This window comes from Nuphar pumila, chromosome 13, assembly GCF_984573655.1.
Source record: "Nuphar pumila chromosome 13, dmNupPumi1.hap1.1, whole genome shotgun sequence".
In the NCBI taxonomy this organism is placed as follows: domain Eukaryota; kingdom Viridiplantae; phylum Streptophyta; class Magnoliopsida; order Nymphaeales; family Nymphaeaceae; genus Nuphar; species Nuphar pumila.
In genome coordinates this window covers 1,394-145,572 of record NC_143261.1, presented here as the reverse complement: position 1 = coordinate 145,572, position 144,179 = coordinate 1,394, and the positions used below count along the sequence as shown (strand labels likewise).

Genomic DNA, 144,179 nt, shown 5'->3' with positions numbered 1-144,179 from the left:
AGAAAATAAGGTTAGCACAAAAATATAGTTTTTTCTGAATTTATCCGAAAATATGGGAAATTATCGGATATTATTCAGATATAAATCCAAATTCATACCCCCTTTGATATAAACATGATAAATAATGAATAAATTTCGAAAATAAACTTGGAAATTCGAAATTAGGGTAAAAAATGACCAAAATACCCCTGAGGACCTTGAAATCAGGGTTTTCTAAAAGAACTTTTGTAAATTTTAGAATTTTGAAAATCAGATGAAATAAATCAAACACAATATGATAAAATATGATGATATGCATGAAAATTTGTGAAATTGGAATTTGAAATTTCGAAATTTAGGTCAAAATGACAAAAATACCCCCGATAACAAAACTATGGCCTTGAAACCAGGGTTTTCTGAAATAAATTTTGCAAAATTGAAAAATATGAAATGCAAATGAGATTGAAATTAACCCTAATATGATTCTACATGCTTATGTACATGATAAAAACCCTAAAATAACGAAAATATCATAAAATATCATATTTAACCTGATTTTCGCGTGATTTTCGCTTCTGAATTTAAAGATAAACTAACATATAAAGAAAATGAACTTAGAATTAAGCCAAATTTGGCATGAACACTTAAAATAACCCTAAAAACAGAATTAAGCTTGAAAATCTATTTTTTTGTATTTTTAAATATGGAAATTTAAATAAAAACCCTAAATTTTGTGATTTTTGCCGAAAATGTTGATTCTAAAGGAGATTTAGGATATTAAACTTCCATAAACATTTCCCAAATTTTATGGGATGATAGAGGACAGTAAAGCAAGGATTTTTTACTTTTACACTTTCTGGTTTTGACCTATGGTAGGAGCTGTACAGCTCCGACAAGTCGGATCGAAATCCGGCGACTCTAGGATTTGGTGAAACAGACAGGTTTCGGTAGAAAACATGGGAAAAATGAAAGACAGATGAAAAAAGGGCTGAAACTGTGGGAAAATACCCCTGACAGACAGGGGAAAATTTGATGTTTTTAAAGAACTGGAATTTGGGTTACGGTTTTAAAATACGCACACTGTTATCAGAGACCCAAATCTCTGTTTTTTCTGGATATTGGAATCTGTCAGACAGAAAATAAATTTTCGGGAAAAATACTAAGACAGTTTAAAAAATCCCCAAATTTTGGAAAATGACAGAAAAACATGTTAGGAATAATTTTTGTGTTGAAAGTTTTTGCAGACGAGCTACGGATTGGGTGGACTCGGTGCATTAGTGTTTGTCTATACCCTGACAAAGGAAAATCAAGATTTTCCCAAGGGTCTGGGAAATCCGATTTTTGACAGAGGTCAAAACTAACTGGAAAAACCTCAAAATTACCAGATCATCAATAGATTCGATTATAAATCCACTGTGATTTTTGAAGAGCAATCCGAATCACTCACAAGGGTGGTACCGGAGGTTCTTTTCTGCTAAAGCGCAAACTGGAAGTTCAAAAAGATAGAAAACCCGATGTAGGGTTTGATCGATTTAGGTGGGTTCCAAAACCCGAATTGAATCAAATTTTTGGCATGATATCACAGACAAACGAACATGACTACCAAAAAAATTTCAGAATTCATGAACGAAAATTCATACATGAAATAATGATGGGATTGCGCATAAAATCGAAAACTTGTAAATTCTAAACGAAATGCTAACAAACCATACCATATGAATGAAACGACTATTTAATTAACAAAATGAAACTAAATGCAGTATGAAAACTACAAGGAAGATGATCAAAACAAAAAAATTTATCAGGGAGATGAGATATGTTTTTGGTATTGGCTGTTGCTAATAGGGGATCCGATCCATCTATCGGATGGATCACCCTATTCGTATAGCCCTAATATGACTCACCTTGATGTTGCTGGAACTATGGTGGTTATGGCACCAATGAAGGTGGCTGCAGTAACGTGGGTGGTGCTGAAGTTGGCGGAAGTGAGAGGTTGGCGTAAGAAGGGGCTGCAAAGGATGGAGGTGTGCTGTTACAAGGGGGAAGTTGCTGCTGCATTGGCTGGAGGCAAACACCAGCTGGAACTCCTCTCGTAGTGGCTGAAAGAAGCAACTATGGTGGCTGCAATGCTGCAGCCTTGCCGAAAGTACTTGAGGATGCTAGAGAGAGACCCTTGTTGTTGTTTCAATGGTGCTGGAACTGGGGCTGTGTAAAGATGATAGAGGAAGAGAGAAATGGGAAGAGGCAGCCGTAGGTTTCTTTGAGCTTTTTTTTTTTCTCCTTAACTTAGGGAAGATTATATCTTTCCCTAAGTTCTTAGTTTTAATTAGGGAAGGAAAGGGAAACAACCTTTACGTCAATGGCTGGGCAAGAGAGGAAGGAAGGAAGGAAGAAAGAGAAGAAGGAAAAAAGGGAAGAAAAGAAAGGAAAGAAAGAAGAAAAAGAAAAGGAAAGAAAGGAAGAAGAAAGGGAAAGAGAAAAGGAAAAAGAAAAAGAAAAGGAAGAAAGGGAGAGGGGCTGGAGGTTTGGGCAATCACCTTGTGTGTCCCACCTCTCTAAAACGCAAAATAAAACAAAAACAAAAATGAACAAATAAAAATAAAATTGAAAGAAATAAAAGAATATTTATTTATTTTTTTAAAAAATATAAATATAAATGAATGGGCCATCTCAGAGCGGGTCTAAATTCCACTTTTGAAATTCATTTTGACGATTACAGGGGTAAAATAGTCTTTTCATAAAATTTCCAGACGAAATGAGCTATTTTTGGCAGTTTTTGAAACGAGCTCAGATTTTGAAGTTTAATACATCGTTGCAAATCAAATCCAATGTAGAATTTGAAAATTTAATTTTTAAAGAAATCCAGATTGTTTCTCTCAAGAAAATACTTCCAAATTTATTTTCAGGCGAAACGAGCTATTTTTGGCAGTTTTTGAAACAAGCTCGGATTTTAAAGTTCAATACCCCATTGTGAAGCAAATCCAGCATAGATTTTGAAAATTTGAGTTTAAAATAAATCCAGATTGTTTTTCTCGAGAAAATATTTCCAAATTTAGAATCTCGGGGGTAAAAATGTCAATTTTGGAAACCCGGGGTTTGAAATTGATTTCTAAAAACTTTTAAAACTCAATCTGGATTGAAATTTATAAAACTGGAGTTCTGGACTTCGAAAATGGAATGAAATGTTATGAAATGCTTTGAAATGATATGAAATGATGAGAAATGACATGCGAAATGCAGACCCTGAATGAAGAATTTTGGATTTTAAACCCCGATTAACACTTGTACAGTTTAAAAAGCATTAAAACTGATAAAATTTGCGAAATGGTTGAAGAAATGTTTTCTGGACTCTACTGGGTTAGAATGACACTGGAAATTAGAGTTCGAGCTGGATTGAACTGAGATGAGCTAGATTGAGCTGGGTTTTAGAGTTTCAGAACTCCAATGAGCTGACAATGATTCTGACTCAACTGACCTTTCTGACTGAATTTTCAAGAAAAGCTGTCATTTTTAGAGAAATGGTATGGAATGATCACAAGAATGAAGTGAACTAGGAACCTGAACTAGGTTTAAGCTAAAACAAAGGTCAGTAATACTGAGATGAACTAAAATCGAGGCTCAAACACTAGCTCAACTGACTGAACTCGGCTCAATTTCAGCTAAAAGAGCTGAAGTGGACTAAATTGGGCTCCTAGACACTTAGAAATGGTTTTGAACTGAAACGAGAGCACTCGAACTCCTGGTGAGCTCAAGTTAGACTCTGGGGAGTATGACTGACTATGAATGACTGACTCAGAGATAATTGGCTTGGATTTGAGCAAGAAATGAGCTCATTTCTGAAGAAATGATCCTATTTTGGCAGGAATTGTCAGAAATAAAAATGGTCTGTTCATTGTGAGCTCGGATAAGCTTGAGATGACTGATATTCTAACTGTTTTGAACTGACCCATAAGCTTGGTTGACTTCGACTGACTGGGGTCCGGGATGACCTAGGGGTAAAATGATAATTTTCCTAATAAAAATGGGTAAAATGGTAGTTTTTTGAAACTGACTCGTGGTTTGACTCCTACATTGACCTAACAAGGTTGCACTGCACGAGAAGGGTTGTTTGAGAATGAATGAGGAAAATTTGGGGTGTTTACAGATGCCCCTCTTTGCTACTAAGCCGGCTTAAAGACGAGCTTAGTGGCAAAGAAAAACACACCAAATTTGGGTTATAAAAATGCCCCAGTTAGAAGGATCTGACTGGTTATGAAGAGATTAGCCCTGATGAATATGATAGATATGAAATGAAGAATAAAGAAGAAGAATTTTACCTCAAAAGAAGTGAGATTCAGGTTTTTTCCTTAACCTGGATGAGACAAAAAACACCTCGTGTAGAAACATAGCTCAGGTTTAACCCTTAACCTGACCGGGAAATGAAATACCTCATCAAAATGAGGCTCAGGTTTAACCCTTAACCTGATCGGGAAATGAAATACCTCATCAAAGGAGGCTCAGGTTTGTACCCTTATCCTGATTGGGCGGAAAATGAAATACCTCATCAAAGGAGGCTCAAGTTTGTACCCTTATCCTGATTGAGCGGAAAATGAAATACCTCATCAAAGAAGGCTCAGGTTTGTACCCTTATCCTGATTGGGCAGAAAATGAAATACCTCATCAAAGGAGGCTCAGGTTTGTACCCTTATCCTGATTGGGGAATGAAATACCTCATCAAAGGAGGCTCAGGTTTATACCCTTAACCTGATCAGGCGAAAAATGAAATACCTCATCAAATGAGGCTCAGGTTTGTACCCTTAACCTGATCGAGCGGAAAATGAAATACCTCATCAAAGGAGGCTCAAGTTTGTACCCTTAACTTGATTGGGCGGAAAATGAACGGAATCCTCGAAAGAAGAGACCGTGATGGAACCTTCGGATTTTGCACAATAAATCCGACAAGGGTTTTGCAAAAGGATGAAATTAGGGTCCCTAAAGTTTGAAAAGGGGTTTGATTTTGGGTGCCTCATTGTTGAGACTAAATAACTTTTGAAATTGATGACCTTTTGCGAGAAAATTATTGGTGGCTTAACCTCAATCCGAAATTGGACTGCCTTTGGTGGGACAGTGGGGACACAGGGAAGTGTGCGAATCTGAGAGCCCAGACGCTCAGATTATACCAAAGAAGGGAAGGAATCTTGAAAACTCCCATTATCAAGTCCTAAAAGGGATAACAACTGATGTCAGGATGCGCCTAAGATGAACCTCAAGCTCTCGCTTCACGCCAGGATGACTAGAAAATATTGTCAAAATGTTGAAAATTGTTGTTGATTCAAAATAATTGAAAATGATGCACATTGTTTTGAAAATATTCCCTCTTTTCTACCTAAAGTATTACCTCCGACTGGGCTTAACTCCGTAGAATCAGGATTCGAATTCAAATTGCTTGCAATTGACTTTCTTTCAAGGAAGCTATCAATTTTTTTGATATGAACAAAAAAGAAGATATTCTTGATATTGTGAAAGCAATTGGTGAAAGAATATTGATAATAGAATTTCACAAAATTTAAAGAAGATTCTTGGTAGATTTGGCAGTCTGATATCCTGGGATTTTTTCTCATAATGATCTTTCTGCACTCTTTTTTTTTGGCAGAATTAGAGCTCTCTTGGGTTTTTTGGGATTGCATCATCCTTCATTTTGGAGATGTTCTGACTTTTCTCTCTCTTTTTTTTTGTAAGGGTATGTCACAAACTTCTTCATCTCAGAGATGTTCCGATCCTTCTTTTTTTTTCTGAGGGATTATTTTGGCAGTTATTGGCTCATTGATTGAAAATCTCTTGTTGATAGCTGAAATTAAATATCTTTTAGGGTTTGTCGGGAGGCTTATCGCAGTCGCCTTCATCTTGACGGTGCTCTGAACTTTCCCGGGAAGGATCCGTCACAAACTCCTTCATCTCGGAGATGATCCAAATCTTCTTTGGCCCCGGAGGTCTAACTCGTATAATTCGTCTTCATCTTGACGACAATTGAGAGATCCCTTTTGCAGATATTTAATTGCAGCTTAGGTGATTGAGGAGATATGAAAATTGAATGGATTTTTCTGTGTCTCCTAGGATATTTCAACTGCTTTATTTTCCAAAAATGATCTTTAAAAATGTGCCATTGAATGCGATGAATACCGATCACTTATGGCTTTGCAACATCATTAAATTTCCTTTGCTGGCCATATCAAGGATTTATTCTTCATTCTTTTGGTTGGCCAATGAAAAGATTTTGAATTTTGAATCCTTTTTCGCAAAAGCATTGTCCTTTCTGAAGTAATACTGAAGGTATTCTGAGGTAATAATTTTGTGCAATAAAGATTTTGAAATCAACAAATATTTAATGACAAATTGGCAAAATGTTCTTGAAATCCTTAGTGAAAGAAATTGCTTGAGGTTTCATTAACACATCCATGACCAAATTGAGTCTTGAAAAGACTCGATAAAAGATCAACTCGAAAGTTGGGTTTTATTTTGACTTACCAGCTCGAAAGCAGGATTTGGGTTGACTGACCAGCTCGAAAGCAAGATTTGTTGAATTACCAGCTCGAAAGCAAGATTTGTTGAATTACCAGCTCGAAAGCAGGATTTGGGTTGACTGGCCAGCTCGAAAGCAGGATTTGTTGAATTACCAGCTCGAAAGCAGGATTTGTTGACTGACCAGCTCGAAAGCAGGATTTGTTGACCGACCGGCTCGAAAGCAGGATTTGTTGACCGACCGGCTCGAAAGCAGAATTTGTTGACCAACCAGCTAGAAAGCAGAATTTGTTGACCGACCAGCTCGAAAGCAGGATTTGTTGACCGACCAGCTAGAAAGCAGGATTTGTTGACCGACCAGCTCGAAAATAGGATTTGTTGACCGACCAGCTAGAAAGCAGGATTTATTGACCAACCAGCTCGAAAGCAGGATTTGTTGACCGACCAGCTCGAAAGCAGGATTTGTTGACCGACCAGCTAGAAAGCAGGATTTGTTGACCGACCAGCTAGAAAACAAGATTTGTTGACCGACGAGCTTGAAAGTAGGATTTGTTGACCGACCAGCTTGAAAGCAGGATTTGTTGACCGACCGGCTCGAAAGCAGGATTTGTTGACCGACCAACTCGAAAGCAGGATTTGTTGACCGACCAGCTCGAAAGTAGGATTTGTTGATCGACCAGCTCGAAAGCAGGATTTGTTGACCGACCGACTCAAAAGCAGGATTTGTTGACCGACCAGCTCGAAAGCAGGATTTGTTGACCGACCAGCTCGAAAGCAGGATTTGTTGACCGACCAACTCGAAAGCAAGATTTGTTGACCGACCAGCTAGAAAGCAAGATTTGTTGACCGGCCAGCTTGAAAGCAGGATTTTGATTGAGAGGTTGAATTTGATGATTTGAAATCGATTGACATTGATGAAGTTGTAACCCGAAGGCTTAGAAAGTGATAAATGTTGATAAAGTTGTAACCCGAAGGCAGGAAAATGATTGATGTTGGTAAGATTGTAACCCGAATGCTTGAATTTGGAAATTGATTGACCCGAAGGTCGAAATTAGAAATTAGTTTACTGGGAACGACATTGGTTCAATTGAGAACAACATTGGTTCTTTGAGAACAACATGGGTTTAATTGAGAACGACATGGGTTCTCTGGGAACGACGTGGGTTCAATAGGGATTCAGCCTAAGAACTTGGATCAGGAGGACTTCAACCTACAAATCACAATTCTGAAAAATACCAATCCAAAAGGGTTTCAACCTAAGGACTGTAAAGAATATTGGATCAGAAGGACTTCAACCTACCGATCAAATTTTTGGCAGTGGGATTAGTTTCGAAGGGTTTCAACCTAAGAACCACTGGGTTGAGAAGGACTTTTGGTTCGCAAAGGGGTTCAACGTATGAGCCATATTGGTTTGACAGTCATTCAACCTACAAATCACATTGATTCCGCAGGGGTTCGACCTACAAACTATCAATTCCATAGGGATTTAACCTAAGGACCACATCGGTTATGCAAAGATTCGACCTACGAACTATCAATTCCATAGGGATTTAACCTAAGGACCATAGTTTAAGAAGGAAGGATTCAACTTGTGAGCTTTGAATGGACCAAGTGCTAAACTGGGCTTTGAGAGAAGATTCGAATCAGAATTCAAATCTTCAAGGAAAAACTAAATGAATTGCGTTTTAAAAGAAAATTTGAGTCGGAACTTGGATCTTCTAGACCAATTACTAAATTATAAAAAAGTTTGAGTAGGAGTTCAAACCTTTAAGGAAAGCCAAGCGAATTGGATTTGGAAGAAAATTCGAGTCGGAACTCTAATTTTCTAGACTGATTCCAGGCATTTGAATTAGATTTGGAAAAAAAATTGAGTCGAAACTCTAATTTTCTAGACCAATTTTAAGACATTTGGATTGGATTTGAAGAAAATTTGAGTCGAAACACTAATTTTCTAGACCAATTCTAGGACATTTGAATTGGATTTTGAAGAAAATTTGAGTCGGAACTCTAATTTTCTAGACCAATTCTAGGACATTTGAATTAGATTTGGAAGAAAATTTGAGTCGAAACTCTAATTTTCTAGACCAATTCAGAAGGGAAAGAAATTCGAGTTGAAACTCGAATCCCAGAGGAAAGAAAATTCGAGTCAGAACTCGAATCCCGCAAGAAGACTAGACCAGCATGGATTAGGTTTGAAAACATTAACCAGTAAAACCAGATTTAGAAAGTTTGACCAATAAAAATTGGATTTTGAAAGTCCGACCAATAACAATTGGATTTTGAAAGATGTACCAGTGTGAATACCGAATTTTGGAAATGAACCAGTATAAGTACTGGATTTTGAAAATGGATTAGTACGAATACTGTTTTTTGGAAGAATTACCAGCACAAACACTGGATTTTAAAGGATTACGAGTACAAACAATGAATTTCGAAATTTTACCAGCACGAACACTGGATTTAAAAAATTTACCAATACGAACACGAGATTTAGAAAATTTTACCGACACGAACACTGGATTTTGAAAATCTTACCAGCACGAACACTGGATTTTTTTTAAAATCTTACCAGCACGAACACTGGATTTTTGAAAATATACCCAACTGATTCTGATGAAAGATTTTCAGTCTTCATCCTCACGATGACTTAGACAACTGTTGGGGTCTCAGGATTTATCCCTTATCCTGAATGGGTAGTTCAGGTTTATCCCTTAACCTGAAGGAGAAATGAATTTGATGCAAATGAATGTAAATGAATGCAAATGAATGCAAATGAATGCATGTAAATGCAAGTGAATGCAAATGTATACAAATGGGTGCACATGCGTGCAAAATGAGAGATTTGTGTGATCCTGCCTGCATACATGACGTTTTGAAGACAATTTTCAAAATAATGCCTCAGTGTAATAGGGGAGGAAGAATTTGACCATTATTGAAGAAAATATATTGAGGAATTACAAAAGATGAAATAGAGGATTTAAGTATAGAAAATTTTCAAATGTTGAGCATTGATAGGGTCTGATAATTCCACACCATCGGCATTGATGATCAGATATGAATTGCAGGGTAATGCTTCCTCGACAACATAGGGCCCTTCTCAATTCGGCAACCATTTGCCACCCGGGCGGTGCTTGAGATAGGTCGTTGATCTGAGCACTAGATCATTGACTCAAAATTTCCTTTCAATGACAAATTTTGCATATTGTCTGGCTACCCGTTGTCGATATGATTGAGTGTGCTATGCTGCTCGAAGCCTTCTTTCATTGAGCAAATCAAGCTGTAGCAATCACTGCTGCTGATACTGATCAAGCGATAACTTCAGTAGTGATGCGAACTTCAAGGCAGGTTTCTGAACATGTAGAGGCAGTACTACTTTAGTTCCGTAGACAAGTTCTGATGGAGTAGCATTAGTTGGAGTTCGAATGGTGGTTCTGTATGCTCATAATGCATCGTGGATCTTCTCATGCCAGTCATGACCTGTTTCCAAAGTTCGCTCTAGGATTCTGATCAGAATTTTATTGGTGGCCTCTGCCTGACCATTCCCTTGAGGATAATAGGGAGCAAAAAAATGATGTTTAATTCTGAACTTCAAGCAAAATGTCCTCATTCTCTCATTCTTGAAATGACTGCCATTGTTCAACACGATATCGTGTGATATGCCGAAACGACAAAGGATATTCTTGTGGATGAATGAGACCATGTGTCGACCTTCTACTGTGCGTAGAGTGACTGTTTCTACCCATTTGGTGAAATATTCTGTTGCGGCAACAAATTATTTGTGGTCATTTGAAGCAGAAGGAATGATAGGGCCTACCACATCAAATCCCCACATAGAAAATAGCCATGGAGAGACGGCGGTTTGCAAATATGTTGCGGGCGCATAAATAGAAGATGCATGTATCTGGCATAGAGCATACTTCTTCACAAAATGGTAGCAATCTTGCTGCATAGTCTTTCAATAATATCCTGCCCAGATGATTTGCTTGATAAGAGTTTGGTAGCCGACGTGACCATCGCAAATGCCTTAGTGTACTTCTCGCATGACTTCTTTGGATTCATCTTCGTCTAGGCATCTGGAATATTCAGAACTGAATCCACAATGATAGAGGACATCAGCGAGAATAAAATATCGGGTAGACACGCACCGAATCACTTGTTGCTCTTGCCAGTGATATTCTGAGAGAAGGAGACAAATGTCTTCTCCTTGATAAGAGCCTTTCTGAGACTATCTTCAGCTTGCTCAGACATCATCCTAATTAGGGGTGGCAATCGTGTCGGGTTGCCAGTGATATTCTGTGGCAAACACGAACCCGACCCGTTTAATAAACGGGTAACCCGACATGACCCGTCAACCCATTTAATAAATGGGTTGGGTCGGGTAAACGGGTTCTCAGGTTGGCGGGTCGGGTTGACGGGTCGACGGGTCAGGTTGGCGGGTTGGCAGATGGGTTGGCGGGTTGACCCACCCGCCTAACCCGTTTATTAAACGGGTCAGCCGGGTTGGCGGGTTGGCATACCTTCAACCCGAACCCGACCTGTTTAATAAATGGGTTACGCGAGTCGACCCGTTTATTAAACGGGTTGGCTTAAGCCCAACCCGAACCCGCCTAAGAGGCGGGTTGGCGGGTCGTGTCAGGTTTTGCCACCCCTAATCCTAATCATCATTTTCTTGAACATCTGATATGTAGCAGGATCAATGTCATCCCTATCATTCAGACTCTATCTTCTGACAGATCTTGGAGAATCCATTTCTTCTTGCCTGCTTCTAAAATCACTGATGTACTGACACAGTGGTGTATTCTTGCTTGATCTGATCTGAACCACTTGAAAATATCGATATTCTCTGCAGAATGAGATGGATGATTATATTTTGATGATGAAGATTCATGATAGAAATAAATATAGGAAAAATATTTGATGAGAATTTGGTAGATAATTGAAAGAACATCCCATTACTAGGGATTGGGTCGCCGCTGGAGTCACGACAATTGTGTTGCCATTCTTTGCGGGGAGAATGAACAATTGCAAATATGCCTTGTCACCTAGGCGAGGTCGTTAAACCATGATAGAATGAAAATTGAAGGATTTTTTTCTTTATTGAAGGAAAAATATGATTGCATCAATAGTGGACTTGAGAAAGAGGGAGCATATAGGCAGTCTGCCACCACTCTTAATGATCAGTAGAGACACGAGGACCGAAGAAAAGAGTGAGAATGATGAAAGAATCCCAGCCATATCTGGCAGAATGGTATGTTCTGGACCACTGTGCTGATGCAAGGTTGAACTCTAGCATAACCCCTGATAGTAGCCGAGCTTCTACGCGCTTCTGTCTCTGAGAAAATTGCCTGATGCATCACTCTGGATAGTAGTAGGTACAGGAAAATGGGCCAAGTGGCTTGAACTGCTTGCCATACACAAATGTATATTTGGGAAGAAATCGAGCCCTTCAGTGCATATGATCATCGCATACCGAATTCTTTCTCGAGTTGTTCTGGATAATGAGCTGACTTCTGCAAATGCCCCATACTGTCGATAGATCCCGATCAGACTCACGTATTCATTCCCGTTTTCTTCAATCAGTGGCCAAGACTTGCGCCCTGTCATACGAGCCACAACATCTTTACGGTCCAGACCCTTGACATTGATCAAGAACTGCTGCTCTAACGGATCTCCAGGCTGACCGGCTGGCTCAGGCAGTCCCATGATCTCTGAAAACTCATCCATCAGTAGTGTCATATCGCCCCACGGGAACCAGAATGTGCAAGTGCGTGGATTCCACCGCTCTCCTAGTGCATAGATCAAATTGCCATTAACTGTCAACTTCTCCACTGCAGATGCCAGTTCCAACCCGCAATCGCTCAAGTGGTCTGAAAACATACGAGAGAAGTTTTTGAACCAAACATAGTACCACCGGGAGAAGAAGGGTCCAGTGCTGAGAGCTCGATGCTCGGGAAGACTTTGTCGCACCTCGTAGGAGATGTGACCCTCAGGAAAAACAGAGTCAAGTTGACTGGATGCCATTGGACTGAAAGATAGGAAGATCAGAATCAGACTTTTGAAAAATACAAGAATTTTGAAAATTGCAGGCAGGATAAAATAAAAGCTAGAAATTCGAAGTCCAGAGGAACTGTTATCATTGCAAAATTTTTTACTTTTTGCGAGTCAAACTGACCTTTAAAAAAGATTTTGAAAATAACTCGCCTCCGTTTTAAAATGCGGGATAATTCTGAGGAATGGGACTCGCCTGTCGGTACGAGGTTCAACCATTCCTGGCACCTTTACCAGGGGTAATTGAACCAAGGATCAATCTTATACTCTGCTCTATTCAACTTGTCTAAATCATATTCTAATTTCTAAATGCACAAAGAATCAGGCATGTGCTATGATCTTCTGAAAATGCACTTTTGAAAACATGATGTTTGCTTTGAATGTTTGAAATACTTAGAAATAGTATCACATGGAAAATCGTGAATTAGGACTTGGAAAATATTTCTGAGAAAAGTGAAAACCGATTTCTGGGGAATTCTTGAAATTTCATGAAAATCAATTCTGAGAAAACTTGGTTTCTCTGAATTCAAACTTGGAATTGAATATATAACTTGAAAATTGAATTTTGAATTTGAGAAACACTTGAAATATTCTTTGAAATTTTCATATTTTGAGAAAATCGATTTCTCCATATGACTTGGGAAATTCTGAGAAAATGAACTTCTTTGAATTGAAATTTCGAATTGGAATTGGTAAATGCATGAAATGAATGAATATGGATTTGAGGAATTGAGAAAATCCTTTTGTATTTTTGAGAAATGCAGTGCATTTTTGAAGTTAGCCTAAGAGTGTAGGCTGATTGTGGCTAATACGAAGATCACAAATCTGAGTATCTTTCGTATTCTGACTATGGCCATAAATACAAATTCCACCAAGTTTGTCAACTCCATAATTTCTAGTGCACGTGCCATTCGTGTATACCATAGTGAATTTATGAAAATGTGCATGAATGATACATTCATCAGACATTTAATATTTACAGAATTAAACTATATGCAATGCAATCCTAGTCTAAGCTGAAATTTAAATTCTTATTCCAAATTTAATTTAATTTACATCACTATTGAATTTAAATACAGGAAATTAAAGGAAAGTAAAGTCTTCAATGTTCCTGCAAAACTAGAAGACTTTGTTAGTGAAGATATGTTCGCATTTCTAGATTTATCTAGTAATATCTAGAAATTACTGGATTTTGCTAGATATAAGCCTTTTCCATGATTCCCTTAAATCAAAATTGATAAAATATGAAATAAGATTGAATAAATATGAAAATTGAATTTGAAATTTCGAAGTTGGGGTCAAAATAACCAAAATACCCCTGATAGCAAGACTATGGCCTTGAAATCAGGGTTTTTTTTAGAAAGATATTTTATAAAAATGCAACTTTTAAAATCCAAATAAGAATAAATTGAACTAAGTATAATGTGACATGATTAAAAATATGAAAACTAAGTTTAGGGATTTCGAAATTGAGGTCAAATGACCAAATTACCCTTGATAGCAAGACTATGGCCTTGAAATCAGGGTTTTCTGAAATAAATTTTGATAAAACTTGAGACTTATGATGGAAATAAACACAAAATCAAACATGAAACATCATAACATGATTATAAACATGAAAAAACCCTAAAAACATGCACTTATACACGAAAATCAAGAAATATCACAAAAATTGTGATTTTATCAGTGTTTTTGGATCTTTCAGGTACCCTGTTTTGCAATTTTATTAATTCCGACATCAAATGACTTCTAAATTTCATAAAAATTGGCACAGACACTTATTATAACCCTAAAATCATATTAAAATTGCAAAAATAAAATTTTGTCATTATTTTATTCCGAAAATTGCATTAACAACCTAAAATAATCTATTCTTAACCTAGGTCACATACCAGTTTCAAAGTTAGACCCTAATCAGGGGCCAATCCTCCATGAAAACTTTTGAATTTTTACAGAGATAAACTAAAAAAAAACAAAGATTTCCCAATTTACAGATTGAAAAAAGCATCTCCGGTTAGGGAGAAATCCTTCCGGCAATCTGAACTAAAATATAACAAATCTAACAGGAGTTAAAACAACTACTTCAGATTGAAAATAAAGACATAAATAACAAACTTATTCAAAAATTTCTGAAATTTTATCAGTGAATAGTAGACAGAAAAATAACAATACTCACTATTTACAGATCATGAATCGGATCTGTGGTCTGGGAACTATGAACAACACAAGTCTGATTAGGGTTTTGGTAAACCCTAATGAGTTTTAAATTTAAAATCACACTTTCTGTCAGAGTAAAAATACTAAATAGATATCAAAAAATCTCAAAATTTCACAGTAGATAGATCTAATTAGTATGAATCCATGGCATTTTACATATCTTAAATCGGATATAAGATGCGAAAAATATCATCACAACAAGTTACCTTCCTGATTTTAACAACGATTTTAAAGCTTTAAAACCCCGATTTGATGTCTGATTTTTCTGACAAAGTTTCCGAATTCCAAAAACTCTGATTTTTTTACAGTAGTCCATTTACATATGCATGTATCACATATAAAAAAATCATCAATTAACAGTAAATATTTCAATACGAAACATCATGCTCTTTTCTGTTCTAAACTAAAAACACATAGAAATCTAAGAAACTTGAGAAAACATGCATTAACTAATTAAAAACAATAAAATAAACACTAAGACAGTAGAATAAAAATTATTTCTATGCTGAAAAATGTATAATAAACATGAATAAACAAATAAATAAAGATCAGGGAATCAATGGCTGGAATTTGATGTTACCTTTAAAAGCATGGATTTAACCCATTAAAAGGGTAAATCACATGTTTTATTGGTTAATAATACAAAAGACAATGCAAAAATCAATTCTAATGGATTAGAATCCCTGTAAAACACAAAAAACAGAGTTAGATCATCTTCTTGGACTGTTCTTGAGGTTCTTGGACTTGAATCCATGGTTTAATTCATAGAATAGATGATATTAATGGCTAAATTGATATTAAAACAATGAAAACTATTAAATAAAACTAAGAAATTAATAAAATTTCTTACCTTGGTGTTGCAGCAATGGAGGAAGGCTGGAGAGGAGAGAGAGGCTCCAAGAATTGCCAAAGAGAGAGATGGGAAAATCTTCCCCCCTTATGCCTCTTTTTATAATAAAAAATTAGGTTTAAAAATTCACACTTTTGAAAATTTTGGACTCTCTAAGGGGGGGCGATTTTTTGGGTGGAGTTACCTAGCTACCCATAGCCTAGATTATCCTAAATAATGCCTAATTAACCCCTAGCTAAACCTAAAAAATCCCCAAATGTGATGCCACTTGGCATTTTCCACATTTGGGTTTTTAAAATTCTTTAAAAACCTTTAAAAACACTAGTTTTAAAATTCAAACTTCAAAATGAGTTTTTAAAATAACTTTTGACTCTTATAAACCTCTAACACTAACCAAGACACTGACTAACCCTAGTCTAGCCCTGACTTACTCGAATATGGCGCCACCCCGAGTGGGCCCTACTTGATTTTTTTCCAAAAAAATGATTTTTAAAACTTGAAATTGAGAAAGTTTTCAAAAGATTTTCAAAAGTAAACTTTGAATTTAAATTTTTTGAAATGGAATAGGGTTCTAACTTGGTCAGAATTCCTCTAGATATGGTTCCAACTGAGTGGGCCCACATCGATTTTTTGAAAATTTTGAAATAAACTTTAAAAACAACTTTGAAAAAGGGTTAAAATCAATAATTGAAATTCAAGCTTTTTGAAAACAGAGTCTCAAGCAAACTGAAACTCCGGGTTAGAGTCCTGAACTCTTAGAACTCTGAGATTTTGGATTTTAAAAGCCAAGTGAAAGAATTTTTAAAAGAATTTATCAGAAAATGGTGAAATGAGTCAGAAAACATAGTCAGGGTGAGATTCCTAACTCGACCGAACTCTGAAATAGAGTTCTGAATTAACTGCACTCTACAAAATGACCTAATTTTTGAAACCAAATTGAAACACATGAAAATGAAATAAAAACAAACTTCAAAACAGACTCCTGACTGGACTAGGACTCTGGGGCAGACTCCTGATCGGACTGAAACTCTAGATTTTTTTTTGGTATTTTTCTGAAAAACAAATGAAAGAACTTGTCAAAACATTGAAAACAATAACGAATATTGGAATAAAACAGAGTTCTAATTCAACTGAGACTCTGAGGACAGAGTCCTGATTGAACTAGGACTCTCAGATTTTTAGATTTTTTGAGAAAACAAATGAGAGGATTTTGAAAAACAGTTAAAAACAGAATGAAATCGAAGTTTTGGTTCAGAGTCTTGATCTGATTAGGACTCTGAGAAAGAGTCCTGATTCGATCAGAACTCTAAGAATTTTGGATTTCTGATAAGCAAATGATGAAATTTGGGCAAAGCTTTTGAAAACTAGTGAAAATGAAGTATAAAAATCAATTATGGATAGAGTCCTACTTCGATCAGGACTCTGAGGTAGAGTCCTGATTTGATCAGGACTCTAAGATAAAACCTCAAAATTTTGAAATTCTTTGATAAAAGTGTAATAGTTTTGGTAGATTGAAAGATTTCTGAAAGATTCTTTCAAAATTTGAAATCAGGATCAGAGTCCTGATCCAACTAGGACTCTCTGAACAGAGTCCTATTTTGACTAAAACTCTGAGTTTCTGATTCATTTTGAAAGATTTTGAAAGATTTTGAAAGATTTGATTGAAAATGGATAAAATATTGCAAAAGATTAGAGTCCTAATCTGATTAAAACTCTAAAGAAGAGTCCTGATCCGGCTGGACTCTTGAAGAAGAGTCCTGATCCAACTAGGACTCTGAAATTTTGGCCGAAACAGAAGATTTAAAAGGTTTTCTCCGAAAACAAGTAAAAAAAAGTAGTAAAAAGTAGAGTTTTGATCCGACTGGACTCTAGAAAAAAAAAGAGTTTTGATCCAACTAGGACTCTAGGATTTTGGCCAAAATGGAGGAGATGGACAAGGGTTATGACCATAACTGGTTTAAAATCAAAATGGAGTTTTGAAAATGTTCAAAAAGATTCAAACAGATGAAAATACAGAGTCTTGATCCAACTAGGACTCTGAAATTTTTGAGATTTTTGATGAATGAAAGAATCCAGAAGCGACACCACCTAAATGGGACTCATCTGAGAATTGAAATAAATTAAAATTGAGTTTGAAATTATTCCAGATTGTTTTCTGAGAAAATACTTCAAAATATATGGTCATGGGGGTTGGAAAATGACAGAATGTTGAAAAAAAACCCAGGTTTTGAAATTGATTTCGAAAGAAAAAGTTTTAAAACTCAAATCTGGATTAAATATTTTGAAAACATGAGTGCTGGATCTCGAAAATGAGATGTAATGGCATGCAATGCTATGCAATGCAGTGAAATGATGTGTTGAATTCATGCAATGATAAGCAATGACACATGAAATGGATGAATACTGAATGAGGAGGAAAATTTGGGGTGTTTACAGAAATGAAAGAATGGAAAATCACCTGGAGTTTTGAAGAAAAGGTAGATAATTTGGAAAAATCGTCCAGGGTTTTTTGAGAAAAAGGAGATATTTCATAAAAGATGAAAAATGAGGTATTTTGGAAGATTGTCCGATATTTTGGAAAATATGGGAAAATAAGATGAAAAATGAATATCATACATTCAATCACAAACAATTATGCACATACAACATTCCCTAAGAAGCTGACTCTAAATGCATCAAATTTTGAAAGAGCTTTAGGATCCTGATCCTAACTCTAGGCTCAGATCAACTGTGTCCAATCCAGTTATGCCGATATACTCGAGCCGAGGCTCGCTGTACGTGGCATAAAACTCATCTCCAGTTCTTGGCTTGTGTTTTCCCAACATCCTTGAGCGCCTGCCGATATACGTTGGACTATGGCCCTTGGTACGTGGCAGGGAGGCGTTAGCCCAAATAAGTGGCCCAGACGTGAGGCTCTATCCCAAACTATGGTTCTGGAAGAGAGCCCAGCAATGTGAAGACCGGGTAGACATAGGTGGGGTGGTTTTTGAAAAATGATCACATGCAAGCAAACAAAGGGCTCCAAGTCTTAAAAAGATAGAGATTTTGAATTTTTTTTGAAGAAGCAAGCATTGTTTTCATACAATTCCTAGATTGAGGAGTGTTGTATTTCAGACCTAAGTCTATGTGAGCATGCATAATTCTCCTCAATATGGTCCTACCAAACCATAACTAGTTTACATGCCTAGTCTACATGCAGTCCATGTCAGTTGGGTTCAAGTCTAGGCTCCTAGGTTCACATGATATCAGAAATTAAAGCTGACATTCCATAATTTTGATAATAGAGCTAAGTTAAAGCACATAATTGATCAGGCGAAGACAGGTCTCATCACGGTCGCCAAACCTGTTATCATCGCAAAATTTTTCCCCTCCCTTGCGAGGGAGAAACGAATTTCGCGTGTCAAACTCGACCAAAGTTTTGAAAATGGTTTTTGAAAATTAACTCGCCTCCGTTTTGAAAATTTGCGAGAAAATTTCGTGGAATGGGATCCACCTGTCGGTACGAGGTTCAATCGTTCTTGGCGCCTTTACCAGGGGTAATTGAACCAAGGATCAATTATGTGCTTTAACTTAACTCAAATATCTAAATTATGCTCTATTTTTCCTATAATGCACAAAGAATCAGGCTTGTGCTATGAAATTTTGAAAAGATGCAAGTTTGAAAAAAAATATGATGTTTGCTTGAAAAATTGAAATATGCTTGGAAAATGATTAGAAAAGTACTTAAAATTGGGATTCCTGGGAAAATCATTGAATTTCATTGAAAATTAGAAATTTGTATTAGAAAGTGATTTCTCAAGAAAACTTGAACTTTGGAAAATCAATTTTGAGTTTTGAATTACTTTTCTGAGGAAATGGATTTGAAAATTCTGAGAAAATCAGGAAAATCATTGAAAAAAGGATTTTTGAAAAGGAAAATGAATTCTCAGGAAAATGGGACGCCAAAGAAAATTGATTTTGAAAATGGAAACTTAGAATTGAGAATGTGGAAATCTTGAAAAATCATAATTTGAATATGGAAAATACTTTGAAATCTCATTTGAAAGCTTAGAATTATGAGAAAATCAAATCCTGAGAAAGACTTGGAAATTCTTGAGAAAAACAATTTTTATGAAATTGAAATTGGCAAATGAATTTGTAATTTGAATAATATGAATGAATGAATATGAATTTGAAAGGGAATTTCAATTGAGGAATTGAGAAATCATTTTAAAACTTTGAGAAATGCAGTGCATTTTGAAGTTAGCCTAAGTGTGTAGGCTGAATGTGGCTAATACGAAGATCATAAATTTTGGTTTTCTTCGTATTCTGACTATGGCCATAAATACGAATCCCACCGAGTTTATAAACTCCATAAGAGCTTGTGCACGTGCCATTCATGTAAACCATAGTGAATTTGAAATAAATGTGCATGAATGATACATTCAAATATCAGAATTTGCAAAAATTAAACTATATGCAATGCAGCCCTATTCTAAGCAGAAATACAACTCTTATTCCAAATATTATAAGTCTTCTTCTTGAATGTTCCTGCAAAACTAGAAAATAAGGTTAGCACAAAAATGTAGTTTTTTCTGAATTTATCCGAAAATATGGGAAATTATCTGATATTATTCATATATAAACCCAAATTCATACCCCCTTTGATATAAACATGATAAATAATGAATAAATTTCGAAAATACACTTGGAAACTCGAAATTGGGGTCAAAATGACCAAAATACCCCTGATGACCTTGAAATCAGGGTTTTCTAAAAGAACTTTTGTAAATTTTGGAATTTTGAAAATCAAATGAAATAAATCAAACACAATATGATGAAATATGATGATATGCATGAAAAATTGTGAAATTGGAATTTGAAATTTCAAAATTTAGGTCAAAATGACCAAAATACCCCCGATAACAAGACTATGGCCTTGAAACCAGGGTTTTCTGAAATAAATTTTGCAAAATTGAAAAATATGAAATGAAAATGAGATTGAAATTGACCCTAATATGATTCTATATGCTTATGTACATGATAAAAACCGTAAAATAACGAAAATATCATAAAATATCAAAATTAACTTGATTTTCACGTGATTTTCGCTTCTGAATTTAAAGATAAACTAACATATAAAGCAAATGAACTTAGAATTAAGCCAAATTTGGCATGAACACTTACAATAACCCTAAAACATAATGGATCTCGAAATTCAATTTTTTTTGTATTTTTAAATATGGAAATTCAAATAAAAACCCTAAATTTTGTGATTTTTGCCTAAAATGTTGTTTCTAAAGGGGATTTAGGATATTAAACTTCCATAAACATTTCCCAAATTTTATGGGATGATAGAGGACAGTAAAGCAAGGATTTTTTACTTTTACACTTTCTGGTTTTGACCTATGGTAGGAGCTGTACAGCTCCGACAAGTCGGATCGAAATCCGGCGACTCTAGGATTGGGGAAACAGACAGGTTTCGGTAGAAAATATGATAAAAATAGAAGACAAATGAAAAAAGGGCTGAAACTGTGACAAAATATCCCTGACAGACAGGGAAAATTTTGATATTTTTAGAGAACTGGGATTCGGGTTACGGTTTGAAAATACGCACATTGTTATCAGAGACCCAAATCTCTGGTTTTTCTGGATATTGGAATCTGTCAGACAGAAAATAAATTTTCGGGAAAAATACTAAGACAGTTCAAAAAATCCCCAAATTTTGAAAAATGACAGAAAAACATGTTAGGAATAACTTTTGTGTTGAAAGTTTTTGCAGACATGCTACGGATTGGGTGGACTCGGTGCATTAGTGTCTGTCTACACCCTGACAAAGGAAAATCGAGATTTTCCCAGGGGGCTGGGAAATCCGATTTTTGATAGAGGTCAAAACTAACTGGAAAAACCTCAAAATTTCCAGATCATCAATAGATTTGATTACAAATCCACTGTGATTTTTGAAGAGCAATCCAAATCTCCCACAAGGGTGGTACCGGAGGTTCTTGTCTGCTAAAGCGCAAACTGGAAGTTCAAAAAGACAGAAAACCCGATGTAGAGTTTGATCGATTTAGGTGGGTTTCAAAACCCGAATTGAATCAAATTTTTGGCATGATATCATAGACAAACAAACATGACTACCAAAAAAAAACCAGAATTTATGGACGAAAATTCATACATGAAATAATGATGGGATTGCGCATAAAATCAAAAACTTGTAAATTCTAAACGAAATGCTAACAAACCATACCATATGAATGAAACGACTATTTAATTAACAAAATGAAACTAAATGCAGTATGAAAACTACAAGGAAGATGATCAAAACAAAAAAATTTAGCAGGGAAATGAGATATGTTTTTGGTATTGGTTGTTGCTAATAGGGTATCTGATCCATCTATCGGATGGATCACCCTATTCGTATAGCCCTAATATGACTCACCTTGATGTTGCTGGAACTATGGTGGTTATGGCACCAATGAAGGTGGCTGCAGTAACGTGGGTGGTGTTGAAGTTGGCGGAAGCGAGAGGTTGGCGTAAGAAGGGTCTACAAAGGATGGAGGTGTGCTGTTACAAGGGGGAAGTTGTTGCTGCCTTGGCTGGAGGCAAACACCAGCTGGAACTCCTCTCGTAGTGGCTGAAAGAAGCAACTATGGTGGCTGCAATGCTGCAGCCTTGCCGGAAGTACTTGAGGATGCTGGAGAGAGACCCTTGTTGTTGTTTCAATGGTGCTGGAACTGGGGCTGTGTAAAGATGATAGAGGAAGAGAGAGATGGGAAGAGGCAGTCGTAGGTTTCTTTGTGCTTCTTTTTTTTTCTCCTTAACTTAGGGAAGATTATATCTTTCCCTAAGTTCTTAGTTTTAATTAGGGAAGGAAAGGGAAGCAACCTTTACGTCAATGGCTGGGCAAGAGAGGAAGGAAGAAAGAGAAGAAGGAAGAAAGGGAAGAAAAGAAAGGAAAGAAAGAAGAAAAAGAAAAGGAAAGAAAGGAAGAAGAAAGGGAAAGAGAAAAGGAAAAAGAAAAAGGAAAAGAAGGAAGGGAGAGGGGCTGGAGGTTTGGGCGATCACTTTGTGGGTCCCACCTCTCTAAACGCAAAATAAAAAAAATAAAACAAAAATGAACAAATAAAAAGAAAATTGAAAGGAATAAAAGAATATTTATTTATTTTTAAAAAAATAGAAATGTAAATGAATGAGCCATCTCAGTACGGGTCCAAATTCCACTTTTGTAATTCATTTTGACGATTAGAGGGGTAAAATAGTCTTTTCATAAAATTTTCAGATGAAACGAGCTATTTTTGGTAGTTTTTGAAACGAGCTCAGATTTTGACTCGTTGCGAAGCAAATCCAATGTAGAATTTGAAAATTTAATTTTGAAAGAAATCTAGATTGTTTCTCTCAAGAAAATACTTCCAAATTTATTTTCAGGCGAAACGAGCTATTTTTGGCAATTTTTGAAATGAGCTCGAATTTTAAAGTTCAATACCCCGTTGTGAAGCAAATGCAGCATAGATTTTGAAAATTTGAGTTTGAAATAAATCCATATTGTTTTTCTTGAGAAAATATTTCCAAATTTAGAATCTCGGGGGTAAAAATGTCAATTTTGGAAAGCCGGGCTTTGAAATTGATTTCTGAAAACTTTTAAAACTCAATCTGGATTGAAATTTATAAAACTGGAGTTCTGGACTTCGAAAATGGAATGAAATGTGATGAAATGTTATGAAATGCTGAGAAATGATATGAAATGATGAGAAGTGACATGTGAAATGCAGACCCTGAATGAAGAATTTTGGATTTTAAACCCCGATTAACACTTGTACCAGTTTAAAAAGCATTAAAACTGATAAAATTTGCGAAATGGTTGAAGAAATGGTTTCTGGACTCTACTGGGTTAGAATGACACTGGAAATTAGGGTTCGAGCTAGATTGAACTGAGATAAGCTAGATTGAGCTGGGTTTTAGAGTTTCAGAACTCCAATGAGCTGACAATGATACTGACTCAACTGACCTTTCCGACTGAATTTTCAAGAAAAGCTGCCATTTTTAGAGAAATGGTATGAAATGATCACAAGAATGAAGTGAACTACGAACCTGAACTGGGTTTGAGCGGAAACAAAGGTCAGTAATACTGAGATAAACTAAAATTGAGGCTCAAACACTAGCTCAACTGACTGAACTCGGCTCAATTTCAGCTGAAAGAGCTGAAATTGACTAATATGGGCTCCTAGACACTTAGAAATAGTTTTGAACTAAAACAGGATCACTCAAACTCTTGGTGAGCTCAAGTTAGACTCTGAGGAGTATGACTGACTATGAATGACTGACTCAGAGATAATTGGCTTGGATTTGAGCAAGAAATGAGCTCATTTATGAAGAAATGATCTCATTTTGGCAGGAATTGTCAGAAATGAAAATGGTTTGTTCATTGTGAGCTCGAATGAGCTTGAGATGACTGATATTCTAACTGTTTTGAACTGACCCATAATCTTGGTTGACTCCGACTGACTGGGGTCCGGGATGACCTTGGGGTAAAATGATAATTTTTCTAATAAAAATGGGTAAAATGGTGATTTTTTGAAACTGACTCGGGGTTTGACTCTTATATTGACCTAACAAGGTTGCACTGCACGAGAAGAGTTGTTTGAGAATGGATGAGGAAAATTTGGGGTGTTTACAGCCATCTCGATCGCCACTTCTGTGATCATTGCAATTTTTTCCCATTTTCCTTTCTCTCCTTCTTTTCCTTTCTGCCTTCTTCCTTTTTTGAAAGGGAAAAAAGAAAGAAAGAAAAGAGAAGAAAAAGAAAGAAGGAAGAAAACTCTTTGCAAGGTCTCACTTGACCTTTATTTAAAAAATATTTTTTTTGAAAAATTTACTCACCTCAGTTTTTTAAAATTTTACGAAAAAATAGAGAGACGGGATTGGCTCGTTGGTATGAGGTTCAACCATTCCTGACGCCTTTACCAGAGGTAATTGAACCAAGGATCGAATCAATGCCTTTTGCTTTTCTTAAATTTGTCTAAGTGATTATTCTGAAATCCTAAATGCACATTGAATCATGCGTGTGCTTATGAAGATGTATGCTTTTGAGAAGTGCTTTAGAAAATTTGGATTTTTCCAAGTGATTTTGAAAGAGATTTTGAAAATATCCTTGAAGAAGAGGTTCAAAAATTGAACTTGATTTGAAAAACTGAAATTTTGAGTCTGAACTTGGAGTTTGAAATGAATTTGAGATTTTGAAAAGAAAATTTAAAATTCTGAAGTTGAAATCATAACTTAAATAGATTAAAATTTGAATCTGAAGAAGGAAGATTTGATATCGAAAAATGAAATTTGGAATTTGAAGTGAAATCTTTGAAAAATGGAAATTGAAAATAAGAGTTGAATTTGGAATTGATACTGAGATTTGAACTTTGAAATGGAATTGGAAATTCGAATTTTGAATTGGTTTTGGAAATGAAAAGTAACTTTAAAATTAGAAATGAATTTGGAATTTGGAATTTAGAATTTAGAATTTGGTTTTGGAATTGAGATTTAGGATTGAAGTTTAACTTAGAAATTGGAAACGAATTTAGAGTTTAAATTTGAATTTGAAATTGAAATTCAAAGAATGAATTTAGAAATTGAAAATTCAGAAAAATAAACTTTGGATTTTGAAATTGATAATAGATTTTGAATTCAGACTTAGAATTCGAAACTGAAATCGAATTGAAATTGAAATTTAAAATGAAATTCAACATTTTGAAATAGAATTTCGAAATTCTAGAATTTTGAACAAGAAGTAAGGAATTTGATTTTGACATTTGAATTTAAAATGAAATTCCAAGTTAAAATATAGAATTTAGAAATATGGAATTCAAAAATAAGGATTGAAAATTGGAATTTTGGAATAAGATTTAAGACTAAATGAAATTGAGAATAAAAGATGAACTTGAATTTGTAAATGGAAGTTGAAAGTGATTTTGAATTTAGAAATAGAAACTGTATTTTGAAAATTTATTTCAAAAATCACTTGGAATTTTGAAGATGACTTGAAATAATTTGGGAAAAGAATGCAATTCTACCCTAAATGATGAATGTTTTGAAAGAATTTAAAGATTGGAATTTAAAAGCATATTTTATTCTTTAATAGAATTAAAATAAGATTAAATCATAATACATTCATGACTATGGTCACAAATATATTATAATCTAATCTATATTTAAATTCTAATAAAGAATAAAATAAAATTTTGGTTCAGTTAGTCTAGAGCTAGGGTTAATGCTAAGTTAGAATTATGGAGACAAACATTGGAAGCAAGAGGTTTCAAGTTGAGTAAGAGTAAATCAAATATATGGAATGTCAGTTTACTAAGCAACGAAGTAGTGATGGGAGTGTAGTGAAGCTTGGTGAGCAAGAAATACCGATGGGTGATTGTTTCAAATATTTGGGATCTATTATTCAAAAGTATAGAGAAATTGATGGAGATGTAAATCATAGGATAAAGGTTGGGTGGATGAAATGGAAAAGTGCAACTGGAGTGTTGTGCGATCGTAGAATGCCATTGCGGTTGAAGGAAAAGTTTTTTAGGACGACAATTAGGCCCACTTTACTATATGGTACGGAATGTTGGGCTGCCAAGAAACATCATATTCAAAAAATGAGTGTAGCTGAGATGTGTATGCTTAGATGGATGTGTGAAAATACAATAAAAGTTAAGATTCGAAACGAGGAGATACATAAGAAGGTAGGCGTTGCATCCATTGAAAATAAGATGAGAGAGAATCGTTTACGGTGGTTTGGACATATTCAGCGAAGGCCTAATGATGCTCCAGTTAGAAGGATGGAGAAATGAAAAAATATATTAGTTAAAAGAGGTCGTGGTAGGCCTAAGAAGACTTGGATGGAGATGATAGGAAAGGATATGAATGCTTTGAACCTCACCGAGGACATGGCATTGGATAGAAATGATTGGAGGAGAAGGATTCATGTGGAAGACCTAGAACGATTTTCTTTTTTGGTTCATATCGCCGACCCTAATTGTTTTGGGATGAAGGCGTAGTTGTTGTTTATTGTTGTAAAGAATAAAATAATTTTTTGTGCCTTTATAGGATTTAAAATAAAATTAACTTTTAATATATCCGTGACTATGGCCACAAATATATTTCAAGTTAATTCACATCTTAAATTCTGATAAAGGAAGAAAAGAATATTTCAGAAAAATGTGATGAAAATCAAATGTTATTCCATAAAAGATAAAAATCCTAAGTATTGTTCACATTTTGACTATGGCCATAAATGTGAATCATTTACTTAGGGTTATTTAACTCTTATTAGAAAGGTGCACGTGCCATTCGTGTTTCACCATTGTGAGTTTTTAAAATAAAATGAGATGTTACAGACAATCATGAGAAATATATGCTCATACATTCTATTCTAAACTGGAAAGTAAAAATTCTCATTAATATCAAATTATTACAGTTTTAAATTGAAATTGAAGTAATGACATTCCTAATCTAAGAAAGGAAATCAACATTTTCCGTATTTTTCCTGCAAAAACTGAGTTAGCACAAAGCAAAATGCAAAATATAGAAGAAAATGGATAAATGCTATATTGAAAACAAAGATGCATATGATTATACCTACTCTAATGAGGAATGCATCTGCAAAATGCTATACTTATGTTAAATGAGAAATCCATACGACATGCCTTATACTGATGATATATATATATATATATAGGCAATACCTTAGGCTAATGAAAATTTATATATGAGAAGGCGTATGCAATGCCTTAGTCTAAATGAAAATCTATAGGTATTTGCCTAAGGCCACACATATACCTATTGATGAAATGTATATGAGAATGCAATGCATGTATTTAACGGGAAAGGGCACATGAATATGGATATGCAAGGCTAATGTTAATGGGAAAATGCAATATGTGAATATCCAAAGGTAAGGTTTGTGTTAAATAAAGAAAGGTATGAGATGAGGCATATAGTAGTTCAATGAACTGCTGTGAGAAGTTATGAATCCATAGTAGTTCATGAAACTGCTGTGGACGTGAGGAAATTAGAACAATGCTTGGCACTGCTGTAGGTGTGAAGGAGCTGCAACAATGCTTGACACTGCTATAGGTGCAAAAAGAGCTACAGCAGTGCCAAGCACTGCTGTAGGTCCAAAAAGGGACACAACAGTGTTTGGCACTGCTGTAGGCACACAAGAGCTACAGCAGTGCTTGGCACTTATGTAGGCATATGCAAGCTACAACAGTGCTTAGCACTGCTGTAGGTGCCAAAAAGAAAGCCACAACAATGTGTGGCACTGTTGTAGGCACATGAGAGCTACAATAGTGCTTGGCACTGTTGTAGGTGCCAAAAAGAAAGCCACAACAGTGTGTGGCACTGCTGTAGGCACATGAGAGCTACAACAGTGCTTGGCACTGCTGTAAGTGCCAAAATGAAAGCAACAACAGTGCTTGGCACTGCTGTAGGTGCCAAAAAGAACCACAAAAATGGATGGACCGACCAAAGGAATTAGATTGGGAAATGGTTCTGCACAAATTGAAGGCATCCTTTCCTTTGAAGATGCTAACATGGATAAGCTTGACTCATTATATGTATGCAACTGCCAAGGATTTGGCAATACAAAAAGAGTTGTGTTGCTGCATTTGTCCATTGAGCCAAGAACTGGGAGTTATCATGTCTGCAAAAGACCCATGAAGTGCAAGGTCTGTACGAGAGATGCATCTTAGACTATCCAGTCTTGATGACCACTCAAGGCTCAAAAACCGTTAAGACTTCTTCAGAGCCTATTTTGTCACCTCCATAAATAAATAACTGCCCACCATTATTGTGGATCACATTACCACAAGCACGCCAATGTAAGACAATGACTGGAAGCCTTCTTTCTGCTGAAGATAACTGCAATTTAACTACATCATCTGATGATGCCTATGCTTGCAAATCAAATATCCCGCCACTAATTGCCCTCCATAAACTTGAGAAGCAGACTAATTGAGTGAAAACAGGGCAGATGGATTAATATGCAGACATTATAATGGTATGCACTAGATATCTATATGACATGAAATCTGATGCAGTAAATACTATATCAGTGCAAAAGATGCTGCAAGTATTATGAGGGGGATGCTAATAGAATGACATGCTGGAATGTATAGGTGTTGTGTGTAGGCTAATGAAGGTACTGTGGCATGTGAGAAAATGTGATGTGTTGTGAATGAAGTTTAAGCACCCGTTGAGATGGAGTATCGGAAATGAAACACATGAAATAAAATATATATACATGTTGAAAATGAGAGATGACAGGTAAATCATGGATCTATGCTGTAACGAAACACATGGAATGAAAACCTATATATATTAAAGTGAAATCTAGAAAGTAGAGCATACACATGTGTTGTAACGAGTCTCAGAGACTGAAGCATATATATGTTGCAACAAAATACAAATGACAACGTGCCTACACATGTTGTAATGGACCACAGAGAGTGAAAGCATATGTTTGCACTATGGCAAGGCATAAACCTATGTTGTAACAAGATTCAAGAAATGAAAGCATAGGTTTATGTTATGTCCAAGCATAAACTTATATTGTAGCAAAGATTCAAGAATACAAAGCATAGGTTTATGCTATGATAAAGCATAAACCTATATTGTAATGGGCTATGCGATGTGGTAACGTATATCATATTAAATACAAAAAATGATTCTATGAATGATCGAACAACAAATTTGATTGCAAATCAGAATAGAACACTTTCTTTAGCAGAGGGATTCACAAATAGCAGGACAAATTTTATGGTATATCAGAGGAGTTCTGGCCATCGTGAGTGAAATTTTCCAGTGAATTAAAGGAAGTATTCTCAGCGACTCATATCTGGTTTCAGATCAACTGCTTGCGAAGGATTCAAAAAGCATGCTCAAATGCAAATCAGAGCAGAATTGTTTGCTCAGCAACCCCAGATCAGATAATGGATCTCACAACAACTCTGATCTGGATTTCAGATTATCAGCTGCTGCAATGAAATGCAAATGTTGAATTTCACGGTGAACAGCTGAGAATTTCACGATAGAGATGAGGACGATCTTCACAGCCGATTCAATAGATGAATTCACGGTGAAATAAAAAACAGAGCAGATGGATTTCACCGTGAATTACATCCAAGCAAATGCTAAATCACGTTGATGGTTAATGGATGTTGAAGGATCGATAAAACAAGACAATGCAGATAAACAAATGAAGCAACAGAAAATCCAAATCAAACGAAAAACAGTAAGTCAGAAAGGACATCAGATGCCGTGAAGATGTAATGAGGCAAATTGTAGTTAAAATGGATGAAATACAGTAAACCATATGAATAAAATGCAATTAGAAGGATAATCAAATGCAAACCAAAACAGGAAATCGAATATAAATTGGAAATTAAAATGCAAGTTAGAATAAAAACATGAAATCAAAAGGACTTATGATATGTAGGGTGATGGAACTAGTAAACACACAGAGCGAAATGTAGTGATTCATCTACAACTAAAATGTAATAAAAGAATGTAATGGAGATACCAAAAATAAAAAATATATAAAATAAGAATGAAAGAAATGTAACCCACAAGAGGGTCGAATTTCTGTTGCAAGATGCAACTCGGTATTGCTATGGGCTAACCGATATTGCATACGATGCTGATGCGAAATCAAGAGAGGAGGAAGATGTTCAAAATAAATAAATAAAGCAAATAGAGAAAGGAAATTGCTCTCACCGTGGCTTGCTTGGCTTGGAAGAGGGGATTCTCTCTTGTTCTACCACTAGATGATTGCTCTCTACTGATTAGGGAGGAAGAGAGGTGTGAGAGAGATGTGAGAGGGTGGAGAGGTGAATAATGGATCGAATGGGTGGCTTGGTGGGGTGAAGGTGGATGGCTATGATCGACCTCCTTCGGCTGTTTTTATAACGAGAAGCCGTTAAAGCTTTTTCAGAAGTGGTCCCTCTTTGTTTTGAAGTTTTTCAAGAAGGTGATTCTTTTTACAAGGTTTTTCAAAAAAAGGGGGCTTAGGCCATTTTCTGAAATTCTTTTTCTTTTATATTTTTTAAGGAGAAATTTAAGAAAATATGAGGGAAATACGAAGATTTTTAAAAGATGGGATCCAAACGAGGTTTTTGAAAAGTTTTTATAAAATATTTGTTTTGAAATTTAAGGATTTTTCGAAATGAGGTTTTTGGGAAAATACATGGTTAATTTCAGAAATTGAGATTCAAAATGGATCTGGATCCAGGATTTTGAGTGAATATTCAAGTTTGGATTTCGAAATTTAGAAAATGAAATGAGTGGATCCAAATGGATACTAGATGAAATGTCTGAGCCATTCAGAAAATTGATTTTGTATTTTTAAATTTTGAAAATAGAGGGAATCTAGCTCAAAATTGGATATTCGATTCGGATTTGAGGTTGAATCAAGTACTGAAAATAAAATTGGATTTCAGATCTCCAAATGAATCTGAGAAATGATTAGAATTTGATCAGAAGTTGACCCAATTATTCAGAAGATGGGGGCCAGTGGCAAAAAGGGAATTTTTGATTTTTTGAAAAATTTGGGGTTTTCACAAAGAACCAAAATGCTACCTTCAAGGAGAAAAATAAGGCTCTAACACCTGGCAGGACTGAACATTAGCAATTAAAACTCTTACAAGATGCTTCCACCAAGGTAAGTGTAGTCGAATCCCCATTAAATGCTTGTAACTCTTCTAGTTCAAAAAGAACCAAAGGAATGAATACCCAACTGGATTCTCCTCCGAGTTTTAGTTTACTCAAATGAATTGGTCCAAAGGCAACGATACTATATCCAGACGAATCAAGGCAGATATCCAACTCACCTCATTCTAAGGATAATCGACTCAAATATTCAGCCAAAATAAGCAGTAAAGAGATGAGAGGGAAGGAGAACCGGCGACCGACGGTCTTCTTACAACTACAACAGGAAGAAAGGGGACAACCCTCTAAAACAGTGAGGCATAAATTCAAACACGGTGAAACCTCAGCCCCCACTATCAGTAACTATTACAACCGAAGAGGGCTGATCCATGAAGGTACCATGTGTTGCCCCATTCGATCAAGTGTTGAAGGAGGTCGAGAAGAGAGATCCTTTGGAGACTCATGAAAACACAAAAAATGGTGATCTGAAAAGAAATCCGGTGATGTCAGAGAAGGAAGCCGCTAACCACTCCATTGTCCCTGGTGATTCTACTAACCTGGAGCACTAGAGGCACTACAAGAAAACACGTTGTTAGCGACGGACGGTAGTGACGGAATATTTCCGTCGCTAGTTAGCGATGGATTAATGAGCGAAAAACATTCGTCGCTATAATCCATGAAGCATACGAAACCAGCGACGGAATATAGTTCGTCGCCCAGTCCGTCACTATTTTGCGACATACTATTTTGTCGTTACGTCTGCACGATTTACCGACGACTCTTGCGACAAACTTTAGTCCGTCGCTAAGTAGCGACTAACTTGGCGACGGTGTATCGTCCATCGCTGGTTTCGTAAATTTGATTTACGTGGGCTTAGCAACAGATTAAATCTGTCGCTAAGTTTCGAATAACCCTAATCCCAGACAGCCTTTCCTTTTCTTCTTTCGCTGCTCCCGCCGTTCGTCGTTCGTCGGTCCCACCGTCCACCGGCCCCGCCACCCGGAGAAAGGTAAAGGACCCCCCCCCCATGCGTTTTCCGGCAGGGGGTCGACCCCCTGCCAAAAATTCAGGGGATTAACCCCCTGCTGTTCCGACCGGGGGTCGACCCCCCTGCCGGAAACTCAGGGGGTTAACCCCCTGCCCGAAAACGCGGGGGTTAACCCCCTGCCGGAAACGGCAGGGGGTTAACCCCCTTTTGTTTCCGGCAGAGGGTTAACCCCCTGCATTTTTCGGCAGGGGGTTAACCCCCTGCGTTTTCGGCAGGGGGTTGACTCGGGCAGGGGGTCGACCCCGGTAGGGGGTCAAGCCTTTCCTGCTCAGGTAGAGGGGCGACCTCCTGCTGTTCCGGCAGGGGGTCGACTCACTGGCGGAAAGGCTGGGGGTCGACCCCCTTACGGAACAACAGGGGAGTTGACCCCTTGCCAGAACAATTTTTTTTTTGTGGTTACTTTATTTTAAAACAGTGTTTTTTGTGCAGATTTTTCAACGGAACCAGCTCATGCTCAGCCACCTGTGGTAAGTAAGTGTCAAAAATAATGCAAATCGGGTAAATACCCGTGGTGAGTAAGTGATGCAAGCGTATCACATGTTATTTAATTTATTAGATGTAACACTTTATTGTTCACACACTCACTTAGTTGTTGATGTTTAGGGTTGCTTCATTGGAGTTCGGAGATCATGTTGAGCATGATTTTAATGTATGAATATTGAAGTGTTCTTATTTTTGGAGTACGGAGTCTATGCTAGGCATGGTAGTAGTTAGTGAGATATTGAAGTGTGTTTGCTGCAGGTACATGTTTGTCATTTGTTTGATATGAATGATTACAATGTATTGCAATGTTTGATGTAATTGTATCCATGCTTGCATGTAACTTTCAATTTGATTATGACTTCCATGTGAAATTGTATAATGAAAGCATGTTTCAAATGATTGTATCGTGTCATTAATAGTTTGCACATGAAAATATTAAGTTATTAATGCATGCATCAAAATTCTTGTTATTGTATGACATCATATATTGCATGATAAATTTGATATATTCTTCATCGTAGCATTCTGATTGTTCTCTTTTAATTCATTAGGCTATTATTCGTAACATCATAAAAAAATGACTACAAACCATGAATGGATGTACCGTAGGATAGTAGACAATGAGTTATCACATGAATATATGGATGGTGTTGACAGTTTTATTGAATTTGCAACGGCAAGTGTCAGTACAATGGATCTCACAGGTCAGATTAGGTGTCCCTGCAAGATTTGTAAGAATAATCGATTTGTAGAACCTCATAGCGTTAGACATCACCTATACAGGAAAGGTTTTATGAATGATTATCAGAACTGGATGTTTCATGGAGAAGAATTTAGAAATGATTTTGATGCACGGGTGAATGTGGTGCACGATAATCCATATACGAATTTGATATTTGATGTCGTAGGAACAGAACTGGGTTCTGCTATGAGTTCTAGTGATGTAAGAACTGTCGTAGATGAAGAATCACCAAATGATGCAGCTAGTAGATTTTATGATTTACTTAAAGATGTTGATGAGCCACTTTGGAACGGTTGTGAGAGTCACACTATCTTGTTTGCAGTTCTTCAACTAATGAATTTGAAGTCCGAGTATAATTTGAGTCAATCATGTTTTGATCGTTTGTGCATGATTGTGAAGAGTATGTTGCCCAAAGATGAGAAATTATCACAAAATTTCTATCGTGCAAAAGTTATGGTCAACGCTCTAGGTATGGGTTACAAAAAGATTGATGCTTGTCCAAATCACTGCATGTTGGATTTCAAGGAGCAGGAAAATAACATATCATGCCCGTCATGTGGGCATCCTCGGTTCAAGCCAAAGACAAGAGGCAATGGTAGCACGAGATCAAAGGAAGTTTCATACAAGTCTCTCTGCTACTTTCCTATCACTCCTAGATTGCAGCGATTGTATATGTCTTCAAGGACAGCTAAACACATGAGATGGCATGCGAATAAAGTTCGACACGATAAAAACAAGATCACGCATTCTGTTGACGCTGAAGCTTGGAAGCACTTTGATTGTACTTATCAGAACTTCGCAATGGAAGTGCGAAATGTTAGACTCGGTCTATGTACAGATGGATTTAATCCATTTGAGGGTAGATCAACTCCATACTCATGCTGGCCAGTATTTGTAACTCCATACAACCTTCCATCAAGCTTGTGTATAAAACGTCCAAATCTTTTCTTGTCTCTGTTGATCCCTGGTCCGACCTCACCTGGCCAAAATCTTGATGTATATCTAAGGCCATTGATTGATGAACTAAAAGTACTGTGAGATGACGGTGTTACCACGTACGATGCCCACAAAAAACAAAATTTCAACTTGAAGGTCATTGTTTTATGGACAATCAGTGACTTTCCTGCATATGGTATGCTATCTGGTTGGAGCACACATGGGAGGTTGGCTTGTCCGTACTGCATGGAGGATTCCAAAGCTTTTAGATTGAGGCATGGAAGGAAGCCTTGCTGGTTTGAGTGCCATCGTTGATTTCTACCCAGCGACCATTCATTCCGACGATAAAAGAATGCATTTAAAGCAGACACAACTGAAACGGAAGGTCCATCCTCAAGATTGTCTGGCATAGAGATTCTAAGAAGATTGCAATATTTTCCAGATGTATTAACAGATGCCCGATATCCTACACCCTTCCGTGGATTTGGGAAGGATCACAATTGGACGACGAAATCTATTTTTTGGGAACTACCATATTGGCCGACCCTATTGATACGACATAATTTGTATGTGATGCATGTGGAGAAAAATGTGTTTGATAATGTGTTAAATACAATAATGAATGTTAAAGGAAAAACGAAGGATAATCCGAAGGCCCGTATGGATTTAAAATTAATATGTAAAAGACCAGAATTGGAACTCAAAGAGTATAATGGCAAAACTGAAACCAAAGGCAAAGTACGTGCTCGAACCTGATCAAATAAAACATGTATGTCAATGGTTGAGACAATTGAGATTTCCAGATGGATATGTCTTTGACATTGCTCGGGCTGTGAAGATTGACGATGGACAGTTATATGGGTTGAAGAGCCATGATTAGCATATCTTTATGCAACGATTGATACCCCTAGCATTCTATGATATGTTAGACAAACCTATATGGGGGGTATTGTCTGAGTTGAGCGGATTTTTCAGAACATTGTGCGCATCGGAGGTCGTAGTATCAGATGTAAAGAATCTCGAGGACTCTATCATCACCACTGTTTGTCTGCTAGAAAAGATATTTCCGCCAACATTTTTTGATGTTATGGAACATTTGATCATATATCTGCCACATGAACTAAGGGTTGGTGGCCCTGTGCAATATCGATGGATGTACCCATTTGAAAGGTATATGTTTTTTTATATTTGTCTCTTTAATGACAGATATTTAAAATTTGAAATGTATATTCTTGTCAGATGCATGTTCGACCTAAAAAAAAGGTTCGTAATAAAGCAAGAGTAGAAGGCTCTATTTGTGAGGCGTACATTTTAAAAGAGATTTCAAATTTCTTATCTATGTACTTCGAACCTCATATTCCAACACGTTACACATGTCCGCCCCGTAACGATGATGGAGAACAAGTAACTGTAGCTGACAAGCTGTCGATATTTCAACCACTTGGGCATGCATTTGGTAGTTGCCGATCAAGGCTATTGACAGATCGAGAGCAAGACGCAGCACACATCTATATTCTTTTTAATTGCTCAACGATCGACCCATACATCGAGTAAGTATATGTAGATACAACACAATTATAAATCCTTTTATGTTCTATATGTGGATATATGGCTCGATTATATAAGTATTTGTGGTTTGCAGACGATTTGATCTGGAGTTGCAAAGAGAAGTTTCACATCTCACTGATGCAGAAGTACAAAAAGAACGTGAAACTAAGTTTGTGGAGTGGTTGAAACAGTTGGTAAAGAAGCTAACATAAATTTTGTACTTATAAACAACACTAAGTTACTTAATTGATCGTGATCACAATCATTGTTATGTCTGTGCGTAGGTCCGCCATGGTGATGTTAAAGATTAAGGAATATGTGATTTAGAAAATGGTCCGACCAAAGTTGTGCAATGCTACAACGGGTACATCATAAATGGTTATCGATTCCATACAAAAGATTACGGTATAAACAAATCAATGATAAATAGTGGCGTGTGTGTCAAGGGTAGCAGCTACGGTGAAAATGAACATGATTACTATAGTGTTATAGAGAAAATAATGGAGTTGACTTACTTAGGCATAAATAACAGGGTAACTTTATTCAAGTGTCATTGGTTTGATCCAACTGCAACAAGACTCGACAAAGCTTCAGACATTGTGGAGGTGAATCATAAATTCAGGTTTGGCACATATGAACCATTCATATTAGCCTCGCAAGCTCAACAAGTTTATTATACTTCATATCCGAGTATAAAAAAGTCAGATAGAAATGAATGGTGGGCAGTTTGCAAGGTGAAGTCTAAACTATACTCCGAGTATGATCAGTTACAGGAAGATGAGTTAGCTGAAGACAACAATTACTATCAATCAGATGATGTCTATGACTTCGCTTATGGTCACGATGTTGCGCATGATATGCATATCATATCTCCATTGGCCGATGAAACATTCATAGAGGAATGTGATCCAAATGATGTACCAAGTGGATGGGCAAACAATGAAGAAGAAGAAGAAGAAGAAAGTGAAGAAGAAGAAGAAGAAAGTCAAACTGGTGACAAGGAAGAATTCTCAAGCTAGTGAGCAAAATCTTGTACTACAAACCTCTATTTAAATGCATTGCAGTACTTGATGTGAATGATTTGAATTATTTGAATGTATTGTAATACTTGATGCGAATAAATGAGTTCTATTGCAATACTTGGTGTGAATGATTAAAAATTTTACTTGAATGTATTGTAATACTTGATACGAATGATTCGAATGCATTGCAATACTTGATGTGAATGATTTGAATTATTTGAATGTATTGTAATACTTGATGTGAATGCATGAGTTGTATTGCAACACTTGATGTGAATGATTAAAAATTTTATTTGAATGTATTGTAATACTTTATACGAATTATTTGAATGCATTGTAATACTTGATATGAATGATTTGAATTATTTGAATGTATTGTAATACTTGATACAAATAATTCAAATGCATTGCAATACTTGATGTGAATGATTTGAATTATTTGAATGTATTGTAATACTTGATACGAATGATTCGAATGCATTGCAATACTTGATGTGAATGATTTAAATTATTTGAATGTATTATAATTTATGCAACGAATGATTTGAATTATTGCAATACTTGATGTGAATGATTTGAATTATTTGAATGCATTGTAATACTTGATGCGAATGATTTGAATGCATTGCAATGCTTGATGTGAATGACTTGAATGCATTGCAGTACCTGATATGAATGATTTGAATTATTGTAATACTTGATGCGAATGACTTGAATGTATTGTAATACTTGATGTGAATTATTTGATTGTATTGTATGACATATGTTATTTGTTAGAATATGGTTCGTGGAGGTTACAATGGTCGCTCATCTAGTAGTAGCCAAGCCCAACCTTCATCTTCACGGGCTCCTGTGATAGGTATATTGATTAACTAATTAGATGCTTGATTAATTCAAATGCGCATTCTGAGAACTTCTAACGTATTTTTTTACAGATGATGTTTCGCCAATACACGACCCACCTACACCAGTTGATCACACAAGTCAGGAGCCAACACAAGAAGCAGGGTCTTCTCAGTCTGGCACAAGAAGACTCATTCGAATAGTGTATATCGATAATCGACCGTAAGTATTTCATTTTCAATTATTGCATATCTTATAAATATTTTATATTGATATTTACTGTGTAACAATTCATGTGCAGCATGAGGTTTGAGCCACAAGAAGTAGTACGGAAGATTAGGAACTCACTTCTTCAACATCTACCAGAATCGGTTGCTCAATGGAAAGAGTACCCAAAGGAGGTGTTAGACAGATTGTGGTCCTCATTCACGGTATACAGTTGTTCCTCATAGTTAATGTGTTTCATATTTAATTTTTTTAAGTAATGTCTACTAACTTTCTGAAAATATTTGTAGGCTTCGAATCGCTTCGCAACTACGGTAGAAGAAAATGATGCAAGGAAGGTGTGGCAGAAGGTGTCTGTCAATCGATTTGCAGACATGTTGCACATTATGAAGACTGTAGCAAAAAAAACATCTGGCGTAGTAGATGATCCACTACAGTGGAAGGGTCATGGCCCTATTACTATCAGGAGAGATTACTGAAATGAAATGTGCGATAAGTGGGCGGGATATGCATTTAGAAATCGCTCTGCGAAGGCTGCACAAAATCGAGCGAAAATGCCCGAAGCCCATCTACACACAAGTGGATCTAAGACATTTGGGAGCCACCTGAAGAAAATGGTAACTCATCAATATATAATATTAATTTTATAAGTATTGTTGCAAACTTGTGTACTAAATCTTTTGTCCTTTAACTTCGCAGGAAGCAGAAAAAGGAAGCATTGTACCATATAAGGATGTGTTTGTTGAAACACATAAACGGAAGACCACGGGAGTCTTCGTATCAGAGAAGGCGAGAACGACAACGGTATGTATTTATTCTATTAATAATCATTGCAATATGCAAGTTATCATAATGTTATCATTAATTATTAATGCATACATTATTTTGTAGGAGGCATATGAGCAACAAATGGTAGAGCGATATGACGATGACGCTACTCAGCATCCATCATTTGATCCTGCAGCATGGGTGACTGCAGCAGGTGAACCCAAAAAAGGTCGCGTGTTTGGGTTTGGGAGTAATCTGAACACTTCACCAGTTATTGCTTCTTCCAATTACGGCTCACAGGCTACTTTCGCCGACATAAGCTCCAAGCAGCAGCCTATTCTTTCCGGTGATGATGTACGTCAGATTATTAAGAACACAATGAATGACTACTTCCATGACACCGTCGCCCCCTTTCTCCGAGATGAGATCACCAGTATTGTGCTGAATAGAGGATCTTCGATTGCAGGTCCCTCTCAGGTATAATCACATATTCAGTTTTTTGACTGCCTTAGCACACATATGAGCATGATAGAATCACATATATAACTTTTTGCCTGCTTTAGAGCACATATGGGCATGATAGAATCACATATAGAGTTTTTTTATTGCCTTAGAGTACATATGAGCATGCTATAATCACATATAGAGTTTTTTATTGCCTTAGAGCACATATGAGCATGCTATAATCACATATAAAGTTTTTTGCCTGCCTTAGAGCACATATGAGCATGATATAATCACATATTCAGTTTTTTGACTGCCTAAGAACACATATGAGCATGATAGAATCACATATAAAGTTTTTTTGACTGCCTTAGAACACATATGAGCATGCTATAATCACATATTCAGTTTTTTGACTGCTTAAGAACACATATGAGCATGTTATAATCACATATTCAGTTTTTTGACTACCTTAAAACACATATGAGCATGCCAAAATCATATATAGAGTTTTTTTACTGCCTTAGAACATATATCATTTATGATAGAATCACATATAATTTTTTTTTCTTTGCCTGCCTTAGAGCACATATAAGCATGCTATAATCACAAATTCAATTTTTGGACTGCCTTAGCACACATACGAGCATGATCGAATCACATATATAGCTTTTTTCCTGCCTTAAAGCACATCTGAGCATGGTAAAATCACATATAGAGCTTTTCTAGCTGCCTTAGAACACATATGAACATGCTATAATCACATATTCAATTTTTTGACTGCCTTAGCACACATATGAGCATGATAGAATCACATATATAACTTTTTGCCTGCCTTAGAGCACATATGAGCATGATAGAATCACATATAGAGTTTTTTTATTGCCTTAGAACACACATGATAGAATCACATATAGTGTGTAATTTATTTCATTATATTTTGTTTATCAATACTGACTGTTCTTTTCTTGTGTAGGCTGCTAGCGATAATCAGCGTAGCAGAGTTGAAGGGACAGATAAAGGCAATGAACAAGAAGACGCACAAAATCTTGGCAATGATTAGAGAACTGTGTTGAAGAAGTTCTATTTTTTTATGTTTCCTAATTATAATTGTTGAATTGTAAATCATTAAACTTGTTAATTTTAAGGTGGAACGATTAATTGTTGTAGATTCCTTTTATATAGAATTTTTTAGTGTAGTTTGTTTTTTATTTACAGGAAATATAAATTGTACAGGAAATATAAATTATACCGTTCTCGGTATTTAATTTTCAAATAAATTTTTTTATTTTTTTTCGTTTTTGTGACGGATTGGCGACGGAAACATCCGTCGGTATATATATATATCTAGCGATGTCTTAGCGACGGACATAAATCCGTCGCCAAGCTGAGGTCACCGTTTAGTACCGACAGATTGGCGACAGAATAAAGCGCTCGTTAGTCTGTCGCAATTAGCGACGGACCTGGTGGCGGATTTATTCCGTCGCCAGTTAGCGTCGAAAAATTCGCAACGTAAGCATATTGTCGCCTCGTCGTCGCTAATCTGTCGCTACGCCTGTTAGCGACGGAATGTGGTCGTCGCTAATCTACTGCTTTGTTGTGGTGAGGGCTAGGTCATCGATGCGCCCATCGATACATCAAAAATATAATGGAGAATCTGTGAGTTAATTTGGCTTTCTTGCTGGAAACAAAGATGTCAAGAAGTCACCTAAGCAAAATTTTAGGGGTTTGGAATTGTTGGAAACTTTGATGAGAGTAGGATTTTATGATTAGAGCCATCCAAGTGGACATGACAGCGATAAGGAAAGATAAGGCTATAGCAACTAATTTACAACAATTTCTTATAAGGATAAGATAAATGTAGAATTAGTTAAGATTTGTTCTCTTAAAAAATCTCTTAAATCTAGAAGTGTTGATCATTTACTTTGTAAACAAAGTATACATGATGAAAACCCACAAAGGGTATTTCCTTTAATTAAAGAAGTGTGCAGGATCGTGGAGGTAGGCATTGCCAAGCCATGTTAAAACTCTTTTTGTTTTGAGTTTTTCTTGTGCATTTTGTTTACATAGTATCAGAGCCTATGAGGGTTGCTTGAGGTCTACAGTTTTTGGTCATGGTTGCAACCAACCCTTTGATAATGCATTAAATATGCGTAAATATAATATATTTTTATTACATAAATGCATAATTTATAGATTTAAAACTCACACTTAGATGCATATAGATGTTATTGAGCTACGGTTCGAATTTCGTTCGAATCGGACTTAAAACGAGAGAGATATTGCATTTTTAGTGAAACGGGTCAGACCTCAGGGCAACATTACGAAAAACGGATCCAATTGGTCCATCTGGGCCTTGGATCTGAGCCAAAATGCACCATATCCAACCCAGCCCAGCCCCAAACTCGAGTTTTCAAAAGATTTGCTAAAAACCCCTTCAGAAATGGCGCCTAGCTATTACTTTGTTTTTAATCTTTGTTTTGGAAATTTCCAAAATATGAGCTTTTGCTATAAAATCGAGTTTTAAAAACCCTAACCGTGTCTTTGCCTTGAGAGCTGCGCCTGAGAAGCCCGATTCTTGAACTTCCATTCTCCTTCCCCAGCCACCACGCATCCCATTCCCTTCATCTTCTCTGTTTTGCTAGGATTTCCTTGTAAATCCCCGACTATCGCCCCTTCTTTCTTGCATTTTCGCTATTCTTTGGTTCCATACCTTCCCCTTCTTTGCACGCTTGTTGTAACTGACGCTCCATGGTGTTTGTTTGCAGGTAACGCAGCAGTGGAATGTTCCATTCCTTCTTGAGGTGTTGTCTGCCCCAAGATGGATTAGCCAACCCTTCCCCCGTCGGCCCTCTGTATCACCCGACCCATTGGAGTTTCGCATCCCACCTTCGGAGTAGTTCCAACCTGCACCTCCCAGCAAGCTGCAGCAAAGAGAACGCAATAACAGCATCACCGAAGGCTCTAAAGTACAGTTCCCATGGCAAATTCTGCTCACCTCTACCCCTCCATTCGTCGGACGTCCAGATTGAGGTACGTCTTCTTCTTTTCCCCTTCTTTTAGATAAAATCCCTAATATGCTTGTGGTTTTCGGTTTCTATTTTGAATTGTCTGCGTTTTCCCTGTTTTACCAGCCTTAATGTAGGTATGGTGGTGCTGGAACCAACACATAGGTCGAGTCTAGGTTGTAATGTCAATTGTTGTTTCATTACTTTTGTTTCTCTTGAAATCAAAGAAGATTGATTTTATCTATTATGCCAAAATCGGCTAGATTCACTCTAGTCGATTGATGTATTTTTAATAGTGTAAATAGGTTAGCTAGTTAGATTCTTATGTATAAATTTTTAGTGCAGTAGCTGTGTTCTTTTGCTATGAAATTATATATCATATTTAAGATTATGCAAATGCCAAAAATCGGGTAGAGTGATTCTACCCGATTTCCGTGCTTGTGTTTTGTGTAATTAGCCTAGGTTTATGTTTTTCCTGTGTTAACTGCAATTCTGCAGTATTTCAATTGTTAATTAGTGAGTACTTATGTTGCAGTGGTATAGGTTTAATTATGTCCTAGGTTGAATCATGAAGTAGTATTGTTTGTAGGTATATTTACAATAGGCAATTTTAGGAATTTTGATTAATTAAGGTTATGCTGCTTAGGTTTTCAGTTTAGCATTAAAATAGTTGTTTACTTGCTAAAATGTAAATGTATTCAATGTCAATTTGAGTTTATTTGTTGAATATAGTTTACGGGTTAGTTGGGTTAGTGCATTAGCAATAGTTAGGATTAGGTTAATATGTAACTTGAATTGATAGTCAATTTCATTTTTTTAAGCTTGTTGTTTCAATGTTAATTAATTAGTTATGTTAAGTAATTACATTAGATTAGTAATGACTGTATTTTAGTTAGTCTATTTAGCTTAACCTAGCCTTTTGCTTTAGTATTAATGTATATTTCTCACACATAATATAGGTAATTAATCTCGATTCTATTTTCTTAGTGTAATTAGTTATATTTTCTATTAGTTAGTGGATATTAGGCCTGTAAATGATTGTGGTTATATATAATGCATATGGATGGTGCATACACTAGGTTTTGATGAATGAATAGTGCACTGAATTCGATTCCAAAATGTTACATGGATTTACACTCATTGCTTTAAGTGTTAATTTTCTGAGTTCTTCCAAAATTATTGTTCTATGTTATTCATTAGTGTGTTAACTGTGTGCAAACCAAAAATCAACTTGTTTCGAGTTGATTTGGTTTGCCTTTTAAGCGTTCTACCAAATTAGGTTTTTCACGATTTTAGATTTCGGGTCAAATGGTTCTAGAATTTGTATCGAACTTGAAACACTTATATCCAGAGTTTTCGGATGGGTTTTTCAATTCCGTAAAGTTTGACAGACTCTTGAGTCTGTCAAAAAGAGAACAAAATAGAAATACATAGAATCGGACTTAGTCTGCCCCTTCATACTTCCTATTTGCGAAAACCTATTTGAATCTGATTTTGCATGGTTCAGGGACAAAACAGTCATTTGCCTACTTAGTTGATTTTCGTAGTTTTTAGTATTTGCTAACATATAATTGATGAACTAATAGTAGTTAGGCTAGTTAAAGTATATTTAACTCGTTAGTTTAGTTAGAAATGATAGTTTTGGTTTTCTTTGTTTTTAATTGTAGTTTAATTTCGTAATTAGTTCATAAATAGTTATAGTGTGACGTAGATTTAATTATTGACTCCATACTGACTCTTTATTTTCGTTGTTCTATGTTGATAAGTTAGAAACAGATCTACAGGTGTATTTACAATACGAAGTGCAGATGCACGTGTGGTGAAATAACATAATTACCCCTAGCGATCTGGAGAAGACTTAGCAAGTTGTTTCAGTTCATTTTCATTTTTAGATTGTCATTTAATTAGAATTGTAATGTTAACGTAGTTGTAAACATTTGTGATATTAATAAATTGAAGTTTTAGATTTAATGTGAATGTATCTTGTTCCCTGTGGATTCGACTCGTACTCACCACATTCGTGGAAAGTCGGTTTATTATTACTTGATGAGTGATTTTCCAAAATGATTTCAACGATGAAATAAGGTTTAAAATAAGCACTTACAAAATTACACATCACCCTTCATCATCGTCATCGTCATCGTCATCTTCTTCATGTGTTATCTCTCCCTCGATCCAACCTCTGGTTTAATAGAATGCTTTCTCTAGTTTTATTTCTATCAAATTAGATAGAACCAATTATCTTCTATGGAGATCTCAAATAGAATCCGTCATGTTTAGTCAATATTTGCTTAAGTTTGCATATGGTTTTTATCCTACTCCTGACCAATATATTGTAGAAGGAGATAAGAGGTCTCTCAATCCTGAATTTATGGTATAGAAAAGGTCCGACCAGCTGTAATTAAGCTGGATCAAGACCACTGTAACTAAATCAGTCCTTGGTCAAATAATTCACACTTCCTTTTTTCGTGATGCTTGGATATCTTTGAAAAAATCATATGCTTCTTAGTCTAGCATGTGAATTTTGCAACCGAAAAAGGATCTTTAAGACGTAAGAAAAGAGGATAAGAATATGGTTGAATACTTAAATTGTGTCAATTTTTTTCCTGATTCCTTGTATGTGGTTGATGAATTTATCTTTGATGAGGACCTTGTGCATCATACGTTGAATGAGTTAACAAGTGAATATGAAAGTTTCATAACCAAGGTTTTCACAATGTATACTTTGTTTACAAAGTAAAAGGGTCAGTACTCCTAGATTTAAGAGAATTTTTAGGAGAACAAATCTCAACTAATTCTACATTTATCTCATCTTTACAAATAGATTTAGGAAACTGTTGTAAATTAGTTTTCATAGCCTTGTCTTGATCCTTATCATGTTGCATCTGATTATCTCTAGATGATTATTCATATTTGGATCCCAAACTTGGATCCATACTTCTAACATGCCCTCGCAAGCCAATCTCTATTGAAATAAGATTGAGCTTGTTATATAAAGTAGAAAACTGAAGACCAGGAAGAGCTTTAGTTAAGATATCTGCAAGCTGGTCGTCAAATGATATAAACTTGACTTCAATATCTTTTTGAGAAACTTTCTCTCGCACGAAATGAAAATGAATTTCTATGTGCTTTATGCGAGCATAAAATATAGGGTGCAAGGCAAAATAAGTAGCTCTCAGGTTATCACACCAAATGATTGGTGGTGAAGAAGAAGAAATTCCCAATTCATTCAAGAGCTATTTTAACCAAATGACTTTTCAGACTTTCTTGAGTCTAATGGTATTAGACGATGGATTTCATGTCCACATACATCTCAACAAAATGGTATTGTGGAACGAAAACATCTGCATGTTGTTGAGACTGGTCTAAATATGTTGTTTTATGCATCTTTGGATGATAAATTTTGGTTTGATGCTTTTAATGTTGTTGTTCATACTATAAACCAATTACCTTATGCTATTCTTGGTTTCAAGGCTCCCTATGAATTGTTGTTGAAAGAAAAGTCAACTTATAATAATCCAAAAATCTTTGGCTGCACTTGCTACCCGTATCTTGATCCCTACAGAAATTCCAAACTTGTACACAAATCAAAGCTATGCTTCTTCATAGGATATGGAGTGTGCCATAAGGGGTATTTGTGTTTCCAACTAGTTTCAAAGAAAGTGTTTATTTCTCGGCATGCCATCTTTGATGAATATACCTTTTTATACTCCAAATCTAAGACACATGTTGTTGCAAAAAATATTTCTCAATGGCTCGCCATGACTTCACATGAAAAGAAAACCTTTTTGGACAATTCATCTTCATATCTTTCAAAACCAATTTTTGAAGAAAAGGTGATCTGTGATCAAGATAAAAAATTCCAGTTTGACACTCAGAGTCATCAAAATAATGGCAAGCAAGAGAGAGTTGACACTGTTGACCAAGAGGTAGGATCATGCCAAGAAGATGACGAAGAAGAAGGTTGTGAAAATGAATTAGAATCAAGCGCTATTGAACCTTCTAGTCGAACCCATCATATGATCACTAGATCACAAGATGGGACTTTGAAGCCAAAAGTCTCTTTTTCTCTTATAAATTGTCGGTACTCTCCTCATTTGGGTTTACTAGGAATTTTTTATGATAAAAGAGCCAACGTGTTTTAGGCAAGCAGAAAAGGATAAAAGATGGATGCATGCTATGAATGAAGAAATGAGTGCCTTACAAAAAAACAAAACTTGAGTTCTTGTCCCACCTCAACATGGGAAAAATATTGTAGGAAGCAAGTGGATTTATAAAATCAAAAGATATGCAGATGGATCTATAGCTAGATACAAGGCTAGCCTTGTAGCTAAAGGCTATAGCCAACAAGAGGATGTTGATTACTTTGAAACATACAACCTAGTTATCAAACCAACATCCATTCGTTTAATTCTTTCCATTGCCATGAATCAAGGGTGGAATGCTCGACAATTGGATGTGAATAATGCTTTTCTGCATGATTTTCTTGAGGAAGAGATATTTATGGCGCAACCACCGGGTTTTGAAGACAAAAAATCTTCTTACTATGTTTGCAAATTACAAAAAAGCTTTATACGACTTAAAACAGGCCCCTTGTGCCTGGTATGAAGGGTTGAAATTTTATCTTGAGCAAAAATGTTTTCAAAACTCCAAGGCAGATTCATCCTTGATTATTAAAAAAGAAAGTTCCAAGATTGTGTTTGTTCTAGTCTATGTTGACGATATTATCTTCGTTGGAAGCTCTAAGACTGATATTGAACAACTTATAAGAGGATTTGATCAAGAAATTTTCATCAAAGATCTTGGTCATTTACATTATTTTCTACGAGTAAAAATTGAAAAAATGAAAAATGGGTGTGTTTTGTCTCAACGAAAGTATATACATGAGCTTCTTACCAAAACTAATATGGTGGATGCTAAGTCTACAAATACACTTGCTAATCTTCAAGTCTCAAAGTTCAGTGGATAAAAATTCAAAGATCCAACTTTATACAGAAACATTGTAGGAGGGCTTCAGTATGCCACATTCACAAGACTTGATATAACTTATTTAGTCAGTTCATGCACGACCCCACTAAAGAACATTGGAGCTATGTTAAAAGGATCATGAGATATCTCAAATCTCAGACTTCGTATTGAAAGGTCAAATTTTAGATTATCCATTTACTCTGATGCAGATTGGACAGGATGCTCTGATGACCGAAGATCTACAAGTGGTTATCTCACCTTCTTGGGTTCTAATCTTTTGTCCTGGCATTCGTCAAAACAGAAAACTATTGCAAAATTAAGTATCGAAGCCGAGTATAAAGCCATGGCTGAGGTAGTTGCAGAACTCATTTGGTTGAAACAACTCTTAAATTAATTGATAATTTCTTCTTCATATTCACCACCAATCATTTGGTGTGATGACCTGGGAGCTACTTATCTTGCCTTGCACCCTATATTTCATGCTCACACAAAGCACATAGAAATTCATTTTCATTTCATGCAAGAGAAAGTTGCTCAAAAAGAAATTGAAGTCAAGTTTATATTGTCAGACAGCCCGCTTGCAGATATCTTAACTAAAGCTCTTCCTGCTCCTCAGTTTTCTGCTTTATGTAACAAGCTCAGTCTCATTCCAATAAAGATTGGCTTGCAGGGGCATGTTAGAAGTATGAATCCAAGTTTGAGATTCAAATATGAAGAACCATCTAGAAAAGATTAGACCCAGCATGATAAGGATCAAGATAAGGCTATGAAAACTAATTTACAATAGTTTTCTAAATATATTTGTAAAGATGAGATAAATGTAGAATTAGTTGAGATTTGTTCCCCTAAAAATTCTCTTAAATCTAGAAGTGCTGATGCTTTACTTTCTAAAAAAAGTATACATAGTGGAAACCTGCGATGCGACACACAAAGGGTATTCCCTTTAATTGAAGAATATGCAGGATCGTAGAGGTAGGCATTGTCAAACCACGTTAAAACTCCTTTTGTTTTGAGTTCTTGTGCAGTCCTCTTGCACATGTTGGATCAAGTGATATCAGTGATAGCAGGAGGTTATGGTGACCTCAGTCGTTTACAGCTTCAATGAAGTACCAAGAAGGAATAAACTCTAGGACCAGCTAGAAAGACACCCAAAAGACAGTGCTTGGGTCGTCTCCGGGGATTGCAACACCACCCGCTGGATCTCAGAGCGCATACGATCGAAATCGGGTCACGTAGATAGCGAGCATTTTAATGAGATGATTGCTCACCGTGGCCTGTCGGAAGTACAAACATCCAAAAGCCGACTCGATCAGTGCCTGGTGAATGAAGTGTGGATTCAACAGTTCCTGAACACGGAGTGCCACCTCATTCCAAAACGGTCTACTAATCAGATTGGCAAAACAGATTGAACCAACACCCCCCTTTAAATTTTTCAAATTTTGGTCCTTCAGATCATCAAGAACAACTGGGACTCCTAAGTAGGAGGGTGTGCGATGTTCCAATTGACATCACGAGTAGAAATTACAAAGAAAAACCTCATTCAGTGGGTTAAAACGAGGGCCAAACTCATTCCAGACATGTTAAATATCAAGGCTGCATTGGAAGAAAGCCTGAAGAATAAGGAGGCCGGTAATCTGGAAGCAGCACAAACAAAAATATAGATGCGTGATGAGCTCCAAAGCCTCCTTGAAATGGAAGAAAACATGTGGCAGCAAAAGTCTCGCTGCAAGTGGATTGAAGCGGGAGACAGAAACATGACTTTTTTTTATGCTCAATTTCAAAAAAATCTCAAAAGTAACCATATCTCGTCCCTGACAAAAGAGGATGGCACTCTCATCCATTCTCAGGAGGATCTCAAAGAAGGAGCCGTCACTTTCTTCAGCAAGTTGTTCCAAAAAACATCATCAGACTCGAATAGCTTGGAAGGAGAGGAAGAACCAAAAAATGAGTCCTGAAGACGTCTCATTACTCGCTGAGCTCATAGAGGAGGAGATTAGGAAAGCTGTTCAGCTTGAATCCTGACAGTGCCCCTGGACCTGACGGGTTTATAGGCTTTTTCTTCCAAAGGTACTGGGAGGTAGTTGGAAAGGACTTCACAAGGTCGTAAAATTTTTTTCCAATCCGGCAAGATTTTAAAGCATATAAATTGTACCCATAGTTTTGATTAGGGGTGGCAATTTCTGACACGACCCGTCAACCCGACCCGCCAACCCGCCTCTTAGGCGGGTTCGGGTTGGGCTTAAGCCAACCCGTTTAATAAACGGGTCGACCCGCGTAACCCGTTTATTAAACAGGTCGGGTTCGGGTTGGGGGTATGCCAACCCGCCAACCCGGCTGACCCGTTTAATAAACGGGTTAGGCGGGTGGGTCAACCCGCCAACCCGTCTGCCAACCCGTCAACCCGTCAACCCGACCCGCCAACCTGACTACCTGCCAACCCGATCCATCAACCCGCCAACCTGAAAACCCGTTTACCCGACCCAACCCATTTATTAAATGGGTTGGCGGGTCGTGTCGGGTTACCCGTTTATTAAACGGGTTGGGTTCGTGTTTGCCACAGCTGACCCGTTTAATAAACGGGTCGGGTTCGGGTTGAGGTATGCTGACATGCCAACCCGCCAACCCGACCCGATTGCCACCCCTAGTTTTGATCCCGAAGAGTGAAGGGGCCCTATCAGTATCCCAATTTTGGCCAATATACAAAAATCATTATAGATAGAATGAGTAGCATTCTGGCAGGGATCATCAGCACCAACCAACAAGCATTCATGACAGTGGCGTAGCTAGGATTCATGTGAGGGGGGGGGGGGGGGGGGGGCAAACAGGGGTGTAGCAAAAAAAGGGTTCGGGGGCAGCGCTCCCGAAATTTTTTTTTTTGAGATAAAATAAAAAATGGCTACAATTATTAATAAAAATCTATTTCATATGGACGAATCGAACTATTTGCTGCAGTCAGGGCTGGGCTCGGCTACAAAAATGGATAAAAATCTATTTCATATGGAATCAGCTACGCCTTTGATTCATGAAAGGAAGAAGTATCCAGAAAAGTATTCTCATGGCTCACGAGATGGTGCATACCATGACATCTAGTAAGAAGAAGGGAGCAATTTTCAAAACGGACCTAGATAATATTTACGACAGGGTGGATTGGGCCTTCCAGGAAGAGATGCTTAAATACTTCGAATTCAGGAACACATGGACGGAAAGAGCAATGACTTGCATATGAACTCCTTACCCGCGGTCATAGTGAATGGGGAAGCGACTCATCTTTTTTGGGGTAGTAGGGGCATATGCCAGGGCAACCTGATGTCGTTGTACTTGTTTTTTGCTTGTAATGGAGCGACTCACCAAGCACCTTAACTGGTCTGTATCGATAGGCCGCATATCTCCTGTATCGATTAGAGACTTTCAGTGGCACCACTCGTTTTACACGAATGACCCGATGTTTTTTGTTAAAGATCAAAAGGAATCTGTCAACCGTTTCATAGAAGGCATAGAGTTGTTTGAATACGCGTCTGGGCTTCAAATAAGCAAAGAAAAGTCACCATTCGTTCCATGTAACCTCTCTCAAGGAAGAACACTGAGCATCGTCAACAAATGTGGCTAGAAGGTGGAGGGACAACCCATATCCTATTTAGGATTACCATTGTTCAAGGGGAGGCTCCATCGAATTCAGTGTGAAGGGCTGCTGGCAAAGTTCCATGCAAGGCTGGAAAAGTGGAATTGTAAAAAACTATCGATGGCAGCAAGGCTTACACTTATCAGATCTATATTTCAAAGATTCCCTGTCTCTGGATGGGGGCATTTCAACTCCCAGCCAGCGTAATCAAGAAGATTGAAAAGATAATGTGTGATTTTTTATGGCAGGACTATGAGAACCACAAAGTGATGCATCTAATGTGCCCGGAACATATATGCAGACCGTTGGATGAAGGGTGAGCGACATGAACAGGGCCTATTTGGCCAAGCATATATGAAGAATTCTACAAAATCAACAATCGACTTGGGCACAACTGACGAGAATCAAATGCCTAAGTAAAAGACTCGTTATGGTTTCCAGAAAAGGTCTCAAGGGCTCATATAGATGGCAGGGCATTATGCAGACTGCGAAAAGAATTCAAGAACTCATTACTTGGAAGGTAGGGAAGGAAGATCAGATAGAATTTTGGTTCGACTTATGGAGCGCTGGAGGGCCTCTCATCAACCCATTGAAAAAGTGAAGAATACAATGGCTAAATACAAAAATCATGAAACCCTAATCCTCAATACACCCTCATATCCCCAACTCCAAAAAGAGGTATATATATGTGGTGGTTGTGTACCATGATACCATATGGTGGTACACACTCTTGTTTGCATACATCTAGCAACCAAATGGTAAATTTAAAAGTACATAGATGTTTATCCAGTTTATTTACTATATTAAAAGGTTTTAATATATTAATACACCACGAGATTTTATTTTGGAGAAGGTGAAAATTGACAACTCACAATTCATGAAAATATGGGAGGTCTAAAAATGGTATAAAACATAATTGAATCAACTTTAAGGCATGAAAATAATAAATAGAGCATGTTAAACATTGATCCAAAGGTTAGATTTAACTTTTGGGGGTTAGATTTATGTAAATCAAGTGTGTAACACCGTATGCTATGGTGGTACAGTACTACAATAAAAGTGCCCTATATATGTGTGTGAAAAGGAAACTTAGAGAGAAAACTAAAAAACTAAACAAATCCATATTGCAGTGGGCATTGCCCCCACACCCTGGAAGAACCATTGTACAGTCTTTAAAATATTTTTGGACGAGTCATGAATCGAAAAGAATCAAATATTCAAGGCACTTACAACTGTGCCTTTGAGATGTCCAACTCAATAGAGAGATTTAGGCTCTGTTTGGGAGCCAGGGATGAAAGGGAAAATGGAATTTTATGAGTTTAATTAATGCCACCTACCCCCTCTCAGATGGAGGATGGTGTTGATAGTGAAGAAGGGAGCAAACAAAGCCTCACAACTCATTCTTCTCCACTCCTACCACCCCTCTCATCTTCTCTCCAACACCGGCTCCCAAACAAAGCCTTAAAAGCAACAGATTTACAACCTTTTCATTTTTCACTCCAATGATTCATTGATTTTTGTATGTCTTGCCGATCTATATGTGCGTAGATTCATGTCTATCAGCCCTGATTCTCTCATTTGGAAGGGTTCTCAACAAGTTACTTCTGAAAATTGTACGTCAACTAGAGAAAAGGGCGCCCTGTTTCCTGTCGGATTCAAAAATCTGGTTTTCTAGAGAACCACCTTGAGCGGCTCTCACATGGAATTTTTTGTGGAGCCGGCATCTTGCAACAAGCTACAGCTGAATCCACCTATCACCTGCACAGCTTTTTATTGATCAAATTTGGGAAAGTCGGAACTGGATCATCTTTAAAGATTATCTGTTTAAACAACCAAATTTTTTGCGGCACACACTAGACTTGGTTCGCGAACACACCTTGCTTTTTCTACTCTTAAGACCCTGTTCAAAGATGTGGTCACATCCTCCAGAAGGATGAATTTGGATATGCCAATCGCACCGTAGGGGGTGTTTGCGTGGACAACACCACCCATGGGTAGCTGATGTCTGCACCCCACGCGCTGACACAAATGTTGTTAAATGTACGGGGTGCCACGTGCCTAACACAAATGGCAGACATGTGGAATGATTTGGAATGCTTGGAATTTTGAACATAGCACCCCAGATATCCAGCGGAACACCTAGGTGTTCCACAGTTTTCTGGCTACCCTGAGCAGTGTATCTGGAACATCTGGGATAAAAACTGAAAAAAAAACCAACGGGGCTCTGATTGTCTGGTAGGAGCAGCCAGTGCACGTCACCTTCTGTTGAGAAGTTGCACGTTCGAATCCCAATGGTATCATTGTATAACTTGTAGGGGTCCGCCTAACCCCAGCTTGCCTTTCCAAAAAAAAACAGAAAAATACCTGAAACAGAAACTGGGGTTGTCCAGGATACCTCTGTATTGGGGCAGCAATGTCCATACGTCACTAATCTACAGTCTTATCTGCACAATCAAATGGACCCGAAGGGGCGAGACTGGAGCGTGCCTTCAAAATGAACACACAGGGACAACGCGGTGCCCACGTTTCAAGCATGAGACAAATCAGTCACACCATTGGCAAATTAGTTTTACAATACAGAATCATCTAGTTTGTCCAGGCATCTCTAAACAGGAAAAATTCAAGAATGGAGGAAGATATTGGCTGGGATTCCAAGGACTCGTCAAGTAATCACGGAGCAGACAAAAGCTGATCCGGTCACTTAATTAACAGATCACCAGAAGGTTGTGGTTGCTCGTGCTGAAACACATGAAATTCTCTTGCTTATCAGCTTGCCAATCCCGGAAAAGGAAATCAACCATAAGATGCCATATACAAAGCAACTTAAATTACAACTTATACCGTCACCTTAAGTCTGGAAACAAACAGAAATCGTGTTAAGACACATATATTACAACTTTTCCATAATAGTAAGACTTAATGAGAAGGCAGAGTTAAACTTAAATTGAAAAATGTTCATAGGGAAGTCAATAGTTTACAAAAAAAAATTGTATTAAAAATTCTCTTGTTTGGAACAATTGAAATTTTGGTACTTCCATCCTTGGCAGATTCTTCCCATCTTTTTTCCCACTTTCAAACATGAACTTAAGGAGGTCTGTTTCAGAGGTGAGAATGAAAAACACAAATCTCACCTAATAGAAAACTCAAGTAAAACAGTTTTCACAAATTGTGTAATAACTAAAATGGGTTTTCTCTATTCAATGAATGATATTGGCTATTGATAAAAAATAAAAAGAAAAAAGCTCTGAAGCAGTTTGAACTACCTTTCAATAACTGTCTGCTTCACAAATAGAAAGTGAACTGCTAAAGAAGAACTGCATTGATCAACCCAACCTACACTATTTGTATGATTCAAGGTTATTGACAAATGCCTTGAACACAACCTGGTTGTTCAACAAGGCCGACCTATACCTCAGTTGTGTAATGGGAATGGATCAATTGAAATCCCTATTCAAAATGAATGAAGAAACGAGCATCATGGAAATGCTAATGAAGGTAGAAAAGGGTCTTCAGGAGATCACTATTCAACTAGCTCCGTAGGCTGGCAAGTGCAAGGAACATCGCTAACAAGCAAGCTAGTCAAATAAGTGACCCTTGTTCATATGATAGAATTTTCCTGTAAATGATTCTAAAAGCTAACAAGTATAGCTATCACCAGAAAATTCGAAGGTGACTGGAGGCTGGCTACCTAGCTAGTCCAACTAGAGCAACTATTGGCATAAAAGCCTATGCTTGTTTTTCTTGTTATTTTGCGGACATTCTACTAGCACTAGTGGGTCCTGAATGGCTGACGAAAACATGGAATCAATAGGACAGGATAAACTATCAACTGATTATTTGATGGAACAATTGAAAAGGTAAATGCAGAAAATGAAAAGACAAGGGAAGGAAAGTCAGAAACTTGTCAGGGTTGGATATATTTCAGTAATAAAAATAAAATGTATATGAACGCCAGCATAATGCAGAATGTAATGGATGAATCAAGAATTTGATCAAACTGCACTAGACATAAGTGGATTGAGAAGATCGTGTTGAACATGGGTGGAAAAATAAAATGTTCTCTTAGAGCTAACAAGATTTGAAGCAGATTCAAGGAAAAGAAGCTTAAGAAGTTATTGCATTTAGGTCTTCCCCTAACACTAGATCCTTCGCTTTCTCACAAGAAATACTTACATTTTCCTTCATATCACCAGTCCCTCATAAGATGTAGATCTAACCAATTGGTATGGTTTCAATCCATAGTCTACAACGATGCATGATGAGAGGTTTTTAAACTGATACTAAGATTTCGTGAACATAAAAAAAGATACTGATTGAAGCTACCAAATGTAAGAAAGTCTAACCCATTTTGATGAAGAAAGTTGAAGAAAGTCAAGAATGAGCTTGGGAACGAACAAGAATAACGAGATCAACTGAAACTATAATGAAAATGCTCTGTTGTCCATAACCAAGGGTGGCAAACAAGCTAAGCCTGAGCTCAATTAGCTTAGATGGAGCCTGAGCTTGCACAGATTAAGTGCTCAATGATCTTTGTTAAGATTTCATCTCTCTCACACACATACATTTCTATGAAAATCTAGACATAAAAAAACTTGTAGTACAATAGTGTTCTTGATTTCCTTGCAAAAAAGACTTGGCAAGTTAAAATCACATCCTCTCGGGTAACTTTTACACAAAATTACTGAATATAGCTCGGCTCAAGCTTATCCAAGCGAAGCTTAAGCACTTACATACAAGCTTAGCCAAGATTGATAACCAGTTAAGTTCAGACATTCCGTGCTCAGGATGGCTCCAAATGTTATTTTGAAAATAAAGCAAAATCAAGGACTATGAAATTTGTAGAACTTAAAATTTCCAAAACTCCTCTCTCTCTCTCTCTCTCTCTCTCTCTCTCTCTCTATATATATATATATATATATATATATATATATATATATATGGGTTAAACTAACATTAAACTAGTTGTATTTAACTTTAGAGAAATTCAACCTTATTAAAATGACTAAAATACCCTTAAAAGAATGACATTTTTTAAAATACATGGTTACCTTTTAGAGCATTACAGGTCTTTTGAACTTGAAAGGTAATGAAAAGTCAAACACCTTTTTCAAAAAAATAACTTTATGAACCTATCAAATTTACCTTTTTGGCCTAAAAGAGTAATGCATTTTCAAGAATACCATTCTTTTAAGGGTATTTTAATCATTTTTAAGGTTGAATCCATCTAAAGTTAAATTCAACTAGTTTAATGTTAGATTAACCCTACACACACTAATACAGTCAATTGTAGGTACAATCCATGCAAGTTGTTTTGATTCAATCTAACCTCATAGCAGCATGGTTAATTTGGTGGGAATCGACTCTTGTATCATGTTCTTTTTTAGGAAAAAATATGTTTTTGAGTAGGGAAAAATCAATGCATTTACAACCATCAATTTTTGCATCACAAAAAACCTATGCACAGGTTAGGTCCTGACAATTCAAAAGTCGGTTTCCACTAATAATAGCATGTAGATACATTCATGGGGTCATTTGGGCCAAAAAATAAATAAAAAGAATGGCATAAACGCAAGCGCGAGTGTATATTAGCCCACTAGGATATAGTTCGCGAAGGGAGCAAACATAACAAGAGCTCAACCTTAGAAAATGAGTGCAACGGTGATATACACCCCAGACACACGCACACAAACAAGCATTTGCATACATAATCGCATATGTATTAATTCACATCACACACATTTGATGTGTATGCCTCGATGGCATACACTCGTATAATATATAATTAAGGTCCACCGTTACCTGCAACCAATTAACAATTAAATGTTGGTTTTTATTTTTTATGTTTAAGGTGCAACCTGCAAAACACTTCCAACGCCAATTCTCCATTTATCCATAATATGGGGTCTCATGTTTCGTGTTTATGACAGGTTGAGGTTTGTCTCTCCTCCTCTACCGATTGATTCTGGTTTGTCCAATAGGCGGAACTTCCTTAATGTTCTTTCTTCTTCAGGGGTACAATAGGCATACTGTATCTTTCTTACCAAGTCATAAGACGTGCACCTGAGCGTTGTTGCTCAAGGCGAATACCTTAAAAAATGGTGCCGTGAGTAGGTTTTATACTATGTCACATGGGTGCGGGTGCGGGCGCGGGTGCGGGTGCGGGTGCGGGTGCGGGGATTCGGCACTTCCAAAAAACCCGGGTGCGGGGGTGCGGCAGGGGCAAAAATGTAATAAGTAATATATATATATATATATATATATATATATATATATATATATATATATATATATATATATATATATATATATAAAGGGGGTTGGGGAATAGGCGGGGTTTTTTTTTAAAAAGGGGGTTGGGGAATAGGCGGGGTTTTTTTTTAAACTTTGCAGCTGTCAGGCAGCTGCTGTCAGCAGCTGACAGGCAGCTGCTGACAGCAGCTGACAGACAGCTGCTGCAGCTGTGCTGACAGACAGCTGCTGCAGCTGTGCTGACAGCACAGCTGACAGCACAGCTGACAGCTGCTGTCAGCAGCTGTGCTGACAGCTGCTGTCAGCAGCTGTGCGTGAAAACTGAAAAACTTACTTTATGCTAGGCAGCTGACAGACTAGCATAAAGTTTTTAAAAAAAAAATTCGAAGCCCATTTGGGCAATTTTTTTTTTTTTAAAAATGGACATTAATGATCCTGGGTGCGGTCAACGCACCCAGGATCGAGTTGACCGCACCCGGTGCGGCACCCGCACCCGCGTCGAGTCGCGTCGACGCGGGTGCGGCACCCTCCTAGCCGAATCCCTGTGACATAGGTTTTATACTAGTTTTGCAAACCAGTGCAGAACGACCCCGAGTTGTAGTGAGCTTCTTGTCCTCTTTTTTTCGAGTGGAGAAGCGAGCTCTAGTTCCTTGTCTTACTCCCTCTATAGTTTCACTGTTATACCAATAGTTGTAGCTTCTATCTCTTAGACGGAAAGCAAGGACTTCCTATTTTTCAGAGGGGAGAAGGCGATCAAGTAGCTTTTCCTAGTTTGTTTTTCTTCCTTTTAACCACGGCGTGGAAGTTCATCCGCAACCCGACTAGAGTTGTCAAATGAAGCCTTTGTAACTTGACTCCACAGGCCAAACAAAAATGAAAGAAAATAGTTGGGAGGGGTGTCCCTTATGCCTTCTTATCTTGCCTCCCCCTTTCCCCCGGCATGTAGCAGAGGCAATTATTTTGGCCACCCACCTATCTCCCTTTCATGTTTTATGCCACATACCATGGAAATGTTGACTTTTGGCGAATCATTCATCTTTCTGGTATCTACTAGTGACCTTCATTTTTCGGCAGTAGCCATTGCTTTTCCGTAATCAAAGGTATATCACAGATACTTGTCGTAATAAGTGAGCGGGAGCATTTGATAGGCCGCCAAGTAGTATTTTCCCATTGGGTACAAGCTTTGGGCAGGATTGCATATCCCCCCGACGTTGATAGAACAGGGAAGTCTGTGTGGGTGGGAAGGCTTAATATTGGCATATTCACTTATGTTAAATGAAGCTTGAGTCAATCAAACGACAGGATTTTCCAAATTCATAGATCGGTCGAATTGAGAACGATGGATGGTGTAAAGAACGAGCGTTTGGAAGGTAGCTAGTGGAAGGTAGGAGGGAAAAGCATAATCTATCTGCGGCCCAACTATAGCGAAAGCATTCTTACTCTTCTTTCTTTTATAAGCACTTTTTTGGCAATCATACACAATTGCAAGGTGTATATTACTCGAACTGCTATGGGCGTGGGAAAGGTGGGCCTTTTGATGCCCTGATCCCAGGAACAAGAGAAGTTTATTTTCCATTGTCATTTCGGCTCGTGCGAGGATATCTCAACGAACTAATGAGAGAGCACAAGCCATCGAGCAGAATAGGGGTTCGCCCATTCGAGTTTCTAGGATTCCAATTACAACCATTCTACGAGCACTCGATGAAGTTGGAGAGGAAAGCATTTCATTATTACAACCTGGGGGATTCCTTCCAATCCTTTCTCCAACCATTCGCGGATGTCCATTGATTAGCATTTGGTTTGTTTGGATATGGAATCGAGTCTTTCTAAATGAAAATGAAATGGATGCTCTCACAAAGGGACGAATTTCAGATTACCCTTTCTTTGAACCTTGTCAATGATCGAACTTACAGATATGAACTAAGTGTCATTTGATAAGTCACTGAGAACAAGAGAGAGGGATATGGAAAGGATGAAGTAATGAAAGAGGAAGTCATTGCTAGTAGTAACGAGTTGTCACGATCCATTGGTTGATATAGAATCCATGTCCTAGGTGTATCAAGAAACATTCTTTTCGCTAAGCGTATATAATAAAATAGAGTGAAAGGGTCCACCCCGCTACAAAGGAAAAAAATGAAACCAAGGGGGTACTAGCTAATTGTTGAATCCCCTCTGAACCGTCGGAGATAGTTGCCCATCATACGACTCACCAACTTCACTTGCCTCTCTCGGGGGATCCCTCCAGGCAGGTTTGGATCACTAAAATACAATACATGATTCTACGAAGGGGTTAGGAGATGATAAAGATCTCTCAATACAGCCAAGGAGAGAGGCAGAGCAATTCGGATTTGGATGAAAGAGATCGAACACGGGAATAAGAAGCAAACAAAGCAAGCTCGCCTTCCTTTTTTCTCATTTCGACAAAGGGAGATGGATAAAGTGGACATAACATACATTTCCCAGTCGAACCTTTTTCGTCTTGATGACGAGGAAAAGACTTGAAAACGCTCCTAACCCCAGAATCTTTTCGCTAAGGAAAGGAGGGTTGCTTCTTCTTTGGGTGGGATGTGTGTGTCAGGGGGTTGTTATCCCGTCTTGGCATTGCCCTAACCCTGCGTGCGAATGAGGTTGTATCCTATAGTGGGTTAACTATGTGAATATAAACCATAGGCAGGTTTCGAAGTCACGGGCGACCGAATGTATGTGGGCTGGGTCGAAACTCATACTCGTTAAGATCTACTATATTGTATGGAATGGATGGTGATAATATAGAAAGGCCGACAAAAGATAGTCATCCAGCACCATTCAGTCCTCCCAAGGGCAGGACATAGAATAAATCAGAGGAGGCTCCTTTCGTCACTACTTGGAGACTCCTTTGTCATTGACAAAGTAAAAAAAATGAAATTCTTAGTGCCTCACGACTGGAAGGAAGGAGTGAGGTTGACTTAATCCAAGTCAGCGAAACTCGAAGTGAGGCCGACTCCATCCATATTACTTCATACCTAAGGTATTGTTTCTTGAGTTTGGGGGTTGGAGTGGAGCGGGGCGCTTGAAAGAATCTGTCTATTTCCATATGAAGCGTAATTCATCCATTAGACGGAGGGACCGGATTCAGGGAATTGAGCAGCAAGCAAGCTCTAAAAAATGTAGCTTGGCAGGCATTGTGGTCAGAATCATTAGTACCTCGTACGTCCACGTGATAGTGGTGTCCCTCTCTACGGTTCGACTCTTTCTAAACGAGGAGTTCCTTGCGGCATAGACATACTCCGAGATGGCATATGGCGTGGTGCCGGTGGGGCCATTCGGCACAACAGAGAGTGAGTATGATGTCTCAAGCAGTGTTGTGAGAGGCGTACGCCTCAGTACCTGAAGCGTACGCCTCAGAGGCGAGGCGCACGCTGAAGGTACTGAGGCGTTGCTGTGATGCGCCCCTCATCAATCTCCGACCAGTTGTGACCACCGACCACCGGAGTTGTTGTGCTGCAGCTGCTGCTCAGTCTTCTCCGACCACCGGACCACCGGCATATCCCTTGCTTCCGTACCAGCTGGGCGGGTGGTCCTTCTCTTACTGCCTCCCCTCCCACTGCTTCACTTCCATTCCAGTTGTGAGAGGCGTACGCCTCAGAGGCGAAGCGCAGGCTCAACGCCTCGCTTCGCCTCATCGCATTTAACAACCTTGGTCTCAAGGATAAAAAAAAACCACCACTTCCTCGAAAACCTAGTGGATCTAGAAAATTGGTATTATAAAGGCCATTCTTCTCTCATTGCTTCCATTGCTATCTCTCGGTGAGCATAATTATGGAAATCAGACTTCAATCTTACTATTCGACTTGTGCCCGATCATTGCTTAAGAGACGATTCAACAACAGATCTGGCGGAGCGAATCTAGCTGGTGTGAGGAAGCAGTTGGAAATATATTGGAGTTGATAGGGGTGGGTGCACCCCCCATCAATAATACATATGCAGCCTCGTCTTTATCTATTCTCGTCCCGCCTCCCATATTCCTAGGGGCAAGGTCAAGCTCTACGTAACAACCCTATTCGTCCCCTCTTTATGAGTAGAGGATGAAATACTTACCACTATGTGCCCGATCATTGCTTAAGAGACGATTCAACAACAGATCTGGCGGAGCGAATCTAGCTGGTGTGAGGAAGCAGTTGGAAATATATTGGAGTTGATAGGGGTGGGTGCACCCCCCATCAATAATACATATGCAGCCTCGTCTTTATCTATTCTCGTCCCGCCTCCCATATTCCTAGGGGCAAGGTCAAGCTCTACGTAACAACCCTATTCGTCCCCTCTTTATGAGTAGAGGATGAAGTACTTACCACTAATCAGCCTCCTTTTTCCTCAAGAAGGATCTATTGATTTGTCTCTTTATCTTATTTCCATAAGACAAGAAAATCCCACTAGGTACTTATTCATTCCACCTATTTTCATCCAATCTCGGTAGTTCCAGAGGGTCCCAATCCCTTCCTTATCCCCAGACCGGAGGACAAACATTGGAACATCCACACCCACCATTAATAGTACCGCTTGTGCACCTAGCTAATCATACGGAACCCTTCCCTCATCTCTTCGGACGGACCAAGAAAGAACTAGGTTGGATGCTATAGTGTTTCAGATGCTCTGGCTCGAACAAAGAAGACCTAGGAAGATCGACCGCCTACCTTCGTAGCTAGCGAAAAACTATGGAAACAAATTTGCTTGCTCGCTCGTTGGTTGGTTTATCCCTTCCAGAACCATTTATTCATTGCATTTTCCCACTGCTACCATTTGGGACAAAAAATAAATTTAAAAAATGGAGTTTGCCAAGTCGTCTGTACATATAAACAATTGTAGCAAACTTTAATCCTATATATATTATAACAACAAATTAAACTCGCAATTCTAAGAACAATTTTTCAGTAGGAAACACTTAGAGAAAAAGTAAACTCCTTCATAATATACAGTTCGATTTAAAGAAATTAACACAGTATCAATATCACATGGTACCATGTAATCAGTTTTACAGATACTAACCAAAAAAAGAAATTTATACATGTCATGAAACAACAAATTTCTCTGAGACAATGCCATATATTCAACAATCGGAAAGATGCATTTACCTCTTTATGATAGATGATCACCTCAATAACTCATACCCTCTCCAGCTCCATTTTGTGTTTCTCTAGTTGGGCTTTCAGGTCATCCTTCCACCCTTCAATGAGTTTTTCATGCCTTTTAATCAGTTCTGATTTGGCATTCAACTCCATCTCCATCACCACAATTTCCTGCCCAAACAATTACAACCACAAATTAATTTAGGAAAAAATAAATGCATGTCCACTTCAATTGGGAATAGGGTAATGTTTGCCACCCTCATGGGTAAGGAACCCCCCAGTGAAAAAATGTAATGTTCTCATTTTTTTCAGTTTTTTTGCACATCTGTGTTAAAAAATGTAATCCTTATGTATATATATTAGTATGTATATATATAAAGATACGTATACATATTATATATATATATATGTATACATATCTATATATATACATATACTAATATATATTCATTTTGATCATAACACCCAAAAAGGGTATTTCTGTAAATTCACTTTTTACGCATATTCCACTTGGAATATGATTGTATTTTCTTTGTTGGCTTTTTGTGCCACCTTGGGAAGGCTCCCCAAAAAGAATAGTTGGGGGCTCCCAACGACTCCTTTTGGGAGCCGTCAAGGTGACCCCCTTGAGGTGTATACCCCGGTGAACTCATGCGGTTCCGACGTGCCCAGAGGCCAGAGGCGAATCCGTTCACGGTCCTACGGACCAACACAATTCGAAGGTGGGTGGCCCTGTGGAGTCGACGTTCCGAAGGCTCCACTTGACAGCCTAGAACAGTCATGTTTGACTGGGCTTACACACATTCGCTCACTGACGTTGTCCCCCCTCAGCTCACCCTAGCCCCGGGTACGTCGTCTCCAAGTCTTCACACCAAGTCTTCACTAACCTTAGTAGTGCATGCTTGAGTAGGGTCAGGCAGAACCGTTGTTGCCTGATGGGAACTTCCCCCATATTGCTATCAATGTTATATAGGGGTATTTCCCCCTTGTAATCCTAAGGCTTGAGAGTCTCAAGCTTCTCTCTTTTTATTCAATATATTCGTATTACATGCATTTGTGCATGTTTGCATTATCTTACGCTCTTTGCGTATTTGTTCAAGTGTTCTTTGAGTGCCTTTGTACACATATTTTGTGAAGTATAAGTGTTTGTATGCGTATTGTCTCTTCATAGACATTTTTATATGGTATCAGAGCAAGGTTTGAAGAAAGAAGGGCATGTGATCGAGTGCCTCGAAATGTGTGCCTTCAAAGTTTTGGTGATCGGTGAGAAGACTTATCTTCATCCAATATTTTGGAAGTATTCCACAACAAGATTTAAAATCTTATTGCGGTATGTGTTTTTTATCTTCTCTCTTCTCTTTAATGGGCAAAAAAGACTCTTATTTCTCTATTGGCTTCAAGTTGAATGGCTCAAACTATCATGTTTGGGCTGGGAACATGGAAGCTCACATAAAAGGTAAAGATCTTTGGGGATATGTTCTTGGTTCTATACCGGAACCCGAACCAAAGATTACTTTGATAGAGAAAGGCGAAATCAAAATTCTTGAAGTAGAAGAAAGAAATAAAGCTCTTGAAGAATATTCCAAGAGACATGAGGAATGGGAAATGAAAAATTTTAAGATCCTTTCTTGGATTTTTTCATCGGTTGAAACTAAGATCAATGCCAATATTATTAAGTTCAAGAAAGCATCGAAAGCTTTGCATTATCTTGAAAAAATGTACATGTCAAGATACTTATCTCACAAGTACTATCTCCAAAAAAGGGCTTTGACCCTTCAACAAAATGAAATGTCCATAAAGGAATATTTTACAGAATTAACATTCATATGGAATGAACTCGCGATGCTTGAGCCTAAGTGGAGTGGAGAAGCTATTGAGCTTAGGTACAAACAATTGGAAGATGATCATTTTTTCAATTTTTTGAATGGTCTTAGACCCGAGTTTGAGCAAATTCGGTCTTCTCTCCTCTCCTCTTTCGTTTCCCCCTCGCTTGAAGATGTCATTACTAAGCTAAGTGGGGAAGAAACTCGTATGAATTCTAGAAAAAACAATTTGAGTGTTCTTACAACTTCATCTAATGAAGAAAGTGATGTCGTTTTCAAGACCGGAAAACAATGTACGAGCTTATAAGCCTCCTCACTTCAAAAATCAAAATCAAAGATCAAGTGGTCAAGGAGGAAGAAGGGACTACAATAAACTTGTGTGTCATTTCTGTAAGGAACCAGGGCATATCAAACCTATTTGCCCTAAATGAAAGAAGTTGCTTGCCATGGCCACCACTTCTCAAAAGAAAGAAAATGTGACTTCCTCAAATGGGTCTCTTTCTCTTCATCAAATCGTGGAAGCACTTCAACCACTTCTTAAGGGAGTTGTTTCTGGGGCAGCTACATCTACCTCTTCTTCTCCTGGTAAGACCTCTTGGCTCTTAGATTCGGGTGTCTCCTTTCATATGTCCGTCAACATATGCTCTTTATCCGATTTTCTAAAACATTCATCACCATATGGCACTTCTCTAGAAATTAAAGGCACTGAAAATTTTGAAGAAAAAGGTTTTTTTATTTCGAAAATCAGATTTATTCCAAAGTAAAATTTAAACTTGCTTTCTGCCTCTCAATTCTCGGACCATGGATGTGATGTAAAATTCTCATTTGATAAATGTTGGATACAGGATCGTCGGTCCGGGAAATTGATTGGGGAAGGCTCTAGAAAAGGAGATCTTTATTATGTGGACTTTCTTCAAATTCCAAAAGATTCTTTTTGTAATGTGATGCATCACAAAGACATTAATGTATGGCACAAACGACTTGGTCATCCCAATGTCACAAAAATTTTGTATCTTCCTTTCGCCAAACATTTATGTAAGGAAAATTTTGTTTGCAATGATTGCACACTTGGAAAAATGAGAAGTTTGCCATATTATCAAAGATCCATGTTTACTACAAAACCTTTTGAACTCATTCATTCGGATGTTTGGGGACCGGCACCTATTATCTCAAAGGGAGTGTTCTCTTATTATGTGATATTTGTAGATAATTTCTCTAGATTTACCTGGATATATTTCCTCAAATATAAACATGAAGTTTTTACAATATTTAAGACTTATCATATAATGATTAAGAATCAATTTGATGCAAATATGAAAATCTTTAGATCTAATTCTGGAGGAGAATACCTCTCAAATGATTTTAAAAGCTATCTTGAGAAATATGGGATAATTCATCAAAAATCATGTCCCAAAACACCCCAACAAAATGGTCTGACCGAAAGGAAACATAGGCACATTATTGAGACAACGAGAACCCTGCTCATTTCCCAAAATATCCCAAAAAGAATTTAGGCAGAAGCGGCTTTTGCATTTGTTTATCTTATTAACTGTCTTCCAAAATATCCCAAAATTGGATAAAATTTCGCCATTTGAAATTTTGTATAAAAGGGATCATGATTGTAGCAGGTTAAGGGTTTTTGGGTGCAAATGTTTTATTCTGACAGATAAAAATGATAAACTTTCTCCTAAAGTCATTCCATGCGTCTTCCTTGGGTATTCTGAGACCCAAAAAGGATTTCGATGCTACGATGTCAAAAATGATAAATTATATATGTCTAGAAATGTAAGTTTTCTAGAAAATGTTAGTGGATTTGAAAATTTTGAATCTCATGAGGAAAATATGGATTATTCTTTTTTATTTGAAATTTTATCAAGAAATGATGACATTAGTGATGATGAATTCACACAAAGTGAGGATGAAGTAGAAGAGGATAACCATCCTCCTCAGCCTTTCACCTATCATGAGGCTGATGATCGAACTTCCAGAGAGCCTGTTGTATACAGACATAGAGACCAAAGCAGTTTTAAAAGTGCTATAGAAAAATATAGTGAGCCTAATGAGACAATAAGTTCTCAAAGAACTGAGAGAAATAGAAGACCTCCCTCTAGATTCATATCCTATGATTCTTTTTCTCTCAAACATAGAGTGTGCCTTAGCGCCATTCACTCATATGTTGAGCCTAAAAATTTTGAAGAAGCCCAAAAGATGAATGAATGGGTAGAAGTCATGGAAAATGAACTAAGGGCCCTTAGGAAAGGTAGAACATGGGAGTTTCAGGATCTTTCGAAAGGAAAGAAAAGTATAGGATGTAGGTGGGTTTTTAAAGTCAAAACCAAGAGTGACGAGACTCTTGAGAGATATAAGGCACGTCTAGTTGCTAAGAGATATGGTCAAGAATATGGGATAGACAATGATGAAACGTTTGCTCCAGTTGCTCGGATGGTTACCGTTAGATGTCTTATTACCATCGCTTCAATTAAAAAATAGAATATTTATCAAATGGACGTTAAAAATGCTTTCTTAAATGGGGATTTAAATGAAGAAGTTTATATGACTGCTCCTCTTGGCATGGATTGCCCTAATGGTAAGGTTTTCCGTTTACGAAAAGCTTTTTATGGTCTAAAACAAGCCCCCAAAGCTTGGTATGATCGATTTAACAGTTTAATGATAGAAAACGGATTTGTCTCATGCTATACTAACATTGCCTTATTTATAAAGAAATCTGATGCAGGAATTGTGATCTAGATTCTATATGTTGATGACATGTTAATCACAGGTGATGATATCAAGGGAATTAAAAAAATCAAGTCTGCACTAACTGAAAAATTTGAGATGTCAGACTTAGGTTTTCTGACATATTTTTTGGGCATCGAAGCCGCTTTTTTCTCATAGAGGATATTTTTTATCTCAAACTATGCGTGCTTGTAAGATAATTGACAGGTCAGGCATTACTGATGACAAAATTTGTGTAACACCCGAGGTTGTGGGGTCCAAGATGAAGATCGATGATGGGGTTATTTTGGATAATCCTACTCCTTACAGGCAACTAGTTGGGTCATTGATGTATCTTAGCATCACTAGACCCGATATATCTCATGCAGTGCACATTGTCAGTCAATTCCAACACGCTCCTACGTCAGTGCATATGAGTGCAGTCCTCCGAATCATCAGATATATAAAAGGGACGGTAAATAAGGGAGTATTTCTTTCATCATCCTCTGATTTAAACTTAATTGCATATACTGACTCTGATTGGGGAGGTGACCCTAATAACCGTCACTCCACCACTGGTTTCTGTATCTTTTTAGGTGAATCGTTGGTCTCTTGGAGGTGTAAAAAGCAACAGGTCTCCTTGTCTTCCACCAAAGCTGAGTATAGAGTCATGGCCTCTACAACCATGGAAATAGTATAGATTCGGCGTCTGCTAGAAGATATGGAAGTTCATATTCAAGAACCGACAAAGTTATGCTATGACAACAAGAGTGCGATATACATTGCCAAAAATCGCACCTCACATGAGCGTACAAAGCATATAGAGATGGATTGCCATTATGTTCGGGAAGAATATTTGAAAAAAATCAAATATTTTATTTTATTTTTTACATTCATCTTTTGGTCATTAGGACTATAGAGTCGTTGGGGCCTCCCCAATAGTCATATTTTGGAGAGCTCCCAACGACTATATTGGGAGCTCCTCTATGCTTGTTCTAAGCATATTGAATATATTAATTTGTTTATTATTGGTGTTCTTCCTCTCTTTTGAGAGGTGTATGTGTTGGTCTTTGTGTATATGGTCCATGGGTGGCATTTGTATTTGTGTATATGCACAATTGAAGCCTCTTTCTTGCATTGTGAGAGTGCACTTGTTGTTTCGTTACAAGAAGCAACTGATAGGATGAAATGATTTGAAGTGAGGGGTTGCTTTAAATTAAAAAGAAAACTTTCAACAAACAACAACAACAACTACGCCTTCATCCCAAAACAATTGGGGTCGACGATATGAACCAACAAAGAAAATCATTCTGGGTCTTCCTAATGAATCCTTCTCCTCCAATCATTTCTATCCAATGCCATGTCCTCGGTGAGGTTCAAAGCATTCATATCCTTTCCTATCATCTCCATCCAAGTCTTCCTAGGCCTACCCCTGTAAAATTGTCTATGACAAGACAATACGCATACGAGCACAAATACTTTAGAAAAGATGTGCACGAAGGCACTCTCACAACACTTGAACAAAGTACGCAAAAGCGTAAAAATAATAAACATGCACTATGGCATGTATTTTATAGAAAGAACAACAATGCTTGAGACTATCAAGTTTATTTTACAACAAGGGGGAACACCACTATTTATACAAGAGGGAAGAGGTGCAAGAGGGGGGCTCCCCAAAGGAGTCGTTGGGGAGCTCCCAACGGTCACAATTGTGACCGTTGGGGGCTCCCCAACGACTCTATTGGGGAGACCCCCAATGCACCTTTTTGTTTAGACAAAAAGGAAAAAATAAAAGAAAAAGATTACAAAAAATAAAAGGGAAAAAATACAGCATATTCCAAATGGAATATGTGCAAAATGTAAAAAGACAAAAGTACCATTTTTGGGTAAACGAGAAAAAAGGGGAAAAAGGGAAAAGTATATAAATATATACTTATATATAGAGATACGTATACATATAATATATGTATATGTATCTCTATTTATATAAGTATATATATTTATACTTACAATAATGTTTTTGAGTATACATTTTAAAACCCCCCCTCAAACTTACGGTGTGATAACTGCAAGTTTGTCAAGAAGGAAATGAAATCTAGGCGAACAAAGAGCTTTTGTGAAGAAGTCTGCAAGTTGATACTCAGACGTTACGTATGGTAAATCAATGACCTTCTTCAAGTATTCTTCCCTGACATAATGGCAGTCCATCTCTATATGCTTTGTTCGCTCGTGAAAGGTGTGGTTTTTGGCAATATAGATTACACTTTTGTTGTCACAGCACAACTTTGTTGGTTCTCTGATAGGCACTCTCATATCTTCCAAAAGTTGTTGAATCCATACGATTTCCATGGTAGTGGATGTCGTGGCTCTGTATTCGGCTTCAGTGGATGACAGAGAGACCTTCTGTTGCTTTTTATATCGCCATGAAATCAAGGATTCACCTAAGAAAACACAAAAACCAGTGGTGGAGTGACGGTTACTAGGGTCACCTCCCCAATCTGAGTCAGTATAAGCAAGTAATTTTAAATCAGAAGAAGAAGATAGAAATACTCTCTTATTCACAGTTCCCTTCAAATATCTGATGATGTGAAGCACAGCACTCATATGAACGGTTGTAGGAGCATGATGAAACTGATTGGCGATGTGTATAGCATGTGACAAATCAGGTCGGGTAATGCTAAGATACATTAAAGAACCTACCAACTGCCTGTAAGGAGTAGGATCGGTTAGAGGAACACCGTCGTCAATCTTCATTTTTGCTCCCACAACTTCAGGAGTTTCGCATACTTTGTCATCAAAAATTCCTGACCTGTCAATAATCTCGCAAGCAAGTTTAGACTGAGATAGAAAATAACCATGTTGCGAATAAGCAACCTCAATTCCAAGAAAATATGTCAGAAAACTCAAGTCTGACATTTCAAATTTTGAAGTCAAGACGGACTTCATACTCTTGACTCCTTGAACATCATCACATGTTATTAGCATATCATCAACGTAGAGTAACAAAATTACAATCCCTGCATTCGATTTTCTAGTAAACAAAGCAGTGTCAGTATAACATGAGGAAAAACCATTTTCCAGCATTACACTGGTAAACCTATCATACCAGGCTTTGGGGGCCTGCTTTAAACCATAGAGGGTCTTTCGAAGACGAAGAACTTTATCTTTAGGAATTATCATGTCTGGTGGGGCATCCATATACACTTCTTCGTTAAGATCACCATTTAAGAAGGCATTTTTAACATCCATTTGAAAAATGTTCTAATTCTTAGTGGATGCAATAGTAATAAGACACCTAATTGTAACCATTCGGGCTACAAGGGCAAAGGTTTCTTCGTAATCAATTTCATACTCTTGCCCATACCCTTTTGCAACTAAACGAGCTTTATACCTTTCTAGAGAATCGTCGCTCTTAGTTTTAACTTTAAAGACCCATCGACAGCCTATAGTTTTCTTTCCTATAGGTAGAATTTGGAAATCCCAAGTTTCTGCCCTTTTAAGGGCATTAAGTTCACTTTGCATGGCTTCTTGTCATTCTATACATTTTTTAGCTTCTTCAAAATTTCTTGGTTCAAAATAAGAGTGAATGGCACTAAGGCAAGCCCTATATCGGGGTGAAAAAGAATCAAAAGAGACAAAACGAGTTGGAGGTCTTCTATTCCTTTCAAATCTTCTATGGTCAAGAATAGGAGTAAGCTCACTATATTGATCAATAGCACTTCTAAAGGTGTCTTGGTTTCTACGAGAGTAGGTTATTGGCTCACTTGGAACTCTACTTTCTTGTTCATTGACTGAGTTATGTTCACCAATATCTTCATCATTTTCTTCATCATGGTTTAATGATACATCATCATCACTAGATATATCATCATTACTAGACAATAAGTCGAATAAGAAAGAGTAATCAAAATTTTCTTGTTGCGAATTTTTTTTTTCAAAACCACTCTCATTTTCTAAAAAGGTTACATTTCTAGAGACATATAGCATATCATCTCGAAGATCATAACAACGAAAACCTTTTTGAGTTTCGGAATAACCAAGAAAGGCACAAGGAATAGCCTTGGGAGAGAGCTTGTCATTCTTATCCGTAAGTATGAAACACTTACATCCAAAGACTCTTAACCTATTATAATCAGGTGCAAGCTTATGTAATACCTCAAAGGGAGATATTTTTCCTAATATCCTAGATGGTAAGCGATTTATCAAATAGACAGAAGCAAGAGCTGCTTTAGCCCAAAAGTTTTTAGGAATATTTTGAGATATAAGAAGGGTTCTAGTGGTCTCAATAATGTGCCTATGTTTTCTTTCAGCCAACCCATTCTGTTGAGGCGTTTTAGGACAAGAACTTTGGTGAACAATTTCATGATCCTCAAGATATACCTTAAATTGATTGGAGAGATATTCTCCCCCAGAGTCACTTCTAAAAATCTTTATGTTACTGTTGAATTGATTCTTAATCATTAAATGAAAATTTTTAAAACACGAAAACACTTCATGTTTAAACTTAAGAAAATATATCCACGAATATCTAGAAAAATCATCCACAAATATTACGTAATAAGAAAAACCTCCTTTTGAAACAACAGGTGCAGGTCCCCAAACATCTGAATGAACAATTTCGAAAGTTTTAGAAGAGAACATAGTTCTTTGCTCAAAAGGTAAACTTCGCATTTTTTCGAGAATACAGTCATTACAAGAAAAAGAGCTTTTACATAGGTCTTTTACAAAATGTAAATATGATAACTTAGTGATATTAGGATGACCAAGTCTTTTGTGCCACACATTTATATCTTTATGTCGGGCAACATTACACAAAACTTTTGGAACTTGAAGAGATTCCATATAGTATAAATCTCCTCTTCTAAAGCCTTCCCCAATCAATTTCCTGGACTGGCGATCATGTATTAAACATTTATCACAAGAGAATTTAATATCCCCAATCACCCCTCCACAAGTGCGGACATTGGTTACTACGCCTTCATGCATATCCTTAATTATACTAATGTACTTGAGAGAAACACCTTTCTTTATCATTGCCCACCAGAGAACGTCCCTAGGTACTCTATCGTATGCCTTCTTCAAATCAATAAAAACCATATGCAAATATTTGTTCCTCTCTCTATATCTCTCAATAAGTTGTCTAAGAAGATGTATAGCTTCCATAGTTGATCTTCCAGGCATAAAACCAAATTGATTCTTTGATATCATGACAACCTTCCTCAACCTAGACTCAATCACCCTCTCCCAAAGTTTCATAGTATGACTCATGAGTTTTATACAACGATAGTTTGTGCAATCTTGTATATCACCCTTATTCTTATATAGAGGCACCAAAGTAATCTTCTTCCACTCATTAGGCATCTTATTTGTCCGCCAAATCTTGTTAAAAAGATTTGTCAACCATTCTAAACCTTTCTCTCCCAAGCATTTCCAAGAAAACTTTGAATATGAAAAAATCCTCCACCCCCATGGGTAGAGGAATTTTCCTATAAAAAATCCAAGTTTTTAGAAAAACTTTCCTTTAAAAAAATCTCTAGTTTGGTATGAATGGAAAAGTTGCCATTTTTTCTTTCGTACTTGCATTTTTTCCTACCATTTTCTCACTTCCAAATGTGCCCTAAAAAAAACTTTCGAGAAAAATCTTGCCAAGAGCGATATTGGCAATGACTATCATACAAATATAGTATATATAAAAAAATGTATGCATGTCTGTACCTAAGTCACATTGGTGCGGGTGCGGGTGCGGGTGCAGGGATTCAGCACTTCCAAAAAACCCAGGTGCGAGGGTGCGGCAAAATATATATATATATATATATATATATATAAGGGGTCCGGGTTTCCCCGACGCGGGTCCTGGGCAAGGCCATTCTGTTTCGGGCAAGAACAAATCAATACCACCACCAGCTACGCTCACGTCACTTTCTAGCAAAAGAATTAATTGGCCGAGCAAGGCCTTGCCCTTAGCTGCCCGCCCTTTCCCCTCTAACCCACAAACCTCATTTCACCGCACCATCAATGGTCAAGTGCTCACATCAATTTTTTTATTGTAATGATTATAAAGAAGATCAAACCAAGACCCATTAGTTTAATTTAAGTAGAATATCATTGTATCTCCTTGGTCAGGATGTAATTCCTCAGGCTTTAAAATCACCAGTCAATATCTTATTAGTTTTGACCTATGTTTCTGTGACCGTACCTCCTCCAGCCATCTTTTCTTCCTTTACATTTTTAGATTTTTTTAAAACATATAATAAGATACTAGGAGATTTTGTGTTTTGCGCTTTTTCCTTCTGGAAGTGGAGGGGAGACTAGTTGGGGGCAATTAGTTAGTGCAGCACGTGAAGGAACTTTGGTTAGAGTCCCCAACCCTGGTTGGGTGCAACACTCGAGACATGTAAAGGGTTAGGGATAACGACGGTGGAGGGAAAGCGACTGCCACGGATGGATGTCGACAGGTCAAGACTCAAACCATACAGAGAGAGAGTGAAATATGTACCGGTGTTTAGGGTTAGAGAGAGAGAGAGGTTTTTGTTTTGAATTTTTTATTATTGCAATAGAAATTTAACGTGTAGGGTGTGATGTGATTTGAAGTAATAAGGGGCAGCAGCGTTAGCTTTACTAATTTGTCCCAAAGACCGAATGTTGGAAGCATGGGAAGCAACCAAGGATGAAAGGGAGAGATTGGTTGTGCATCAGAGACCGGGGCAGTAGTAGTGCAGGCACAGCAGGGAGCTTTGCAGGCGCAGCAGCAGCCATGGCCGTGAATGATTCCCTTTATGTTGGTGGCTTCAGAGGGGAGCTGTTTTCCGTTTGTGGTCTGGTTTGCTGACTTTTGATAAAAAGAAAAAGCAAGGTTTTTTTGTGTATTTTCCTTAAGAAAAAAGTAGTCTTTTTCTTCTTTTTTTGGTGGTTTTAATGGAGGTGGGTGGTGGTGTTCTTGAGATGGTAGACAAGAGAAATGTTTGTGTTGATGTTGATGGTGGTGGTTTTGAGGAAGGGGAGAGAGGAGTTGGTGGTGAAGAGAGGGAAGGTATTAGTCCGGCGCCTCAAAAGCTGTCTCGCACCGACGCGTTCCCCTTTAGGATGCCTCCCTTCTCCCGTTGTGACAACAGCCCCACCTTTTATAACAGTGAGGGCAGGTCGAGCGATTTAGATGATGTCCCCGGTGGTGCAGTTGCAGCAGGAGCTACTGCAACAAGGAATCTGCAACCTTTTCCTATTGCCTTCAAATCCCCAGGTATCAACTCTAAAACAACACCCCTTCCAAAACACACTTTGCACTTTTCCGGCACCTCTGATTTGTCCAAAGAATCACCCTTATACCATTTCATGGGGCAAAATAAAACAAAAAAAACAAAAAAATGGATCAAAATGACCCTGGGTGTGTTGACCGCACCCAGGGTCGGGTTGACCACACCGGGTGCCGCACCCGCATCGTGTCGCGTCGACGCGGGTGCGGTACCTGTCTGGCTGAATCCCTGTGACATAGGTCTGTACGTATGTATGCATGTTTCTATTCCAATAGTACCAAATCTAAACATACTCTACATGGGCTACACAAATTACTTTAAACAACTATACCTTTTATGTGTGATATTTTTTGCCAACGCTTTTCTGACATAATTTTTAAAATATCCAAAAATATTCCCTTGTTGAGAATATCCCAAGAAAAACATTTGTGACTATGATTGCAGTCAAACCACACCCACCATAACTTTGACCAGATCCAATACCTCTCTTACTGAGTAAACAGAAATAACGAACAAACCTTGGTCAGCATCTCTTCCTTGGTTGGTCTTTTTTCCTGTTGAAGGTTACTGAAATAGCGGTGAAGCTTTTTTGCAGCTTCCATGAAGTCTCTAGCATGCATTTCTACATCAACTGCTTTGCAACAATAGTCACCAAATAACAGGTTACACACAATTGAGCTTTTAGGTGTACAAGAAGGTTAAAGTCTAACACTCAATTCCATCAATCAGTAAGTATCGTGCTATCATACAGACAACTTAGCATATTTATGGAGCAAATACTTAGAGAATAAAGTTGAGATGCTAGAACAAACAGATTTTTAACTCCAACAACAGGCTATGCTTCAAAAAATTTAATAATCATATGGTGTTCATGGTAATCAAACTTATGGCACTTGTGCAATATAATACCTGGGTTTGATGCCACCATTAAGAAGAAGTTTCATAATATTAGAACATGGCTGGTGGCTTGCCAGGCAGCTGCAATCTGTGCAATCTAGACAAAATGTATTGCTATTTTGTTTAGAGCCATAACTAGGGTAATTATAAATAATGGTAATGAGAAGACACCCCCAAATAAGGATTCATTTGGGGGCTGAGATTACTTTCTAACATGGGCGTGTTTTCCTCTAACATCTTTTTTGTTCAGATCTGCTCCGATCTGACATATTTTCAGTGTATTTTTTATTCTCCGGCCTTCTCATTTATTTCTTCCTTGTCATCCTCTTGCTGAAATGTTAGATCTGTTCAAATCTGACATATTTTCAGCATCTTCTTCACTCTATTCATCTTTTATCAAGTTCTTAATCTTTTCATTACTACTGGTCATCCAGATTTGCTCAGATCTGAACATAACCCAGCAAACTCATTTATTGTTGCTTCAGCCCAAAAATAATCTAGGACCAGATTTGCTCAAATTGCCAGATCGTGCTGAATTTAGAAAATCACTCTAACCCTAGATCTGTTCAGATCAAAGAGAATTCTTTTAGAACACATGATTCAACTGTAATGAAGTATGCGGAAAGATAAAGAATGCTAAAAAGCATTCACAATGTCCCACAATGGACTAATACACAAAAAGAACAATAGCCAAGTCCACTATGGGACAATACATACAAAAGCTTTAAGGAGAGCACAAGCTAAAATATAAAAACTCTTTATTGAGAGAGAGAGAGAGCACTAAGGCTTTAAGAAATACAAGGGGATACACCCCTATTTATACAAATGAAATGGCATAAAAAAGGAGGCCAAAAGGGGGCTCCCAAAGAGTCGTTGGGGGCCCCAACGACTCTATTGTGGGGCCCCTTAAGTGGCTTAAAAAAATACAAATAAAAGAATAAAAGAAAAGAAAAGAAAGTAAAAAATAAATAAATAAGAAAAAACAATTGTTTACTAAAACAATTGTGAAAAGACTATAATACCTCTATCGGGTATTATATATATATATATATATATATATATATATATATATATATATATATATATATATATATTTGAACACCCCATCTCAAACTTTACGGGAAGATACCGAAAGTTTGCCAAGGAGAAACATGAAGTGTGGAGCAGGAAGTGCTTTAGTGAAGAAATCCTATAACTGATATTCTGATGTGACATATGGCAATGAAACTGTTCCTCGTAGATACTCATCACGAACATAGTGACAGTCCATCTCTATATGTTTGGTCCGCTCGTGGAAGGTGTGATTGCTGGCAATATAAATGACACTTTTGTTGTCACACCAAAGCTTTGAAGCCCCAAAAATATCCACTCTCATATCTTTGATAAGACTTCGAAGCCAAACAAGTTTCATTGTAGTAGTTGACATAGCCCGATATTCAGCTTCAGTAGAGGATAGTGAAACTTTCTGTTGTTTCTTGCATCTCCAAACAATTAAGGAATCTCCTAGAAAAACACAGAAACCAGTAGTTGAGATTCTATCATTAGGGTTACCTCCCCAATCTACATCAGTATAAGCAAGTAAATTTAATGAAGAAGATGAGAATAAGAATAGCCCTTAAGTTATGATGTTTTTTATGTTTCGGATGACCCGGAGCACAGCACCCATATGCACAGTTGTAGGAGCATGCTGAAATTGACTAACAGAGTGAACATCATGAGCGATGTCAGGCCTGGTGATATTTAGATATGTGAGAGATCTAATTAGTTGTCTGTAGGGTATGGGATCTTCTACAAGAACCCCATCCTCCAACCTTAATTTGGCATTTATTACTTCTGAAGTCTCCACCTTTTTATCATTTGAAATGTCAGACTTAGTACATATATTTGCAGCAAGCTTCATCTATGATAGAATATATCCTCGGGGAGAATATACAACTTTAATACCAAGGAAATATCTAAGAAAACCTAAATCAGACATGTCAAAGCTATCCTTTAGCATATTTTTAACATTAACAATACTATCTTGATCATTTCCTGTGATAATCATGTCATCAACATAAAGTAATAAAATAACAATTTTAGTACCTATACTTTTTACAAAAAGATCAGTGTCAGTATAACAAGAACGAAATCCCAATTTAATCATGATATCACTAAATCAATCATACCAAGCCTTTGGGGCTTGCTTAAGACCATATAAAGCTTTTAAAAGTTTAAGAATTTGACATTGTCCAATGGTAACTCCGGGTGGCGGATCCATGTATACTTCATTGAGATTTCCATTAAGAAATGCATTTTTCACATCGAGTTGATATATAGGCAATTTTTTTATTGATGCGACAATTATTAACGTTCTAACACTTGTCATTCTGGCTACAGGAGCGAATGTTTCCTCGTAGTCAATCTCATATTCTTGCGAATACCCCTTAGCCACTAATCTGGCCTTATATCTTTCTAAGGACCCATCACTTTTGGTTTTAACCTTATAGACCCATCGGCATCCAATAGGTTTTTTATGTGAAGGTAGTTTGACTATTTCCCAAGTATTGGCCTTTTGTAAGGCATCTCGTTCTACTTTCATGGCTTCAACCCAATGTGATATAGTTTTGGCTTGATTATAGTGAGCGGGTTCATAATATGAATATAGTGTTATTAGACAAACCCGATAGTTAGGTTCCTCTAAAGATTCAGTAAGTTGAAAAAATTTCTCCAAGGCACTAATAGACCTTTCTTGGTCTCTTCAGGTATCAACATTAATATTGTCATTACTGATATCACCATTATATGGTGATATATCAATATTAGATGCATCACAAGTATCATCTATATTTTCTAGATGATTCATAGAATCATCACATATATCATATATAAGATCATGTAAAAATATGTATTAAACTTCATTTTGTTTTCCTAGGTTTTGAAATTCATTCTCTTCTTCCAAAAAGGTTGTCTTTTGAAATATATAGTTTGTTATTTTTGGAATCAAAACATATATAGACTTTTTTATTTTCCCCATAGCCCAAAAAGACGCATTCAATCGCCTTTGGGGATAGCTTATCTCTCTTATGTAAGAGGACAAAGCATTTACAACCAAAGATGCGAAGGTGATTGTAGTCGGGTGAGAATTTGAAAAGTTTTTCATATGGAGAAACATTCTTTAGTTTAGAAGAGGGCATTCTATTGATTAAATATGTTAAGGTCAAAACGGTTTCGGCCCAAAAAAATCAAAATATTTTTAGAGACAAACAACGTTCTAGCGGTTTTGATAATATGCTTATGTTTTCTTTCTGCTAGTCCATTTTGTTGTGGAGTTTTAGGGCACGATTTTTGGTGACAAATCCCATTTTGTTTTAAATAATTTTGAAATTCTGTAGATAAATATTCTTCACCGGAATCAGATCTAAGAATGAATATATTACTTTAAAATTGATTTTGTATTTTCATATGAAACTCTTTAAAGAAGGAAAACACTTCAGATTTATGACTAAAAAAATAAATCTAAACATATCTAGTGAAGTCATCAATGAAAGTGACATAGTAAGAGTAACCACCTTTAGACATGACCGGAGATGGACCCCAAACATCCGAGTGTATCAATTCAAAAGGTCTTGTAGAAAGAAATGTTCTAATTGAAAATGGAATAGATTTCATTTTCCCACAAATGCAATCTTTGCAATTAATGTCTTTTTCCTTACAAAATTTGGTTCCAAATGGGAAAAGATACATTTTAGAATAACTTGGATATCCAAGTCTTTTATACCAAGTTTCAATGCTTTTATCTTGGGCATAAGTACAAAAAGAGTTCCTAGGAAGGTTTAGATGTTCCATATAATAGAGGTCCCCCTTCCTATGGCCTTGCCCAATCCGCTTTCCGGACTGAAGATCCTGCACAAAGCAACCAGATAAGAAAGATATTTCACATCCATGGTCAGCAATTTGGGAAACCAAAAAAAGATTAAAATTAAGCTTTGGAACAACTCTCACTTTAGGAACAAAGAGATTTTGAGAGTTAAGTGTTTCAATACTTGTGGTTTTTAAAAAGGTCCCATCAGCCGTAGAAACACATGAACTTTTTGAATTGGTGCATACATCGGTTTAAGCATTTTCATGAGAGGTCATATGAAAGGATGCTCCGAAGTTTAGGATCAAAGAATATGTATCGGGTGATGATGTAGATGCAATGACCACACCCGATGTGGAGGAAGTGGCTTTGAGAATTTGTTGTAGAGCCATAGATATTTGATCAAGTGTTTCTTTGAGGTTCCCACTCTTGCCTTCATCTTCTTTGTTGGTGATAGACTGTTCAAGAGAAGTCACCTTAGGCTTGAATGTTCCATTTAGCTTTGGGCAAGCGGGTTTGATGTGACCCGACTCATAACAATGATGATATACAATCATCTTTCTTCCTCCATAAAAGTTTCCTTGTTTTCCAAAATGGGGTGGTTTATAGGTTTTGACATTGTTGCCGGGTTTGGATACGGCAAGCACTTCATCAATGTTTTTACTCATGTCAAGCCTAGTTTTCTTTTGTGTGATTTCGGCTATGACATCTTCAATAGGAGGAAAAATAGATCTATAGATAAGTGATGACCTCACTTGCTCAAATTTGGGACGTAGTCCAAACAAAAATTGGAACAATCGGTTTTGTTCCATTTGTTTTTGTCTTAGTTCGGCATCCTCCGTAGCCACCCATTTTGGCTCTAAAAGAGCCAACTCATCACATAATGGGTTTAATGCTCTATAATAATCTTGTATACTTGAATCACCTTGTTTGGTGGTTCTAATTTTTTCTTGCAAAAAATATGCTCTTGCAAGGTCTTTTTAGGTATACATACCCTTCATAAAGAATCAAGCCTCATTGGCTCGGCGGAATTTAGCTATATTTGCACAAACCTTGAGTTCGACATTGTTCATGAACCAAGCAAGGAACTTGGCGTGATTGTTTTCCCAATCTTCAACTTTCTTTTGGTGGTCTTCAATGGCTTTGAGATGAGCATCTCCCTCAAGAGCCTTTTCTTGACCTCATTCAATCTTGGTGAGCTCTAATCGAGGTTCCGGAAAGGAACCCATTACATAGCCACAAAGTTTTTTACCTTTGAGATTGTTCTCCATTGTCGATGCCCACATCATGTAGTTTTTTCCATTGAGCTTGAAGGATAGGTCGATTTTGGATTCCATGACGGCACCAAAGTGTTGTGAAGAATGAAGACAATGAATATCACGCCCTTTTATGAACCGAATGACTCTGATACTATGTAATGAAGTATGCAGAAAGATAAAGAATGCTAAAAAGCATTCACAATGTCCCACAATGGACTAATACACAAAAGGAACAATAGCCAAGTCTACTATGGGACGATACATACAAAAGCTTTAAGGAGAGCACAAGCTAAAATATAAAAATTCTTTATTGAGAGAGAGAGAGAGAGCACTAAGGCTTTAAGAAATACAAGGGGATACACCCCTATTTATACAAATGAAATGGCATAAAAAAGGAGGCCAAAAGGGGGCTCCCAAAGAGTCGTTGGGGCCCCCAGCGGTCATATTTGTGACTGTTGGGGGGGGCAACGACTCTATTGTGGGCCCCCTTAAGTGGCTTGAAAAAATATAAATAGAAGAAAAAAATAAAAGAAAGTAAAAAATAAATAAATTAGAAAAAAACAATTGTTTACTAAAACAATTGTGAAAAGACTATAATACCCCTACCAGGTATTATAGTATAATATATATATGTATTAATACATATATTTTAACATCAACATGATTTAGATCAAATTTCTTTGTTCTGCAGCATGTGCTACGTTTGCAGCATGCCAGCTATTTTAATGTTACATTTAATTTAAGACCATTTTAATGTTAAATTATATTCAATGATCTATTCATTTTAATGTTAAGAAAACTTCACCTTTGTTCTTTATTATTTATAAAAAAAAGGAGGCAACAAACTTCTACAGCATCTTCCTCTACTGTTCCTAATCCCACGGTTCAAATTCTAATCTTTCCTGGAAATGCATTTTGTCTGAAGAAAAATGTAATCTATATATATCTATATATATAGAGAGAGAGATACATATACATATATATCTTATATATATGTCTATGTATCTATATATATATATATATGGATATATATATTTAAATCATTGCAATACCCACTAGGGGTAAAACTGGCTTTTCCTCTTTTCACACATATTCCTTTTGAATGTTTTTTTCTTTTTGTATTTCTTTATTTTTTGGCTTTTAGCCATGGAGGGGCCCACCTCATATAGATGTTGGGCCCCTCCAACAGTCAATAATATGACCGTTGGTGGGGCTCCAACGTCCATATGAGGGAGCCCCTCCACGGGTCCTCATGTATTATAAATAGGGGATTTCCCCCTTTGTAAGTTTAAGCTTTTTGTAAAGCTCTCACTCTTATTCAATAAAAGTTCTCATTATTTTTTATGCCTTTGCGCATTTGTATCCGTTTGTGAGTGTTCATCTTGTGCCTTTGTGCATGCATTTCATATTAAGAATATAGTGCCTTTGTGCACAGTCACTTTGAAGACTTCTTCACAATACTTAGCCTAGAATAGTGTCACTTGCACACATAAGGCACTTGAGGCTAATCGGACATATTGATGGATCCAATATGGCTCCACTAGAAACTATTTAACATGAAGAAATGAGAGCAAACAGTTCAAGGAGATGGTTATGATCTAAAATTCATTTTATAGGCAATGACTAATTGATTGGATTAACTCCAATATCCATGTTAAATATACTTATACACAAACAGATATACATATATATATATATAGTAGAATGTACCTAGGGCATTTATGTAATTTTATTTTATTTTATTTTGTAATTTACATTTTTTTTATATCTAGGTTGACTAGCCGTTAGGACTAGTCTAATGGCTAGTCATTCTAGCTGTTAGACTAGTTTAACAGCTAGTCTTTTGGCTCTCTTTTGTATATAAAGGGGATCGCCCCCATTTGTAGGTATGCATTCTAATATTAATAAAATTATATTTTTACATTGCGTGTGTGAGTGCCTTAGTGCAATTGTGCTAATGTCCATAAGTGGCTTTGTGCTTTTCTTTCTGGTGGGTTGATTCATTACATGGTATTAAAGCTTCAGCTCTTGATCCTTGGTGGAGATTGTTCATATTAAAATGCTCATGGTGCTGGTTGTTCTAGTGATGACTTGAAGGGTTTGAAAGTTAGTTGCTTGGTGTACCGCATCAAGTTCCTTATTCCTTCTTTGTTTTATATTTTCCCCTCTTTTTTCCTTATAAGTTCAACTCTATGGAGGACAAGGAGGTTGTAACCTTTCTTCATTATAAGTTCAACTCTTCAAATTATGTGACATGGTCTTTATCCATGACGCATCACATATATGATATCACATATATGATAGAGGATTGTGGGGATTAGTTGATAGTTCTAAAAAAGAATCTCAATTGATTCTTACTAGGCTTATGGATGGGAAGGAGGTTGACCTTCAAGTAGCGGAGAAGACAAAAGTCGTACCCCGATTTTGAAAAGTGAAAGGAGTGGAAGATGGGTCACTCCAAAGTTATGTTGTGACTCATAAATAGTGTTGATATTTCAGTTTGTTCTAATCTTGCCAAATTTGACTTGACTAATGAGGGACGAAACTTTCTCAAAAGAGTGTTTTTCCTAAGGGATATTGCTCACATTTTTTATCTCTAAAACAAAGTAAAGATTGAGTATTATGATGCTCTTTCCCAACTTTGGGATGAACTAGCTATGTTGAAGCCCAATTGACATTGTTACCTTGATATAGAGTTTCACTAAAAACAAGTAAAGGCAGACCAATTCTTCCATTATTAATGGATTATTGAACAAGTAAAGACATCACAAATGCATAGAGGCATTCCATTTATCCATGAGAGTTTGGAGGAGCTTAGCCTGGAGGAATACAGATTAAAAAAATTTGTGCATACTAAGAGTGGAGGAGATTTAGTCTTGGCAGTTTCAAGGCCGGGATCCAACACTAGAACATACAAGCCCACTTACTTCTCAAGACAAAGCAAAGACTATAAAACAAAAAGAAGATCGTTTGTCATCATTGCAATGAACTCGGGCATATCATGTGAAACCCACGTTAAAAAAAAAATGGACCTGGGTCGGGTCTGGACCCGACCCGGGCTCGGTTCTCGTTAGGGTTTTAAAACCCGACGCAGGGGCCGAGGGTTTTAAAACAAAACCCTCTCCCCTGTGCACCGCACCTCGCCCGTGCAGCTCCACCCCCTCGATCGGATAAGGGAAACCCTTGAGGGTTTCCCCGAAGATCGCCCCCCCCCCCCCGAGCTCTTTAAGAGCATCGCAAGAGGGGAGGATGGGCGTGCCTCCCTTCTCGCCTCCTCCTCCTCGCTCTCTTCACGTCGGCGCCCCTTCTCGCGAACCCTGACGCCTCGCTCCCTCTCTTCTCTCGCACCCTCTCTGCGACTTCCGGCGAGCCGACGATCGCAGGTACCGTGCCGACGCCGCCTCCCGTCACCACCACAGGTAATCAGCTTCCCTCTCCCCCCTGTTGTTTTCCCTTCCCCTTGTGTTCGTCGGAGGGCCGGCAGCCTCTGTCGAGCCCTCCCCTCCCTTTTTCGTTGTTGATCAGAGGGCTAGCAGGTGGCTGTCGGCCTCTGCCGTGTCCTCCCTGTGTGCGTCGGAAGGCCGACAGGGAACCGATGGACCCTGCCGCATCCTTCCCTCCTCCCTGGAGTCTGCCGGAAGGCCGATGGGTATCTTGCCTTCCCTCTCTCTCTTTATTGCCAGAGGGTCGGTGACCCCCCTTCGATGCCCTCTCTCCCTCTCTATGTTTGTCGGAGGACCGACAGAGGTTTGCTAACCTCTGTCGGGCCTTCCCCCTCTCCTCTGTGTTTGTCCGAGGACCGACAGAGGTCCAGCAGCCTCTGCCTGGCCCTCCCCTTTTCCCCTGTGCTTGCCGAAGGACCGGCAAAGGTCCGGCAGCCTCTGCTCGGCCATCCCCTTTTCCCCTGTGCTTGTCGGAGGACCGACAGAGGTCCGGCAGCCTCTGCCCGGCCCTCCCCTTTTCCATGTGCTTGCCAGATCAGAGGTCCGGCAGCCTCTGTCTGGCCCTCCCCCTTACCCCTGTCTTGGAACCTTCGCCAGAGGGTCGGTAGGGAATCAGAAAACCCCTGTCCGCCCTCTCCTTCCTATTGTCCTCGTCGTAGGGCCGACAGGGAGTCAGAAACCCCTTGTTTCACCCTCCCCTTTACTCTCGGCCCTTGCCTTGCCTTTTGTTTGAGTTTGGGTAGGGGTTTGCCCCTTTCGAGGTTGCAGTTTGGCAGGGGGGTCCCCTGCCGCCTAAACCTGCCCATGTGGATCAACGGGGGTCGAGCCCCTGCCATCCTCGGTTCTTTTGGCAGGCCAGTAGGGGCGATACCTCTGCTGCCTAGGCTCACTCGTTAGGTAGGGATCCTACCCATGCCCCCGTCGCGCTATTTAGCATAATTGAATATTTCCACTCTTGGCAGATTCCACAACGGGTCTTGTTCGTGCTCCGCAGCCCGACCTCTGTATCATCTACACTCATTAGGCGCATGCAGCTACACAGCATCCTGAGGTAGGGGAAAGTCGCACAAGGATTTTGGATGAATGAAATAAAATATAAGAATTCTGAGATAGAATAATTTATTTTACATACCTGTAGAACAATATAACTTGTGATTACTTGTTTGTGTTTTCTTGTTCCTACTCTTCAAACATTACATGCTTGATGTATATTGTATGGGTAGGCTCATTTCTACATAAATTCCTATTATTGTGTTTTTGTACTTGCTCACCATTGTGATTGTAGTGTAGATGCCTTGTTTGTTATTGCATGATAAATCTTGTTGCCACCCTCGGGCAAGTCTCGTGGGGTGTGCAGGTGCATGTATCATATTTTGTGCCTTGCGAAAAGGTGCGGAATTTGAGTACATGCATCAAATCTCTTGAAGAGGATCTTCTTAGTGCAAGGCTTGACTTCTCGAGCATGATATCTTGTTTTAAAAATGAATATTTCATATGTGTGTTGCTAGAGGCAACTAAAAGTACCCGAGTAGGTTACTTAGAGGAAATGTTTGGATCCACAGCGATCCCAGGACTTGTCTGAGATTTTCTGTTTCTTAGTAATTAAGCATGCCAAGTATATTACTGATTTTATGGAATACTGTGATGGGTTATCCATCGAGAAACCCACAAGATGCTATCGTAACTGGACCTTTAGACAGGTACGGTATATATAGTGCGATAAGAAGTATGAGAGGTCGTTGAGTACCTCGAAGTGTGCAATAAGCACTTTATTGAAATAAATGAAATAATGATGGCGGCCTCCACATGCCAAATGCATGAAGAGCAATGCATGTCATGTGAGAACTAAAGGAATTGCAAGATATTAAATGTTTGCCCTCCCATCGTAAGTCATAGCTTCATGCAGGTACGACCATACTTTTGGACAAGTACGTCACGTTGGTGTTACGATGTTTGGATGATGAGGTTGTGGCAACCTCAAAGCGTGCATATGGCACAATGTTGAGATCACATAAATGGTGACAACTCGTCTTCACAGGCAAGATGCTCGAGTGGGTCTAACAGACCAGAGTATGTAGAATGGGACAACGGTTAAGAAACCCTCGTCGTACCCATTCGACATTCACGATTCATCAAGGGAGAGGATTGATGGTACAAAAACTCTGATGGACAGGTTGTTAACAACCACCCCACGGGCAAAAAACTCAGCTTTCCCAGTCATCGGAGTTAGGGGAATCGGGATTACCATAAATTATCCTAGGTGGTAACTATCAAGCACTTCTGCAGAAGTTGGATGCATCCATGGGCCACAGATGCCTTTGAGGATTTACTCTCTTGGTCACTGATCGTCCCCTTAGGAGCGGACTCAGTCAGCCATCCAGGTTAATGAAAAACACCTGCCATAATAAATCCCCGGATCGGTCTCGGTTGTTTCTACGTTTCGCGTTTGTGCGTACCCACAGGCCAGTTAATATCAGCACTTAAAGAATATCATTTTCATGATAAGTTGTAGATGATTGAGATTTATACTACTCGAAATGTTGTTGCTATATCTGTTTCAAGACAATAGATCTTTGCATATGTTGTACCTGCTAGAGTAAATTACTTATTGTGTTTGTTGCTTTTAATGTAATAAACTACTTATCTCATGAATATCCTGTTTTATTTCATTCTACATTGTTTATTCGTGCATCTACTAGTTTGTTATGAAACTGACTCATTTCATGGGCAGGTGATGAGTAGGCGACCGATGGCGCGATGCAATATGGCTCAAGATTTTTCTTCTTTCTACTGGTGTCTTGGCTCTAGGTTTTGAGTTTTTCTTTAGATTATTGGATAGTGGGAAAATGCTCATTTTGTAATAAATTGTAGATTTTATTAATAATTTATTGTTTTATTTTCTCACCTCCTTTAATTAGTTGTTTCACGTGAAATGATGATTTTACTGCTAACATACCCAGAATTTGATAACTTGTGTTCCTTTCTAAATTGCTTTCGTTGTCGATTTTAAAAGTAAAAACTTAAATCTTTGAAAGGTCTTTCGTCAATGTTTTCGAAAACACAAGTTGAAATTTTGGGGCGTTACATATCAAGCCTTATTGCCCCAAAGTTGAAGAAGAGATAAGAAAAGAGGGCAGAGAAGGTGGCCACAAGTGGGATTTCTCAAGAGCCTAAAGTAGGGACTAACAATGGTTCTATGACCATTGGAAATATGTCTTTACATCATTTAGTAGAAGTTCTTCAACCTCTACACAAAAACTCTTCATCTCTTACAATAGATGTTATTTCATCATCCTCATCTCACGGTATGTCTCCATGACATTGATTATGGTGTGTCTTTCAATATGACCCCAAACCAATCTTTATTATAAGAATGTTATAATGATTCAAGTGTGTCTTTTGTTTCTACTGTCGATGGCACCTCTCTCAATATTAAAGGTTGCAGTAAACCAGGTCATATAAAGCAAGTGTGCCCAAGGCTCAAAAACAAGGTAGCTTCGGTTGAAGAATCCTCATTCAAAAAGGGTGAAGAGGTGAATCAAAATGGAGGAGATCTCAAGGACACCATTGGTCAAATAACAGAGGCACTCTAATGATTTCTTAACTTCAATCATCTTCAACCTCTGGTGCCACAATTGCTTCGACCTCTCATCTAGGTATGTGCTCTTGGATTCTTGACTGAGGGGGTTCTTTCTACCTTGAAAATATTCTTTCTGAAAAACGCACTAACTCAAATTTGTCATATGTTACAACCGCCGATAGAACATTTTTAAAAATCAAAAGCATTGAAACTTTAGATCCAAAAAACTCTAAAAAAAACTTTGTTTCAAAAATTAGAGTTGTTCTTAAATTAAATTTAATTTTTTTTTCTATTTCCCCAAATTTCAACCATAGATGTAAAATCTCCTTCCCATCTAAATGTTGTTTCGTGCAGGATCTTCAGTTAGAAAAGTTGATTGGGCAAGGGCATAGGAGAGGAGATCTCTATTCCATGGATTTCTTATCTCTTTCTTCTAAATCCTTTTGTAATTATGTATAAAATAAGGATATCGTAACTTGACATAAAAGACTTGGACATCCAAGCTTATCAAAGATGTATTTTTTCTCTATTGCGGAAATTTTTTGGAATGAAAAATATATTGTTTGCAAAGATTTTATTCTTGGAAAAGTAAAATTGATTCCTTTCCAAATGGAACCATTGTTTCTAACGAAAAAATATTTTAAAAATTCTAAAAATGCGTGTACTCAAAGTTGGATTTATTCCAAAACTAAATCTAAATATTCTTTCTGTTTCCCAAATTTTTTATCATGGTTGTAATGTCTTTTTCTCATCAAATGGTTGTTGGGTGCAGGATTGCCAGCTAGGGAAGCCACAAAGAAGCACTTTATGTCATGGACTTTTTGCATTTACCAAAGAATATATTTTGTTATGTGTCAAGAAATGTAACCTTTTTTGAAAATGAATCCTTTTATGATTCAGAAAAGCCTAAGAAGGAATTTAAATATTCATGTATTCTTGATCTTTTTGTCTAAAGCTACTAATGATAGCAGCGAAATTGATGTTTGTGACAAATGTGTTAATGTTGATACTTTTACTGATACTAGTATTAATGTCAAAGAACCTGAAGATTATTGCTTGCAATATTCTAGACGTGGAATTGATAGACCTCCATGGGTACTTGAGAAATATTCAAACTATCAAATTGAAGAACAATCTAATGTTAAGTGCTCTACTAGAACATCCAAACCACCAGAAAAAATTGTATCCTAAAAATCATTTTCACCAAAACATAGAGTTTGTTTCGACTTAATATATTTGTACCTAGAGCCTAACTCATACTTCTAGGATAAAGAATACCCGAAGTGGATAGACGCCATGAAATCTAAAATTAAAGCATTAGAAAATGCCAAAACATGAAAAATACAAGACATGCCTCATGGAAAGAAAGCTATAGGATGTAAATGGGTATACGAAGTTAAAACCAAAAAGTGATGGAACTTTCCAAAGTTAGGCTAGTGACCAAGGGATATTCACAAGACTTTTAGAATAGATTATGAAAAGATGTTTGCCCTTGTAGCTCGCATAACCAGTTACAACCTTGTTAGCTATAGCATCTATTAAAATTGGCCTATCTATCAAATGAACGATAAACTTTTCTTAATGGAGACTTTTTATGTGTTTATAGGTGACTCCATGAATTCATAGAAGTGCAAAAAGCAACAAAAGGTGTTCTTATTGTCGATTGAAGCTAAGTATCAGGCTATGACAACTACGACTTTGAAACTAGTGTAGTTGAGGCAACTATTATAAGACAAAAAAGTTCATATAGCAGAGCCTTCAAGCTTATGTTGTGACAACAAGAGGGTAATTTACATTGCAAACAATCATATATTTAACAAAAGAACCAAACATATAGAGATGAATTGCTATTATGTTCGTGAAGAGTGTTTGAAGATCATTTCATTATCATATGTGAACTCAGAACATCAATTGGTGGATTTCCTTACCAAAGCTCTTCCATCCCCGAGATTTCATTTTCTCCTTAGCAAACTTTTTGTTTTGACAACATAAGTTTGAGGGGGAGCATTAAATATACTTATATATGTATATATACATGTTACGTATATGTATATATATAGTAGAATGTACCTACGGTATTTATGTAATTTTATTTTTTCTTCTTTTGTAATTCACATTTTTTTAGTTAGGATGACTAGTCTAATGGCTAGTCTTTTGGCCCTCTTTTGTATATAAAGGAGATCTTCCCCAGTTGTAGGTATGCATTCTTCTTGGTGCATTCTAATATTAATAAAATTATATTTTTTATATTGCCCATAAGTGGCTTTGTGCTTCTCTTTCTTGTGGTTTGATTCATTACATTCCAAGGAGATTCTTTCTCAACTCTCAAGTGGTTTAACTTACCGAACCACACCGGAACAATCATACGCCCAATTCTCCCAAACAATTGTAATGCATTTAAGGCAGGTTCTATTGGAGTTTTAAAAGAAAAAAAATGAGTATATGATTATTAGTCACATTCCTGCGAGAAAGTTTCCATAGGAGGTGAACCACACATACCACCTAATCAGGCACATTCAATTCGGGTAGACAAATTCCATTCTTTGAACTTGTTGCCTAGAGAATGGGTAGGCTACACTCCATGCTTGGAAGTAAATAATGAAAAGTGCTTCAAGCATGTGAGCAAATCAAAAAACAAAATGGGGGGAGTAGTTGAATGGTCAAAAGCATCAAATTGTAAATTTATTGAAGATTTTCTACGTAAAATTCAAATGCCCTTTAAGATCCACTGCATATGAACCAGTCTTTCAGCCTAGTCATACCCTTGCCCAACACATCATGGTAATGATAATGTAATAGTGCTCACAAACCTTTTGCTCTGCCATGTTTCATTCAAGACCACTATGGATTCAACAAAGATTGCGATTTAAAACAGAGTTATATGACGTATGTTGAGAAATGTAATATAGTGTATTATGTTTGATGGGTAATACTCACCTTTGTACTTTCTTGTATTTATAAGGGTATTTTTGTACTCTAGCATAGAAAATGTGTAGCAGTCAAAGAGTCCAAATCAATCCAAGTTATAATAGTTTGTTTGAGATTGGGGGTCAACCCCTATATGATGCATTCTCTCATTCTTTTCATCTCAATGAAGTTTATAGTAGTGCATTGCTCTCCATTGTTATCTCTCACTGTTCTTCTTGGAGCTTTGATATAGTATCAGTCCATACCTCAATTAAAATAGAAGACTAAGGGTGAATCTTGGACAGGAAAGAAGCTTTGTTCTGGTGCTGTTCATGGGCTGCATTGTATGTGCACGAGGGTGTTGACATCAGCAAGGTAAGTATGGTCATTGGTCAGTGCAGTTTGGCTTATTTGAGGTAGAGATTTAATAGTTCTTGATTTTAGAAGCCTATTAAATCAAGAATTAGGGCAATCGGAGAAGTATTGGACTTATGGTGATCTCTCGAGTATTTTATGGAAATGGTGGTAACTTGTGACCAGATCAAATCAATGGGTTTTAATGACTGCAAATAGATGCATTTGGGACGTTTTTTGTTTTAGATGGTTATGCAAGTGATCTGGTGAAGGTACTTGAGGTATTTTGTGAGATTTATCGTCAATTTAGGATAAGGATAGTTCTATCAGGTGATAAAGTGTTTTGGCCATTGCAGTGTGCATCCACCGTAGTATTTAACCGTATTTCACCAGATTACTCACTGTTTGGTGTCGAGCATCAGTAGCCGTGTTTGCTCTTATTTATTTTTGGATCTGTGGTTGGCATAAATCTTTTGTTGGTGTGGTTGCTTGAGATATTGCTGTTGAGCCTTGTTAGCATTTTTTCATAGCTGTGTGCAGCATATTTGTGTTAAACTGTATCCCTTATATATATATATATGGAGAGAGAGAGAGAGACATATACCTGTATATTTTTCATATATATGTATACGCATCTATCTATTTATATATATACAAATATATAAACTTTTACTTTTGTAATACCCACTAGGGGTAAATCTGTCTTTTCCCTATTCACGCACCTTTCTTTTTTGTAATTTCTTTTTCGTTATTTTTATTTTTTTGTTCTTTTGGCTTTTAGCCATGGAGGGGCCCACCTCATGTGAACTTTGGGCCCCTCCAACGGTCAATAATATGACTGTTGGATCACCATGAGGGAGCCCCTTCAAAGGCCCTCTCTTGTCTTATAAATAGGGGACTTCCCCTTCATTGTAACTTAAGCTTTTTGTAAATCTCTCACTTGTGATTCAATAAAGATTCTTTTTATTTGTATGCCCTTGTGCATTTGTTTCCGTGTGGGTGTTTACCTTGTGCCTTTGTACACATGTCTCATATCAAGAATATAGTGAATTTGTGCACATAGTCTCTTTGTAGACTTTTTCACATGGTATCATGAGTCCAACTATCATGTTTGGGCCGACAATATGGAAGCACATATTAAGGGAAAAGGCCTTTGAAGCTATGACAATACGCATACAAGCACAAATACTTTATAAAAGAAGTGCACGAAAGCACTCTCACAACACTTGAACAAAATACGCAAAAAGCGTATAAATAATAAACATGCAATAATGCATGTATTTCATAAAATGGAAGCAAATGCTTGAGACTCTCAAGCTTATTCTACAACAAGGGGGAACACCCCTATTTATACAAGAGAGAAGAGGTGCAAGAGGGGGCTCCCAAAAGGAGTCGTTGGGGAGCTCCCAACGGTCACAATTGTGACCGTTGGGGGCTCCCCAACGACTCTATTGGGGAGACCCCCAATGCACCTTTTTGTTTAAGCAAAAAGGAAAAAAGAAAAGAAAAGGAATTACAAAAAATAAAAGGAAAAAAATACAGCATATTCCAAATGGAATATACGCAAAATGTAAAAAGACAGAAGTACCCTTTTTGGGTAAAATAAAAAAGGAGAAAAATGGAAAAATATAAAAATATATATACTTATATATAGAGATACGTATACATATAATATATGTATACGTATCTCTATTTATATAAGTATATATATTTATACTTACAATAATGTTTTTGAGTATACATTTTAAAAACCCCCCTCAAACTTACAGTGTGATAACCGCAAGTTTGCCGAGGAAATGAAATCTAGGCGAAAAAAGAGATTTTGTGAAGAAGTCCGCAAGTTGATACTCAGACGTCACGTATGGTAAATCAATGACTTTCTTCAAGTATTCTTCCCTGACATAATGGCAGTCCATCTCTATATGCTTTGTTCGCTCGTGAAAGGTGTGGTTTTTGGCAATATAGATTGCACTTTTGTTGTCACAGCACAGCTTTGTTGGTTCTCTGATGGACACTCTCATATCTTCCAAAAGTTGTCGAATCCATACGATTTCCATGATAGTGGATGCCATGGCTCTGTATTCGGCTTCAGTGGATGACAGAGAGACCTTCTGTTGCTTTTTACATCGCCATGAAATCAAGGATTCACCTAAGAAAACACAAAAACCAGTGGTGGAGTGACGGTTACTAGGGTCACCTCCCCAATCTGAGTCAGTATAAGCAAGTAATTTTAAATCAGAAGAAGAAGATAGAAATACTCTCTTATTCACAGTTCCCTTCAAATATCTGATGATGCGAAGCACAGCACTCATATGAACGGTTGTAGGAGCATGATGAAACTGACTGGCAATGTGTATAGCATGTGACAAATCAGGTCGGGTAATGCTAAGATACATTAAAGAACCTACCAACTGCTTGTAAGGAGTAGGATCGGTTAGAGGAACACCGTCGTCAATCTTCATTTTTGCTCCCACAACTTCAAGAGTTTCGCATACTTTATCATCAGAAATTCTTGACCTGTCAATAATCTCGCAAGCAAGTTTAGACTGAGATAGAAAATAACCACATTGCGAATAAGCAACCTCAATTCCAAGAAAATATGTCAGAAAACCCAAGTCTGACATTTCAAATTTTGAAGTCAAGACGGACTTAATACCCTTGACTCCTTGAACATCATCACCTGTTATTAGCATATCATCAACGTAGAGTAACAAAATTACAATCCCTGCAGGGGCTACAGGGGTAATAAGACACCTAACTGTAACCATTCGGGCTACAGGGGTCTTAATGGATGCAATAGTAATAAGACACCTAACTGTAACCATTCGGGCTACAGGGGCAAAGGTTTCTTCGTAATCAATTTCATACTCTTGCCATACCCTTTTGCAACTAAACGAGCTTTATACCTTTCTAGAGAACCGTCGCTCTTAGTTTTAACTTTAAAGACCCATCGACAGCCTATAGTTTTCTTTCCTATAGGTAGAGTTTGGAAATCCCAAGTTTCGGCTCTTTTGAGAGCATTAAGTTTATTTTGCATGGCTTCTTGCCATTCTAAACATTTTTTAGCTTCTTCAAAATTTCTTGGCTTAAAATAAGAGTGAATGGCACTAAGACAAGCCCTATACCGGGGTGAAAAAGAATCAAAGGAGACAAAACGAGTTGGCGGTCTCCTATTCCTCTCAGATCTTCGGTGATCGAGAGTAGGAACAAGCTCACTATATTGGTCAATGGCACTTCTAAAGGTGTCTTGGTTTCTACGGGAGTAGGTTATCGGATCACTTGAAATCCTGTTTTCTTGATCATTGAGAGGGTTATGTTCTTCAACATCACCATCATTTTCTTCATCGTGATTTGATAATACATCATCATCACTAGATATATCATCATTACTAGCCTATAAATCAAAAAGGAATGAATAATCAAAATTTTCTTGTTGAGAAATATTTTTTTCAAATCCACTCTCATTTTCTAAAAACGTTACATTTCTAGAAACATATAATTTATCATCTCGAAGATCATAGCAACGAAACCCTTTTTGAGTTTTGGAATACCCAAGAAAGGCGCAGGGAATAGCTTTGGGAGAGAGCTTGTCATTTTTATCCGTAAGTATAAAACATTTACACCCAAAAACATGTAACCTATTACAATCAGGTTCAAGCTTATATAAGATCTCAAAAGGGGATATTTTTTCTAATATCCTAGATGGTAAGCGATTTATCAGATAAACAGAAGCAAGAGCTGCTTCTGCCCAAAAGTTCTTAAGAATGTTTTAAGAAATAAGCAGGGTCCTAGTGGTCTCAATGATGTGCCTATGTTTTCTTTCGGCCAACCCATTCTGTTGAGGGGTTTTAGGACAAGACCTTTGGTGAATAATCTCGTGATCCTCAAGATATATTTTAAATTGGTTGGAGAGATATTCTCCTCCCGAATCACTTCTAAAAATCTTTATATTACTGTTGAATTGATTCTTGATCATTGAGTGAAAGGTTTTAAAACATGTAAAAACTTCATGTTTGTACTTAAGGAAATAGATCCATGAATACCTGGAGAAATCATCTACAAAAATAACATAGTAAGAAAAGCCTCCCTTTGACACAACGGGTGCGGGTCCCCAAACATCGAAATGAACAATTTCAAAGGTTTTAGATGAGAACATAGTTCTTTGCTCAAAAGGTAAACTTTGCATTTTTCCGAGAATACAATCATTATAGGAAAATGAACTTTTACATAAATTCTTTGCAAAATGCAAATAAGATAACTTGGTGATATTAGGATGACCAAGTCTTTTATGCCACATGTTTATATCTTTGTTCCGGGCAACATTACAAAAAGATTTTGGAACTTGAAGAGATTCCATATAGTATAAGTCTCCTTTTCTAAAGCCTTCCCCAATCAATTTCCCGGACCGGCGATCCTGTATTAAACATTTGTCACATGAAAATTTAATATCGCATCCATGGTCCGAGAGTTGAGAAACAGAGAGAAGGTTTAAGTTAAGTTTAGGTATAAATCTAATTTTCGGAATGAAAAAATCTTGAGTTTCAAAATTACTTATTTCTTTAATTTCAAGAGAAGTTCCATCCGCAGTGGAAACAAAGGATGGAGAAACATTTTTTGAATAATCGGAAAGTGAAAACATGTTTGGGGACATATGAAAAGATGCACCTGAGTCCAAAAGCCAAGAGACTTTACCTGGAATGGAAGAAGTAGACATGGCAGCACCGAATGTAGCTCCCTTGAGAAGAGGTTGAAGGGCTTCCACTATTTGATTTAACGAGAGTGACCCACTTGATGATGCCTCTTCCTTTTGTGGTACACCGATGGTGGCCATAGCGAGAAGTTTCTTCCATTTGGGACATACGGGCTTGATATGTCCCGGTTCTTTACAAAAGTGACAAATAGTCTTGCTATAGTCCCTCTTTCCTCTTTGTCCACCATCTGCTCCTTGATTTTGGAATTTGAAATGAGGAGGACGATAGGTCTTTACATTATTTCCGGGTCTTGATACGGCATTGACCTCATAGTTTCTTCATGATTACAAGGAACCACAAGAACATTTGATCCTTGTTTACATAAATTCATACGAGTCTCCTCACCACTTAATTTAGTGAGAACATCTTCAAGAGAGGGAGGAGTAAATCAGGATAGAAGTGATGACCTTATTTGCTCAAATTCCGGTCTTAACCCATTCAAAAAATTGAAGAACCGACCTTCTTCAAGTTGCTTGTGGCGGAGTTCAATTGCCTCTCCACTCCATTTTGGTTCAAGCATAGAAAGCTCATCCCAAATAGAGGAAAGGTCGGCAAAATATTCCCTAATAGACATTTCACCTTGAGTAAGGGAGAGAGCCTTCTTTTGAAGGTAATATTTATGGGATAGATCTCTTGATGTATACATTTTCTCGAGATAATGCCAAGCTTTCAATGTTTTTTTGAACTTGATAATGTTGACATTAATCTTTGTTTCGACGGATGCGAAGAACCAAGAAAGAATCTTGAAGTTCTTCATTTCCCATTCGTCGTGCTTCTTGGAGTATTCTTCAAGAGCTTTGATTCTTTCCTCTCCCTCAAGAATCTTGATTTCACTTCCGTCTATTACGGTTATTTTGGGTTCCGATTCCGGAATTGTGCCTTGCACATAACCCCACAATCCTTTTCCTTTTATATGAGCCTCCATGTTCCCGGCCCAAATGTGATAGTTGGACCCATTCAACTTGAAGCCAAGAGCAAAGTGAGACTCTTTCTCACCCATTAATGCGTAAAGAGAATGAGAAAAGGGGTGTACCAACACAATGTTTCAACTTCTAGCTTGCACAAGATCCTTCTAAAATATTTGAGAAGCAAGATCCACCACTTCAATCTCTAAAGATCCGAAGGCACGATTTTCGAGGCACTCGAAAAAAAGGAGAATCCCACGATCTTCAATCACCAACCTTGCTCTGATACCATGTGAAATTGTCTACGAAGAGACAATACGCATACAAGCACAAATACTTTATAAAAGAAGTGCACGAAAGCACTCTCACAACACTTGAACAAAATACGCAAAAAGCGTATAAATAATAAACATGCAATAATGCATGTATTTCATAAAATGGAAGCAAATGCTTGAGATACTCAAGCTTATTCTACAACAAGGGGGAACACCCCTATTTATACAAGAGAGAAGAGGTGCAAGAGGGGGCTCCCCAAAGGAGTCGTTGGGGAGCTCCCAACGGTCACAATTGTGACCGTTGGGGGCTCCCCAACGACTCTATTGGGGAGACCCCCAATGCACCTTTTTGTTTAAGCAAAAAGGAAAAAATAAAAGAAAAGGAATTACAAAAAATAAAAGGAAAAAAATACAGCATATTCCAAATGGAATATGTGCAAAATGTAAAAAGACAGAAATACCCTTTTGGGTAAAATAAAAAAGGGGAAAATGGAAAAATATATAAATATATATACTTATATGTATATGTATCTCTATGTATATAAGTATATATATTTATATTTACAATAATGTTTTTGAGTATACATTTTAACAAATACACTATTCCGAAACCTGAACAAAAAAATGTCACTATTGAAAAAGGTGAAATTAAAGTTCTTGATGAAGAAGAAAGAGAGAAGGCTTTTGAAGAATATAATAAGAAGCATGAGGAATGGGAAATGAAGAATTACAAAATCCTTTCATGGATTTTTTCTTCGGTTGAGACCCGAATCAATGCAAATATTTTGAAATTTAAGAAGACATCTCAAGTATGGGAATATCTTGAGAGGATGTATACCTCAAGGGATTTGTCCTACAAATATTATCTTTAAAAGAGTGTTTTGACCCTTCAACAAGGCGAATTGACTATTAGAAAATATTTTGCTTAATTATCCTCTATTTGAGATGAGCTTGCTATACTTGAACCAAAATGGAGTGGAAAAGCCATTGAGCTTCAACACAAACAATTAGAAGAAGATCGGTTTTTTAATTTTTTGAACGGGCTTAGACCCGAATTCGAATAAATAAGATATTCCCTTCTATCTTTTTTCACTTCTCTACCACTTGAAGAAGTTCTTACTAAGTTAAGTGGAGAAGAAACTCGTATGTGAATGAGCAAGACCAAACCGAGTGTTCTTGCGACACCTTACAAACAAGAAGAAAATGAAAGAGCATATGTCGTTTCTAGACCGAGGAATAACTTAAGAACATACAAACCCCCTCATTTTAAAAATCAAAATCAAGGAACGAGAGAAAATAATGGTCAAAATGAAAGGTACCAAGAAAGAGATTATAGCAAAATTATGTCATTTTTGTAAACAACCAGGACACATCAAACCGGTGTAAACAAAATGGAAGAAGATGGTGGCTATGTCTACCACATAAGGAAGATGATTCATCTACTTCTACTAATGGAGCTCTTTCTCTAAGTCAATTTGTGTAATGTCACGTATTTTCACACTTAGTTAAATTTGAGAATTTCGAAAATTTGGCTAAGTCGGGGAGAAAAATCGTTTGAACCTCGATTTTAGATTGATGTTTTGAGTCTGAGTTTGACCCAGGTTTCATCAACTAGGTCTAACCGAGCCAATCGAAACGTGAGAAAAAGTTTTATTTTTGACCTTTAAATTCAAGCAAAAATTGGGTTATTTCCGGGCAAAATTCGAAATTTGATATTCGTGTAATATGTAGCTGGATGCGTCTCAAAATTCTAAGCGCAACGACATTTTATTTTTCTCGATTTGGGCTACGGTTGGGCCGAAAATCGCATTTTTTCAAAATTTGAGCAGTTTGTCAGTTTGGATCTGGACTTGGATCGGACCGGATCTGAGGGATTTGATCCAAACTAATATGGATTTGGACCCTATCCTAGACCCATATTAATCTGGATTTGGTCCAGTTTAAAACCCATTTGGATTTCAGATTTGGATCTTGGATCCGGATCGAGATCCAAATCCATGCCCAACAATTTTTTAACTTTAAATTCATCAAAAACCTTTAAATTGGGGTTTGTTTTTGTTAAAAAGCCTCCAACATTAATTTGATAATTTTTGGAAACTTTTAGAAATTTATTTGTAATTTAATAATAATTAATTAATTAATTAATTAATTTAATGCAATTTCGAAAATTTATTTTGAGGTTTGTTTAGGACTCTTGAAAGAGCCCTTAAACACCTATGGAAGAGTTCAAGAGGATTTGAGAGACTAAGAGTTCTTTTTTAACAAAATTTTGAAAAAAAAACCAACATTTGGAATAGTTTCAAAAAAATTAGGAAACAAAGGGAGAGAGAGAAAGTTTCATCTTTTGGAAACTCTCTTAGAGAGGGCTGGAGAAAAAGGGAGGGTCGACCTCCCCTATGGGGCCTATAAAAAGACCCCAAAAAAGAGAGAGAAAAGAGAAAGAAAAGGGAAAAAATGAGGAGGAGAGATAAAGTGAGGAAAATGGAGGAAAAAGAGGAGTTTGGGTCATCTCCAAACATTTACCCACGTTTTTCAACATCCACCATCGTTTTTCTTCAAGTTTTTATTCATGGTATGGGTTTTTTCTCTTGAATCAAGTGAGAAATTGATATAGATTGGATTTTCATGCAATAATTTGATGAAAATCTATAGAAAAGGTGTTTAAAACCATGTTTTTGTAAAAACACATGTAGGATGATTCATGGATCTTCCTCCATGGATGTATTTTAGATTCTTTTCATCCTTTCAAAGAAATAAATTTTTGTACATGGTATCTTTTTGCCAAAACAGAATTTTTACTTATGGTAGGGGTGTTTGTTTAGATTTTCTTCTTGATGAATATTGATTTCCATGGATTCATTTATTTTATTTTATTTTAGTCACCTTTTCAGAAACAAATTTCTGTGTATGCTTCTTGTTATGCTAAAACAGAAGTTATTTCATGATAAAAATAGTTTGTTATGTGATGACATTATGATATTTTTGTTTTTCCATGGATGGTCCATGTTATGGACTGTGAGATGCATGTAAACTTGTGTAAAACAATGTATGCATGCATGTTTCCATAAAAAATCAACATAAGCATGTAAGAATGGGTGGATGTTTGAATATGAGTTTCTTTCATGTAAGCCTGCTAAGTTTTAAATACATATGCTTGCACATTATGCTCATTTTAATGCATCCATGTATATGAAAGCTAAGTGTATTGATGCTTGTTGCAAGTGAACTCTTGTGCAGGAATGGTTAGATCTGTTTCGCAGTTTGTGTTTAAGTATGTCTGAAGTTGTATGTGACAGTTCACTTTACCAAGCTGCCACAAGAGAGTTTTATATGTGTTTTTAAGCCTCTGCTATAAGGCTGATATATCTGCATTCCATTTATGCTTTTAAGCCTATGCAATAAGACTTATATATAGGCATTCCATTTATGTTTTTAAGATTTACAACTATCCGGTTTAGCAGAAATCATGGTCGATTAGGAATTGCTGTCAATGTTTGCTTTAATAGCAATATGTGATGGGTTTAATGAGGGGTTAGCTATGCCTGTTGTTGTACCAACTGTTCAAGTTAGAAAGATGAATTTCAGCCTGACTTGGGGTTGCATTTAAGCTGTTTATTAAAACGGCAGAATTGTGCCTATTTGATGTTAAGTATGAGTTGTTCTTGGCATGGAGCAGATCTGGCAGCACATGGTATGCGCTGACAGACCATGCCGGGCCCAGCCGTTTGGCTGGGCAGATTTGTAAAAAAATAAAACTATTTTTTTTGGCTGATCGGCAGCCAGCTGAGGGTGCTCGGCTGACTGCCAGTCATTGGCTGCATGCACAGGCCCAGTATGGGCCTGTGTGTTGGCTGCCAGGCCCAGCCGACTGGACTCGGCTGGGCTGGAACCGAGCTCAGCCAACCGTGTCAGCTGGTACCTTAAGAAACAAATGTTCAGTTTTTTTTGTAGGCTGGCCAGACTGGGTTAGCACCATACAGGTGCTGACAGACCTTCCTACCAGGCCTGTTAGGCCTTGTAGGCCCAGCCAAGTGCAGGTGGGTTTCAAAGAAAAAAAAAACATATTTTGAAACAAAGATGTGTAATGTTTTTTTTAAAGAAAAAAAGGATTTGTTTAGTATCCTTGCACTGAATCTTTATACAGAATTATGTATACAAGAAAGGTATTGGAAAGTTGGCAATCTGGAATTTTTTTTTATGCGAATACATGATCATGCATATTTTTACAAGGTTTCAAGATAGGTCGTAGTTTGGACCATGTGTAATGTGCATGTTTGCGCATAGTTTGACATGGTGCATTGTGTGCACTATATTCTCGGGTCTTGGTTGGTTACATGTATGATGATTTGATACATACTGTGAATGAGGAAGTTCATATGCTTGAATTTATGTGACTTGCTTAAGAATTATGCAACATGAAATTTGTTTCAAATGCACATGTATACATGAACTACTGTGTGTTTTACATATGCACGAAGGCATGAATGTTCACCTGTTTAAATTAGATTGATTCATGAGTGGACGCATGTTTGTGAAGAGGTTCACATGAGAGCACATACATATGAATGTTGTGAACATATGCATATGGATGTTTAATGCATGCACGTTGTTATTCGACATATATCAGTGTACATTTTAAAAGCATGTCGACATCATTGCATTGGTATCCTGATTGTTTCGATTTTTGCATATGATGCATTGCTGATCAAAAGGGATCATTGCAAGCCTGGTAAGCCTTGAGCTTGGATGCTCCTACTTTACTTGTTTTGCAAAAATCACATTGATATTGATCTTCGATATTGCACTATTCTGCATTTTCCACGGGCTTGAGTCCCGTGACGAACCTCGCATCTGAAAATGTGAATTTGTGGTATTAATTTGGCATGTATTGTTGTGGATAGAAAAGCATGTGATATGTAATGAATGCATTGACATGTTCTTAATGATTTTTACATATGAATGCATGGGTGATCAAAGTGGATCATCATGGGTTGTGGGATGCCTTGAGCCGGTATGCTCATTGTCTTACTTGTTTATGCATTGCAAGGATCATATTTGATATTATGGTTTTAATTGCATTGTTCTATTGTTGCCACGGGTAGTAGACCGTGAAGAGTTGCGCATGTTGACTTGCGAGCTTATGTTTGCATATTGATTTGCAAATTTATGGAATTGATTTTAATAACAAGACAAGAAAGAGAACAGTGTAATTAATGATCACTTGATGTTTCTTCTACAGAAAGATAATCTTGGGCTTAGCGGTTTTTGGGACCGTGAGGATACAAAAACTCTGTGTGCGTTGTTGTTTTCCCCGAACCCGATAGTGAGGTTCTTCTCCCGACCACGGTTTTAGGGAGAACCCGCCACTTTGCCTAGGGGTGGGTGTAAACACAGTTGTTGTTTTGGTATACCAAGAAAAGTGTCACTTCTGGATGTTGATGTCCCTAGTGTCCCCGACATTAAATGTTGATTTCTAATGTTTCGATGGATTGTGTTGTTTCCTGATATCAGTCGAGGGCTAAGTTTGAAACTCAGTAATAAAATACAAATTGTGTGTTAAACTACCTTGAGAACCTAACTTGACCTCGGAGATTTTACCCGTTTGGTGTATCTGCGGGCAACAGTAATAATAAAAAGAGGAACTTAAATTGTGTGCATCTAATAGGGACATGCATATGAAAAAAGTACTCTAGTAAAAGATAATAATTTATTTATGCATATTCCTACTATGCATTAGAACATCATGTTTATTTATTCTCTTAATTGTTACATGTTGGTGGATGCATGATCTTATTCCCTAATACATGTTAAATGGTTTTATTGCTTAAAAGGGTAATCTCTATTGATTATTAAATTGTCCCTCATGCTTAACAATTGTTCTATGTTGTATAAATGATTAATTGAATTACAAAATTATCATAAATGCATCCCTCTAAATTATTGCATGAATCTTATGTGTATTCTTTATACTTATTTGTTTCATTAGCGGGATTCGTACGCAGAATTCTTTGGATTCTGACACTCTATTTTTTGTATTTTTCGCAGCATCAGAAGCTTAGTAGGGAGGACTTGCTTTTGAGAAGAGTCACGAATAGACTACACGACTGCAGGGCAGATTCTCGGAATGGCGTGATTCTTTCTTTCTGCTTTCTTTACTTTCGTTTACTTATGTCTCAGACTATTTACATTTGAATAAATAAAGTTTGGTTTGATTTTGGTTTGGTATGAAAGATGAGTATAAGATCCCTTGTGGTGGTGGATGTGTAACTGTAAAGGCTCCGGGTCTCTGGGACTGTTTCCTCACTTGTTTAAAAAAATGATCATTTTTTCATGGGTACGAGTTGAGGTCGTTACAATTTGTGGAAGCTTTTCAACATCTTCTCAAAGGATCAATTTCTGGAGTCGCCATATCAACATTCTCTCCTCCCGGTAAGACTTCTTGGCTTTTAGATTCGGGTGCCTCCTTTCATATGTCTTCAAATATTTTTTCTTTTCGAATATTCAAAAAATATATTTTCATCTTTTGTTTCAACCATGGATGGCAATTCTCTTGAAATCAAAATTAGATTTATACCAAAACTAAATTTAAATTTGTTTTTGGTCTCTCAACTCTTGGACCATGGATGTGATATAAAATTCGCATCTAATAAATGTTGGATACAGGATCGTCGGTCCGGAAAGTTTATTGGGGAAGGCTCTAAAGTTTATTGGGAAAGGCTTTAGGAAGAGAGATCTATACTACGTGGACTTCCTTCCAATACCAAAGAACTCTTTTTGTAATGTAGCTCAACATAAAGATATAAATGTTTGGCACAAAAGACTTAATGTCATCAATCTTTCTTCTTTACATTTTGTTAAAAATCTTTGTAAAAGTGATTTCACTTATAATGATTGTATTCTTGGAAAAATTAGGAGCTTGCCTTTTGAACAAAGATCTATGTTTACAAACAAATCATTTGAACTTGTTCATTCGGATGTATGGAGACCGACACGCGTTATATCGAAAGGAGGGTTTGCAAATTATGTTATTTTTGTTAATGATTAATCTAGATATTGTTAGATATACTTTCTTAAACATAATAAACATGAGGTTTTTGCATCATTTAAGGCATATCACATGATTATTAAGAATCAATTTAATGGAAACCTAAAGATTCTTAGGACCGAATCCAAAGGTGAGTATCTTTCAAATGAGTTTAAAAGTTATCTTGAAAATTATGCAGTTGTTCATCAAAAATTGTCCTAAAACACCTCAACAAAATGGTTTAGCCGAAAGAAAACATAAGCATATTATTGAAACCACTAGAACCTTACTTATCTCTCAAAACATTCCAAAAAGATTTTGGGTCGAGGCGGCCCTTGCATCCACTTATCTTATAAATTGTCTTCCATCCAAAAATTTAAATAAAATTTAACCTTTTGAAATATTATATCAAAAAGAACCCGACTACAATAGATTGAGAATTTTTGGACGCACATGTTTTGTTCTTATGGATAAAAATGACAAACTCTCACCAAAAGTCATTTCTTGTGCATTTTTTGGATATTCTGAAACTCAAAAAAGGTTTTGATGCCATGATATTAAAAATGACAAATTGTATGTTTCTAGAAATGTGACTTTTTTGAAAAACGTTTGTGGTTTTGAAAAATGTGAACCTCACGAAGAAAATGTGGACTATTCTTTCTTGTTTGACTTATTATCTAGGAATGATGATATTTCTAGTGATGATGAATTTACATGTACTGATCTTAGTGATAGTGAAGTAGAAGAAAATAACAATTCTTCACATCTATTTACAAATCATCATATTGAAGAAAGGGCATCTAGTGATCCTATCACTTACACACAGAGATAAAAGCATTTTTAGAAGTGCAATTGAAAAATATAGTAAATATAGTGAACCTAGTGAATCTACCTCTTCACATGATGAAAATCCTCGAAGAACCGAAAGGACTAGAAGAGTTCCTTCTAGGTTTATATCCTATGATTCATTCTCACCTAAATATAGAGCTTGTCTTACTATCATTCACTCATATGTGGAATCTAAAAACTTTGAAGAAGCCAAGAAGAGTGTTGAATGGAAAGAAGCTATGGATAATGAACTTAAAGCTCTTAGAAAAGCTAAAACATGAGAATTTTAAAATCTTCCTAGTGGTAATAAAACTATAGGATGTAGATGGTTTTCAAGGTCAAGACCAAGAGTGATGGATCTCTTTAAAGGTATAAATCTCGTCTAGTTGCTAAAGAGTATAATCAAGAATATGAAATAAACTATGATGAGACATTTGCCCCTGTTGCGTGTATGGTTACTGTTAGATGTCTCATTACCATTGCCTCAATTAAGAAATGAAATATTTATCAAATGAATGTTAAAAATGTCTTTTTAAATAGTGATCTTAACGAAGAAGTCTATATGAATGCTCCTCCAGGTATGAAGATTCCTAAAGATAAAGTACTTCGCCTATGAAAAGCTCTTTATGGTTTAAAACAAGCTCTCAAGGCTTGGTACAATAGATTTAAAAATATAATGTTACAAAATGGATTTTCTTTATGTTTTACTAACACAGCTTTGTTTGTTAGGAAATCCAATGCAGGATAGTAATTTTATTATTGTATGTTGATGATATGCTAATAACAGGTGATGATACTAAAGGAATTAAGAGCATAAAATCTATTCTAAAAGATAGATTTGAGATGTCCGACTTAAGATTCCTAACGTATTTTTTGAGAATTGAAGTTGCCTATTCTCATAAAGGTTATTTTTTATCTCGAATTAAACTTGCATTTGAGATCATTGACAGGTCGGGAATTACAGATGACAAGATTTGTGAAACTCCTGAGGTAGTAGGAACAAAGATGAAAATCGTTGGATCTCTAATGTATTTTAGTATCACTAGACCTAATATTTCACATGTTCATATTGCAAGCCAAGCCTATATTAGTTCATATGAGTGCAATTATCCGAATCATCCAAGACCAAGATGGATACCGATGAGTCTGAATCTACCGTAGCTTAAGGACTCAGATTAGATACGAGGGACCAAGTACGGTAGTCATGTGAAGCTTTCCTTACCATGGTTGGCTTTGTCTTTCTCGAACATCAGAATATCAATTGACGGATTTCTTCACCAAGGTGTTCTGTTCTCCTGGATTCAACTTTCTCCTCGGCAAATTTCAGTTATTGTGCCCTAAGTTTGAGGGGTGTTAAATTGTATCCCATATATATAGAGAGAGAGATACATATACATATATTTTTTATATATATTTATATGTATCTATCTATTTATATATATGCAAATATGTATACTTTTACTTTTGTAATACCCGCTAGGGGTAAATCTGTCTTTTGCTTCTTTGCGCACCTTTCTTTTTGTAATTTCTTTTCTTTTTCTTTTCTTTCTTTTTCGTCATTTTTATTTTTTTGTTCTTTTGGCTTTTAGCCATGGAGGGGCCCACCTCATGTGAACGTTGGAACCCTCCAACGGTCAATAATATGACTGTTGGATGTAGGGGCTCCAACGATCACATGAGGGAGCCCCTCCAAAGGCCCTCTCTTGTCTCATAAATAGGGGACTTCCCCCTCATTGTAACTTAAGTTTTTTGTAAAGCTCTCACTTATGATTCAATAAAGATTCTTTTTATTTGTATGCCTTTGTGCATTTGTATCCGTGTGGGTGTTTACCTTCTGCACATGTCTCATATCAATAATATAGTGCCTTTTGTGCACATAGTCTCTTTGTAGACTTTTTCACAATTTGGTGTGTATTATTGTTGTTCTTGGTGTTCTTTGCAGCTTCTGGGTTGCTATTTGAAGGTGTGTTTGAGTAGGATTGAGATATGGTGAAGGGGAAAGCATGCAACTCGTGACACGAGTCAAAAGGGCAAAATTTATCCTAAGTTCATCCCTTACTTATTTGTTGAGTATTCATACACACACAAAGGACAGAGATGATATTGTTAAATTATATGTCAATGTGCATATAGATATAGATATATTCTTATTTTTTGTTCTATGTAAACTGAAATACCCATCAGGGGTATTTCAGTCATTTCACCCATGTATATGTGTCAGCCTATCAGTTTTTCTTTTCTTTCTTTTGTTTGTACAACATGTGTCAGCCTATTAGATGCATCCTAGTTTTTCAAAGATGCATCTCTTTCCTTTTTTGAAAAATATTTGTAACGAAAAGGATATATATCTCGTAAAGATTGCATTTTTGAAAAAATGGTTATTCCTTTTCCCCATAGATCTTTTGTTTCTACTTGTCCTTTTGAATTAGTGCATTCAGATGTATGGGCCCTTCATCGGTCATATTGAAAGAAGGTTACTCCTATTATGTTATTTTGTTGATTACTGAATTAGTGTACGTCATATTGAAGTATCAGCTTGCAGATTTTTTCACCAAAGCTCTTCCTGCACTTCGTTTTATTTTCTCCTTATTAAACTTTCGGTGACCTCACCGTAAGTTTGAAGGAGGGTATTAAAAATGTATATATATGCTATTGTATACATATATATATATATATATATATATATATATATTTAATATGTATGTACAGTTTTGCAGGTTTGTAATTTGTCATGCCCACCAGGGGAATTTTTGTTCTTTTACCCCTTGTAATTAGAACAGTCCACTAGGGACTGCTTTTGTCTTTTTTCTATTTTTATTTTCTTTTCTTTTTATTGTTTGACCAAGGGCTTTATGGTCATTAACCATAGAGTCGTTGGGACCCAACGGTCATAAATATGACTATTGGGGAGCTCCCAACGACTATGAGAGCCCCCCCTTGGTCCTTTTATTGTATAAATAGGGGTTGTTAGTCCCTCTCCATGTAATGTTTTTCTTAGCATTTTTCTCAATACAATATTGATTATTTTTGTGTTCTTGTTCCTCTTTGTAAGCATTGTGCTTAGCCCTTTGTGGCTCTTTGTATCTTTTTCATTAGTGGCCTCTTGTGTGATTGTGAACTCTTTATAGCACTTTGTGGCATCTCTCTTGTGCACTTGAGTTTCATTACAATCATGTGGTAGAAAATAGTTTTGAAAAGATTTAAACAACACTACAAGACCAAAAATAATTGCATGTCGCTGTCAACTCCAGACGATGTGCCCAGGATCAAATTTTGTTTGTGTGAAAATTCAACAAAGCAAATACCTGAATGATTAGAAGAAAAGTCTTACTCTGATGAGATGGATGTACTGAACGATCAATTGCTTGAAGCTCTCTAGCAGGCAAACATGGAAGAAGAGCAGCTTCAAGAGCCATAACACAATCAAGCATATTATCCCTAGATGGATTTTTTTCAAGTTGGTGGTGGTGGTGGTGATGGTGTTGCTGCGACATTAATACTACCAGGATTGACAACAAACAACTAAGCCACCATTTCAAGTCAAACTGATGAACCTGCAAGAACAAATTTATGAGCTCCTTGAAAATGCCAAAGTTGTGAAAAACACCAAAAGGAATAAAGAGCAAGCCTGTCCTTAAATAGAGCCATGTATTTATATTTCTAAAATATGTAACGGATAGAGATTGTATGTGAAACTAGTTGTGTTTAATATTTGCCATCAAAAAGGATATTTGAGGTGAATGTGATCGATTCTGCAGGTTGGGTGAAGCCACCAATGTCCATGTTTCTCTCATCCAGCCAACAGAATCTAGTGTCCAATGATACAACAAATGAGAATACAACATTCTGATTTGAATTGGTTCCATTTTGCACAACTAATAAGTCTCTCCCGGGAGCAATACTCAACCTCAAAGGCCTATTGCTAGCTGACCAGATCCATATTACAAATTTACAAGGAACCTGAATGTCACTGGAACTTCATCCACTGGTTGGGCTGGCTTATACTTATTGAGGGCCTTACGATTCCTTTTATCTATCTTTCTAAAGACCATACAAACCACCCAACTTTCTCAGGTGGCACCAAGGGTTTGAGGGTGGACAATGATACTTGCTATCCATAATCTTCCCAGAGCAATGACTCAGACGACCATAGAGGTGCCAACACTATTGAGCAATCCTAGCCCTAACCACAACTATTGGATCGAGATTGTGGGACGCAAACAAAAGCATGCATATGATGCGATCATCTTTGATCGACTGCTCGGGTGTTATTAGCTTTTACGAGCACCAGCCTGAAGAGGCGTAACAACCAGTGTGGAACAACAGCGCTCACGAGTACTTCGCCTAATCTAGGTGGAGCCTACTCTGGCACAGCAGCGCTTAAGAGTACTTTCCCTACTCGAGGTGGATCAACTACTCTGGCACTGCGGCGCTTATGAGGGTTTTGAACTTGTGACATCCTTTCAGCTTGGTGACGTTCACAAGTCATCCATACCAGATGAACATAGCCCTAGTGTGTAGAAATCTGATATTTTACCAGCTGATAAAAATGGTAAATATCAACAGAAAATCATTTTAATTTTTAACTTTCATATTCCTTTACAAACATTTCTCTTTATTTTATTAGTTAATTTTTAGCTGATATTTTGCTGAAAAAAAGAACATGACAAAGAAAAAATGGCTGCCACTGTTTTCTGTAAACGTTTGCGCTATGGTCACAAGCATACGAAAATGGCAGATATGCAATACAATACGAATACACAATTTTGTGAAAAGTAGGACACAGTGGCACACATTGTTTAACATATGATATTTAATCTATTCTTAATGTTTAATTTATAATGTATTTATTTTAATAATTATATTATGTAAAAATATAATAATACAACACAAAAAATATTAAAGTTATGACATGTCAGAAGGGTGTGATAATTCATCACGCAGCATGTGTCTGTGTCTATGTCATGACATAGATACCAAGCAGAGGTCAAATAGTCCAGGACATCTCCAATGTTGAGTAGCCAGCACAAAGAGGCAATCCCCTTCTCTGATCAAACTTCGTCCTCTCTCATCAATGATATGGCTCGGATACCATACCAGCAATGGATCGCACAAGAGAACAGTAAAGGAGAGAAACTTCATCCATCCAAAAATGAGAGAGCTACACTAATATGAGGGAGACGTCCCCTTTACCTCACTAGAAGACAAAAACAGTGAACTCTATATCTAACTATGACAAAATACAAGAATACCCCTAAAAAGAATGAAATGTACATGTACATAGTAAGAGAGGTAGCACACAAAATAGCAATACATATATTACATCAATCTTAACAAAGCCTTGGGATCATCCAAAAAATATAGTCATCTCTCTTCATTACCGTAATGAAGGATCCTTCCCATCTTTAAGTCCTATAATAGTGACACAATCATAAAGAAAAAAAGTTATAGTGCAATTTAAACTCTTGGTTAGGAAATTAACAGAAAGGAGATTTTACAGGAAAAGATGGAACATGAAAAGCAGAAGAGACAGTAAACCATGGAGTTTTAGTACTGCCCTTCCCAACCATGGGAGTGGTAGAGCCATCAGCAAGTCTAATGGGATCATGTGAAAGTAGGAGACAGTCCAAGAAGGTACCTCTAGGGTTAGATCTTCCCCAACTTTCATCTCCAATTCTTCATTATGTTTGCCAATGGATCTCACTCATTAGATTCAACTTTCTTGGTGCCTTTTCTGCATTTGAAGTATAAAATGCCTTGTTCCTTAAGAAGTTGGGCTTTCTAACAAGATCCCAACACTCCTCGACCACGAGTAGAGGCTTCATCTCTACTTCTTCCTCTCTTAAATGAATCTCTACCCCTGCCAGTGCAGACTTCTTCAAACTTGCTCCACTAACTTGTAACCTCTTTCTATCTTCCACTTTAAGAAGTAATGAGTACACAATACCCAACGGAGGAAGAGTTTTCCTCCCTAGGTGGCTGACTTTGATAGCTCATATTTAGGAGCAACTCCCCATTAGAAATCAAATACTTATCATTCTTTTGACTTCTCTTTGGAGCACAATTGGCACGGTATATCTGATCAAAATGATGCAACTCATCCCACAAGCCCCTCAACACGGTATAATAATCACTAATTGATTGGCTTCCCTATCAACACCTGATTCTATCCATTATATCATATTCTTTGCTACATTTTCTCATTTTGAATAGGCCTTTGCTACAGCCTCCTATATTTATTTTGAAGTTTGAAGATACATGAAAGTTTGTGAACTAAGTCACAGGGACTCGGCAAAATAGGTGCCGCACCCGCGTCGACGCGATGCGGGTGCGCGTGTGGCACCGGGTGCGGTCAACGCACCCAGGGTCATTTTTGTCCACTTTTTGGCGTTAAAAAAAAATCCCCGATGAAAAGGAGGATTAGGGCAAAAAAAAATTTGATCCTAATCTCTCCTCTCCCCCTGAGCTCGAGCTCTCTCCTACCGACGCCCTGACGCCCCAACTCCACCGCCCAGGCTCCTCCTCTCCTTTCGCAGGTACGTACCCTCTCTCGCTCTCTTCTTGTGTCGGCAGGGGAGGGGCCGACCCTCCCCCCCCTTTCGCTCCCTCTGTTTTCAACAGGTGAGGGGCCGAGCCCCCCCCCCCCCCCCCTCTCACTCTCTTGTTGGGTCGGCAGGGGAGGGGCCGAGCACCCCCTTCCCTTCTCGCTCTCTTGTTGGGTCAACAGGGAAGGGGCCAAGCCCCCCCCCCCCCCCCCGCTCTCTCGCTCTCTTGTTGGGTCGGCAGGGGAGGGGTTGAGCCCCCCCTGCTCCCTCTGTTTTCGGCACGGGAGGGGTCGAGCCTCCCCTCTCGCGCTCTTTTTGGGTCGGCAGGGGAAGGGTCGAGCCCCTCCCCCCTCTCGCTCTCTTGTTGGGTCGACAGGGGAGGGGTTGAGCACCCCCTGCTCCCTCTGTTTTCGGTAGGGAATGAGCTGAGCCCCTCCCTGTTTTTGGCAGGGGAGGGGCCGAGCCCCCCACCCTACTCCATTTGATTTCAGGGGAGGGGCCGAGCCCCCCCTCTTGCTCTCTTGTTGGGTCGGCAGGGGAGGGGCCGAGCCCCCCTCGCTCTCGCTCTCTTGTTGGGTCGGCAGGGGAGGGGTTGAGCCCCCCCTGCTCCCTCTGTTTTCAACAGGGGAGGGGTCGAGCCTCCCCTCGCTCTCTTTTTGGGTCAGCAGGGGAGGGGTTGAGCCCCCCCTTCTCCCTGTGTTTTCGACAGGGGGAGGGGGTCGAGTATAATTGATTTGAAAATTTGAATGTATTTTTTTTTTGTGTTTTCAGGATAAAAATGACGGATAAAGGGAAAGGACTTGCGTCATCCTCATCCCAACATGTGAGTTCTGCTGCTAGTTTTGTTGATAGTTGCAATGGGATTGATGATGTGGGGCCACTATGGGTACATGTAGATAAACTTGCAAAAACTGGAGAAGGAGGTGGTGGAAACAAGAGATTTCGATGCAAGCTCTGTGAAAGAGATTTTGTTGGGTCTTACACAAGAGTGAAGGCTCATTTGTTGAAGATACCAGGACATGGCATTTCAGCTTGCAGAAAAGTTGATGAGGCAATGCGAAGACAATACAAGAAAATACAAGAAGAATATGAGAAGAGAAAGGCAATGGTCGATTCTTCTGTAGTTAGTGTGCCATTTGCAAACCATCAAGAAGATGCTGGAAAAAAAAAGTCAATGTAGGAGTAGAGGAACGATACAGGCAGCATTCAATACATATGGAAGAGAAGAATTGGATAAAAAAGTTGGGAGGTATTTTTATTATGGTTCACTCCCATTTAATGCGGCTAGAAATCCTTATTGGAAGGATTTAGTAACAACCTTGGCAAATTGTAATTGGAGTGGTTATGTGCCTCCAAGTTCAGAAAAAATATGAACCACACTTCTTGCAGAAGAGAGGGCAAATGTAGAGAGGTTGCTGGAGATTAAAAAATATTCATGGGAGCAAAATGGAGTTTCTATTGTGTCTGATGGATGGACGGATATTCAAAGGCATCCATTAATCAATTTCATTGTTTGTTCGCTTAGTGGCCCAATATTCTTGAAAGCAGTTGATGCATCTGGAGAATATAAAAACGCAAAGTATTTGAAGGGATTGTTTATAAAAGTGATAAAAGAAGTGGGTGATCAGAAAGTGGTACAAATCATTACAGACAACGCTTCAGTTTGTAAAAGTGCAGCATTGAGTTTGGAGAGTGGGTACCCTCATATTTTTTGGACTCCCTGTATAGCACACAGCTTAAATCTAGCCCTAAAGAGCATCTGCAACCTCAAAGAAGAAGAAAATTCACAAGCATATGCTTTATGTTCATGGATTGAAGATTTAGAAAGAAATGTCAAAAGCATTAGGAATTTTGTTGTTAACCACCATCGTGATAATGCTATATTTAATAGGCATTCTGATTTGAAATTGTTGAAGGTCGTTGACACACATTTTGCGTCCATCATTATGATGATGAAGAGGATTAAAAGAGTGAAGAATGCTTTGATTAACATGGTGATTGATGAAAATTGGACATTCTATCGTGTTGATGATGATATCAAGACTCAATAAATTAAAAAATTCATTCTTGATGATGAGTTTTGGGACAGAGTGGTATACTTCATTTAATTTACGCAACCTATTTGGGAAATGTTAAGAGAAGTTGATAAGGATGAGCCCATGCTTCAAAGAGTTTATGAAATGTGGGATAATATGATTGAAAAAATACAAGTTATAGTTTTCAAGCATGAAGAAAAAAATCTTACATTGGATGATTCGGATTTTTTTAATCATATTCATTCAATTTTAGTTAAAAGATGGATAAGAGCAACACTTCTTTGCATTACATGTCACATTCTCTTAATCCAAAATATTATGCAAATAAGTGGCGGGCTGGTGGTATTGGTCGTGTCCCTCCAAATTTAGACCTAGAGCTATCAAGACATAAAAATATGTGTATGACACTATGTCACACGGACTCGGCTAAGGAGGTGCCGCACCCGAGTCGACACGCCCCGACACGGGTGCGGACTCGGGTGCGGCTTCGGACTCGGCCCGGACTCGGTCAACGCCGAGTCGGACTCGGTCAACGAGTCCAGGCCGAGTCCGTCCACATTTTGGACTCGGTCAACTTTGACCGAGTCCAAAAATGTCTCTAAAAAACTAATTTTTTATATTTTTATTTAAAAAAATATATATATATATAAAAGGCACTGTGACTGTGCAGTCTTTGCAGTGTGCACAGTCACAGACTGTGACTGTGCACAGTGCACAGTCTTTGCAGTGTGCACTGTGCACAGTCTGTGACTGTGCACAGTGCACAGTCTTTGACTGTGCACAGTGCACAGTCTTTGCAGTGTGCACTGTGCACAGTCTGTGACTGTGCACAGTGCTGTGCCTGTGCACAGTCACAGTCTGTGACTGCACAGACACCTGTGGCATTTTAAAAATAAAATAAAATTATATATATATATATTTTTTTTTTTTTTGCCGAGTCCCCGTGTCCAAAAATTTTAAAATTGTGCCGCACCCGTGTCGCACCCGCACCCGCACCCGCACCCATGTGACATAGGTATGACAAGATTTTTTTCAGAAGCATATCTTCTACATCTAGTCACACAAGAGTTTGAAAATTTTTAATCTTCGAGATTATATGGACCGGCATTATTCACGAGAGAAGAAGATAATATAGATCCTATCACATGGTGGTCAACATTTGGATCAGAAACACCTCTTCTCCAACATCTTGCATTAAAATTGCTATCGTAGTCTCCTAGTTCATCTTGTTATGAAAGAAATTGGAGCACATATTCTCAAATCCACAACATGAAGAGAAACAAACTCACCAGCAAGCGTGCAGAGGATTTAGTATATGTTCATTCAAATCTTCAATTACTTTCGCGAAGCAATGATGAATACAGGTACTAATTTGCTCTCTTAGTTATTTGATTATTTCTTAGTTTTTATTTAAATATACTTGTATTGTATTTAACATTTTCAAATTGGGTTTGGATAAGAAACATCCAAATTTTAGGATGTAAACCCAGAAGAGTGTGACTTCGAGGGAGAACATGATTTCAACATAGCAAACATGGATTTAGTTGAGCTCAGTATTCCTTCTACTGATGCATTTGATGATGAAGAAGAAAATTATTAACATTCATTACTTCATCAGGATATACTTTGGTATGTAATTTAGTTCTTTTATGCTTTACTTATTTGATTGATATTTAGGTCGATTTATGTAATTGCTTTACTTATTTGATTGATAATTTGATATTTAGGTTGATATACTGCATGCATGATTAATGATATTATGACAATGTTAATTGTTAAATGTTAAAATGTTAAAACTCCATAATTATATATATATATATAATTTTTTTTTACATTTTTGCCCCTGTCGCACCCCCGCACCCGGGTTTTTTGGAAGTGCCGCATCCCCGCACCCGCACCTGCACCCATGTGACATAGTTTGTGAAATACTATGTATCATGGATTGAAGTAACAAAGATGTTACCAATGTACTCTTTTTGCCAAGTATTATACTTAGGACTCCTTTCCTTCAGTTTCAAGGCAACTCCCATCCTCTTTTCATGCACATTTGGGTTAAGGTCCATTCCAATTAAAAGCAACCATTAAAACCAGCACACAAACATCCCTGCAACCAGTTGATCCTACCTACCAGTGCTCAATATGCTGCATTCAAGGCAAACACAGAACCAACATACAAATACTCCATTAGGCCATTGATGTTACCTGTTAAAACTTCACTACTCCACTGTCCAAGTTCGCCGCAACCTCAAAAAAACCAAAAGTTTCTTTTGATTTGTGGTTTCTTTATGCTTCTAATACAGGTAACATCAATGGCCTGATGGAGAATTGCAAACACGCCCTAAGTCTGCATGCATGTAGTAATAGTGGAATTAATGATTTACACTTACATTGCTTAGGTGATCATGGATAGTCTAAACTTGACAGAAGGCCCTTACTCTTGAGGAAGACATTGCTGTAACCAAAGAGCCTAAATACTATTCAACAGTAATCTTAAATTCTATAAACTATATAGTTTCACAACTATAGCAGCCAAACACATGTAGGAATCAATGTCCCAAATATCGTCTCCAAGAATTTCTCTGCAAGGGATATCTTGAAAGACTTTCAAAGGTAGCATTTTTAAAAAAAGACTCCAAAAAAACTTATCTTCAAAAAGAATTAAAAGATTATAGATATCCTTGTAGTGAAAGGCAAGTTTAAACATAATTAAAAGCATAGTATTAAGTGTAAAAGAAGTAGTCTGATATCAACCTTTTCCAAAAAGCAAACAAGATAGTTCCATATCAATGGAAATAAACAAGAATTGCCGCTTCCAACCCTATATAAGTCAAATAACCTTTTTGGTCAGCTTAAATTATTAAACTTGAAACTGGTTAAATAACAAAAATGACCTTTTTCAAGAGCTTTTAATCCTATTTTGTATCGACACTTCTGTTGCAATTTTAAGAAAAGATTGTGATAAAGTCACAGTAAATTCAATAATAGCAATAAAATCAGTTGATTGCATCTTTCATTTATTTATCATGTTGATTTACCGCAAAAACACAATAAGCTAAAAATAGAGGCAATATATGTGGCTATGGTAGAAACTGCATAAGGTCACCTAGGTTGACAATTCTTCCACAGAGGATGCCTATAAAAATAGGCAGCAAGAATATGATGATCAGAAAAGGATCACTCGACCAAGTTCACTACACCTAGGACTTCCATTTCATTTTCACGATTTTTCCACATTTGATAGCATTGTGCTTTGCCACACAAAACCACAACTATGAAGTTCTTATGCTCACATTTTCAAGTTTCAAAAGACCTTACTGGTCAACAATGACCCATTTAAAAGATAATTGATTCAATACATACTCTAAAACTGTTCTCCTATGATGGGGAGGACTTCATCACGTTACTGTGATAATTACATGTGTTTTCCAGTTAATCACCCTTGACAGATTGCTTTTGTAGGCAATTTAAAGGCAATAAAACTTAAAAAATACAAGCTATATCTTTAGACATTTGATATTTATCCAACTGAAACCAAACCTTCATATGGTTTCTTCACTTGGCAACATATTTGCTTGCAAGTTCATTGATATACTAAAGTAGATATATAACCATCAATTTCTCAAATTAATGGCTTTATCCATGAGACTGAATAGCTGATTGAATCTATAGGACATATAATCGTGCCATCAAGCAAGATCAGCATATAAATATCTCCCAGTGGCAAATAGAATTTTGAATCCCCTCCCCTGTTAAGAACCTAACCTACACTATGGATTCATGTCCATGGTGGATGAATGCCTCAGAAAATTTAATAACAATATCGGTGTGATCATCGCAAAATTTTTCCTCTCGTAATATTCTCTCTTTTCCTTCTCTTTTCCTTTTCTAACCTCTATTTCTTCCTTTTTGAAGGGAGAAAAGGGCAGAAAGAAAGAGAGAAGAGAAAAGAAGAGAAGAGGAATTCTTTTGCGGGGTCTCACTTGACCTTAATTTTGAAAATATTTAGAAAATAACTCGTCTCCGTTTTGAAATATTTGCAGGAAAACTGGGAGACGGGATCCGCTCGTCGGTACGAGGTTCGACCGTTCCTGGCGCCTTTACCATGGGTAATCGAACCAATGGTCGAATTCATGTCTTTTACTTTGCAAAGAAATTATCTAAGAATCTATTCTAAGTCTAAATGCACAAAGAATCATGCTTCTGCAATGCAAGAATGTATGCTCTTTTTGAAAATGTTTTGAAATATTTCAAGTGTTTCTGAGATGAATCTGATGATAGAGTGAAGAAAATGATTTCTAACTTAAGAACTTAAGATTTAAAGTTCTAAGTTTTTAGAATAATCAGAGGTTGAGAACAAATTTTGACTTTAAAATGAATGTTTCTTCTGAAGTTGAGATAAAAGGAAAAAGAAAGGAAATTTCGAAGTCATAAATGGACTTTGAATCAGAATAAAGATGAAATGGAATTGAATTCTAACTTTAAAGTTTGAAATCAAAAGAAAATGTGGGAAATAGATTTGAGAAATAGGATAGAGTTGGAATTTCAAGATGAAATCTTAATCCAAAATCTGGATTCTAAATAGAGTTCAAAGTTGAATTTTCGATTTAGGATCCGAAATAGGAACTTGATTTGAAATCTGGAAATGAAACGGAATTGGTTTAATAATCAAGATGAAATTTGGATCTGAAATTTTGAATGAAATTGGATCTAAGTTTTGGAATCCAAGATGGATTTTGGATCTGAAGTTTGAGATCTAAAGTAGAATTGGGTTCTGGATCCTAAAATGGATTTGGATCTGAAGTCTGAGATCCAAAATGGAGTTGGGCTCTGGATCCTAAAATGGATTTGGATCTGGAGTCTGAGATCCAAAGTGAAGTTGGATTCTGGATCTTAAAATGGAATTGGATCTGAAGCCTGAGATCCAAAATAAAATTGGAATCTGGATCCTAGAATGGATTTTGGATCTAAAATCTGAGATCCATCATAGATCTGGGTTCTGAACCCTAAATGAAATTTTGGATCTGTAATCTGAGATCCAATGTAGAATTGGGATATGGATCCTAGAATGGATTTTGGATCTAAAATCTAAGATCCATCATAGATCTGGGTTCTGAACCCTAAATGAAATTTTTGGATCTGTAATCTGAGATCCAATGTAGAATTGGGATCTAAATCCTAAATGGATTTTGGATCTTAAGCCTGAGATCCAAAGTGGAGATTAATACTTGGAAATCTGGATCCAAGTTGAGATTTAAGATTTGATTTTTGGAGTTTTTCAAAATTGATTTTGAGAATGTATTTCAAAGTCAAATTGGACTTTGAACTTGAATTTGGAATTTCATAAAATGAATCAAGTTGAATTTCAAACTTTGAATTTGATTTCAAAGTTTTGGAAATGAGATAGAATTGAAATAGGAATTTGAAGAAGAGATATTCACAATCACTTGGATTTTTAAAAGGAATTTTTGAAAATATGATGCAATTCTATCCTAAATGATGAAATGAATTTAAAGAATTTGAATTTGGAATTTGAAAAGCTATTTCATTCTGTAAATGAATTAAAAATGAGGTTGAAGACATAATACATCTCTGACTATGGTCATTGAATGTATTATGTAATAACTACATTTAAATTCAAGTGAAGAATAAAATACATTTTTTGTGCTTTTATAAAATTTAAAATGAAACTAACTCTCAATATGCCCTGACTATGGCCATTGGTATATATATTGAATTAATTTTAGATTAAATTTTGATAAAAGAGGAGAATATTTACTGAAAATATGATGATTTTTTAAAAGGATCTAGTGTGGATCCAGTGTTATTTCATAAAAGATAAAAATACTAAGTCTTGTTTACATCCCGACTATGGCCGTTGATGTAAATCATCAACTTAGAATTAATTACCTCCTACGAAATGGTGCACGTGCCATTCGTGTTTCACCATTGTGAGATTTTGAGAAATAAAGGCAAAAAGCATGAAAATGAGTCATTCATGATATTTATAATGTTCATTCATTCTATCTAAGACAGGAAAATGTAAATTCTCATTAAAGTCTAGCTATTACAACTCATAAAATCAAATTTACAACTTCAAATAATAACTTTATCCACATATTTCCTGCAAAACAACCGGGTTAGTAATGAAAAGAGAGGGAAAATCACATATATCATATGGAAATTAAATAGTGAAAAGATATGGATGATGAAAAGGATGAAAAATGGCACATATATGTAAATACATATGTACACATATATATACATATGGGTGTATATATGTATAGATAGATGTATATATATCAATAGCTTGGGAAAATGTAGGGGGTATACATAGATATATATGTATATATATTTGCATATGAATACAGGGCATCTAAAATCAAATGAGAAACTTCATAAAAAGACATTCAGAATTTTGCTTTGAAATAAATGATAAAATGTATCTCTACACAGTTTGCACAACTCAGAAGAAAATTCTGTACTGGTTTCATGATAACTTGTCAATTTAGTGAGAGGGTATTGGTTATATGGGCCACTACCAGAGGTGATTCACAGCAACTATTGAAAAGGATGACATTGTTGCAGATGAAAGGATGATGCTCCAGTGACCAGCATTCTGACGTGACCTAGACCGAGCTTCTGCCTTCATATAATAAGGACCTCATGTAATTGGCATGTTTAGTAAGAAATGCAAAATATCAAACCCGTTCAACCTGCTATATTGACATTCGCAGTGAAATAACAGCAGGCTCATGGATTACCGGGAGGTTACAGCAGCTCATTAGCTGTTGTGAATGTATATGGTAATGGGCTGTATACAACGAACTTGTTAAGTTGGAGATGACTTAACCCAGTTTTCAGGAAGCACAGGTTACTTAGGTGCTAAAAAAAGAAACTACAGGGGATGTAAGTGATGTGCCATGAAAGGAATGGCATATGTAAGGCTGAATGATACCCCTTTCTGTAGATGGAGATCACATGGCTAGACAGAATGGATAAGAGCAATGTATTGAAAACAAAGCATCTGATGGTAATATCATGTAATATCAAAGATACGAACTCCTGTAGATGTAATGGTGAGGGCTAACATTAGAATATAACAATTCTGACTTCATGTTTTAGTCAATTATTGATGTTGAATGAAGGATGAGATTAACAAGAGATGGATGTTGCTACTTAAACAGAAGAACAGAGACATTTTGTAAAATATGACCCCCAATCCTGATGCTACTTACCTTCAGGCCCAGACCACGACCAGTATCATCAGAGAGAATGAGGTACCCTTGAATGACGTTCGCCTGATCTGCGACCAATATCCATGTCAGTTTTTGTCCCCTCCAGGAAGCCTTAGGACTCTTAGAGATGTCACGACACTGATAGCCTCATCGATCTGGTTATCATGTCGTTCTTAAACCACGGCAACAGTCGTATGATCTAAGATGGATAGTTTCAGATCTTTGAGGACTTTCTGAAGGTCCTCAACTAATAATCATATCTTTTTTTTCTTTTTCAAGTCTGAATCAATAGAGAATCATAACCACTCGCGTGATATGATCTCGGATTATCAAATATCGCATCTACTTGTGGAGCAGATCGCTCTCTGTGGCTCTCACGCTTTTCAGACAATGATAGATAGAAAACAATCGGGCGAAAGACCCATCGAACTCATCGTTAAAGAGAATATGCATAGCAGACGATAAAATGCTGGGAGCAAAATGTAGAGTGAGAAATATCAACAAGAACCAGACACTAAATGCCGATATAGATAAAAAAGAAAAACATGAGAACATCGTCAGATAACATCTAAACCAAAAAGTTAAACATAAACAGGAAATGAGAATGAACAGGAAATCTGAAAAATGAGGAAAGGAAATGGCAAATTGATAATATCAACCGAAAAATCAAGATCACAAGATAACAAAGAAAAAGAAAAATGCCGAATCAATGAATATTCAAAATCGCTTAATCATAAAAAAAAAAATTGAAAAGGAAAGAATAAAACAAGTTTTGGAGACTGATGGCTCCCTTGATGTGGCAGCAAGTGGGTCGATCCTGCTACAGGCAGGTCGATCCCACAATTTTGCTTTACGAAGAGAATGAAATAAAACGGAAAAAATAAAAGAACTACAACCAACAGAGAAATAAGGCGATGCTAAGAAAGAGGAAAGAAAAAAAAATTATTTTAGAATAACCAGAGAGGAAAGAATCACTTACATGTAACTTCGTAGTCGACCACCGAATTGCTTAGGATTCCTGGAGCAGAGTCGACTCCCTTCAATCAGTGGGGAAGGAAATCAAAGAAAGAAGAAGCTGAGAAGGACTGAAGCAAAGGGAAAAAAAGGAGAAGAATGCAGGTGGATGGGCGAAGAGCGGATCCGTAGGGTTTTCTTCTTTGCCGATTTTAAAGAAGATGGAGAAGATTCGGGAAGAGGAGGTTATGGATCAACGGTTGATGGATAGGAAGAGGATCGGCGATGGAGGGTTTGGAGGAGAAGAGGGTTTTGGTGAGGGTGAACGAAAGAGAGGTGGAGAGAGTGAGGGAAAGAAGGAGGGTTTGGAAGGTTCGTGAAGGGTTTGTTTACAAAATTCTTGGGTTTTTTCAAAAGGAGGCTCCCTCAACAAGATTTTTCATAAAAATGGTTTTAAAATGAGGTTTTTAACAAAATTAGCTTTTAAAAAGCTTTAAAACCATTTGTTTTTCCCGTAGTTTTTCCAATTTTTTTGGTATTTTATGTTATTTTTCCATTTTTTTGCATTTTTAGAATAAAATCCTAAAGTTTGTGAGAAGATAAAGATTAAAACTAATTTTTTGTGTTTTTGCAAAAATATTTACAAAAGGGAATTTTTCTGAGGATTAAAAGCTATCTAGAGAAAATTTCTTCAGAAATGGGTTTACATCCGGATCTTTAGGAAATATTCGAGGTTTTATAGCCTCGAACTGAGAAATATAAGATTGGGGATCCGACAGAGTGCCAGATGAATTGCCCGAGCCATTTAGAACTATTTTTGGTATTTTTGTAATTAATTTTGGAAATCGGACAACGGGGCTCAGATTTGGATTTAAAATACTGGGTTCGGACCCGGAGTTGAATTTGAATATATCAATGTGCAGTTCAATCCAAAAATCTAAAAAAAAAGACTGAATTTTAGCTTTGGTTTTCTCAGAAAATGGAACCAGGGGCAAAAGGGTCATTTTTACAAAACTTTGAAAAATTTGGGGTGTTCACAACCGGTTTATGTTTATAACAGAAAGACTGGAATCACTGGACGGTGTTCAAGCCATACACATTGGCTTACCTTATCATTGCTACACAACCACTCCATTATCCAGACAGAGTTGATACTTGAAAACCTGACTCCATTGGGTTTATCACCATCCATCAGCAAGTTTACAAATTACCTTTTGTTCTCCTTTGTCTTTCTATAATACTTTCACCATAGTCAGGTGATCAATCCTAAACATGAAGCTGACTTTCCAATAAGATTATGCAATACAAACCACAGTAAGATAGGCTATACATGTGGAGTTGTGGGCTCGCTTCGCGTTTGTAAGCTAGCCTAGCAGTTGTAGGCTACACTCGCTGCTTTGCTGGGCGTAACAAATTGGATATGGAAAAGAGGAAAGATCAAGGTTGCCAGACTAGGAAGTAGAAGCAGGAAACGATACGGGAAGCGGAAGCGAGAAGCGATGCATTTCAAAATGAATAGGAAGCGGGACACTAGAAATTAAAAAAGCAATATAAGAATTGAATGAGAATTGAAATTGAACACATAAAAACTAAAATAAAAGTGACTATTCTTAAATTTCATGATTTTTAGTGTAAGAATTATTTTTTTAATAAAATCTAAAATTGATGATCGTCAATTTAGAGAAAGCACATGGAAGTGAGTGAGAAGCGTGAGAGCAAACACATAAAAACATGAAAAGTAGAGTGAGAAAACATATATAAAGAATAGACGAAGTGTTTGGAAAACATAAGACAAGCGTGGGAGAATCGAGATTTTCATCAAGTTTCGGAAGCGAGTAGTATCGCGCTTCCGAAACGAGTTTTCGGGAAGCGGGCTTCCCACCTGTCTAAGAAGTTTCCAGTAACTATAGGAAAGATTCCCCTATCTTTCACAACTCGGGCACCTGGTTGGCCCCTTAATCTTTCCACCTCTTACCTGTAGCAGGTCTGCCATGAGCAACAATCCACATGAAGGAGTTGGCCCTCTTACATCCTATCTGCTTCCAGATCCTGTTCCATCGGAAATAAAATCTCCCCAAGGGAATCCCCTGCTAATGGAGAAGGGAAGGAAGTCCTCCCTAGGGTTTGTGGTCCAACATTTAGGATTTAGCATTCAGGTTAAAAAAAATGCATGTTAGAAGTTAAGTTTTAGGAGTTATGGTTCAGGTTTAAGATTTTGGTTTTCGAATTTAAGGCTTACGATGTGGGATTTCAAAAGCCAGAGAATCCATAAAAACTCTAAGTTACATATTGTGCAAGTTATTAAAGATTTTTTATTTTATCTAAGCATTATGGTATGTGGTTCTTTCTTCGGATCACATTATGTCTATGTGTCTGTGTTTATGCTTGTAGGAATGAGAGATGCTCACACTGCTCTTCAACTTCAGCTGCTGATGTTGAACTCAAAACCAAACAAGCGGTACAAAATTCCTTCACAATATGGGAACACCTTTCTTTTGCCACCATGCTTAACTAAATTAACAGTGAAATATGAAGCAGCTACTATATTGGAATTAGGAAATTCTTTACCATGTACTTCTAACCTCTGTCAGTCCTTTACCTTCAAGCCCCTAGCTACTATCACACTGGATGGCATTTCTCACCAGCCTGACCTTTTCTAGAGTGCATGCTCATCATAGTGTTGACAAACAAGTTTAAGAGCTCCACTTGGGAGAAAGAGTTTCAGCTAATCATATAGATATTTAATCCATACAATATAATGATTTAAAAATGGCTTTTTAAATCTTTTACAAAAGGTAAATGATTAGAAGAAGGCACATCAAAAGATAAAAACCAAAAGAGGCCGAAAAGGGGGAGAAAAGTAAAATTCCGAGTTCTTTCCAACAAATCTATGACAAAAAAAGGTAAATCAATAATGTACAAAATACAGGTAAAGTTCATCAAGATCAAACAAACGCATGGAATTGTAATAAAATGCAGTGCCTTATGCCAAAAAGAAACTAAAAGAATTTACACATAGCGAAACTCAGAGACAAGTCCTTTATTTTCAAATTTATACACTCAAGATCATGATTTTGCCACTTATACTTATGCGCTCTAAAAGGATAAAATTAAGGAGCAATATTATACAAAAAACAAACAGAGAGAGAGAGAGTGAGGCATCGACACGCCACCAATTCGACAAAAACAGAACTACACAAAGTATAACAATAACAACAAGGGTGCAGTTGTGACATGTTGGTTCTGTGGCGATAGGCATATCGCCAAGCAGTGCCCAAAGCGCCTCGTGAAGGACGACGGGCAAGCCAATGCAACACAGGTTGAGAGCAGCGACACTGAGAGTATACAACCGCAGATGAGAGTCATGCAATCGATCAACGCAGCTAGAAGTTGCGAAGTTGAGAACATGCAGGTTAGCAAAGAAATGATGTATCTCGAAGTCATTACGAATGAAAAGTCTACTTCAGCAATGGTAGACTCCGAGGCCACACACAACTTCGTCTCACGGGAAGAGGCAGAGCGGTTGGGCTTGAAGCCCGGGCCAAAGCAGAGGACCATCAAAACGGTGAACTCTGAGGTCAAGCCCATCCTTGGTGAAGCAAGAGATGTGGTTATCCAAGTAGAGAGTTGGGCCGACAAAGCCAACTTCTCTGTGGTGCCCCTTGACGATTTTAAGATGATTTTGGATATGGAGTTTCTGATGAGCTAGAATGTTATGATGCTGCCAAAGTTTAACACGTTGACGATCATGGGGCCAAACTTATCCCACACATTGCAGTGCCTTACGCAGAAAGGCAAGTTTTCAGTGTTGTCGGCAATGCAGTTGAAGAAGGGTATCAAGCGTGGGGAGCAAACATTCTTAGTTGTCATGCGCACAGAAGAAGGGAAGGTGCAAGCAACAGTGTCGCCGACCCTAGCCCCACTGTTGGCGGAGTTTCGGGGGGTGATGCCTCCGAAACTGCCGAAGCGTCTACCACCAAGACGCGAGGTCGACCATAAAATTGAGTTGACCCCAAAAACGAAGCCTCTCGCAATGGTTTCACGCCGCAGGGGGCCAGCTGAGCTGAAAGAGCTGCGCAGGCAACTGGACCAGATGTTGGATACAGGCATTGTTCATCCATCGAAAGCCCCATTTGGCGCACCAGTCCTATTTCAGATGAAACATGACGGCTCCAAGCGATTGTGTGTGGATTATCGTGCGCTAAACAAGGTCACGGTAAAGAACAAGTACCTGTTGCCACTAATAGTGGACTTGTTCGATCAGTTGGGCAGTGCTCGACTCTTTTCAAAGCTAGACTTGAGATCAGGTTACTGGCAGGTGAGGATTGCAGATGACGATGAACCAAAAACAACTTACGTCACCCGCTATGGTGCTTACGAATTCTTAGTAATGTCATTCGGGTTGACGAACGCTCCAGGCATTTTTACGACCCTAATGAATCAGATTTTCTACCCTTACTTAGACAAGTTCGTGGTAGTCCACTTCGATGACATCGTGATCTATAGCAGCAACATAGAGAAACATGTCGAGCACTTGTGAACAGTGTTTCAGGTGCTAAAGGTGAATGACCTCTATGTTAAACGAGAGAAGTGTCTCTTCGATCAAGAGGATATCAGCTTTCTCGGTCACGTTGTGGGGCATGGTATGTTGCGCATGGATGGTCAAAAGATAAGAGTCATCCAAGAATGGGTTCCGCCAAGCAAAGTCCCAGAGTTGCGGTCATTCCTTGGTTTTGCGGATTACTATCGGCGATTCATTGAAGGTTACACCCTCATTATTGCGCCCCTCACTGACCTGTTAAAGAATCAAGTATGACTATGGACAGGAGCATGCCAAGATGCCTTCGACGGCTTGAAGAAAGCCTTATTGAGGGAGTCAGTGTTGTGATCGTTTGATCACTCGAGACCTTTTGAGGTCCACACAGACGCTTCAGACTTTGCCATCGGCAAAGTTATTATGCAAGATGGTCATTTGATCGCATATGAGAGTCGTAAGTTAAAGGATGCAGAGAGGCGTTACACGGTACATGAACGTGAGATGACAGACATCGTGTATTGCCTTAGGACCTAGCGGCACTACCTTCTAGGTGCTCAATTCGTTGTCAAGACGGACAATGTTGCCATGAGCTATTTTCAGATACAGAAGAAGCTGACGCCTAAGCAAGTTTGATGGCAAATGTTTTTGGCTAAGTTCGACTTTGCCTTAGAGTACAAGGTTGGGAAGACCAATGTAGTTGCAGACGCCTTGAGCCGCAAGACTGAACTGGTTGTTGCACGTGTGGAGCCTTCCGAAATGCATTTGGAGGGCACTTTATTGAGCCATATCCGCGAAGGTACACAGTAGGGCCTGACGGGGCCACACCTTGTTTCTCTAGCGCAAGCAGAGAAGACTCTGCAATTTTGGCTATGAGATGATCTCCTCATGACAAAGGGAGAACGTGTCTTCGTGCTGCGGTTGAGAAGCCTCCGTCGAGAATTGCTTAAGGAGTGTCATGATACACTATAAGATGGTCATCCTGGTCAGGAGCAGACCTTAGCACTCCTTGAGCGCGGTTACTATTGGCCACTGAGAGACGACGTGGAGGGGTATGTGCGAACGTGCCTCATCTGCCAGCAAGACAAGAGGACCAACCAGAAGGCAGTCGGTCTCCTTGAGCCTCTACCGATTCTAGAACGTCTTTGGGAAAGCATTTCCATGGACTTTATTGTTAGTCTGTCGAAGGTAGATGACTCCAGCTTCATCCTTGTGGTGGTTGATCGTTTCTCAAAGTATGTCACCGTCATCCCAGTTTCTAAGGAATGTCTTGCAGAGAAGACTGCAGAGTTGTTTGTAAAGCATGTGGTGAAGCACTGGGGCATACCAAAGAGCATTGTGAGTGATCGCGATGCTCGCTTCACGGGCAAGTTCTGGCGTGAAGTATTTCGGTTGGCTCTGATTTGTTGTTTTCAACAAGCTTTCATCCGCAGACCGATGAGCAAACAAAGCGCATCAACAGGATACTTGAGCAGTACCTTAGGCACTTTGTTAGTGTCAATCAGAAAAATTGGGTAAAGCTCCTTGACGTGGCACAATTCTGTTATAATCTGCAGAAGAACGAGTCTTCAGGCCACAGCCCGTTTGAAATAGCCACGGGGCAGTAGCCGCTGACCCCGCACACTCTTGCCGCGCAAAAAAAAGAGAAGGTCATCATTCGCCTATCAGTTTGTTTGAGAATGACACAAGCAGAATAAGCTGGCAAAGGCATTCCTACACAAGGCGGCAAAGAGAATGAAGAAGTGGGCAGACAAGTATCGTCGGTCGGCTGGGTTTCAAGTTGGGGACCAAGTGTTGGTGAAGTTTTATCCTGATCGCACAGGCATCTTCCGCGGGCGGCACCGCGGGCTGATAAGGAAGTATGAAGGACCATTCACCATCACAAAGAAGGTGGGCAAACTGGTGTACACGCTCGAGTTGCCCCCAGATTTCAAGGTGCACCTGGTGTTCCACGTGTGCAACCTCAAACAGTTTCATACAGATGACGGAGATCCGGAACGTAACGTTCCACAATACGCTCCCATCATGCAAAGGGCCTCGACAACACAATGGGCCGAGAAGCACCTCAGTCAGAACCTTCGCCACAAGGTCAACTACCTGGGCGAAGCAAAGAAATACCTAGTGCAGTGGGAGGAAACAGCGGAACCTACGTGGGAGTCAGCTTTCCGAATGAACAGCCGCTACCCGGCTGAAGTCAGGGCTTACCATAAAACAGATGGTGTCGAGGACAGCGCATGATTTGAAGGGGGGGCATGTTCCCTTGTGACTTACATTGTAAAGTTGTGTCTAGAGTCTGTTTTGCTTTTGTTGAGTCTGATATAAGTTGCCCGGATCAGGTGAATCAATACCCCGAAGGGGCAGCCCGTATACTTGAACAGTAATGCGCCTGCGAAAAAAATTGTGAATGAATCAAATACGTTGAGCTTTCTTTTGTTTACACTCGTTGTGAATGCTTCTTGTGATTGCAATTCTTCTCCCTCTATTCTCTCTTGCTCTTTTGCACTCTGATTACAAGCTTCCGCGACTGGCAAGCGAGTGATAAGTAGACTTATGGCGGTAAGGCAGGACTGTCGCGCCGCACTGGCCTATTGAAGGAAATAGGCTCGTGACACTCCCACATGTATTGTAATGTATGAACATGTCATAGATGATTCAAAATTTTTATGCATAATAATATCACATCATAATTAACACACAAACCAGATATGCACTAATACAGATTTGCATTTACACACATAATACATTCATTTTAAAACATAGACTAATAATACATACTTCACATATATGACATGCTTCACTCAATTATTAATTCACGCCAGCATTTAATACAATCATGTCAAACATATCAATTTATGCAATCATACATTTCACAAAATGCATGCTCAAATATATCCCTGCAGCAACTACACTCCATATCCTGCTAACTAAAATTATGACAAGCATAATCTCTGAACTACAAAAATTAAAATACCTTTTATTCTCATACATTCAAATCATGCTCAGCATGATCTCCGAACTACAATATAACAGTCCTAGATATCCACAACTAAGCGAGTGTGTGAGCAGAAAACTGTTGCAAATAATGAAATAAATATAATGTATGGTGCAGTTACACCATATCCTGTGTTGTATTTTGCATGGCATTTCTAGCTGCGAGCGATCCCTAACCACTAGGATCGCTTAAATCTTTTTTTGCATTATTTTATATCTACTAAAAACAATGCACATTGCAAATCCATATATATTTTTATGCAGTTCTAATAATTATGACAAAAAAATTACTAATTCAATCTAAATGCATTTCACATCCTAATATGAATGTAAATAGCAAATAATCATTTTTAACATATTTCAGAAAAAACAAAACTTTAGATTTGCTATCAAACACAACGAATTACATTCTACCAATTTAGTTTAGGAATCTTTCCTTTGTGATGCGATAAGGAGTAGCGGAATTCGACAACCAAAAAGTCCCTCGAAGAATAGCAACATGAAAAAGCTAGTTGTCCACTCACAATGGAAAAGTGCTACAGTGCTGCACAAACCACGACAACTCTTATCTAAATACACTTTCGCACATGAGCGATAGAAATCAAAACGTAAATCGGTAATCCGGTTTGCAAAAACCACACATCAACAAACCAACAAGTCCAAAACAAGATTGGACAGCACCCGACGATTGCACGCTGCCCATGCATCACCCCAAATGATGGCACAAACACCGAGGTACCCAATTCCAACGAAATATTTATATATACCCATTGCAATCAAATCCAAAAGACGGAAACCAAATCAGAGAGAAATCAACAATGCAAAGGTACCCCTGCTGTCATGCACAGCAGCCCTGCATGATTCCCAATGCTGAATGTACGTGGGCGCTCTTATCATCAAAACGATTCAGCCCTAACAGATTTTAAACGTAACACCCCAATCAGATTCATGTCCCAAACAAATATGAATCACCCCTTTCGATTAACACAGGAAATCTCCAATTTCTGGAACATCAAACAAAATTTTAAGACTAACTTACCATAAAAATAGGGACCATAATTTCAGGAAAATGAAGAAAAAGAAAAGAAGCAAGGTAGAATGTCGAGACATAAAGAAAGAGAAAACGTGTAACAACTATAAAGCATGCCTACGATTAATGAACTTCTTAAATTTAAACTACAACATTCCGATTGAGGAGGAATTTGGTAAGGGTTGCAGAGAACCATCCGGGTTCTCAAAATCAAAGAGAAAAGGGGCTTTGTTTCCCCAATGCGCAAACCCAAAAAAAAAATATTCAAACCCTCATACCCACAAAGCAAAACCCTCTCCCAATCGGATACAGAAGGAAGAAAAAAAACAGTATACGATATTTCATTTTAAGGAAGTTAGATGGGGTTTTACCGGGCCTCTCGGAAACGGCTTTGGCTGGACGAAATCCGGTGGAACTCCGGTGAATAAAGGAGGAGAGTGGTGGACGGCAGTCTGGTGGTTCCCGGCGTTGTGGTAGTAGCATCCGGCGAGAAGGACGGACAGCAAAGGTGGTCAACGGCGTCGGTTCGCTGCAGGGACAGGCTGGTCTCCGATCGGCGCCCGAACAGGGAAAGAAAAGGAGAAAAGAGGAAGAGGAGGTCGCGATGGCGGACGACCGTCAGGGAGCTGGACAAAAATGGAAAGGAGGCGTCGGCTCCGTCTGGTGAAAAAGAGAGGAATAAACGAGAAAGGGGGTCGGGCGGAAAAGAGATGGGTCCGGATCGGACCCAGTTTCGGTCCAGTTAGGTCCCAAACCAAAAGACATAAAAAGTAAATAAAATAAAAATAAAAGAAATAAAACTAAACCTATTCAACGAATAACAATATATTTTTAGACAAAATTTTTGGTTCTAAGTCAATAATTTATTGTAATTAGTTTTAGGACCAAAATACTCTTTTTTTCAAAATTGTTCTGAAAATCATCAAAATGTATCTCGTTAAATTCAAAACACCTCAATGTATTTGTGACTCTTTAAAATGATTAAGAAAATTGAATATTTTAACAATATTTTACTTACATAAATTATTGAAATAACCATTTTGCCTTTTTGAAAAAAATATGTAAATAGGCATATAAAACTCACAAAATTGTCATTCAAAGGATAGAAATACACTTTTAACTCGAAGGCTAATTTTTTATTTATTTAAACTCTATAAAAATTACAGGTTTTATACTCCTAAACCCTAAACCTTAGAACCCTAAACCCTAACCCTTAAAACCTTAAACCCTAAAACCTATGTCACATAGGTGCAGGTGCGGCCATGCGGCACTTTAAAAAAACTTGGGTGTAGAGGTGTGGGAGGGTATATATGTATAATTTTTAACAAGTGAAATATCAAAGTTATGTTGAAGACGAGACCAAATTCCAACAGTTAACAAATAAACGACTAAACCCAGTAAAGGCATTCAACCAACACAACATTCAAGAAAATTAAAAACAAAAAACACACACACAGAACGTATAAACCCTGAACTCACTGTATTGAGGTATAAGCTCAATATGATGATACTGATGGAACCAAATCATTCGAAATAATTTGGACCCAAAAACAAGCATAAAACGTATACAATCTGACAACCCACAGTATGGAGTAAAGGCTCCACATATTGATAATGATCAAACCAACCATTTGAAACAACATCCAACAAGTAGAGCAAGCTAATAGTACAAGATTGAGAGAGAGAGAGATTACATGCTCGCATCTTCTCTTCCAAAAAGCTTTATCGAAATCCCTGACCTCGGCTACATCAACTGCGTTGTCGAGAGCTCGCTCTGCCCCATAATTATTTTGGGCCACCATGAACCATTCCTCTCTCATCAAAACCACGAACACCCACAAACCCAAAGTCTTGTTTCCCTTAAAAAAAAACTCACACTCACATAGATTTGATTAAATCACTGATGCTCATCCGTTAATCCTCCATCGAACCTCTGAAAATAACACAGTTTCTCAAAACCTACAAGGAGAAGGCCCACAATTTATGAACCCAACGGGTAGAGTCAGTTTCTCAATGTGGGTAGTCTCGAAAACCTGATAAACCCATCAGAATCATGAAATTATGAGATTTCTTTATCATGGGTGTGATGTTTTCGGTGTTCCAAACATTGTCCCAATGAGATTTAGGGTTTTATTTACTTTTTTCGGCCTTTCTCGTTCTTTCCTTCTTTTCCCCTCTAGTGTGTAGTTATGAGATCTACATAGGAGGAGAAAGATTGAGAGAGAGATTCAAGGAAACATACCTGCAGTCGACGCATTTGAGCCACCGGAGGAGAATGGCTGGGTTGGAGACGGTTTCAGGGTCGGGACGGGGACAATTTTTTTTGCCCTAATCCCCTGCTTAGCCCCAATTTCAACGCGGTTTTTTTAAGTCCAGATTTAGACCGTTATAACCCTGAGTGCATTGACCATACTTGGTGTCAGTTTGACTACACCGGATGCCGCATCCGCACCCGAGTCACGTTGCATCTACGCGGGTGCAGCACCTTGCTAGCTGAATCCTTATGACAAGGCATAAAACCCTAATACCATAAAACCCTAAACCCTAGACCCTAAAGTCATAGTGTAGATGTCGACGATAGCTTTAAAATGACATATAATATGCAGCAATCAGACATTGGGGTGAAAACTTATAGCCAAAAAAGTGTAGATCTTGCTAACCCTAACCTTAAACCCTAGGCTCATGGTGTAGATGTTCGTGATGGCTTTAAAACATCATATTATATACGTCAATCGAACATCGCGGTAAAAACTTATGGCCAAAATAGTGTAGATCTTATCGTTTTAGACATAACTTTTCACTTGAATGTCCGATTGAAGTGTATACTATGTCATTTTAAAACTATTGTCGATATCTATTTTGGCCATAACTTTTCACTCGAATATCTGATTCATGCATATAATATGTCATTTTAACTTCACCACCGACAAAGTTGATTAAGGCAATTTAAAAAAAAAACTACGTTAAATGCAAGCAAAGTGGTCGAGGCAATGTCACTGGTCGCCTTCTTGAGGCCCCTGTCAGCTGTTCTGTCAGGCAGAGGTCGAGGCCCCTGCAATTCACTATTTCGTCAGGCAGCGGCCGAGGACCCTGCCATTCACTATTTCGTCAGGCAGGGGCCGAGGACCCTGCCATTCACTATTTCGTCAGGCAGGGGCCGAGGTTTAGGGTTTAGGGTTTAGGGTTTAGGGTTTAGGGTTTAGGGTTTAGGGTTTAGGGTTTAGGGTTTAGGGTTTAGGGTTTAGGGTTTAGGGTTTAGGGTTTAGGGTTTAGGGTTTAGGGTTTAGGGTTTAGGGTTTAGGGTTTAGGGTTTAGGGTTTAGGGTTTAGGGTTTAGGGTTTAGGGTTTAGGGTTTAGGGTTTAGGGTTTAGGGTTTAGGGTTTAGGGTTTAGGGTTTAGGGTTTAGGGTTTAGGGTTTAGGGTTTAGGGTTTAGGGTTTAGGGTTTAGGGTTTAGGGTTTAGGGTTTAGGGTTTAGGGTTTAGGGTTTAGGGTTTAGGGTTTAGGGTTTAGGGTTTAGGGTTTAGGGTTTAGGGTTTAGGGTTTAGGGTTTAGGGTTTAGGGTTTAGGGTTTAGGGTTTAGGGTTTAGGGTTTAGGGTTTAGGGTTTAGGGTTTAGGGTTTAGGGTTTAGGGTTTAGGGTTTAGGGTTTAGGGTTTAGGGTTTAGGGTTTAGGGTTTAGGGTTTAGGGTTTAGGGTTTAGGGTTTAGGGTTTAGGGTTTAGGGTTTAGGGTTTAGGGTTTAGGGTTTAGGGTTTAGGGTTTAGGGTTTAGGGTTTAGGGTTTAGGGTTTAGGGTTTAGGGTTTAGGGTTTAGGGTTTAGGGTTTAGGGTTTAGGGTTTAGGGTTTAGGGTTTAGGGTTTAGGGTTTAGGGTTTAGGGTTTAGGGTTTAGGGTTTAGGGTTTAGGGTTTAGGGTTTAGGGTTTAGGGTTTAGGGTTTAGGGTTTAGGGTTTAGGGTTTAGGGTTTAGGGTTTAGGGTTTAGGGTTTAGGGTTTAGGGTTTAGGGTTTAGGGTTTAGGGTTTAGGGTTTAGGGTTTAGGGTTTAGGGTTTAGGGTTTAGGGTTTAGGGTTTAGGGTTTAGGGTTTAGGGTTTAGGGTTTAGGGTTTAGGGTTTAGGGTTTAGGGTTTAGGGTTTAGGGTTTAGGGTTTAGGGTTTAGGGTTTAGGGTTTAGGGTTTAGGGTTTAGGGTTTAGGGTTTAGGGTTTAGGGTTTAGGGTTTAGGGTTTAGGGTTTAGGGTTTAGGGTTTAGGGTTTAGGGTTTAGGGTTTAGGGTTTAGGGTTTAGGGTTTAGGGTTTAGGGTTTAGGGTTTAGGGTTTAGGGTTTAGGGTTTAGGGTTTAGGGTTTAGGGTTTAGGGTTTAGGGTTTAGGGTTTAGGGTTTAGGGTTTAGGGTTTAGGGTTTAGGGTTTAGGGTTTAGGGTTTAGGGTTTAGGGTTTAGGGTTTAGGGTTTAGGGTTTAGGGTTTAGGGTTTAGGGTTTAGGGTTTAGGGTTTAGGGTTTAGGGTTTAGGGTTTAGGGTTTAGGGTTTAGGGTTTAGGGTTTAGGGTTTAGGGTTTAGGGTTTAGGGTTTAGGGTTTAGGGTTTAGGGTTTAGGGTTTAGGGTTTAGGGTTTAGGGTTTAGGGTTTAGGGTTTAGGGTTTAGGGTTTAGGGTTTAGGGTTTAGGGTTTAGGGTTTAGGGTTTAGGGTTTAGGGTTTAGGGTTTAGGGTTTAGGGTTTAGGGTTTAGGGTTTAGGGTTTAGGGTTTAGGGTTTAGGGTTTAGGGTTTAGGGTTTAGGGTTTAGGGTTTAGGGTTTAGGGTTTAGGGTTTAGGGTTTAGGGTTTAGGGTTTAGGGTTTAGGGTTTAGGGTTTAGGGTTTAGGGTTTAGGGTTTAGGGTTTAGGGTTTAGGGTTTAGGGTTTAGGGTTTAGGGTTTAGGGTTTAGGGTTTAGGGTTTAGGGTTTAGGGTTTAGGGTTTAGGGTTTAGGGTTTAGGGTTTAGGGTTTAGGGTTTAGGGTTTAGGGTTTAGGGTTTAGGGTTTAGGGTTTAGGGTTTAGGGTTTAGGGTTTAGGGTTTAGGGTTTAGGGTTTAGGGTTTAGGGTTTAGGGTTTAGGGTTTAGGGTTTAGGGTTTAGGGTTTAGGGTTTAGGGTTTAGGGTTTAGGGTTTAGGGTTTAGGGTTTAGGGTTTAGGGTTTAGGGTTTAGGGTTTAGGGTTTAGGGTTTAGGGTTTAGGGTTTAGGGTTTAGGGTTTAGGGTTTAGGGTTTAGGGTTTAGGGTTTAGGGTTTAGGGTTTAGGGTTTAGGGTTTAGGGTTTAGGGTTTAGGGTTTAGGGTTTAGGGTTTAGGGTTTAGGGTTTAGGGTTTAGGGTTTAGGGTTTAGGGTTTAGGGTTTAGGGTTTAGGGTTTAGGGTTTAGGGTTTAGGGTTTAGGGTTTAGGGTTTAGGGTTTAGGGTTTAGGGTTTAGGGTTTAGGGTTTAGGGTTTAGGGTTTAGGGTTTAGGGTTTAGGGTTTAGGGTTTAGGGTTTAGGGTTTAGGGTTTAGGGTTTAGGGTTTAGGGTTTAGGGTTTAGGGTTTAGGGTTTAGGGTTTAGGGTTTAGGGTTTAGGGTTTAGGGTTTAGGGTTTAGGGTTTAGGGTTTAGGGTTTAGGGTTTAGGGTTTAGGGTTTAGGGTTTAGGGTTTAGGGTTTAGGGTTTAGGGTTTAGGGTTTAGGGTTTAGGGTTTAGGGTTTAGGGTTTAGGGTTTAGGGTTTAGGGTTTAGGGTTTAGGGTTTAGGGTTTAGGGTTTAGGGTTTAGGGTTTAGGGTTTAGGGTTTAGGGTTTAGGGTTTAGGGTTTAGGGTTTAGGGTTTAGGGTTTAGGGTTTAGGGTTTAGGGTTTAGGGTTTAGGGTTTAGGGTTTAGGGTTTAGGGTTTAGGGTTTAGGGTTTAGGGTTTAGGGTTTAGGGTTTAGGGTTTAGGGTTTAGGGTTTAGGGTTTAGGGTTTAGGGTTTAGGGTTTAGGGTTTAGGGTTTAGGGTTTAGGGTTTAGGGTTTAGGGTTTAGGGTTTAGGGTTTAGGGTTTAGGGTTTAGGGTTTAGGGTTTAGGGTTTAGGGTTTAGGGTTTAGGGTTTAGGGTTTAGGGTTTAGGGTTTAGGGTTTAGGGTTTAGGGTTTAGGGTTTAGGGTTTAGGGTTTAGGGTTTAGGGTTTAGGGTTTAGGGTTTAGGGTTTAGGGTTTAGGGTTTAGGGTTTAGGGTTTAGGGTTTAGGGTTTAGGGTTTAGGGTTTAGGGTTTAGGGTTTAGGGTTTAGGGTTTAGGGTTTAGGGTTTAGGGTTTAGGGTTTAGGGTTTAGGGTTTAGGGTTTAGGGTTTAGGGTTTAGGGTTTAGGGTTTAGGGTTTAGGGTTTAGGGTTTAGGGTTTAGGGTTTAGGGTTTAGGGTTTAGGGTTTAGGGTTTAGGGTTTAGGGTTTAGGGTTTAGGGTTTAGGGTTTAGGGTTTAGGGTTTAGGGTTTAGGGTTTAGGGTTTAGGGTTTAGGGTTTAGGGTTTAGGGTTTAGGGTTTAGGGTTTAGGGTTTAGGGTTTAGGGTTTAGGGTTTAGGGTTTAGGGTTTAGGGTTTAGGGTTTAGGGTTTAGGGTTTAGGGTTTAGGGTTTAGGGTTTAGGGTTTAGGGTTTAGGGTTTAGGGTTTAGGGTTTAGGGTTTAGGGTTTAGGGTTTAGGGTTTAGGGTTTAGGGTTTAGGGTTTAGGGTTTAGGGTTTAGGGTTTAGGGTTTAGGGTTTAGGGTTTAGGGTTTAGGGTTTAGGGTTTAGGGTTTAGGGTTTAGGGTTTAGGGTTTAGGGTTTAGGGTTTAGGGTTTAGGGTTTAGGGTTTAGGGTTTAGGGTTTAGGGTTTAGGGTTTAGGGTTTAGGGTTTAGGGTTTAGGGTTTAGGGTTTAGGGTTTAGGGTTTAGGGTTTAGGGTTTAGGGTTTAGGGTTTAGGGTTTAGGGTTTAGGGTTTAGGGTTTAGGGTTTAGGGTTTAGGGTTTAGGGTTTAGGGTTTAGGGTTTAGGGTTTAGGGTTTAGGGTTTAGGGTTTAGGGTTTAGGGTTTAGGGTTTAGGGTTTAGGGTTTAGGGTTTAGGGTTTAGGGTTTAGGGTTTAGGGTTTAGGGTTTAGGGTTTAGGGTTTAGGGTTTAGGGTTTAGGGTTTAGGGTTTAGGGTTTAGGGTTTAGGGTTTAGGGTTTAGGGTTTAGGGTTTAGGGTTTAGGGTTTAGGGTTTAGGGTTTAGGGTTTAGGGTTTAGGGTTTAGGGTTTAGGGTTTAGGGTTTAGGGTTTAGGGTTTAGGGTTTAGGGTTTAGGGTTTAGGGTTTAGGGTTTAGGGTTTAGGGTTTAGGGTTTAGGGTTTAGGGTTTAGGGTTTAGGGTTTAGGGTTTAGGGTTTAGGGTTTAGGGTTTAGGGTTTAGGGTTTAGGGTTTAGGGTTTAGGGTTTAGGGTTTAGGGTTTAGGGTTTAGGGTTTAGGGTTTAGGGTTTAGGGTTTAGGGTTTAGGGTTTAGGGTTTAGGGTTTAGGGTTTAGGGTTTAGGGTTTAGGGTTTAGGGTTTAGGGTTTAGGGTTTAGGGTTTAGGGTTTAGGGTTTAGGGTTTAGGGTTTAGGGTTTAGGGTTTAGGGTTTAGGGTTTAGGGTTTAGGGTTTAGGGTTTAGGGTTTAGGGTTTAGGGTTTAGGGTTTAGGGTTTAGGGTTTAGGGTTTAGGGTTTAGGGTTTAGGGTTTAGGGTTTAGGGTTTAGGGTTTAGGGTTTAGGGTTTAGGGTTTAGGGTTTAGGGTTTAGGGTTTAGGGTTTAGGGTTTAGGGTTTAGGGTTTAGGGTTTAGGGTTTAGGGTTTAGGGTTTAGGGTTTAGGGTTTAGGGTTTAGGGTTTAGGGTTTAGGGTTTAGGGTTTAGGGTTTAGGGTTTAGGGTTTAGGGTTTAGGGTTTAGGGTTTAGGGTTTAGGGTTTAGGGTTTAGGGTTTAGGGTTTAGGGTTTAGGGTTTAGGGTTTAGGGTTTAGGGTTTAGGGTTTAGGGTTTAGGGTTTAGGGTTTAGGGTTTAGGGTTTAGGGTTTAGGGTTTAGGGTTTAGGGTTTAGGGTTTAGGGTTTAGGGTTTAGGGTTTAGGGTTTAGGGTTTAGGGTTTAGGGTTTAGGGTTTAGGGTTTAGGGTTTAGGGTTTAGGGTTTAGGGTTTAGGGTTTAGGGTTTAGGGTTTAGGGTTTAGGGTTTAGGGTTTAGGGTTTAGGGTTTAGGGTTTAGGGTTTAGGGTTTAGGGTTTAGGGTTTAGGGTTTAGGGTTTAGGGTTTAGGGTTTAGGGTTTAGGGTTTAGGGTTTAGGGTTTAGGGTTTAGGGTTTAGGGTTTAGGGTTTAGGGTTTAGGGTTTAGGGTTTAGGGTTTAGGGTTTAGGGTTTAGGGTTTAGGGTTTAGGGTTTAGGGTTTAGGGTTTAGGGTTTAGGGTTTAGGGTTTAGGGTTTAGGGTTTAGGGTTTAGGGTTTAGGGTTTAGGGTTTAGGGTTTAGGGTTTAGGGTTTAGGGTTTAGGGTTTAGGGTTTAGGGTTTAGGGTTTAGGGTTTAGGGTTTAGGGTTTAGGGTTTAGGGTTTAGGGTTTAGGGTTTAGGGTTTAGGGTTTAGGGTTTAGGGTTTAGGGTTTAGGGTTTAGGGTTTAGGGTTTAGGGTTTAGGGTTTAGGGTTTAGGGTTTAGGGTTTAGGGTTTAGGGTTTAGGGTTTAGGGTTTAGGGTTTAGGGTTTAGGGTTTAGGGTTTAGGGTTTAGGGTTTAGGGTTTAGGGTTTAGGGTTTAGGGTTTAGGGTTTAGGGTTTAGGGTTTAGGGTTTAGGGTTTAGGGTTTAGGGTTTAGGGTTTAGGGTTTAGGGTTTAGGGTTTAGGGTTTAGGGTTTAGGGTTTAGGGTTTAGGGTTTAGGGTTTAGGGTTTAGGGTTTAGGGTTTAGGGTTTAGGGTTTAGGGTTTAGGGTTTAGGGTTTAGGGTTTAGGGTTTAGGGTTTAGGGTTTAGGGTTTAGGGTTTAGGGTTTAGGGTTTAGGGTTTAGGGTTTAGGGTTTAGGGTTTAGGGTTTAGGGTTTAGGGTTTAGGGTTTAGGGTTTAGGGTTTAGGGTTTAGGGTTTAGGGTTTAGGGTTTAGGGTTTAGGGTTTAGGGTTTAGGGTTTAGGGTTTAGGGTTTAGGGTTTAGGGTTTAGGGTTTAGGGTTTAGGGTTTAGGGTTTAGGGTTTAGGGTTTAGGGTTTAGGGTTTAGGGTTTAGGGTTTAGGGTTTAGGGTTTAGGGTTTAGGGTTTAGGGTTTAGGGTTTAGGGTTTAGGGTTTAGGGTTTAGGGTTTAGGGTTTAGGGTTTAGGGTTTAGGGTTTAGGGTTTAGGGTTTAGGGTTTAGGGTTTAGGGTTTAGGGTTTAGGGTTTAGGGTTTAGGGTTTAGGGTTTAGGGTTTAGGGTTTAGGGTTTAGGGTTTAGGGTTTAGGGTTTAGGGTTTAGGGTTTAGGGTTTAGGGTTTAGGGTTTAGGGTTTAGGGTTTAGGGTTTAGGGTTTAGGGTTTAGGGTTTAGGGTTTAGGGTTTAGGGTTTAGGGTTTAGGGTTTAGGGTTTAGGGTTTAGGGTTTAGGGTTTAGGGTTTAGGGTTTAGGGTTTAGGGTTTAGGGTTTAGGGTTTAGGGTTTAGGGTTTAGGGTTTAGGGTTTAGGGTTTAGGGTTTAGGGTTTAGGGTTTAGGGTTTAGGGTTTAGGGTTTAGGGTTTAGGGTTTAGGGTTTAGGGTTTAGGGTTTAGGGTTTAGGGTTTAGGGTTTAGGGTTTAGGGTTTAGGGTTTAGGGTTTAGGGTTTAGGGTTTAGGGTTTAGGGTTTAGGGTTTAGGGTTTAGGGTTTAGGGTTTAGGGTTTAGGGTTTAGGGTTTAGGGTTTAGGGTTTAGGGTTTAGGGTTTAGGGTTTAGGGTTTAGGGTTTAGGGTTTAGGGTTTAGGGTTTAGGGTTTAGGGTTTAGGGTTTAGGGTTTAGGGTTTAGGGTTTAGGGTTTAGGGTTTAGGGTTTAGGGTTTAGGGTTTAGGGTTTAGGGTTTAGGGTTTAGGGTTTAGGGTTTAGGGTTTAGGGTTTAGGGTTTAGGGTTTAGGGTTTAGGGTTTAGGGTTTAGGGTTTAGGGTTTAGGGTTTAGGGTTTAGGGTTTAGGGTTTAGGGTTTAGGGTTTAGGGTTTAGGGTTTAGGGTTTAGGGTTTAGGGTTTAGGGTTTAGGGTTTAGGGTTTAGGGTTTAGGGTTTAGGGTTTAGGGTTTAGGGTTTAGGGTTTAGGGTTTAGGGTTTAGGGTTTAGGGTTTAGGGTTTAGGGTTTAGGGTTTAGGGTTTAGGGTTTAGGGTTTAGGGTTTAGGGTTTAGGGTTTAGGGTTTAGGGTTTAGGGTTTAGGGTTTAGGGTTTAGGGTTTAGGGTTTAGGGTTTAGGGTTTAGGGTTTAGGGTTTAGGGTTTAGGGTTTAGGGTTTAGGGTTTAGGGTTTAGGGTTTAGGGTTTAGGGTTTAGGGTTTAGGGTTTAGGGTTTAGGGTTTAGGGTTTAGGGTTTAGGGTTTAGGGTTTAGGGTTTAGGGTTTAGGGTTTAGGGTTTAGGGTTTAGGGTTTAGGGTTTAGGGTTTAGGGTTTAGGGTTTAGGGTTTAGGGTTTAGGGTTTAGGGTTTAGGGTTTAGGGTTTAGGGTTTAGGGTTTAGGGTTTAGGGTTTAGGGTTTAGGGTTTAGGGTTTAGGGTTTAGGGTTTAGGGTTTAGGGTTTAGGGTTTAGGGTTTAGGGTTTAGGGTTTAGGGTTTAGGGTTTAGGGTTTAGGGTTTAGGGTTTAGGGTTTAGGGTTTAGGGTTTAGGGTTTAGGGTTTAGGGTTTAGGGTTTAGGGTTTAGGGTTTAGGGTTTAGGGTTTAGGGTTTAGGGTTTAGGGTTTAGGGTTTAGGGTTTAGGGTTTAGGGTTTAGGGTTTAGGGTTTAGGGTTTAGGGTTTAGGGTTTAGGGTTTAGGGTTTAGGGTTTAGGGTTTAGGGTTTAGGGTTTAGGGTTTAGGGTTTAGGGTTTAGGGTTTAGGGTTTAGGGTTTAGGGTTTAGGGTTTAGGGTTTAGGGTTTAGGGTTTAGGGTTTAGGGTTTAGGGTTTAGGGTTTAGGGTTTAGGGTTTAGGGTTTAGGGTTTAGGGTTTAGGGTTTAGGGTTTAGGGTTTAGGGTTTAGGGTTTAGGGTTTAGGGTTTAGGGTTTAGGGTTTAGGGTTTAGGGTTTAGGGTTTAGGGTTTAGGGTTTAGGGTTTAGGGTTTAGGGTTTAGGGTTTAGGGTTTAGGGTTTAGGGTTTAGGGTTTAGGGTTTAGGGTTTAGGGTTTAGGGTTTAGGGTTTAGGGTTTAGGGTTTAGGGTTTAGGGTTTAGGGTTTAGGGTTTAGGGTTTAGGGTTTAGGGTTTAGGGTTTAGGGTTTAGGGTTTAGGGTTTAGGGTTTAGGGTTTAGGGTTTAGGGTTTAGGGTTTAGGGTTTAGGGTTTAGGGTTTAGGGTTTAGGGTTTAGGGTTTAGGGTTTAGGGTTTAGGGTTTAGGGTTTAGGGTTTAGGGTTTAGGGTTTAGGGTTTAGGGTTTAGGGTTTAGGGTTTAGGGTTTAGGGTTTAGGGTGTTTAGGGTTTAGGGTTTAGGGTTTAGGGTTTAGGGTTTAGGGTTTAGGGTTTAGGGTTTAGGGTTTAGGGTTTAGGGTTTAGGGTTTAGGGTTTAGGGTTTAGGGTTTAGGGTTTAGGGTTTAGGGTTTAGGGTTTAGGGTTTAGGGTTTAGGGTTTAGGGTTTAGGGTTTAGGGTTTAGGGTTTAGGGTTTAGGGTTTAGGGTTTAGGGTTTAGGGTTTAGGGTTTAGGGTTTAGGGTTTAGGGTTTAGGGTTTAGGGTTTAGGGTTTAGGGTTTAGGGTTTAGGGTTTAGGGTTTAGGGTTTAGGGTTTAGGGTTTAGGGTTTAGGGTTTAGGGTTTAGGGTTTAGGGTTTAGGGTTTAGGGTTTAGGGTTTAGGGTTTAGGGTTTAGGGTTTAGGGTTTAGGGTTTAGGGTTTAGGGTTTAGGGTTTAGGGTTTAGGGTTTAGGGTTTAGGGTTTAGGGTTTAGGGTTTAGGGTTTAGGGTTTAGGGTTTAGGGTTTAGGGTTTAGGGTTTAGGGTTTAGGGTTTAGGGTTTAGGGTTTAGGGTTTAGGGTTTAGGGTTTAGGGTTTAGGGTTTAGGGTTTAGGGTTTAGGGTTTAGGGTTTAGGGTTTAGGGTTTAGGGTTTAGGGTTTAGGGTTTAGGGTTTAGGGTTTAGGGTTTAGGGTTTAGGGTTTAGGGTTTAGGGTTTAGGGTTTAGGGTTTAGGGTTTAGGGTTTAGGGTTTAGGGTTTAGGGTTTAGGGTTTAGGGTTTAGGGTTTAGGGTTTAGGGTTTAGGGTTTAGGGTTTAGGGTTTAGGGTTTAGGGTTTAGGGTTTAGGGTTTAGGGTTTAGGGTTTAGGGTTTAGGGTTTAGGGTTTAGGGTTTAGGGTTTAGGGTTTAGGGTTTAGGGTTTAGGGTTTAGGGTTTAGGGTTTAGGGTTTAGGGTTTAGGGTTTAGGGTTTAGGGTTTAGGGTTTAGGGTTTAGGGTTTAGGGTTTAGGGTTTAGGGTTTAGGGTTTAGGGTTTAGGGTTTAGGGTTTAGGGTTTAGGGTTTAGGGTTTAGGGTTTAGGGTTTAGGGTTTAGGGTTTAGGGTTTAGGGTTTAGGGTTTAGGGTTTAGGGTTTAGGGTTTAGGGTTTAGGGTTTAGGGTTTAGGGTTTAGGGTTTAGGGTTTAGGGTTTAGGGTTTAGGGTTTAGGGTTTAGGGTTTAGGGTTTAGGGTTTAGGGTTTAGGGTTTAGGGTTTAGGGTTTAGGGTTTAGGGTTTAGGGTTTAGGGTTTAGGGTTTAGGGTTTAGGGTTTAGGGTTTAGGGTTTAGGGTTTAGGGTTTAGGGTTTAGGGTTTAGGGTTTAGGGTTTAGGGTTTAGGGTTTAGGGTTTAGGGTTTAGGGTTTAGGGTTTAGGGTTTAGGGTTTAGGGTTTAGGGTTTAGGGTTTAGGGTTTAGGGTTTAGGGTTTAGGGTTTAGGGTTTAGGGTTTAGGGTTTAGGGTTTAGGGTTTAGGGTTTAGGGTTTAGGGTTTAGGGTTTAGGGTTTAGGGTTTAGGGTTTAGGGTTTAGGGTTTAGGGTTTAGGGTTTAGGGTTTAGGGTTTAGGGTTTAGGGTTTAGGGTTTAGGGTTTAGGGTTTAGGGTTTAGGGTTTAGGGTTTAGGGTTTAGGGTTTAGGGTTTAGGGTTTAGGGTTTAGGGTTTAGGGTTTAGGGTTTAGGGTTTAGGGTTTAGGGTTTAGGGTTTAGGGTTTAGGGTTTAGGGTTTAGGGTTTAGGGTTTAGGGTTTAGGGTTTAGGGTTTAGGGTTTAGGGTTTAGGGTTTAGGGTTTAGGGTTTAGGGTTTAGGGTTTAGGGTTTAGGGTTTAGGGTTTAGGGTTTAGGGTTTAGGGTTTAGGGTTTAGGGTTTAGGGTTTAGGGTTTAGGGTTTAGGGTTTAGGGTTTAGGGTTTAGGGTTTAGGGTTTAGGGTTTAGGGTTTAGGGTTTAGGGTTTAGGGTTTAGGGTTTAGGGTTTAGGGTTTAGGGTTTAGGGTTTAGGGTTTAGGGTTTAGGGTTTAGGGTTTAGGGTTTAGGGTTTAGGGTTTAGGGTTTAGGGTTTAGGGTTTAGGGTTTAGGGTTTAGGGTTTAGGGTTTAGGGTTTAGGGTTTAGGGTTTAGGGTTTAGGGTTTAGGGTTTAGGGTTTAGGGTTTAGGGTTTAGGGTTTAGGGTTTAGGGTTTAGGGTTTAGGGTTTAGGGTTTAGGGTTTAGGGTTTAGGGTTTAGGGTTTAGGGTTTAGGGTTTAGGGTTTAGGGTTTAGGGTTTAGGGTTTAGGGTTTAGGGTTTAGGGTTTAGGGTTTAGGGTTTAGGGTTTAGGGTTTAGGGTTTAGGGTTTAGGGTTTAGGGTTTAGGGTTTAGGGTTTAGGGTTTAGGGTTTAGGGTTTAGGGTTTAGGGTTTAGGGTTTAGGGTTTAGGGTTTAGGGTTTAGGGTTTAGGGTTTAGGGTTTAGGGTTTAGGGTTTAGGGTTTAGGGTTTAGGGTTTAGGGTTTAGGGTTTAGGGTTTAGGGTTTAGGGTTTAGGGTTTAGGGTTTAGGGTTTAGGGTTTAGGGTTTAGGGTTTAGGGTTTAGGGTTTAGGGTTTAGGGTTTAGGGTTTAGGGTTTAGGGTTTAGGGTTTAGGGTTTAGGGTTTAGGGTTTAGGGTTTAGGGTTTAGGGTTTAGGGTTTAGGGTTTAGGGTTTAGGGTTTAGGGTTTAGGGTTTAGGGTTTAGGGTTTAGGGTTTAGGGTTTAGGGTTTAGGGTTTAGGGTTTAGGGTTTAGGGTTTAGGGTTTAGGGTTTAGGGTTTAGGGTTTAGGGTTTAGGGTTTAGGGTTTAGGGTTTAGGGTTTAGGGTTTAGGGTTTAGGGTTTAGGGTTTAGGGTTTAGGGTTTAGGGTTTAGGGTTTAGGGTTTAGGGTTTAGGGTTTAGGGTTTAGGGTTTAGGGTTTAGGGTTTAGGGTTTAGGGTTTAGGGTTTAGGGTTTAGGGTTTAGGGTTTAGGGTTTAGGGTTTAGGGTTTAGGGTTTAGGGTTTAGGGTTTAGGGTTTAGGGTTTAGGGTTTAGGGTTTAGGGTTTAGGGTTTAGGGTTTAGGGTTTAGGGTTTAGGGTTTAGGGTTTAGGGTTTAGGGTTTAGGGTTTAGGGTTTAGGGTTTAGGGTTTAGGGTTTAGGGTTTAGGGTTTAGGGTTTAGGGTTTAGGGTTTAGGGTTTAGGGTTTAGGGTTTAGGG

At 38.0% G+C, this 144,179-nt stretch overlaps 1 protein-coding gene and 1 non-coding gene across 5 annotated transcripts; one reads left to right on the top strand and one right to left on the bottom strand.

Annotated features, from left to right (window-relative positions):
- Nucleotides 1–53,451: 53,451 nt before the first annotated feature.
- LOC149817422 (mediator of RNA polymerase II transcription subunit-like protein) lies at nucleotides 53,452–130,090 on the bottom strand. 4 transcript variants are annotated; one of them, XM_089985900.1, is made up of 5 exons: nucleotides 129,815–130,090; nucleotides 107,450–107,672; nucleotides 74,573–74,685; nucleotides 62,273–62,437; nucleotides 53,452–53,769 (listed from the first exon to the last, which is right to left on the bottom strand). In XM_089985900.1, the coding sequence occupies exons 2-4, from the start codon at nucleotides 107,610–107,612 to the stop codon at nucleotides 62,303–62,305; spliced, it is 411 nt and encodes a 136-aa protein (XP_089842026.1). In that variant the 5' UTR covers nucleotides 107,613–107,672; nucleotides 129,815–130,090; the 3' UTR covers nucleotides 53,452–53,769; nucleotides 62,273–62,302. The 4 variants fall into 4 exon arrangements, with proteins under 4 accessions (XP_089842026.1, XP_089842027.1, XP_089842024.1 ...); XM_089985901.1 differs by having other exon boundaries at nucleotides 53,452–53,654; XM_089985898.1 differs by lacking the exon at nucleotides 53,452–53,769 and having other exon boundaries at nucleotides 62,083–62,437.
- On the top strand, nucleotides 113,409–113,524 carry LOC149817423 (small nucleolar RNA SNORA17). The gene has a single exon (XR_016427504.1). It is a non-coding gene; the product is annotated as a small nucleolar RNA SNORA17 (small nucleolar RNA).
- Nucleotides 130,091–144,179: the final 14,089 nt, after the last annotated feature.

Excerpts from the sequence above, each read along its gene's own strand:
- LOC149817422 (XM_089985900.1), bottom strand. The coding sequence starts at position 107,612 with ATGTCGCAGCAACACCATCACCACCACCACCACCAACTTGAAAAAAAT. Across the intron at positions 74,686-107,449 it reads AGTACATCCATCTCATCAGA|TTGATGTAGAAATGCATGCT; the intron begins GTAAGACTTTTC and ends GTTGCAAAGCAG. Across the intron at positions 62,438-74,572 it reads AGGAAGAGATGCTGACCAAG|GAAATTGTGGTGATGGAGAT; the intron begins GTTTGTTCGTTA and ends TTGTTTGGGCAG.